Source organism: Ischnura elegans, chromosome 1 (assembly GCF_921293095.1).
Source record: "Ischnura elegans chromosome 1, ioIscEleg1.1, whole genome shotgun sequence".
Lineage (NCBI taxonomy): Eukaryota > Metazoa > Arthropoda > Insecta > Odonata > Coenagrionidae > Ischnura > Ischnura elegans.
Genome location: NC_060246.1, coordinates 169,579,139 through 169,723,317, shown reverse-complemented (window position 1 = coordinate 169,723,317; position 144,179 = coordinate 169,579,139). Strand labels below are relative to the sequence as shown.

Sequence of the window (144,179 nt, the reverse complement as noted above, 5' to 3'; positions counted from 1 at the left end):
GTTCAGAAAACCATTCAGAAAAATGTACAGATTCTTGTACATTCTAATGTACCGTGTAACCAGGCCTTTAGGCTGTTCGTAGATCCGTATTGTTGATATTTTGACCTTCGAAGGTCATAATGGGGGTCAAGGGTCATAGAGTTAAATCGGCCCACCATGACAGCAAAAGAGTGTAACAATGTGTTTTAAAGGTGCCCAAGTCAGTTTTGCTGTTTTTAAATCCATATTGTCGACTTTTTATTACCAGCGAGGGTCACAATGGGGTCAGAGGTCATAGAGGTATGTTTTGAAATAATAGGAAACAAACAACAAAACAACCTTTGGTTGGGGACACATATTGGTAAATGAAATTCACACTTTTGTCTATCTCGATTTTTTTAACATTGAAACCCCATAAGGCAAATTCAAATTTTTGGTTTGGACCCACTTTGTGAGGTCAAAAGGTCAAAATTGTAAAATTTTGCTTACACTCAACAAAACTTAGGACCTTTCCCCATAAGTGTGACAATTTTCATGAATATTGCTCCATGCAAAGTTACTAAAATTACAGGTCAAAAATGACACACGACCCTTGGGACAGTCTGTATGATATAAATTCTTGCTATGGTCCTAATACCGGATCTGACCCGTCCCCAAGTGTGCATAGGTGGTTTGGTAATGATGTCAACGAGTGCTCTTCTTTATGAGCTGCGCAGGAATCATTCTTAATTCTCTAAAACATAGGTGCCGGAAGTTTAAAGACATGGTTGATATCGAGTGAAAAGTTCTCGGGATCGCCACCGGGTCAGGAACTCCATATCTGCCAACGTTTCGATGTCCGACTCGGTCATCGTCCTCAGGGCTGTGAAACTCTTTCTCAGCCCTGAGGACGATGACCATGATGATGATAAAAACAAGCAGGTGAGGATTTATATAGCTATGACGGGATCCATTAAAAGTTACTAATAAAGGAGATAGGAACAATTTTAAATATTAATTGATAATTCTGTAGAGGAATATTCCTTTGTTGGAGGATCCTTCGTCGTGCAAGAGTTTTCAAATTAACTAGGGAAAGAATACATGAAGTGTTGTAATCAGACAAAGAGATTAATAAATCGCAATTATTTAATTTGAAAAATTTATTTTGGACACGTTCAATTCGGATTGAGTCGATATTATAATAAAGTGACCAGTTAGCAAAATATTCCAATTTGGAACGTAGCAAGGAGGCATATCTACTGTCTTTATTAATTTCCAGGATTTCAATTTTCTCACGCAGTGTCGTCCTCAGTTGTTATCTGACACAATTCCACAACGAGGGCAGCACTGAGTTACGATGGTAACTTAGACGTGCAGTAGTAAACGTGCAGTAGTCGCGATCTTAGAGTATATAGTTCATTTAATAACTTTATTATTTATTAGTCCTTTAATAACTCTATGGTCGCGATCAACGTGGGTACCGTGGGTACGATCGTTCGCTAGCCGTGTCAAGAAAGACTGATGGGATAGAACAAAAGATTAGCGACACGCGCCACTAGGTTCACGGCGGTTCATAGGAATTCCCATGGCCCTATGGGAATTCCCTATGTATTTTGCTGGTAGCTAGCTGAAGCGCGGGGTCCCGAGGGCGCGCTTCGCGAAGCTACCGTGGTAGCTAGTTTGAAGCTACGGAAGTAGCTTCACAGCTCATAAAGAATAAGGGTTGGTGCCTAATAAGCTACCGGTAGCTTCTGCTAGCTCCTTCGCCGGAGCTTCAGCGTTAGAGAATACAAGTGGGAGCAAGTAGCTTAATTAAGCATCTCACCACCAGAAAGCTACCGCGCTTCGAGTTAGAGAATAGACCCCCTGAAGCCCAGTGAATGAAATTAAAGAATGAGGGAAACTTCACCATTACCAGACACTCTATTTTTCACAAACTTAACCCGGGAGTGGTCGCCGCGGGTCGCTCCGACCCGCACGCAACTATTTATATCTGTCCTGTATGTGCAAAGTAACGAACGGTCTTCACTTTCCGTGTAGCTGCTTCTCTAAAACCCTCCTACCATACCCTGTTGAGTTTCTTCAGTTTCCGCTCGTTTGTTGACCTAGTCGTGCATGTGCGGGTCACCCTGACCCGCAGCGACCATTAGCGTTGTCAAAAATTGTGGTTTGGACCTTAGGGTTGGGGTGAGTGGAGGTCGCGATGATGGATGTATGAGTTGAGGACTGGGTTAGGGGCCTTCGGTGGGGTCGGGGGTGGAGGTCCTGGTGTGACATGACTTAGTGCAAGGGCTGCACCTTCAGAGACAGAGACAAGGGGGCAGTGTTTGGCGTGACATCAACCGAGAAGCATCTATTCTGTAATGTGAACCATTTCTATTGTTAATACAGTCCACTAAGTATCTTTACGCGTCTTTCATTTCATTAAAGTTACCACCAAATATGGCCGAGATCGTGACTGTAAAAACACTACAGTTGAAGAAACTAAAGCCCTGTTGGGTTTATTGTATTACGCAGGTGTGTTGAAGGCTTCACATCTGAACGCAGAAGAGTTGTGGGAAGAAGTGCGTCTATTCAAGTGTGTAATGTCTTTGAATCGATTTAAATTTTTGCTTCGAATGCTAAGATTCGATGATAAAAGAACCCGAGTGCAGAGGATGGAAGTGGACAAGTTAGCACCTTTCAGGGATGTTTTTGAATTTGTTGTAAAGGAATGTAAATCAAACTTTTCTGTTGGTGAGTACACAACAATTGACGAAATGTTGTGGGCCTTCCGTGGAAGGTGCGGTTTCAGGCAGTATATGCGGAATAAGCCTGCGAAATATGGTTTGAAGGTGTTTTCATTGGTTGACTCACTAACATTTTATGCACTCAACATGGAAGTATATCTTGGAAAACAACGCCCGGGACCTCATGAACACATAAGTCTAACACCATCTCCAGTAGTAGTCAGGCTTGTCGAACCGATAAGTGGAAGCAACAGAAACGTCACTTATGATAACTGGTTTTCTAGTACTGCCCTTTCTAATGATCTCTTGCAAAATCAAAAACTCACCACAGTTGGGACAATCAGGAAAAACAAAAAAGAGATACCTCCAGAGTTTTTGAGAACTAAGAATCGAGAAGTACACTCGTCAATTTTTGGTTTTGCCAAAAACTTGACAACACTCGTATCTTATGTCCCGAATAAGAACAAGGTTGTTCTATTGACCTCCACCATGCATCACAGTAAAAGTATTGACAATGCCACAGGAGAACAAAAGAAACCAGAGATAATAACATTTTACAACGCCACAAAAGGAGGAGTTGATGTGGTTGATGAAATGTGTGGCAATTACTCTGTCGCCAGAAAGACAAATTGTTGGCCCCTCACAGCATTTTACCACATTTTACACATCATAGGACTAAACTCTCTCATCATTTGCTCCTGAAATCACAAAGAAAGAAAACTTCCCAGTCAGCACACGAGGTATTATATACATATTTTTAAAGTCAATCTTGGTAAACTATGTAAAGTATATTGAAATATGTAAAATTTACATATCATATACTCGGAAATATTTACATAGAAAATGTTGTTAACTTTTATTTTAGGTCAACATAAAATGCTGTCTTATTTAATATGTGATTGATTTAAACCTATTTTCTGGCCCATTTATCGATAAATTTAATGTAAACTGAATGTAAATTATTTACATTCCATATACTTTTAGAATTGACGTAAAATATACATATATTTACGTCCAATATACATAAACCATTTTCATGGATTCATGCCAGATAGTTAGTTCATTTACTGGACTACCCACACAGCAGAGGATATTCCAGGAATATCCCATTTTGATCCCCAATATTCCTATTTCGTCCCAGGGTTATTGCGAACCATTACGGGATATTCCTGGAATATCCTATTTTGATCCCCTATATTCCTATTTCGCCCCACGGACATTGGAAGCCATTGTGGGATATTCGCGGACTATTTTTTGACAATAGGCTTTTGTGTATGTAATAACTGAGTCATAGGTGTTACTAAATGATATTGTAACAAAATAAGAATAACTACTTGACCCTTTCGAGACGGGGGAGTTTTCGTCTTACAATTAGTATGACTGCTGTACTGAGCCCCAAGAGAGACTTCTTTCTAGTGGTACGGAGCAGGGGGTTCCTCTTTTTTTGCACGTTCGCAAACGCTATTCCAGAAATGCACTATAGGAACACAGTAGAACACCTACCCCTATGAAAAAATTGTATAAACCTGTTTCAAAATTTTATACATTTTATACAATTGCCATGGCAATGTATAAGATTGTATAAAATTTTGAAACAGGTTTATACAATTTTTTCATAGGGGTACCTATGGTGTTTGCGCCTTTCTGTTCTGGAACACTCATGAGCGCTATCCAACTGGGCTGTGTTGGAACGCAGGTGAACGCCCGAGAAAATGCCTACCACGTTTGTTTTATCATTTCTGTTCGGAACATCCAAGAACGCTGTCCGCCTGGGTTGCTATGAAATGCAATTTATTCAAAAATCAATCAATTCCCTTAAGATGTAAAAAAATCCTGCCATGAAAAGTTCTCCTCGTTTCATAAAGAAGAATGCTTTTCAAAATGTGATTTCACTCGTGCTTGTTAATCTACTGAGGCGATGACACAAAAAAGATATATTTCTCAGTGGGATTTATTCCTCAAGTCATAAGGCGAAACTTAATTTTTTGAATGCCAAGATTGACTCCCGCCCGCGAATTCGACCTATCGATTTTGGATACCATCGATGGTCGATTCCACCAATAGTCGATTTCCATCGATACACACATGGCGCACATGCGTCCCATCACTACTTTCACGTCCACCTGCTGCAACGATTGATGTTACGTTAACTGTGTTGTGTTCGTCGTAAGCGAAATTGATCCTGCCGAAGTTGATCAGCCTCTAAAGCTCTTCTTTTACCTGTTTCACCAGCACCTACGTAATCATCTACCGTTACAACGAAATTTGTAATGTTGTTTTTTTTGAACTTCTACAACAAAAGTTTATCAACCGCTGAAGTTCTCCTTTTTCTTCCTTCATCAGAATCTGGGTAAGTAGAAGTGTTGCTCATTGCAACAATTTTTATTTTAAGTGAAGCGTATTCTTAATATTTTCAACCTTCTTACAGTTCCTGAGACAGCTCAGTCAATCATCTTTTCAATCCATCTTCTGTGGATTGAAAAACGTTGCATATGCTTAAACTTAATTTTATTTTTATGCTTGACGCATTTTATCACTGTATGGTGGGAGGATTATGAAGAAAAACTTCCCGGTTTAACTATTTATTTAGTGATTTAAAGTTATTTCCATTTTTTAAATTCGCTGTCGAGTCATAAAGTTTAGCTTCCTTCAAAATGGAATCATATTTGTTGAAGATCAGAGGGTATTTTAGTCTTTAGGTTTGTACACATTGGTTTTAAGTTATTGGGAATTAAATTCTCAAATCAAATTAGTACTTCGAATTTTCAATGTCTTGTCAATTTTTACACTTAGAACTGATTTTTTCGAAATTTCCTTTGTTGACTGTTGGGGGATTTCATCTCAAATCAGGCAAAGGGGTGTCAGGTGACCATAACCGATTTCTCTGAAACTTATATATGTGAAAGGAGTATCCTTATGATGAATAATGATGCCTTTATCTCAGCTCAGAACCGAACCGTCATAAAGTTACCTTCCTTTGAACATTGCAGTGTCAGGCCTCAGAGTAAAAAATGAAAAATCACATAAATGCTGATTACTAAGGAACCATGGCCTTTAATGCAGTGATTATTGTTTCATTTTGAAGAGAATTCATTTATGCACATTATGGCATAACTTGAAAGTCATTTAAAGCAATAATAAACAAATAGGACTTGTTTAAACAATAAAAATTAGTCATTATGTAACAATTTATTACTAAAAAAAGGCCACCTTTTATTTTCTTTAAAATTTCTCAGGGGGTAGTTTAAATGTTCCGCTTTCAATTAAAAAAATAAAAAAAGGTAGTATTTTTATACTTTTTGTTTTAAGGCATGTGAAAGTTAGGCATGTTTTCGACTCTTTTACACCAAGATTTCATACCTTCATGGGGATAAAAAATGAAGTTCCATTCTACTTAGCATTCATAACAGTGAAAAGTTCATATCTGAATGATTGGTTACATCTATTGAGTGAAAGCAAGTTCAATCTTGTTTACTTCCACGGCATCCAATGTGTGCAAACACCCACTGCTACTGGCTAGAAACTGTGAATGAGTCGCAATTTGCACAGAGTATTTTTCAATGGCACTTCACATAAGTCTTCTACTTTGGGCCATGTGAAACAATTCGATGGACCTTGTGGATGTATAAGCAAGACACTAATGTCATTCTCTTCTAAACACACTGCAGTGATTTTAGAAATTCACCAGGTTTTTCGGAAGCACATGATAAAGTCATTCATGGTGGTATTTTGAGTACTGTATGTCTTTATATCTGATTTTGTTAGTGTCACAGCCTGTTTGATTGTGTGGATTACAGAGAGAGCTATAGTTGTCCCATGTCTGTTAACTACCAAGACATGAAACTGTTGATGCCATGTACAGGTGCTCCTTTCACCCAATCATTTTTTTGTCTACATAGGGTGGTTTCCTATTATTGTTTATTGCCTAAATCGAACGATTATTACTCCTGGAGTGCATATTTCATGCTTTTAGATTTTTAAATGATGATATCTGTTTTTGCAATTAAATGAAAAGTGAAAATTTTCAAGCTTACGAAAACGCGACGCCTGAGTATGAATGCTGCAAAAAGCCCGTGTTACCTCTGGCTGCTTGCTGCCGAGCATGGCGGTAGCGTAGAGTTCCCTTCTAGCAGGTAGTGCTTGGTTTAAATAAGGATTATTAATACCCTATCAAACAAAGGAAACTCTCTGACTAAAGACATTTTTAATAGGTGATTGTTAAGGGATGTTTCCCGGAGCTCTGTGCCTCATGTATACATTGGTAATCTCAGATGATATAAAACTCCTATATACTCATATAGCATCTAGGTCCCTGTGACGTCACATGGAGTGGCATCGCATCGCCGCCAATCTGACCTTTTTCAAATGAGGTTAAAATTGACCATTGACATTTGTCTGAACAGGGGTTTCGAAAAATCAAATAAATTGTAAACCTATTATGAATGCACTAAAGGTGGGTAACGAATCGCAATCAATGTCTTTCGTTTTCTTTGATGCAGTAAATTACCCTATTTGGCTAGGTTAACATGCGTTAAATGCAAAAGTTTGGTATTAGTCAAGGAAATACTCACATGTTCTACAAGGGACTTTTTTGAATTTACTTGCCACAGTTGAAATATCTCAGGTTTTAGTTTGTGGCATAATTTTTGATCAATTCTTACAACTCCATCAGATGGCCCCTACTCATGACCAGTTGCACTGAACAACCATCTATGACTTGCTTCCCGTTTAAGACCTTTCCCCAAGTCAAATATCTGAAATGTTTTTTTTTAATTAGCAGCTGACTTTTATAAAATATATATGATTTATTTCTCCATATGATATCTTTTTACACTATTGTTCTTCTATATGATTCATCTTAAGAAAAGCATGTGCAGTGTCATGTGAGAAATCATCTGAAGTGCCTGCATACCTTAGTTATTATATTCCATACAGGTAAATATTGATATCTGTACTTTTTGCCAGCGATAGGGTTGTACTTAATCTGGAAGAATCACACTCTAATTCTCGTACAAGTCAAAATGAAGCATCAATGCCACACCAATTAGTGTTACCAACTTATCTTTTTGAATAGCTTCCCTTTCTATTTTACGGATATAGTGGTGATACACACCTTTCTTGGTTCAATCCTAAACTTCAGCCATGAATTTGTCTGAATGATTCTCAATAGCAGTGAACACATCTTGCTGATAAGGAGTTACACAAGAACAATCTTTATCATCATCCAAGTAAAATGAGAGCACAATGTTGATTGAGCACTATGAGGAAGAGGATGCCAACAGTATACATCAGCATTGGCCCTTAGTCCTAGTTTCTTTTTTAGCTCTGCATTATATGTCAATTGTATGTTTGGTTGAAACTGGAAAATCAGCCATATTATGTTGTTTAGATTAACTTGTGTAAAGAATGATAAAATTTGAATTTGAGGCCTGACACTGCAATGTTCAAAGGACGGTAACTTTATGACAGTTCGGTTCTGAGCTGAGATAAAGGCATCATTATTCATCATAAGAATACTGCTTTCACATATATAAATTTCAGAGAAATCTGTGATGGTCACCTGACATGATTTTGCGCAATCTGCCTGATTTGAGATGAAATGGCCCTGTTGGCATTTATATAGCTTTAGGGAAAATCCCATTAATAGAGATTACTTTTTAACAAAATGACTAACTTTAATTAGACAAATTAGATGTATCACTAATAGATTTTAATAAGGTGTTTATCTAATATTGTTCACAGGTGTAGTAAGGAAGAATTTTCCAAATGCCAATTGTGAAGATATGCGAGGAAAAGTGAGCTGGTTCTTCATGGATTCTTTTGACCTTAAGGAAGGATGATCAGGCAAAAACATTGATATTGATCCAATTGGCCTTTATTTTTCGTATATATTGAACAAGGGCATTTCTTACGGTATCTGTTATTTATCAACACTTATCAAAATATTCAGAAAATATTTGGCTGGTTTTATTTGTAATCAAAATTCTGACTACTTCTTGAACTGACTTTTAACTTACTATGCTTATTGAATTTACTCATGCAATACGATCGTTTTTTTTACATTTGATGGATAGACTGATTAAATAATTCCGTGAGAGGATCCGCTAAAACCTCTTGACAATAATTAAGCACCAGAGGTGGAATACCATCTGGGCCTGGCCCCTTTGTTGTGTCTAATGAATTCAATTTCTTATATATTTCTGAGATTGTGTGGTATATTTGTAAAAATATGTGTAATATTTAGTTAAATAAAATTTTTTGTCAAAGCAGCACTCTATGTGTTTTCTATTTTCTCCGTAGACCATGTTAAACCAGAATCTCACTGATTTTATTCTTTATTCAATTATTTGTCAGGTAGAAGTCTAAAACAAACTGGTAAGTGTTCCCACAGTGTTCCAGAACAATGCAAAACACATTAGCATGTTACATTATGTTGATGAAGGCTCTCTACTTCTTAGACAGGATGTTCTCAAATGCATGTAAACGCCTCAAAATGCTGAAGCTGTCCCTCACACTAAATGACACAATGGATGCACTAGTACTTCCATGATTGCACTAAATACATACTGCCACCAGAACAGAGTTTTTAGTTTTAGTTTTGCTAATTTCGATACTTTTTGGATATTCATGCAATATTATTGGATGAAAATTGGATATTAGGTAATATACAAAAGGATATTACATAGATGGCATTTGGCGGCAACTTCGGATATTATGTGGAGATCTAGGCAATGCTGTTGGATGAAAATTTACATTCCAGATACATATATCAATGACGTATTATTTATGTATATCATTTACGTAAATTGACGTATTAGTAATACGTATTATTTACAAAATAAAGTGGGACATATAGACGTATTATTGATGTATTCAATATCAAAGCAATACGTATCATTTACTTAAGATTTACTTTGGCTCAAAGTAAATAATACATATTATATACTTCTGTGTGCTGACTGGGTTGTACGAAGGAAATGGCTCAAAGAGTTGGCTACGGAACTATAGTTACACCTCACCTTAGAACTCGTCTTCAAGGATCTCTGTCAAAGTCAACCCGTATCAATATTTTGGACATACTAAAAGAAGACATTATTTGCCCTCCAGTAGAAGTCCTGAACAAGAGAAAGCGGTGTGGACTTTGCGACCGTCAAGGCAACAAGTCGGCTCACAACTGTGCGTCATGCAACATCCCTGTCTGTGGCTAACACTCCAAGCCCACTTGTCTCAACTGTATTGACATGGAATAAATGGTGAGTTTTTTTATATTATACACATAGGAACTACACAATATTTTTACACCTGAAAGTTTTGATGTGCTTTTATAAAAAATACATTTGTGTATCTAATCAAGTTGTGGGTTTTGTAGGTTCACGCGTGGCCAAGATACCTCAACTATACTGACTTTGGGATGCAACTAAACCAATAACTGGACATTTGTAGTGACATAAAGTTGTGGAAGTATATATTAGTTCTTATTGGAAAAATATTATGAAGTAATAGTTGAAGTTTTCTTTTTATCTATGTGATAAACCATGGCTCATTGATATTTCGTTATTTTTTTAAGAAAATATGTACAACATTTTCATGCTTCAATAACTTGAAAACTTTTCCTTATAACAATAAGCCATATATAAATCTTTTATTTCTTTATAACCTATGTTCAATATTAAAGAGTAAAAATTATTGTAAGTAAGCTAGTTAGCCGTAAAATTACTAAAAAACTTGTACTATGACAAAAATCTCATTTTTTGTGATACTTTATCTTTAATTCCGAAAAAAATATAAAAGCAATAAAATGTCTTTTTTAAACACATGGTTTGAGTTTATATACCTTGGAACTGAAATGTATAAAGCTATAAAAAAACAAAAATGTAAATTAAGCTTTAAAACAATTTCTTTTAGTGCGGGTCAGAGTGACCCGCAGCGACCACGTAAGGCTACATGTTAGGCGCGACTACTCCCGGGTTAACCACAAAAATCCCTGAAATGTGGTGAGACGTGACGTGAACGATGCGATCTCCAACGGCTTGAGCCAGCTTGTGAAGGCATGTGATCTTTCTACGAGGATATGGCACGATGGCACCACCCGCGAAAGAAAATAGTCCCAGACCGAATACAGTTTTATCGATGAGATACAATTTTATCGATGCATATGAATTTGCCAGTCCTCTTGCATATTTTTCGTCATTAAAGGAAATAAAGAAACAAAACCTTTTTAGTAACTTCCTAAGCACGATTTTTGTATCTTGATGGTCCACCCTCGTATTCAGGTACGAAAACTTCCTGTGCCGTCTGGGATCATAATGGCGTAATTACAAGGTCTGAATTTGGGAGGGAAACACATACATACTTAGCCATAGCCAGAGTGTGGTAGAGATACAAAATGCTCGAGTTTGTAGATGGGGTATAGAGTTTAATATTTTAAGTGAAGGGCCCCGCACCTAGCCGGCCCTGGTTCCTTAGACTCCCAATCTCTAACAACCTTGATTGGGGCACCTCACATACAGGTTGTACTCAATAAAATTTCCGTGGGTATATACATGATCAGAGGGTTGCTTCTGATAGTATCATTGGATACTTTAAAAATGGTATAATACGCTTAAATCCATTCTCATTTATGTTTATGGCATTCTGTTTTGGGGAAACTCATCTGTGACTAAAAGAGCTTTTTCAGCCCAAAAAACAAGTTATTAAAGCTATGTACCATGTCCCTATTCGCACTCCAGGTAAAATTATCTTCGCTAAATCCAAAATCCTCACCCTCCCTTCTTTGTATATTCATTACATGTGCCTGCTTTGTAAAAGCAAAAACCTTCCCAATTTCTTACAAATTCTACCTACCATGATCGCCTCACCTGTTCAAGAAATAGCATCTACTCCAACCAAGTATTCCAGCTCTCTCTGTCTCAAAGGTCCCAGCCACTCTGCCTTGATCCTTTATAATAAAATTCCCGAAGAAATAAAAATAGCAACTCACTTTCTGTATTTAAAAAGAAACTAAAACTTCTCCTAGCTGAAAAATGCTACTACAGTGTTAATGAATACCTGGAGGATGCATTGTAAGGTGATTTCCTAAAGGGTTACCACAATGCCTATTTTTCCATGCTTCTGTTAGTACCGTATTTCTCCGAATATAGTCCCCCCCCCCTAATTTTGAAGCTTCAGTTTCGGGAAAAGTATAAAAAATGCATTTGAATATAGTCCCCCCTTTAATTTTACCACAGATATTTTTGAAAAAAAGGGGGACTATATACAGACATATATGGTATTTATTAACCCTCTGGACTCAGTTTATAATGATGTACATATCATATTTAAATGATTATCTTGGGAATTCACTAGAACCTGGTAATTTCAATCTTCATGTATGAATATAAGATTATGTCAATTTTATATTGACTTTAGCCTTGCAGATGTCTGTACTGCCAATGGTGAAATAAATTTATTATTATTATTCTATAGGCCGCTACCACTTTCCCTTATGCGAGGTTATTTTGCACGTCCTCGCAGATGTTCCTCATCCACACTTCTGTCTTTCCTCGCTTTGCGGCAAATCTCGTTCTTTATTCTCTTGTGGCAAGCCTGTCCTTTCTCAGTGTTCGTATTCTTTCTCCATTCTTCAATGAGGTCTAGGACTTCATCCGTGATCCATGGCTTTTTCTTAACACATTTTCTTCTCCCTAGAACTTCTCTAGAGGCCTCCTTTAGCCCACTTTTGATTTTTTTCCAGCTATTCTCCACCAATTTTTCAGTCTTATCTAATCCTATCTTGCCCTCCACCACTTCTTGAAAGGCCTGTTGATTTTTTGGCTCCTTTAGTTTCTCTAATTGCCAAGCGTTCTTTGCGGATTTATTCAATTTCAGATGGCATATCCTCATCACTAGATTATGATCACTGTCGCTTTCTGCCCCGGGACCTTTTACAGTCCTTTATCTGGTTCCTAAACCTCTGCTTCACTAAAATATTGTCTAGTTGAAATCTTCTTTTGTCTCCTGACATTTTCCGTTTACATCTTCTTAGTATGTGATTCTTAAAGAGCATATTGGCAACCACTAGTTTGTGTTATGTGCAGAATTCCAGCAGCCTTTCTCCTCTTTCATTTCGATTGCATAATCCATATTTTCCGGTTATTCTTCCATCCTGACCTTCGCTGATGACAGCCTTCCAATCACATAAAACAATAAGGATTTTTCTTCATCCCTTACCTGTTTGATTACTTCCCTGATATCATCATAGACGTCTTCATCCTCGAAGTCTGTCGTAGGCATGTAAACCTGTAGGTACCACTATGGTATCTACCGGGTTAGTTCCTAACTTTACCATAACTATCCTTTCATTTTACAGTAGGAAGCTTTTCACACGCATTCCGGCACTCTTTCTGTGCATTATCCCAAACCCATCATTACTGTTTAGAGATCCTGTGTGTATAATCCTATAGCTTCCACTCCAAAAGCCTCCCTCCTCAGGCCACTTCATTCCTCTGATTCCTAGCTCGTCCAGATTCAATCTTTCCATTTCCACCTTCCGCGGCCATTTTTGGAAAAAAAGGGGGGACTATATTCGGAGATAAACGGTAATTATGGCATTAAAAATTGAACTTAAAGCAGATGCAGTTATTAAATTTCAAAGAGACAATAGTTTTAAATGACTTTTTTCTTTTTCTAAGGTTTTGAGGGGGGATCAATCCCCTCATCCCCCCCATAGTTATGCCACTCATGTGACCCCGTCTTAACCTTTGGGTAGATCCACAATCTCACACTGACTCTCACCTGAGACGCCAAAGAAACCAGACCATGAACTTATGCTGATGGGCTATGGGCCAACCGTTATCCTCAAGGGTGACTTGACTGGGTTACGCCATACTCTTTATCTAATTTATTTCCAACTTCCCCGTAAACATCACATAGAGGGCTTTACAACAGAGGAATTAACAAATCACAACACAAACATCCATGCTCTGGAGAGGGACTACTTACCAAGGCAGGATTCGAACCTACGACCTGTGGTTTGGCAGACGAGGACTTTACCCCACCGCCTCCGCGGCCAGCAACTGTTTGCTTACAAACAAGGTATAGAAGGATTTTTTAAGTAACACCTTGAGGGAGATTTTTCTCTTTCATTCTCAGATTCATACACTTAGTTTCATTTCTCTGAAGAATCAAAATTTCTCAGAAGTAGGAAAAGTGTTTCCCAGCGAGTCCACGGGTTGATTTCTTTCCACATTTTGTCCAGAGGATTACCCTGAAGACAATGGCTATCTACCACCTCAAAACAGCTGAAGAAATCAACTCTCAGACCCAATGGGAAACCTGATTCCTTAGTATCTATATGCTAGAAAAGCCTGACGTCCTTCATCAAATTTCTCAATGTTCATAGCTTTCAAAAATCGATTTCATGCTATCCAAGATAAAAAATAAATAGGTAATAGGGAAGTGCACTAGTGTTTCAAATGCACCAAACACATTTCTTAAATTAGAGTTCAGAATAACATAATGTCGTAAAACCACAGTTTAAATCCTAATAGTGAATACTTTATTCGAGATGACCGTCTGAAATATGGAAAAATTCAAAGGCCGCGAAAACGGGTGTCCATGTTGAATATTGGCCGTGACGTCACAAGGCAGTAGCAGAAGGCAGCTTCTACACCGTTTAGTTCTACCACTATTATTGCATAGAAAAATTACAGAATTTGAGGGTATCCGTTTTTTGCTGTCATAAAATATCTTCAGAATATATATGTGCCCAAGTAACATTTTTGGTTGGCCCTCTGTTGGCAGATGGTGGGACACAGTGGTTGGCCCATGGTATGATTTGGCCACCTCGCCAACCGTATCCCAACCAACGATTCCCCAACGATGGGCCAACAGAGCATTACAGTCGGGCCTTCGTATTCCCAACTATAGGCCAACCCCTCTCCAACGATACACCGTTGGCCCTTTTCAATTCTGCCATCCGTTTCCCAACGAAAGCTATATTTTACTGGCATTCCTCATTTTTATAGAATGAGAGCTAAATTAATTTACCTTCTCACTTGATATGATACCGGTACATACATAGAATCTTTACCTTTAACTCCCGATAAATCAAAATGAAATTAAATACATTAACAATCAATGCTATAGGACAAAGTAAGGTTACGGTGGTTAAAAGTGGAAAACAAAAAATCAATATCAGTTCAGAAGGTCCCCAACTTTTATTTTCACAAATTAGGACACTTTTTATTAGGACAAAATTAGGAAAATTTCAACAGCACCTTTCCATATTACAATATGGCACACACAAAAACTGTCCATCTTCTTTGTAGGGCAACAAAACACACTTAGATAAAATCTGGGTGGACTGTGCAATTTGCATCCAGGTACTAATTTTTTTACTACAAATATACCAATGGTACCACTTCTAAGAGGTAATTCAAAGAAATCCTCCTTAATTTCAAACATGTCACACTGCAAGATGTACACCCCTGAGTTATTTGATTCAATTGCCTTCACAATTCCTATTCTCTGGTCTTCGGTAACGAAATTGTTAAGTTTAGTCCATTTTACTTAATTGGATTAATAAGTGCAAGATTTAGGGATATTAATAGGAATCACAGAAACACTGATTGAGTATAATATAGTTGATGTATTTTCCATAAAATAATAATTGTGCAGTTGTTATTTAGGTTTACTCCTACAAATTCAATCTCATTCTCTTCAGAGAGGACTAAATCACTCACTTTGTCCATTGAAACACTGTTTTCATTAAAACTTCCACTTGTACTAGATATGCCACAATCTGAAAAAATATACATATCGATCTATCTAAATTAATGATGAAAAGTTTAAATTTCCACGAAACTATCTGTTTAAGGTAACATGATTTTAGGAATGCCAGTTTTGTAAGACTTACCAAATGAGGTCAATGCCTTATTTTTGTTAGAAGCACTCGACTTATTTTATTTAACTGCTATCACAAAGACATAGTGAATGATTAACATTAGTGATGGGTCGATCATGAACGATTCGATCAAAAAGATTGAATCACTAGGTGAATCAAATGACTCATGATTCATTTCGTTAAACAAGTCGATCATCAATCATCAATCACTCCGACTTCCGGTTTCATATCAATCATCTCGGTTTCCGGTTTGATTCAAAATTTGGAACGACCGATGCATGAACATACGTAAGTTCATGGACTGATGCTTAATCTCTTTTCGTCAGGGCAGAAATAGTTGTGATAAAATTAAATACTATGTTATGAAGAACTGAATACTTGTGTAATCTTTTTCTTAAATGTTTTCCAGCAGTTATCAGTATTAATAACACCAATACACGTAAAAGGAAAATATTAAGATGACTCCTGTAGGAGAACGTTAAGAAGTAGAAGTTAAAGCTGGTTATATTTTATTGTGCCGTTCATAAAATTATCCTGCAGATCAGATTCATGCATTGTGTGGTGTATTTTGTGTTATATTTTGATCAACTATAGTTAAAAATTATATTATTAGTGTTAAGAAACTGTGGCAGTTTCGCCTTCCCAAATATTTTCATGACACTGCTTCCTTCATTTTTTCAATCTAATTTACTCATCTAGGAATTCACAATTAAAATAGTATATGAAATGATAATATGGATAGCAATCAGCGTTACCAATGCTCTTCGCAGATGAGGCAGTATTTATTCGATTATTCAAAGTGATTTATTACATCCATTGATTGAGTCTTTTCGATCATGATTCCTTTTGAGTCTTTTCAATCATGACTCCTTTGAGTCTTTTCGATCTTGATTCCTTTGAGTCTTTTCGATCTTCCCTAGTAGCACAAGAAATGTTGAGCATATGCTCAGATTATGTCAGGGAAATATGTTTTGCACACAACATTAGCATATGCTGAAAATATGTTCAGCAGATGTTCAAAACCACATGTTTTCAACATATGCTCGAAATATTTCCAGCATATGTTCAGACGATGTGTTGAGCATATGTTCATAGAAATATGCTCCACATGTGTTCAACGAAATATGTTGAGCATATATACGTAGACATATGCTCCACATGTGTTCAACGAAATATGTTGAGCATATTTTCAAGAAAATATCTATGCGTTCTGAGAAATATTTCGTCGACAAATCAGCGATCAGTATTCGAATACTGCATGCTAGTTTTATAATTAAAGTAAAGGAATATATCTAGTTCTAGTTTATTCTAATTCAAGTATATCAATTCATAATTTTAACCAAGGCCCTGATTTTAACACTTTTAAAATAATTGAAGAGCGAGACGCATGCGTCGACGTTGTTGTGGTTGTTGTGTGTGTTCATGTTGCTATGATCAGCTATGATTTCATTGCTCAAATCGCACGTTGTTTACGTTACTTTATACAAGAGGAGAGAGCCCAGTTACCTCGGAATCATCTAGAAGCATGAAATGTAAGTACATTGGTAGATAAATATATGAAATTACTATTTTACAATTAGTACTAACTGTTCTTGTGTGATATCGTAAAAGTTCTCAATCGCTGTTTATGAACGGATGAATGTATGATATTACTATTTTAGTTCTAACTGTTCTTGTGTGGTATGGTAAAAGTTCTCAATGGCTATTTACCCCAGTGAAAATTTTGTATACAATTGTATACAATTTTATACAGGATTTCCTGTATAAACCTGTACACAATTGTATACAAAATGTGTACATTGTATACAAATTTGGCTTCATACAATTGTATACAGTGTATACAATTTACACATTTTCATACACTGTATACAATTGTATGAAATGTATACAATTGTATGAAATGTATACAATTGTATGAAATGTATACAATTGCATGAAATGTATACAATTGTATGAAATGTATACAATTGTATGAAATGTATACAATTGCATGAAATGTATACAACTGTATACATTTCATACAATTGTATACAGTGTATGAAAATGTGTAAATTGTATACACTGTATACAATTGTATGAAGCCAAATTTGTATACAATGTACACATTTTGTATACAATTGTGTACAGGTGTATACAGGAAATCCTGTATAAAATTGTATACAATTGTATACAAAATTTTCGTCACGCGAAGATTTTTTGAAATGTACACAATTGTAAGAAATGTATACAATTGTATAACATGTATACAATTGTATAAAATGGATATAATAAGGTGATTTCCTAATATTTTTATCACCTGAATCAAAACATTATTACTTCTGGAGTACGTAGTTCACGCTTTTTGTTGATAACCATTTTTCGCGATTAAATGAAAAGGGAAAATTTTCAAGCGCTCGAAAGTGCGAGGGGTAAGTGTGAATGCCAGGAAAAACTTCGCGTGACGTCGTTCTGCTTCCCGCTGCCGCAAGTTGTGAATTAGAATTATAATACAAGTTATTGTTGTGAACTTTACCTTCCTGTGTGTGAACAATGTTAACTGATGGACTATTCAGTGAGCTGGCAATTAGATGACTCTTTTGAGTTCTTAATTTGTGTTCCCATTGATAATTGGTGCTAACTTTACCTTCTTGTTGGTGGACAATATTAGTTCATCAACTCTTCAGTGATCTGGCAATTGAAATATTGTTCTGAGTTCTTTATGTATGTTAACATTGATCCCAGATAGCATGCTAAACTTGCTGCAAGCTTGTCACGACAAAGTTGCAAGTTTGCACCAAGCTTGTCATGACAAGCCTGCAAGCTTGAATCAAACCTCCTAGTTACGCTTTTTCAAACGTGCAGCAAACTTGTCACATCACACCTGCTGAAAATGTGTTGTGTCACACCTGCTACATACTAGGAAAACTAGTTCCACACCTACCATTTCTGTAGTGACACTTGCTGAGGAAAAACTGGCTTAAAATTTCTGCTAAATAAAATGCTCTCCTAAATAATGATCAATTTACAACAACAAAATTTAAAATTTTCCACTCTATCAATTGTTAGTCATTTCACATGCACAGAATTTGGGAGCTAAATTTATTCAATAAAATGGGCAACAAATAAATGCTGAAGAATTTATTTTTCTCATTAATTATGTACATGCTGAGGCAGCGGTGGAGTCATCGATAGTTAATCATTATTAATGAAGTGAGTGAAATACTTACAAACTGAATAGGAAACATCAAAGACAGAAACACTTTTAAAAATTTATGACCCCCTAGGCCACACACGGTAATAACTAAAATACAGAAATCTTCAAAAGGTAAAAACATATTGCTCGAATTTTATCAAAACATTCACAAGTATGCTGATTGGCTTTGAGGATGTAAAATTAAAACTTCATTCTTTTGAATTCTTGTTTAGTTATGGGAGTACAAGGTGGTGCATGGAACTTACATGGTTACATACTTATAGATCGTTACTGATGAACTTATTAAGCAAAATTATTGTCCTCATCAGCCTGATCCTCGGTCTGTTTATTCTGCCAATCCCTGAAGAGAAAATAGTAATTACTCCTTGTGAAATGATATATCATGTATCATGGAACATTATAGTGTATACCTATTGTAAGAGGGAATGGAAAATATGAAGAAAATGTCTGGGATGATCGAATTAGTGTGGCAGAGAAATGAGAAGTGACTACTTACTTTCTTATTTTCCCGACCTCAGCCTGGTTGAGCCAATTACTCAGACACCCTTCCAGCTCCACATCTGATGCATCACGGTAGACCCTTCTGCATACACCTGTGAAATTATACAAAACATAGTTAATGTCACTTAATGTAATATGTTAGAAGTTCATTTCAATGATCAATTATTATAATAATCTTAGAATATCTTATTGGATGCACTCACGAAAAGTAACAGGACACACTGGAGTGCTATAAAATGATTTCTTAACCGAATTCTTCTTAAGTTTGCCTGTAAGGGCTTACAGCTCTGGTACATTGTCATCCTAAGACGACACAACATATTTTGTAGAAATTCATTCTCATTCATTTCTTCTACCAACTGCTACCAAACATTGCATCTAGAGATAAAAAATACCAGATCAATGAAGAGTTAACAGCTAATACAAGAATAACAAAAATCATGTAGACAGCCAGAAGAAAAATTCACCAAAGAAATTAACACAATTGTCATGTTTAGTATGCACATGTAGTATGAGTGCACAAGTGCATATGAAATAACAAAAATCCAATCATACCATAATTTCTTAATATTTCATTGGACATTAATCCATACGCACTTCAAAATTATGTTGTACTTGAGTATTTTTATAGCACTTTGAATTCCAAGCACCTACGAATGTCTGGCGTGCTCAAGAAATACTTCTGAAACTTTTTTACAAATGAAACTCTTATGAAACTTTCTTACAAAAACTTAATTGTTCTTTCATTTAAAAAATCATACATTGTTTGAATCAGGATGGCAGCACACAAATTATCATTATTCACTTACCACCTTTGGCTCAAATGAGGGATCTTCACTTATCCTACGGCAGAGTTTGATGAAATCCTCATCTGCTGTCAATGGCAATTGGCTGAAATTCATCTCCTCCACATCAGCATCCTTTCGCTTTGGGTCACAAGCCAATAAAGCATCTACTTTCCTCTCCAAGTGAGAAAACCCAGGTGCCATTCCTCCCATCCACATGAGGAGCTCGCTATTCTGTAGTTTTAATTTACTGCAGCCTGTAAATATAAAAATGTTATAAATACACTAATACCAATTGATTTGCTTACATTATACTTCCTTAGCAGACTTGATACTTAATCATCATAAATCCTGCCTACATGCTTATCAAACAGGTGAAAACCATAGATTTTAATATACCACTAATTTTTCTATCAACAAACACGAGTAATTGATTACATAACAAAAATTTTAAGGATTGCAATCTTATTGCACAGAAACAACTTAGAAACGTGTTACTTATGCCCTTGAGTGCAATATGTCTGATAAAATGTACTAAAGCACAAATCAATGCCTAAATTATAATGATCGGAGAGAGTTCAACTGATGGCTATGTTTAGAACAGCTTATTAATTGCTATTATTCTTCGACATATTCCCAATAGTTACTCATTTTCAAGAAAAATCATTCATAAACGAGTTAATTGAGGTTGAGACTAATGTTTTAATGCCATAAAGAACTGTTAACAAAGTGGATTCTACTGCGAGAACCCTGATATTTCAACTTTAACCGCCTCAATGGATTCTTTTCACTATGCCAGCGAAAGTAAAGACCATGCTAAATTGTCATTACCCTGAGAATAAAATAATGAGTAATCTTAAATAATTATTGGATAGTAATTGGCGGTTCATTAATCATACATAAGTATCGAATGGAAAAAAATGTTTCATTTACTTACATTCACACGGTCAGCACAGCAGAGATGGATTGATGCTGACAATGGCAACTTCTTAAATCTCTTCGTGACGCTAAAAGCCACTGTTTCCGGGAATTCAAAAACTTATTCGGGCGTTGATTCAATTGTGCATGAAACAGTATTCTTTCAATCCCTTTTTGTCAGTATTCACTACGAAGACGGATTATTTTCTTCTTCCATAGCATACTTCAACGTAAATTTGCTAGTAAAACGAGATTTTTCATCACAGCTAACACAGCTAAATTCGCCATCACAAAATAACGGTAACTAGAGATGGGCAAAAAAATCGATTATACGTAATAATCGATTATTTGCTTTCGATTATTGCGATTATTGAATCGATTATGAACATCCGATTATTTTGCATAATCGATTGTTTGAATATAATCGGCGGGAATAAGAAGCGTGCTCACTTGCGAGATTTTTTGCGAGAAATTTTCACCCCTTCTATAGTTTCAGAACAACAAATGAATGCTATTTTGAAGTTTACTATTGTTTATAACAATTAACTAAGTTTAAACAAAGTTAGCAACAATACTAAAAACATTTACCAGCATTAACGATTTCTACATACCTTACGGGTTAAACAACAACAAATTAATGACTTATTGTTACATCTGTCTACACTGTTCATAAGAAAATGTAAAGTTTAAATAAAGTTAGCAACTTTTAAAAATTTAACAATTTCCGCATGTTGTACGGTTGAGAAGAGTTGGCTGAGCCTTATACCTTTACTCTTTGTTGATTATAACAATTACTAAAATGTAAACAAATTTAGCAACTTTTACAAAAATTAAGAATTCCCACATTTTATACGGTTGAAAAACGTGGAATGAATGATACTCTTATTCTATTATGTTTATAACGATTACTAATGTTTAAACCAAGTTAGCAACAATTTTAGAAACATTTTCAAAATCTTAACCAACAGTAAAGGAATGGTTTATTGGAACTCTATAGTGTTTATAATAATTTCTTAATTTTAAAAATAATTAGCAACAATTTTAACACCATTTTCTAAAGTAAAATTGCGTTACGGTGTAAAGAATAGAAAAAGAGCATAGTTGTGGTGCTTTAACTCCCAAAGCCTGATATATACTCATTGATGTAAGCATACCTTTACATTGTATAAAATGTACAAATTTTATACAGCCTACACAACTGTATAAATTTTCATAAATTGTATAAAATTTATACAATGTAAACATTTTATACAGCTTTATACAAATTCATACAAAATTTGCACATTGTACACATTCTGTATAAAATTGTATACATAGTATACAATTTACACGTTTTATGCATTCTATACAGCTGTATACAATTGTATACAAAATGTGCACACTGTACACATTCTGTATAAAATTGTATACATTGTGTACAATTTACACATTATATACATTCTATACAGCTGTATACAATTGCATACAAAATGTGTACATTGTATACATCCTGTACAGAAATTGTATACAAAATTTTCACTGGGGTATGAACTGAATTGTGGTCGTAAATGCCGCATTAAGTTATTCCTGCCCAATGTAAATACTTGGATCGAATATGATGCATGTAACCGAGTGAGTGCGAAAATGTTCGATCAAAATCAATCATAGCCACAATAAAATGTGAAGGAAGTAATAAATTCTTGGTCAAGGCTTAGAGCCTGTTCTAATTTCGTTTGTGAATCTATTCATAAACTTTTTTTGTTCATGCTAATATTGTAACAAGGCCATAAAATTATGATAACGGCACCATTTCATGAATGCTAAACTAATCGCTGGATGATGAATTAGCCCTCTCTTTCATGGTATCATTTTGAGGCATAATTAACTAATTTGTAACCAAGTATCATTAACGAACTTATTTTGTGAATAACTGTCGCAGCGAAGTGCTAACAGTAAATATGAGTAGTCTCGACTAGGAATCATGTTAACACAGTTGCACTCTGATATGAGGGAACGAAGCAAAGAATTGGCATAGGTAACCCATGGGGATGGCTCAAAAGGTGTGCATGATACGTACTATCGTTAGTTTTTTTCCATCAGATTTCTAAAAATTTACTTTAGCACTTAGGCGATTCACTCAGAAGTAAGGGGACAAAAATAATCGAGTTGATTTGCAGTATCTACAGTATTCCTGTGGTTCGTGCCTCAAATACTAACCAAATCTGGCATATATATTGCTTGGGTTTCACGGATTTCAAGACATACACCATATGCCCATTGGTATTTATAATTTCATGGACAATTAGAGACCAAAGTCACATAATGTGTATCTTAAGCGATTTTTTATGGAATATAAGGCTCCACATTATAGTGGAATTAAATTTAATGTTGTCAATTGAACCGTTTGTTCTGTTAAACATGATATTCTCAGGTTCATCATAATTTTCTTGCTTTCCATATTTCATTACATATTTTAAGCAATGCAAAATCTGTTAATGAGAAATGTCTGTTTAGTCATGCAAAAAAATGACATTTTTATTTTTTGAAGAACCTCACCCTCTTGCATGGAAATGAATCGGTGTCTTAAAATGTTCATGACCTCACTAATCTATTAGTATTATCTTCATCTAGCACTCAATAATTGTATTATGATGATGAACTTACATGGAAATGTATTGTAGGATTATTGATATTTAAGACCAATGTATATACACTAGCTGACATGAATAACTTTTACATTACATATTGTGTGAACTTATGATGCAATACTTCCCTTACTGCTGCTTCCTCTCCTTAGTCTGTCTCATGCAAATTTTAAATTTTGCAACTTAATGTTAATTTACCATTCATGAAAGATGTCAATATTCACCATTTTCAGGTTAAAGAAGTAATATTTTTTGCTGTTTAGTGCTTGTTTAGTGGATAAATATTGATTTCTGTTTATTTTAATCTACAGATGCTCTCCACTCTTGTCTTATGTTTAGCAGTGCTGATAAATGTGCCTTTCTTGAGTTAACTGGGGAGTGGCTACGATGGTCGTGCTGCCTGAAGAAGACTGAGAGAAATCAAGGAAAAGAATAGGCTTGAAATATTTGTTGATAATGTTAAATGCTTATGTTTTTTATTAGAATAAATCTACTTCATTATCAAATTGCAGAACTATGTCATACTTGATTCTCCTATTATATCCTATGTAATCCATTATCTACCAATTGATTACATATTCCGTAGGAGCTCCATCAAAGGATAAAGTGGCAGTAGACTTTAATATTTACAAATAATTTGGGCTAAAGCATTAGTGGCTCATGATACCACCTATGTATCAATATTCTTATTAATGTTACTAAAACATGCCTTAGCCCTTTTCCTTGTTCGTTCAATCTTTCGTACGTGGTAACATAGAGTAAGTATATACTTACTCTATGGTTGTAATCTAGCAGTGTGGAGTGTAATGCTTTCAGAAGCACATGTGCAGTGGAGCTGGTGAGAGTGTACGATGACAGGGCTAAAGAGGATGTTGAAGGGTTAGACAACATGAATGTTTTGCAGGCAGTCGCTATTACCCAAATGTACCTTTCACCCTTGCCTACTCATACAATTTCGTCACAGGAAAAAGGTAATAATGACTTCATCCCTCTTGTTTACCCTTCTCTCTCCATCCTCTTTTCTGGATTGTCTTCGTAAACCCTTTGTACCCCTTCCGTGGGAGTTTCCCATCCTGACCAGGGGGCCTATTACGTAACTTTTACTCGGAGCTAGAGCTATCTGTAACTCCGCCCGGATTTGTTTTGATTTGTAGCTCCAACCCTATTACGTACCGGCAGGAGTTACGAGAAGTCTCCGAAAGAATGCGGAGCTACAGTGGCTATGAAAAATTCGGAAAGCAAATCTCCAGAAATGAGTCAACCAATAGGAGCTTAGGTATCCGATAGTAAATGTTTCTGAGCAGACGGGTTTAACGTGAATTTCGGAATGGAGTCCCAAACTTGTATTTCGTAAGTTAACGTGAAATAATTAATATAAACTACATTGTTGAAATGTTTATACTTTAAAGCTTATTCATATACAGTTATATGTCATCCATTGTGTACAGTCATTCATTTATCGTCGAATCCAAACCTATTCTCTGCCCATGTTGCAATTATGGCAATGAATACAATTTTAGATACCGGCAAAGGTCGGAGAAAATGAGCAGGAAGCAGTGTGTGGTGCTCACTAATTTTATGAGTGACCACAGAAGCTTTGCCCTTGGCGTATTCCAAGGAATAAACGGGGAGGCAACAATAAATAAAATGTGGGGTGACAAACCTTAATATTTCATCGACAATTAACAAAAATATGCTACTGAGATTGACAGATATTTGCACACACACCGACATATTTTTTTATACCAATAATGAAAATAAAAATGCCTTATGAAAACTCCAGCCCGATTTCCTTCGCTTCTCAGCTGTCATTTGTTGATGTCTGCTGTCGGAATCTGAAGGATAAGGCCGATAAGGCAATGGATCGACCAATAAACATATATTGGGGAAGGATGATGAGGGTGTTTGCGGAGTATGTAAGAAGGATGCATCTGACATTAGAAATGAGACGAATAAGGGTTTCCCACAATCCGATCGAATTAGATGAAGACCATTTTCGAATGTTTTTCAGAGTGTCGAAACACATTTTTCAATATCTCTGCCGGTCTCTGGGACCCACACTAAGGAAACGCAGAATAAGAAGATTCAACATTACACACGCCCATAGTGATATAATGAAAACTCTTCAATAATATTTATCTGTTTTTCCACGCTTAGTGATATTCTGCGTTTCCTTAGTGTGGGTCCCAGAGACCGGCAGAGATATTGAAAAGTGTTTTTCGACACTCTGAAAAACATTCGAAAATGGTCTTCATCTAATTCGATCGGATTGTGGGAACCCCTTATTCGTCTCATTTCTAATGTCAGATGCCTCATTCTTCTTACATATATATGTATACTCCGCAAACACCCTCGTCATCCTTCGCCAAATATATGTTTATTGGTCCATGCATTGCCAAATCCTTCAGATTCCGACCTTCCGACGGCAGAAATAAACAAATGACAGTTGAGAACCGAAGGAAATCGGGCTGGAGTTATCATAAGGACGGGTCAGAAGCCTGCGTTATTCCAGCCCCGAGATAGCTCCAGTTCGCAACTCCTATCGGAGTTATTTTGACTACTGTAATCGCAAATTGAGCTATGGCAGCCATCATAACTCTTATAGCTCCATAGCTCCGGAGTTATGACTTACGTAATAAGCCCCCAGGCAGCATTGCTGCCTACCACTGACTTGCCTCTTCTGCCTATCATCAGACAACTCTCGTTGGCTCAACTTTAGGAATGATCCGTGATAAAATTACGTACATTATATGGCTAATTAATTACATTAATTGGAATGCATAAAATTTTCATTGTTTTCAAACAATAGAAGTGGGGAAATCTCAGTTGAACAATTTGTGGGAGACTTTTTTTTTCAGAGATTCACTTATTCCTTGATGTTCCTTATGGTTGATTAACCATTTTATTTTGCAATATTTTCAGCTTTTCTGAAAGGCATCACATGTAACTAAAACTTTATTGCTTCTCATAGTAGAAGGTTAATCTATTTTTTATGTAATAACCCACACAGCACAAGAACTCGCGTACATAATGTATTTACCAAGACAATTGATGTACACTATACATAATGTATTTTGTAACATATTATTGCTGTATTACAGCGTTATTATATGTAGGGATTTACATTATGTATATTGGTGTATCCATACCGGTATAATGCATAAACCTTTGAGTTCATATTAGCGACCAAAAATATTAATGTAACATATAGGAGAGTACACTGCCAAGGAAAATTATATTTGTGGTTTAATATTCACTCTGAAAACTAATAATTGCCTAGTTGCACATTATCGGTTTTAATGAGTCCACTCATAAGATCATCTTTGAGCGAAGTAGTGATATCCTTGAAACTCCTACGTTGTTTACAAGTGAATTTACGTTACGTTTCACCACTTTTTAGGGATTTTTGTGGTGTAAGTTGTTGAAAATTGAAGTTTCTGAGGATAGTGAATTTTCCTTTATTCTTGAATTTCATTCGCTGGGCTTAAGAAACGTGTGTTTGTGAGACATTTTTGTTAAAAACGCCTTTCATGTGTTCAGTACCGGGGTGCGAAGAAAACTGCAGGAGTGGACCCAAAGTTTAAGTTTTCAGCTTTCCAAAATATCTTGAGTTGGAGATCAAGTGGATTCGGGCGATCAGAAGAGATAATTTCACCTCCACGAAAAACAGTAAGGTATGTACCCTTTCACGCTGTAATTATTTGGATGTAATTTATACCTAGATGTGGCTTGGGGATGTTGATGAATGTCTCCAATACTAAAAGTGGTGATTTTAAATATCGTAGCGGCAATACGACTGAAAATTCTTTTATTTTAGTTGTTTTTTGTATTATTTCGTTCAGTAAACGTGTGGTTGAAGGAGTTAGTGGGAATTATAATTTAGCAGCCAAGTTTATGGTATCGAATATTACTTCTTAGCTTGCCCTTTGGTGTGTTATGCGTCTGAAACTCAGTACTCAGTTAAAATACTTATTTAACTTAGATTTGAAAAGCTGTTTGAATTATTTACGCCCTAAGTTATATACTAGGGTATTTTCGATGAAGCTTCCTGAGTCATTGTATTTTTGGCGTAGTACCGTATATTACGGGGGAAAGCACATACCTTTTAAGGTATTCATGCTTTCGAATTAATTTGAGCTTATGTATCATTTCGCAAGACCAGCGATACTCACTTAATAAATTGCATGGAAAGCAATGCTGAGAAATTCATTGAGTCTCGTCAGAAACTTATATACTATTAGTGTGTATGAACCGCCGTGAATGGAAATATGAGTTTTTCTCTTACAATCGTGAGTGGTGCAATGAACCGGAATTTAACTGTGTCCGGCTTTTATCATCTCAAATTATCTTATGCTTATATCTAGTTTTTTATAAAAAAATCATTGAGGTATATAGTTATCTCCTGTATTAACCAGCCAAGTCATTAGATATATTTCTCATTCAGAAATGCCTTAAATTGAAAATGAAATGACTAAGTAATTTACTTGGTATTTTCTTATTTATTAATTTTAGGTGTGTGAGCTGCACTTCACATCGATTGATATCAGAAAAGAATCTGTGGCCTTGCACGAGAAGATAGGGAGATTATTCGTGTTGAATTAAAGGTGCCGAGACTGGAGGAAGGTGCCATTTCTTCAGTTACCAAACTATCATTCAGGAGACAGAAAGACAGTGGTATAAGTGACGTATAGAACTATGGTGGATGTGGATTTTTTTTCAAGTGGATGATGTGACAATAGACATTCGTTGGAGAAACTATTGAAGAAAGTATGGCTTCTGTCAATGCACTTAAAAATAATTTTTGTTCAAAAGAGAATGACAGTATTTGTTTCAGCAAAGTATTTCATGGTAACAAGAGAGGATTGCAGCTATTATTGTGATTGAATAATGAAAATATAAAATATCTGTATTTTAATTGTTTTTTTCTTTCCTGCCACTAAAATTCATTATGGTGATGTCCTCATGCATGGTAAGAGCTGAGATGTGATTTAAGAGATCATATTCTTTATACATATTTTTATGCTGGTGGTTTGGCAGGACTTTCAAATTTTTATTAGATTGATACATCTACTGAAGTGACATTGAAACTTTTGCTCATCCCAAACAATATTTCAAATACGATAAGATTTTCATAGCCCATCTGTTATGCAATGTCTAATTCAGTGAACAATTAAAGAAGAATTTACTCTTAATTAATAGAACCATTTGGGACCTTGTGTGAACACCTTTTACCCTGCTAGAAAGAAATTATCTATCCAAGGAAAGTACATGGAATGCAACCAGGTTTAATGTAATGCTTGGCCTCTCCACACACGCTTGGGCCTTATCTCTAGGTGGCTGTGTTACAGCCCGTTACTAGCAATCCCTGGCATTAGGATGGTTACGGATTTTCCTCTTGACTGCACGCATTTGCTCTGTTTAGGGGTCATGAGGAAGATGTTGTTAGTTTTAATGAGAGGCAACAAAAATGTTAAGCTTCCAAGCTATGCTTAAATTATTTGTATTGATCGGTTAGTAAGTATTGCACCTCATATCCCTTGTGAATTTGTTAGGAAATGACGTTCACTTACATGAACTACTGAGGTTGAAGGCAGCTTGTATATGTAATTGTAACAATATAACTGTCATGGAAAAATACACCACTGTACATCATGTAATTTACGTGGAAAAATACACCACTGTACATCATGTAATTTACATGGAAAAATACACTACTGTACATGATGTAATTTTCATGGAAAAATACACTAGTGTACATCATGTATTACACTGTATTATACGTGTACTAGAGGACATTTGAAGCATATTTACAGTTAAAATACACAGAAATTACTGCTGTATTACAGTTGAATACAGCATCCAGTCTTTGTGTATTTTGACTGTATTACAGATGCAATACATGTGTATTCCACCTTGTGTGCTGTATGGGAAGTTTCAGGGTGTAGTACTCCCTCATGACTATCTCATGTGTAGGATTTGCTCTTAAATCACTATGGGATGTAGACTGTTTAGATGCAGCAGCAATTAAGTTGGTAATTAATTAATCTTTGGTCATTATAAGGATGTTGGATCAGAAGCAGGATCATGGTTATTTCCTTCTGATAATCAGTACCATCGATGCTTTATTCTGTCGAATGCTTATCATTTATAAATTTTAAATTAACATTGGCGATTTCAAATCCTTGACCAAATTTAGTTGTATTAATGATTAAACATTTTCAATTTAAAGTGCTAATCTGATAACTTGAGTGAATGCAATGTGTAGGTCTGACATCATGCCCTAAGTCCACAGTGAAAGGCAGGAGCGGTAAAAAGGAGAGAATTTGTGCATCTATAGGTATTGCAAGGTTGTAAGGGAATACTTTTCATAAGGGGGATAAATGGATGCAATCTCACCCTAGTGAAAATCTCCATAGGATTTCTTTGTCCTTTAGTAATTTGACAATGGGAAATGATTGTTCCTATAGGAAAATTTTAGGTTCCTATGGGAAAATAGAATTTTCCTGTAGGAACATAAAAATTTCCTATAGAAACAAATGTTTCCCATTGTCAAATTACTATTGGAAAAAAAATCCTGTAGATATTTTCACTAGGGTATGCTGAGCATATTTTGGGAGAATGATGGGCATATGTTAAAAACATATGTTGGGCATAATTGGATACCATGCTGAGCATATGTTAAAAACATATGTTGGGCATAAGTGGGTAATATGCTGAGCATATGTTAAAAACATATGTTGAGCATGTGTGGAAAATATGCTGAGCATATGTTGAAAACTTGTGTTGAACATATGTTGAGCATATGCCTTGCCGGACATTTACATATGCTCAGCATGTGCTCAAATTATGTTGAACACATCTTACATATGTGTTGAAAATGCCCTCAGCATACTCTGAACACAAATTGTGCTACTAGGGTTGATTCATTTGAGTCTTTTCGATCATAATGATTGAATCAATTGATTGAATCATTTATGTGACTCGAGTCAAAATGATTGAATCACTAAAATGATCGACTTTGCCCATCACTAATTAACATATAAAAGCAATCCCTAACAACCAAACAAGTTTTGGTTGTTAGGTTGCTAGGGAACCATGTGAACCGTATCCTGCAACTTATGCAATCGTACTATAATGTTATGATGTCCCAACAGTGGCCCAATGATAATCCATTTCGTAGGGCCATCGTTGGGGATTTCCGTTGGGCCAACAGCATAAACCGTTTCGTTGGGCCGACGAACAATATCTGCGTTGGGCCAACAGTGGAATTTGGTAGGCATATCCACCCACAATGAGCCAACCGTGACTACGGTTCCCCAACCGAGGCCCAACGGTCAATGTTACTTGGGTGGCTGCTTCTCTTTTGAGTAAACGACTTCATCATTGCGTAATATATTAATATTCATTTACGTGTCAACTTCAAGTTTGGAAAGAGTAGTACGAATAGCACATTGAATCTTTAATAAATGCATGATGGCATTTATTTTTCGCTGGGTATATTTTGACACAATGCCGTTTATCATGCCAAAACTTTTTTTGTAAGAACCGAGTCAAACTAATAAACCTATTTCAGACGTTTGCTGCAAGACTTATTCGTTGCGTATGTATTCACGCCGGTCGGAACGTTCGCCCTTCGCAACTAGAATCATGGGATGTTAGCCTTATGTCCGAGCTGGCTGGTTGTTGCAATGGTTCGCTGTCCAGGATGGGTTCAAGAAAATATAATCTTGGTTGGGAGAAGGAAAATTCCAACGATTTATAAATGGTATACCAAACTTTGATGTATTTATGGTTACTGAATAAGGAGGACAGGTTCAACGCTCCATAGAAATGCGAGACGTTAAGGCTAACAAGTGGAGACCGCGTACCTTGCTCCATCTTTTTTAATTAGGGCGTTAGTTAGGCTGTAATTAATTAATTTTCATGCGTTACTTTTTACAAGTTATGTATATAAATTCAAAATGTCCACTCTGACATAATGGGTCGGTTGGGGTAGTGGTAGCGTGCACGATTCATAGGATAGACCTCTCCCGAAGAACCATGGTTCAAGACTGCGTCATGGCATTATTTTTTGTTGTCTTCATTGTGATCATACGGCATCAAGTTTATCATTAATTATAATTGCAGCAATCATTGACATAAGGCAATTTTTTTATCATCATTATGGCGTTTAGGTATTTTAGCAGTGTCATTACAAACGCAGAGATACGACGACTACAAGGGTTGGTGTGCGCTAAAATGTTATTTTTTTCTTTGCTTATACTGACCAACTTCCACATTAAAAATGAAAACCACTCTTGCAAGAGCACATACCATTAAAGGCTCGCGGCAAGCAACAATATGCGTACAGGCATAATTAATAAGAACATAAAGCGAATATAAAATGCCATATATCTCGAACACTTGTAATTCACATTACTCCAAAGGGAGTTTACTTACTCAGTACATACCTCAGTACCTTGTACTCAGTACCTACCAGTTTACCTCAGTAGCAGTGCTAAAAGAACCATTCTGAAACATAATTTCAACTAACAAATAGGATGAAATAAAAGTTGATAACCCTGGACCGGGCGCGCTGGCGTATAAAATACGTCAATCTTTGAAAACCAAGGATTTCGACATTGTACGTACATTCTGGGCTATAATGGTCTCGTGTATTCTTACAATGTACTTTGACTGCCTATATTGCGAGTTTTCAAAGTTCGAGGTATTGTAGCTAATTTTTTGGATCAGCAAGATGAACCCGTCACCAGTGGAGTACAAATTACGCCGCGCGACCTGCCGTGTACCTTAATATCTGTATCACCTATAAATGTACTAATTTCAACAAATAAAGATTAACTTTAACAAAAATCGTTTGTTATCATATATGCACATATCATGGGCAAAGTACGCATTTTGCCCGGTCGTGTAAAATAACAGTCGCGCCAAAATTCTTTAACCAAACTACTTTGTTTATAAATTACGTAGGTCTACGCGGAAGATGCTATATTTTGACTCAACACACTTTCTGATGTGACTGAGGTACCTATTAAGTAAATTATTATAATATAAATATCAATTTGATCTTACAATACCTTCAAATGATCTTCAAAACAGAATATCATCGATAGGTAAGAGTCAGGAGCAGCCTTGAACCATTTATTCCGTATAGCTTGTGCTTAAGGCACGGGAATGAATATCTTCTCCAAGCTTTTGTTTCGACGTCGAGATGAAATTTGGAACAAAAAATCATTTATAATTCTATTTTGAATTCATGTTTTCCGTACTAGACAACATTTTTAGGAAGCAAACTCCACCGATTCCCGGAAACTCTCGCCGCGCTAAAGAAGGCGACGGAATTCAGCGATACTCCACTGGTGACTACTGCCTTGTGACGTCACATCTCAATCAAGATGGAGGCACTGTGTTTCAGCGCAACATGAAATTTTCCGACTTTCAAAACGTTTTAAAGTGCATACCCCAGATGCAGAAAATAAAAGTGACTATACTAATGTTTCTTTTTTAGGCTAAACTTTCAAATTCAGCAATAAAAAAAAATTAGTGCACTTCCCTATTGTAATTTTGTTTACAAATCTCTTAATGGGGCAGATATTTGTGCAAATACGGCTTTTATATCACATAAAACACTCCAATTCAACGATTAAGAACTCTTATTTTACACTGGTCAAGGATTCATCATGAGCTTGTGCTGAAACTGCAGGCTATGACTGCGGTTAGTCCCCATTTCCAAGCCAGATACTGCAGGCATAGCACATAATTATGTGCTAACTTCAACATGTGCTAATATTTAAGGGTCCAAAAGTTTTAATGAACCATATAGCCAATTAAAATTCTTACATTTAAAAGAGATGATGCCAGAGGACCATGGTCATCCCACTCTTTTGGAATAGGGTAATAAGGATAATAGTACGTACATACATATGTACATAGATTCTTGGTAGGCATTATTTCACTGGGTCAAAATCATATAGGTTAGTTACAAGGCGATTCAATTTTAAAGTAAAAAATCTCATATTTTTCTTGATAAATAGGCTTAAAATCAAGGCCAAATACACCAAATTCAATTAACAAAATTCACAATAACAAATATTCCAACCACACGAAATATCTTTAACACCAACTGTATCATTTTCAAAATGTCCAGTTTCACCAAAAAAACATAATTAGATCAAGTTATGTACATGCAATCCCTATAAAATTCCAGGAATTAAAAATGGAATTGAGGCTTGAGTACCAACAAGAAAAAATGCATCAATACAAAATATCACAGGAACAAATAAAATATGTTGCAATTAATCACTCATTCCTATTTTTCCATACACAGCCATTCTACATGTACAATCATACCTCTAAGACAGAAAAAAACAGATAAATGACTAGAAATATTATATTTTAAGTTTTTTTGATAAGTTAAAATTCTTTTTTGATTTATTTCTTTGTGGTTTTGTATCCACTTTCAAAAGAGTTGGCATCTTCCTTGGCACAGCCATAACCTATAAAAGTGCAAGAAAATTATAGAGTAACACTGAAATAACATACTGCATTACTTTACAATTTAACTCACATATACAACCCAAAGATAGCGAAAGCCTCCTTGAGGTAAAAATGATTGTATCACAGTAGCTCGAAGTGTAAGCCTTCAATAAGTAGATAAGGTCATAGTTGATTGAAATACATAAATAACTATCCATTTTTGCAGGTTTGGCTAAAGCAAGAGGGGAAGGGTGCCTTTAATGAGAGCCTGGACACTGTCGGTGGGCTTCAGTGATGGGGAAGGGAAGGGGGGAGTACCAAGAGAGGGAGAAAAGTTGTTTATCAGGGAGTAGTCCCCAAGTCCTGGGTGGCCACACACACTTTAGGCCTTTCGCCGATACAATATTGCTCTACTCACTTGGAGAGGATTGAGGAAGACCCAGCCAATGGTCAGCTACCAGATGTTGAAGTTGTTTCGGGTTTCCCACCGGGTGAGATCCTCCATCTCTGCCGACGTTTTGATGGCCGTGTCGTCCATCGTCATCAGGGCTAGCTTCGAGTTGAGTGATCCGACTTACATATATAGTTTATACTGCTGGTCAGGTGACTGGTCTGCCTTTTTTCCCCTTGCCCCTCTCATGTATTTAAGCACCATTTCCAGGAGTTGCTTAGGGCGTAACCAGCATCACGTCGTTGTTGTTGTCGCCATTCGAATTTCAATTGCTTCCTTGGACAGCCTTTCCCAGAATCTGTCCACACAGAAAGGACAAATTTAAAATATGACGGAGAATTCTACGAGCAAGCTGACGGAGTGGCCATAGGATCACCACTCTCCCCGCTAATTGCGAACTTCTTCATGGAAGATTTCCAGGAAAAGGCTCTCGCCACTGCCCCCCTCTGGCCGAAATGTTTTTTCTGGAACGTAGAGGATACCTTCATCGTTTGGCCACACGGACCAGATATGCTCAACCACTTTTTAGCACATATGAATAGCCAGCATCCCAACATAGAGTTTCTTCATGGAGACAGAGAAAGACAACAGGATACTCTTCCTTGACATACTTACTCATCTATTGGAATGGAAATGGAAGATTGGGGCACAGCGTCTATTGGAAGTCGACCCACACCAACCTCTATCTTAACAGTCGAAGTCACCATCATCCTTCCCAAAGGGCAGCGGTCTTGTCCACCCTAATCCATCGGGCCCAAAACAATTTGTGATTCGGAGAGTCTCCCCAAGGAGTTACTTCATCTGAAGAAGACCTTCCGGCAGAATGGCCACAAGGAAAGAGACATTTCCCCAGGAAATTTTCACGAAAAATTGTGTTGAAAATTTTTTACGTGAAGCCCTGATGACGATGGATGACACGGCCATCGAAACGTCGGCAGAGATGAAGGACCTCACCTGGTGGGAAACCCGAAACAACTTCAACATCATCATGCGTTGGGAAAACTTCAGATCTTTCGTAAGCTACCAGGTTAGGCAACATTGTTAGCCTATGGAAGATGTAACCTCAACAGAGGGCTGGGAGCGATAGAATTTCAACAGGACTTAATCATTTCCCTTCTGTAATTAATCGTAGAGGGCGTAACTTGGTGGAAATCCATAATATCACGAATACAAGGATCAAGAACTTTGCTATTTCCACATAATATACATATTATGTGGAAATAGCAAAGTTCTTGATCCTTGTATTCATGATTTCCCTTCTGATTAGCAAAGGGAAAGTCACCAGCCAAGAAAGAATCCCTACACTAATTCCCACTTGCTTTGGCCACACCAGCTCAGGCACAAAGATTAATTGAACCAGTAACTATGCAAATTAAAGAATATGATATCTTTCAAGGGAAAATATTACATAGAATGTAAAATAGGGGAAACAGTCAATGCCAAAAGGTTGCATGTAAGAATCGTTGGAGACGTTCAAAAGGAGATGAGGAGGTGGTTGGGTGGAAGGGGCTTAGGCTAGAGGAATTAGATTACAGCATTTTGAACCTTATTACTTTATGTATGTGTAGGAACTCCAGTAAATCATCTTCCAACGCCACCTTTGGCAAAAATACAAAATACCCTTGAGGGGGGCTAATTGCGGCAGTGGGGTATAAGGGGGACAGCCCTCAGCCAAGGACAGCAGAGCCCACAGATCAGAGCAAGAAAGGTTTACCACGTGTGGCCTCTGCATGTCCTTGGTTTCTTCAAATGACTCTTTCCTCCACTGCCCCTTCAATCACAGCCTAACCGCAGTCCCTCTCGCATACACAACCACTATTTTCATAATATAATTCACGTACCTTTGGCAGAGGTTCATCTGCCTCATCAAATAAATCAGGTGAGTGTTGATCAGACTTATTTGGCATTCCATCACTTGATCTCTCACCACTTGCAAATTTAAATAAATTCCTAATTAGTACAGAGATCGGGTCCAAGGTTATTACTGACAAATATAATTTTCACACCCCATACTCTTTGCTTACCCTCCATGCACTGCAACCTCCTTATTGGAGGCCTCAAAGAGATCACCGAGTGATGCCGCAAAATATTTTACAGGACTGCGTACTACTTCACCTACGGTTTTTGAATCACATAACCCTCTCATGTGCTCCTTTTCATCAAAAACTTTTGTTTTGAGTATTTCTGGAAGAAATGACAGTAACCATAGAATAAAACATGAGTAATTAATAAATTCATTACTAATTAAGAAAGTCTATCCAGGCTACCTCCGATGAAATTGCGCAGGAAAAGCACTGACTTGGTTAATTCGAATATATTCAATAAAATTCTTCCAGCCTAGTTCTTTCAGTTTATATCTCAGTCATATAATTTTAAAATTTCAAGAAGTTAAGATAGCTTCAATCTCAGTTTACAGATACAATAGAACGATCTTTTATTTTTTCAAAAAGGGGAAATTCCAAGCAGATGATACAATGTGACAGATATAACACATTAACCACACAAATTAAGATATGATTTCAATGACATGCATTCTTGGCATCCAGTTGCTATGTATTGCAATACGGGGTTTAAGGACACTGTTTGCATGGTTAATGAAGCTGCTGTCATGGATCATTCATGTTGGTAACATTAAAAGACATCAGCAATACAAATATGTGTACAGTAAAATTGATGATGAAGCAAGAAGTATTACGAAACATACCGCAACTGTTCCGAAAAAATTTTGAACTCATACGCTTTCATTAATAACCCACATAAAAACTATATCCAAGATACCTTGAGCACGTACTGTGAGACAGTTGAGCACCACTCAATCTGTAGTCTTCAATCTCCTTGTCCTTCAGCCTTATGATGTCAATTAATTTCCTTTCCCTTTCCTTCAGCGTGTGAAACATAACAACCAACGGCAAGGTTAATTCACGAAAAATCTGAGAGAAAAAACTTAATGAATCACGGTTAGCCAAGACGCTGAAAATAATACACAAGCAAAATGAAAAATTCATACATTTTCATGGTGTACCAAGTTTAGCTTCAGGTCAAATTTAAACGGAAATCCCCCGATTGTTGATATTAAATTCAACGTGATGCCACATGATTCTTCGGTGAAGTCTATTTCGTCGTGCGAATTTATTTCAAAAAGGGAATCGATCGCTTTTTTCACCAGTACCTTGGGAGTTGCTTCAATTTGCGGGTTCAGTTCCTGTAATCGTGATTGAGAATTTACAAAAATGACAAGAATTCATGCCATAGTTATTTTAAGTCGTACCTACATGAACAATGTCCACAATTTCATGTTCTTGTAGCTTATTCTTCCAGATACATTTAAGATTTGACAAGATAAACTCGTACGCTTCTCCAAGGTCCTTCACATAACAAAAACAGTCCTCAGACTTAACTCTTAAGGTATTCCACATAGTTGAATGTGTGAGAGGCAATTAATATATAATACTAGATTTCAGGGTACAAGCTAATGGGTTTCACACATGACTCAATTAAAATATTCCGGACTGCTTCAGTAATGATGGTATTATGGATGATATTAGCAAACTCTGAAAGTACCCTCCATAGAGTTTATATTACAGTGAAGAGTATTTATGGGATTTATGGTACCCTCCTTCCCCTTCTCCCAATTGACCTGCACTTCAGAGCGCTTCAGTTCAGCCGTCGTTTACGTGCTTCATTTGTTTCTGATTTTTTTTGTATGGGCGCATATGGGCGTTAGTCTTCGGGAAGTGCGTGTCGGAAACTGTATAGTTTCCTGTACTTTTCTTTTTAACTGTTCACATAAAATTAGTAAGGAACTTTCCTATTGTTTTCTATTTTCGTATGATTTTGTCGTACTATCAAATTTGTTGCGAGATTCTAGATAATGTTGAATATTTTGTTTCATGTTTCGCTAGTGATACATCCGGTGATTCCGAAACAATTACCAAATGTTAATTGTATCTCGTTGCTTATTTGATCATTCTTTCAAATTCCTTGCGAAAGGTGGCTGTCATATGATTCGTTGTAATGATGATCATGGTTATACCTCTGGAATGTGTTAAATTTGTTTTTGCCAGGCACAGTGGATCCCAATCGTGAATCTGGTGTAGGAAGTGACACCGACAATATGGCAGAGTTAGCCGCCTTATTAACGACAGAAATTCCGGAGGGGCGAAGTAATTTGGCTGACAGCCACTCCAATTTAGAGCGTGTGGCCGAGTACTGTGAGGGTAATTATTTTCAGGTGAGAATGCTATTACAGGGGTGGAAGTGAACCCGAAATATAAACAGGATATTTGGTGATTGTTGTGTACCATATAGCATTTGCATTTTATAATCCTTGTGTGCTCTGTGTACACAGTAAATTTTTTGCTTATTATGCATGCATTCATCATACCTACTGCAACTCTGCTATTTCTATCAACAGTCGGAGAACAAGAGAGCGGCATTAGAAGAAACCAAAAACTACACGACTCAGTCTTTGGCGAGTGTGGCCTACCAAATAAATACGTTAGCGTACAATTTTTTACAACTTTTAGATTTACAGTCAACCCAGTTGTCCGAAATGGAAAGCCAAATGAATCACATCGCTCAGGTTCGTCAGAATGTAATTTTTGTAGGTTAATAAGGTTCAATAGGTTTAATTTAATTTGGCAATTAGTTCATAGTGTCCAATGCAACCTTATTTTTATGTTTTCAGACTGTCATGATACACAAAGAGAAAGTTGCTCGTCGCGAAATTGGTGTACTCACTGCCAATAAGACCACCTCTCGTCAATACAAGATTATTGCTCCTGCTAATCCTGAGAAGCCCATAAAATATGTCAGGAGACCCATTGATTACACAGGTTTGGATCAATAGAAGTTGTCTCTATTCTGAATATGTCTGGAGGCTTGGTTACACGGTATATTAACATTCACAAGTTAATGCATGGGTGCGTGAATTAATAGGGAAATTCACCGTGTAACTACACCAAAATGTATGAATGCATGAACACGTGAACAGAACATAAAACGTGTTCTAATTTGGTTCCTGCAAACGTGCATTCACTTGTACATGTTAATATGCTGTGTAACCAGGCCTTGAATGAGATACATTTACATGTAAGAGTTAACATCTGTCAGGGTTCCCACTCAACCGTGATAACCTTAAAACCGTGAGTAAGCCGTGAATTTCATGTACCGTGGAAAAAACCTGGAGAAAGCCAGGAATTTCGTCGTAAAACCTTAAAAATCTCTCAAACTTGATTTTAGAATTACGATTGAAAGAGCAAAAGTTAAATGTCAGTCATGTTTCAAGGTCAGTCACACACTGACAGACACTGTCCACGCATTTATCTGCACACGTACATTCTAAGGGCAATTATTAATTGGTCCGTGTGTGCCATGACGACACATTGACCTTTAGCTTGTTCCAAAACCAGAAGACTGGTAACCAAAGCGTTCATTAACCCTGGCAAAAACTCAGCCAATTCTTAATTTCCCTGGCACCCTGATCCCTCCATGTTCCCGTTCACAACCTTTAGCGGGAGCTGAATTTCGCTAATTATAGGTGACGTCAGGAGAGAGAGAGAACTTTCATTGCTGCGTTTGCATTCATGGCATCTGTTGCGTTTTTTAAATTATTAGTTAACGTGCGGCCAATGATCGTTACGCGATCAATATTTCTGCCTAAAGTGGTTTGTTTAAAAACCATGAATTTGATGACATCTAGACCGTGAAAACCTGGAAAAAGCCGTGAATTTTATATTTTACTTTGAGTGGGAACTATATTTGTGAGTGTGGACGTTTGTTGTGGACCGGCATGGAGCCATACGAAAGCATGAACCAAATTAGTAAAGGTTCCATTTTCCCTTCTTGCATTCACATAAGTTGGGTGGTTTTATGTGTACATACATTTAGACATAAACTCATACGAGTTAATGTACTGTGTAAACAGGCCTCAAAATGTTTTACCCAGGGCACGTAATTGCACAGGTTAGAACTGCATTTCTTTCTCTATATGGCAAGGAATTGCGCAACTGCATGAGCAAAATTAGAACGGGCCATTTTGCCATCTAGATTCCATGAATTCGCCCATGATTTCCAGCAATTCCCCACTTTACACAGCAAAATTTTTGACTTCACCTTCATGCACACGCCACAATGTGCAAGTAAGTGTCCCATGTGAAACGGTCTTTAGTGATGTGAGCAAGGATATTTTTGAGCTTGTCCATGAATGGTATCTGTTCACTGTTAGACCAAGTATTAACAGCAAAATTTCTCAAGTGTTTATTATGCAGTGTCTGGTGATTAGGCTGTTTTGCACTAGGCCCGAAGTTGTATGTACATATTATTTTATCCCAAGAAGGTTTGTGTCACCACTTTCAGTGTATGACAAAATATATTTTCTCTGTGATGGTGTTCTATTCTCAGGCCCAATTCCAATTAGAGAAGTTCAAACGCATCACACTCATTACATTATGAAGTGGGAGTATGACAACACTAACAGTGGCAGCTCGTGAGTCAAATGCTTGGGGGGCACACTTCACCAGGGGGGTCAAAATTTTAATATTTTGTGTAATTTAGTGAGTTTTTAAGGCTATAAAGGTACTAAATTTATTTAATTTAAAATAATATAATTTAAATATTCATAATAATAAAATTTAAACCAAAACAAGGTACCGTATTCCTCCGAATATAGTCCCCCCCCCCCCCTAATTTTGAGGCTTGAGTTTCAGGAAAAAATTTAAAAATGAGTTTAAATATAGTCCCCCCTTTACTTTTACCATGGGCATTTTTGGAAAAAAAGGGGGGACTATATTCAGACAAATACGGTATTCTGCAACACTACATCACCAAATAGACGCCCATTATAATGCCGCCAGATGTAGCGGCGATGTCAACTCCCTTAGATATGTCGCTCTGCGCATGCTCGGGCAGCGTCTCAAGACTTCCATGAGGCACAAGCTTAGACACGTCATAGCACCAGCATTTCATTCCTTTCAATAAGGATGCTTCCTTTTCTTCTGTGGTCGTACCCGAAGCCTATGACCTCAAGAAGACTGTATAATGCCATCATTTTGAAATCTGAAGGATCACTGTCCACATCTACCAAGCGTAAGATCAATTTTAAAGTCAGAGGAGTATTTTTCAGGAAAGATTCATTTATCTTCCTTTTAACTACCAGTCTCACCAAATCATCTTTTCTCCTCCTCTTCGTATAAGACGTAGTGATAGGGCTCGTTACAGCAGAGATTGGCACAAAAAACACTCCACAGATCTCAAACTTATAGTATACCACACAACACTCATTCATTCCAAAAAAATGCAACAGGGTCATTCCATGTCAACACAACCAGGGTCCCACGCCCACCATCTCAGATTTTGATAATTTTTTCCCTGTTGTTAGTTTCAACCTTAGTTAAGAAAAATACAAAATATTAAAGACCCATTGCAAGTATTTTCAGAGATATGAGTGTTTGAAGTCAATGAGGCACACACAAAAATTCTGCGCACCGGTCAAATTATTCAAAACTACCATATTTGTGCCCCTGTAAAACCTAAACCAAACGAGTGAAGCTAGTAAAAATTTTAGAGGCTATAAACATGCTGCTATAGTTTTCAAAAATGTTATCAAAATGATTTTCACTTGACAACTTTTTTTTCTATAAATGTTCAAATATTGCACTTTTGACAAATTTTGACAAAAAAGTGACATTTTCAAATACTTGTAAAAATCACATATATCAAATGAAAACCATAAAAATCTCTGTAAGCATGGTAAAGACCACCAAATTTAATATAGTGTGTGGTTTTGGGCAATTTTGGATTTATTTGTAAATAAATCTTATGAAAACCATCATTCCGCTAATGTTTTTTGTTGAAAAATGCCACTTTTTCAACTTCTAATAACAAAAAAGGGACACCAATTAGGGGGCTGAGTTTTGTAATATAACTTTCTCTATACTCCCTCTTTCAGGAAAATTAAACCTGAAGTTGCTCCCATGATGGATAGTGCTTCTATGATTTATTTTAATGATGGTTGTAAAATGGCGGGATACAGCACTTATGTTTCAGGGCTTCCCCCAAAAGGGGAGTTGTATTTGAGTATCAAAGTTCCTGTAAACCCCTATCATTCTTTAAATTTAGCAGGCAATCTAATTTTAATTTCCAAATGTATAAAATGGAAACATTTAAGCAAATATATGGATTTACTAGATATTTGCAATTAGGCCAAAACTGGTTGAATATGTACCTATTTGAAGGATAAGTACATACCTCTGACCTCTAAGCCTGATGGTAAGCATCCCAGGCCTTCTCAATTGCAGTGACTGTGGAATCTGGCAAAGTTTTACAGGGGCACAAATATGGTAGTTATGAATAATTTGACTGGTGCGCAGAATTTTTGTGTGTGCCTCATTGACTTCAAACACTCATACATTGGAAAATACTTGCAATGGGTCTTTAATATTTTGGATTTTTCTTAACTAAGGTTGAAACTAACAACAGGGAAAAAATTATCAAAATCTGAGATGGTGAGCGTGGGACCCCCCAAAAATTGTTGAGTTGACATGGAATGACCCAACAACGAAGTGAACCTCTGCTAATTCTTCCCCTTGGCTGGGGTCGCTCCTTGTACGCATGTTTTATGGTACCTTATGAATGGAACTTGAGAAAAAACTCAGAGCACCCTTTTGTAAAAGGCTTGCACTGGAAGGGGTTGTCCATCGCACGGACTATGAGATATTTCCTGTCTTGGTGTCTGTGGATAGGCAAAATTTGCATCTTATTTCCAAGCCGTCAAAATTGGCTTGCTTCCATGTATCAATGTATTGAAGTAAAAACATTTGCTGTTACAACGTATGAGTATTCTCTGTTCAGGACATGTAACGTAGGAGTACAGTATGGATACAAAAATCTCCTTTTCCCCCAAGAACTTTTCCACCGCACACAAGGAGTTGGCAAGGCAAGGCGAGAAGCTCGGCTCAGCGGCACCATAATATTTTTTGTTAAGATCAAAACCTTGTAATGGCCTTCAAAATTAAGATAAGTAAATGATTTTTTGACTAAAATTAACTTTTTATTTTTCTTCAAATTTTATACACAGCATGTAGGGACCCAAGAATCAATAAATGTAAGTTAGTAGGCGACTACTTTTTACCTTACAAAAATCCAAATTTTCTTGTCCTTAAGGGCGTTACGTCAGAATAACTTCATTTTTTCTCAATTACTGTAAAATTGGTGAAAATCTTCGAAACTTTATTTGAACTACCATTATATGCAAGATTTAACATTAATTTGATTGGGTATCCTAATATTAATGTTCAGTGTGAGTTTCAGCCTTGTATCTCATGAAATGAAAAAAATATGAGCATAAAGTCGAATCCACAGAAAGTTGATCTGATGTTACTCGCATAAAAATTGATTATTTGGAGTGCCAATCATTCACAAATATGACCTACGTGATAAGGATTATACCATTATAATGAGATTCATCTCCCATAAAAAGAATTGCATTGAGAAGTATTTGAGGTTTTTCCCCTTTACTTTGCATTGCTATTAGATGTCGATATAATATGAAAACTATGGTTGGCAAGGACACTTCATTTCCACTAAATAATCATATTGTGACGCTGAAAATTTCAGACAGGATATATATGAATATTGCACTGCTTTCTTAACATTATGTTAAAAGTCTTGTCACAATTACTATAAAAATTCGTCTGGAAAAGGAATCTATCGAATGCACACTTTTATCAATTATAACTTTGACTGTAATTACTGCATTAGTTTTCCTTAAATTTTATATTATTTTGTATTGCATGTAATTTTATCTTTCAGCAAGAATTTCAGTCCCCTGCCTTAATAAATAAAAAATTCAAAAGGCAAAACACAAAATGTCATTATCGCTAAAGATAGCTAAGAATCTTCGCTAGTGTTCAAATAATCATAGTTAAGGCCGTAGCTTGATAAAAAAACACCATTATCAGGAAGAAATGGAAAGAGTGGAAAGCGTTTCTGTCTTCCGGCAACTGTCGAATAGGTTGGTGAACTCCCCAATTTCGTGCCTTTGAGTTTAAGGTGGAAGCATGCAAAAATGTGCTGATGGTGGCGCTGTAGCTTGCCTGCCTCCCATTCTAGTTTGAGTCCCAGCCAATAAGCGGTGAGTGTCAGCAGAGCATTTCAACAGCGCTAGACACTAAATTTACAAATTTTGCCATGGAAAAGGCAACTTTGCTGTTTAAATGTCATTAAAGTCCAGACATCATGCCTATGAGGCATTTATTCATGTGCATGGCATCAATATCGCATATGTGATTTTCACAAATTTCTACTAAGCCTACTTTCATCCCTTCTGCAATTCGACATGCAACACTCATATGGGCGATTCAAGGTGTTACTATCACTGCATGAGAATTGATAGTAAGGCCTAGGTTTGGGGGAAAAATGATTTATTTTGTCGTTGTTGCAGCATTGGATGATATTGGGCATGGTGTGAAAGCCACTTCGGGTGGAACTCCACGGGCGAAGCGTGGGTCCAGCCAGGGGAGCATTCAGTCGTTGGGACCGCCACCTGCTGCGGTGGCTGCCATGGGTGCCTCTGTGGGACCAGCTCCCACCACCAAGCCTCCAACACCACCTCAGGCCATTCGAGCTGGAGCCGTTGGGAGCCTTACCAAAGGATCAAGAGAATATCGGACACCCCCTGCCGTTGCTCCCCCTCAGGTTATTATCAACATCATTTCTATCAAAATTTGTCAAATTGATTTTGAAATGTTCATCTTTGTTATTTAGCAGTTTTTGTCGTAAAAATTTGAATTATATACTGTAGTTTTTTGATGGTGGACAACTGTTTTATATATGATGTGGCGTACTCCTTGTACCTGTGGCGTTGAACATGAGTGTAATTATTAAGGATAAGTCGGTTCTTAAATTTTTTCAGTTCTCGGTACCGGTCCGGTTCTCCCCATCAGTTCTCAGTTCCAAGGATGCACCCTTATAATCTGAAGTAATGGCAAATTTAAATGAGCAACCACAAGAAGTGAATGAAAATAATTTCACTAAAGATGCCAAGCAAAATTTAAATAGCACGTTGTTAAAGAATGCATGATTGACCAATATGTCGCATTACATCAGGCAGCCACAGGTTCTTTCTCCAGGTTTAGATTTTTTTAAATTCAACATTTTTACCCTATCTGGGTTTAATCTATTCTTTTCTGGCAGAAATATTGCCTGCAGCACTGAACAGTGGTTCACTGAAAACAGTAGTGGTCGATGTTGATTTTGAAGGGCCACAAAAGAGTAGTGGTCGATGTTGATTTTGAAGGGCCACGCGGAATGTGCTTGGAGTGTACACAGTTTACATACTGCATAGCATCAGGATCGATAGTGAAACCTTTATTAGTTTTATTCTTATTCGTCTTCGGACCATGACCCTTCCGAAGACACAAGGGATAACTTTAAAAGATGGACTGAAAATAATTGATGATTAAGAAAAGAATCCGGGCTAGAAATATGTGAATATTGCAGAGCGCCTCGGTCTGGTAGTACATGACGGCAGGGGTGGGGGTAGAGCGAGATCCCTGGTGAAAACGAGAAGTGGGATGAAGCCGAGGATCAAGTGGGGGTGCAGCTGACGATTAATGCCACATTGCCTCAATCATATTAAATATTTAATTGCTAGAAAGGAACATTTCAAATAATAAACTACAGTGGAACCTCGTTAAAGCGAGTACGGGCTATAGCGACACCCCCGCTATTACGAGAGATAGCCGATGCACCGTCAATTGACCCTATAATGAGCGTGTTAAAAAATTCGTTTTTACGAGGTCCTTTTGGTGTTGGCTCTCGCCATAGCGAGGGTTTCACCGCCGGAAGACTTTCATCAAGACTCCTTAACCTCTGTAATTGCTAGCGATCTGTTAGAAATGAAGTTAATGGAGTGCTCAGTCTCAAATTTATGTGGTAAACTGTCGTTCGATAAATATAATGATTGACGAAACAATGCTTTGCATGATTTTTATTCAGTGCGGCGCTCATAAATTGTTTGAATAGCTAGTCGTTATTTGAGTAAGGAAATTTAGTGATGCAAAAAAACATCGCCTTTCGCCTGGATTTATGCTTACGTTTATCGGATAGATGTTTATCTGTCGCCGCACCACTCCTGTTCCTGTATATCTGTTCACAACAGGTATATTGGCTATTATTTGCTCTACCTCCGGTAAAGCGACAATTCGCTATAGCGAGTGTTTATTAGTGCACCGTGGGGTGTCGTTATATCGAGGTTGCACTGTATTTTTGGCCTTCTTGATCCATCTCATAACCAATCTCTGCGACGGCGAAATCAGTTGTTTGAGGCATAACACGCACATTTCTCTCGTAAATACGTGTACTTGAAATGGCATTTGATGGATAAGAATTTTTACATCAGACAGAAATGCATAACAGCAGTGAAAATTCCGAGTGGAGTGCAAACATTTTTCAGCAAGACGGCTTGTTCCTTTAGGATATTTGAAAGAGAGATAAGTCGAATCAACAATATGACCTAAATGTTTCGATAAAGTAATAATATTCCCGTAATCAGCTAAAATCTTGTTTGAATCCATTAATGAATATCATAATTCGCAAAAATCCAGCGTTTCCTGGGACATAGGCAACCCGGACAAACATTCCCGCATCGATCGTTTTCCCGCATTCATCGTTTTTTTCATCCATCCCCCTGAAAAACGACAGATCGATTTTCCACTGTATTCTTAATTTCCAAACTCTTATCATGATCTTGGCTAAATGGCAATAGGAGAAGGAAAAGCAAAGTGTACACAGTTTACATACTGCATAGCATCAGGATCGATAGTGAAACTCCACAACTTCCGACGACATCATCCGTTAATATGTTATAAGTTGCGAGTCTGCTCAAAATATATTCTTTACACAGCAATGTAGCTTAAATTGATGCTGTGTTTGACAACTTATTCGCATGCTTCACTGTCACAGTTCTCACATTACCTCAACAATAAACTGCTCAACACGCCGGCACAGTGACACCATGGTTAAACTGAGCGGCCGTGAGTTAACGCAAAATTGTAATGCAGTGTTGCATTCTGCAGGATAACCACACTTTTCGATGCCTTGGGTTTATCTACTTACGAACAAGCTCTTGGAATGCATCTTGCTCGTACGTAGAACAATCACTGTATATGTACATGATTCAATCTTAAGACCACTTTCAGACAGAACGATTTTCACGGCATTCATGGCACACAGCATTACAGAGAGTTATCTTTTCTGAAAGCCACCGAATTTCTCGTGAATGGCTGTCGACGAAAAGTCGTTTTATCTGTAAGCAGGTTCAACATAGAATTGGCTGTATTTCACACCATAGACGGTGTGATTCGACTCATTTAAAGGCATCCATAGAGACTGATAGCAAGTTGAAAGAATGGCCCCGTGCCGTGGACGGAGGCAGGCAAAAAGTCAGCTCGTTTTTAGGCTCGTTTCTAGAAAGAGAAAAAAATGTTGACACCATGCAGGTGGAAAGTTACATATGCATTTTTTAATCTTTTTTTTTCACTTTTTGGCGTTGAATATGCTACAGACCATTTCAGCTTTGGACATCTTATTCAAATCCTTGCCATCGTTCCTAGCCAGTTCCAAAGTACCGACTCTATGCAATTGGTAGTGGTTCGACAGGCCAAGAACCGGCAGTACCGAGAACTGGGTACCAGAACCGACCCATCTCCAGTTATTATGTATGCAGATGAATCATGCATTTAATAGGAATACACTCAAGGGTCTTAAATGGTGGATGTGAGCCATGTGACTACCATAGCTTTGCTATTGATAGCGCGCGGGGGGCGCGCGCCCCCCCTGGGCGGTGACTGACGGAATTTTTTTGCTGCTTGTAATCTCCTTTTACCTATGCCAGGAAAGGCGAGAATGAAATGATGGATCGTCACCCATTGTGCTACCAAGTATCAATTTGTGAAGCAAAGCGCGTGTGGCCGAAGTCACCCCATTCTACGGAGCATACATTCCTACAGCCAGAAAGAGTTTTTCTCGAAGTTGAGATGTTCCGAATAATTTGTTTCACTGTCGGCAGGCGAGTTTATTTTCTTTGTAGAAAATTTCTGCAACTATATATTCCTTAGATGAGCCTGCCAGATCTATGATTCGAATTTGAAAGTCTCCGACAACAGATTCATCGGTCGTTTCCACTCGTGCGCACGGTCAAGCAGCACAAAGGTGGAGCGCAGGTATCTGTTTTGCTGGCCTGCTGTTTGAAGTTGGAAGTCTGTACAATTACGAGCAAAAATTGTCGAAGATTTCTTCTGACGACACATTCTAAAGTTGAAGACTTTCTCTCTGAAACGGTTGGAGTAATTCATCAATCACACGTGAGCTTGGACAGTTGCATTCGTTTTGAGGTTGTATTCTTTTTTTATGTTATCAAATTGATTTCTCTTTCTTTGTGTACGTGTAGATCTAAATTGATTTGCATAGATATGCAAAATGGCTAGGTGGCTAATAAGGAAGAAGCCTCGGCTAGAAAATGATTCAAAGGAACAAGATTCGACATCTCTTCCCGCGACTTTTTAAAGCATCAAGTAAATGTAATAAAGCCATTGTTGATATCTTAGTTCATCAAATGACAGGTAACTGTGAGACTAGATGGGTAGAAAGGCATAAAGCTATTGTAACTTTTAGAGACGATTCACATATGATATTGCCAAAGCTCTCGAAAAAGTGTCAAAGTGGGATGATTATAAAACGGCAACTAAAGGAAGATGTTTATCGTTATCAATTTGTAATTGTGAATTAATTTGAACTGTATATATATAGTCTGAGTGATGTTTTGAGTGCAATTTATATTTTAAGCAGATATTTGCAAAAGGAGACTGTAGATATTTTTCAAGCTAAAAAAAGTTGACCAAACTTTTGAAGTACTAAAGGATAAGCGGATGAACTCTTATAAAATTTTCTCTGGAATTTTTGCAAAGGCTAAGAAAATTATGGAGGAAATGGACATTCAAATCCGCATTCCACGTGCAGCCAATCGACAAAAGAATCGAGCAAATTACCCGGCTACCAATGATGAAGACGATATAATCGCGTATTGGGAAAAAATAATCTTTATTCCCATTTTAGATTACGTAAATTAGGATATCAAGGACAGATTTGCTGGAGAGTCAATAGAGTGCTTCAAGTTGAATACACTAATCCCAGCTGTTTTCATGGAAATAAAAAATACGGACTCGTTAGAAAGCATGCTTGAAAAAATATGTGATAAATATGCACCGTTATTGAAAAAAATAAAAGTACAATGCGGCAAAGTGAAATGCGGCAAATGATTTTACTGTTGACTTAAGTTGTATTTTCTTGATCAATCATACAGTAGTTCCTGAAATCCAAAAGTTAAATACTTATGGGTAAAATTGGAATTTAATACATTGAAGAGAAAACTTCATTTCGCCCGCTAAGCACTTTTGTCAAGGGGTATAAAATGCGAACTCGCATCACGTACCGTAGACTACCCTCTATTTATAAATGTTACACTTACGTCTGCTTTTTCTCTCTCAAGCTTTGATCTACAGGGATGGGGTTCGCTGCATTCGGTGTGGATTCTCTGTTTTCATGATTTGATCATAATTGAAAGTGCATAAATAATACATGAGTCGTAAATTATACTCACAATTTTCCCATAAGATTGCACAGCGTTTTTTTTTATTTTCTCGCCCTATTTCCCTCCACTCTCCTTCGATATCAACGATTCGAACGTCTATTCAAAGCTTGTGTCTCCCGCTTGGAACGAAAAATGTACAGATAGTTTGAAATTCCACATGTAAATCGGAAATTACTTTTACAACTTTTTCCATAAAATAACACGGGCTTTTGCAATTTTCTCGGTGTATTCGGTGCAATTCGCTCATTAAAACCAAACAATTTGTACCAATTCCTTCATTCTTTCTCAACTATAATGCTGAAACTCTTATCTTATTTTGACGCTTGTATGCCACATCATGAGAGAGAGAGAGTGGGGGGAGGGGTAAGCAGCCCGTCGCGCCCCCCCCTCAAGGAAATCCTGGAGCCGCCCCTGATGTGAGCAATATATGTTTATTGCGTACCATGTAAGGGGGTGCCCTAGCGTTTGAATTTCCCAATTTAACGGCTAAGGAAGGCCTCTAGCCGCAGCGCCGGAACATGGAGACTGAAGCCGAATAACCGCATGGGAGAGAAAGGGGGGGGGGAAAGGCAACTCCCTTCTCAACTTCACCCGCGACGACTCCGAGGAGAAATTTGATACTCATGAAAAATTTGATACGGATTCCTGGAACAGGGGTCGCAGTCGGAGTTGATACGTGACACCTAAGTGGCGGCGGTCCTTTTGAGTGAACACCTTTTCCGAAATTGTTCGCGATGATATCGTCATTATGTAAACAGGCATTTCGTCAACAAACTGCTGCTGACCTCGGTGGCGGCTGGGTAATGTCCTCGCCTGCCATACAAGAAATCGCGGGTTCGAGTCCTGCCTGGGAAGGTTTCCCCTATCTAGGGCTTGGTTGTTCGTGTAAATAATTGTTAAACTTTTTGAATACTCAATATAAAATGGCTCAATTTGAGCTGTATTCAGTGGTTTGGGAGTAAAACGAAATTTAAAAAAATAAAATTTCAGCATTGAATTGTGGTTCATGATGTTATAACGGAATTCCGTAATTTAACGGAATGTAGTCTTTTTACGTAATGAAGATATCATCGCTCGCAGTTTTCAAAACGGAAGGGAAAAACGGGTGGCAAACAAAAAATGGAGAGGTTTCTCATTTGATATATACTTACGTGTAATATACTCAACTAACATAATTAATTATTTATAAAATGTAACAATGTGTGTCAGCTAGCTTGCTTGAAAATCACACTCGGATGCGAAAAGCAATGGTTACTTAAGTTACAGCTAAAAATATTTTTTTATTTACATCGATGAAAAGAAGCAATAAAACAGAACATGATGAAAAATATTCCGTGGGACAGCCGAAACCTGCATTTCAAGACAAAAGTAGTACTTAATTAGGTAAAAGTTGAACTTCGTGTCATCATTTTTTCTGATATAACACTCATCAGAAATCACCTCGCAAGCATTTTATATTTTGAAAATGCAATGGAAAACATGAAGTTATATATGAACCATTATAAATTAACAAAAGTATTTAAATCATAAGAAAACATCAAGAATAAGTTCACCTGCTCCACAACTAGTTTTCATTTGCATTTAAGGGAAAAGTTGACCCCGTGATCATCACTGAATCTTGGCATTGATGCTATGATGCGCGAGGCTGTGTGGTTCAGAAGCCCTTGAAGGTCCACTTTAAATTTTTTTCTTCCACTGATGTCCCCTCTGGGTATGAAGATTTTTTTTCATCTACAGTAAACTCTTGATTTTACGAAGTCAGTGGGACCGGAAAATCGGCACTTCGTAAAATCGAGTTTCGTAAATTCAAACCTTTTACATAAGTCACGAAAAAAATGTTCGCTTTTGTTTCTTCCGCCGTTTTTTGTCTTTAGTGGTCTCATTTAAATGTTTTCGGTGGTTATTCTAGGTATAATTCATAGAAAAGGCTTTTTGTTATCGATGTATGATGTGAAAATTCGTTAAATAATTATACCACCATAAAATTCCCATTTCTTGTTCATACTTCAACATCAACGATCGCTTAAGAAATTCCCGACCAGTTTTGAAAACGTAATCAAATAATGAATTGCTAACTTTATTATAAGAATTTAATGCTATAAATTTGTGGTTAGGAGCGAATAACAACTATTAAGTTTGCGTAAGATAGATATTTGTTTCCAGTACCCACGGAATGTTAGCGGCAGCCGGCCTAACCGCCATTTATGTCGCCCTCTATCGCTCAGTGACGAGAAAAAAAAGAAAAACGAGGGCCTCCACCCGTTTCGTAAATAACCTTCGTAAGTTAATATTTCGAGTTACTCTGTATATTCAATTGAATGTGCAATCTTTTCCATTGGTTATTTTTGTTGAGATTCAGTTACGATTCTGAATTTCGTACGATATGATTATCTTCTGGCGAATATTGGAAGTAAATTCTGTGTGAGCTCTCCGTCCGGATACTGTGCTCCATCATCTTCGCAGACGTTGCTACGAAAGACTTTATTCTTCATCAGGACCATATTCTTCATACCGGGTGTGAAGTGCTATGTTCATATAGTATTTCTCTCTCTTCTTTTATGCCGACAGGAGCAAGGTTCCAACCGGAAAACGACAGGAGAAACATCTTCCATTATCGGAGAAATAAAGAGGGAAACGTTATTATCCGCATTGATTGTTTTTCTACAAGAGATGTTTCATCATTTCTCAACGTGTGTGAAGTATTGGTTCACTTGCGTGAATTCCCAAAAATGACACGCAAAAACCTGTACATTCACCTCATTTACTTTTCGTGTCCCTTTCTCTTCCGTATTGAAAGTTATGCAAAGAATCATTGACGTAGAGAAAAGATTTTCTTAGCTTTAGCACTAAAAAAAGTCGCGCAATAATCGTAAATAAATATAGTGAGGGAAGAGCAAAGAAAATAATTTCAATTGTAACGTCAGCAGAGAAGAAGAGAGGGAATTATAAGCGCGGCACCATTTCCCTGATAGTGGAAGATACTTCTTCAGCCTCTCTCCAGTTAATAACTTACCCCCGTTGCAGGTAAAGATGATCCATGCCCTTCTCCACAATCGGGGAACGTTCCCAGTGGGCGGGGTGAATAAGAGTGGGATGGGGATTGCCTGAGGAAAGAAGTGTGGTCAGCACAAAGGAGTGGTGAACAGTGGTGAAGGGGGCAGGAGAAAGAAGGGTGGGGAAATGGCCTTCAGCTCTGCCTCAGTCTACGTTTGGGGGCCGTATTTTTTGCGACGCACTCGACCTCTGTCACCTTAGGGGGGAGGGAGTGAATGGGAAATGCTGGGGAAGGAGGGGTTTGGGATGCGTAAGATGGGTGTCAGCAAGATCAGCAGAAGGTCGCGGGAGGAAGTAAACAAAGACTTAGGAAAGAAAGATCTCTCGGCATGGGAAAACGGGTGACGCGCGAGAAGAAAGTTCACGGTTAGAAGTGCGTCTTCATTACGAGTAGACTGAAAAATAAGTTGGTGGTTAATAGAGCCCAATACTTAAGATATTTAAGTTGTTTATTCAGGAAGGCTATTATATACACGAAAAGATACTACTAAAATATCAATTATTTTTTTTCCTTTTTGCCCTTCTCCATCGCCGCTTCCTCCATGGTTTCTCACTTGCATAAATGGGAATGAAATTGGGGACCTAACTCGTTAGCCAGATCAATATATCTTAATGTTTTGAGGGCAGCGGGTACTTCTTTTTTATTTGGTGAAATTACTTCACTTTCATCTTCGTCGTCACTGCTATTATGACTAGTCCCGGCCGCTGCTTCTTCCGACGCATGTACCGGCGTCCCATTGTCGCAAGCCCGGAGATCATCGTCAAGGGCAATATAATCGTTTGATGTTGCGCGCTGTGCTCTTCCTGCTTTTTCCAAGAATTTTTCAAAATCATCTTTTAAGCCTCTAATCTCCTCCGCGATTTTATCCGCTGCTGCTTCCTGAATGTATAACGTAACGAATCAACCATGGCCGTGATACTATAGCAGTAGAATTACTAGTAGGCTTGTTGTATCCATTACCAACCTCGAGAACATCCTCATGATGCGCTATCAAAGGGAATCCGGCCGATTTCCAGCAATTTGCGATTGTAGTGGAGGAAATAAAGTACGTCTTTGAATCGTGTTTCTGCGATGAAAAATGACAATTTTATTAACTTGGCCATTTTAGCAAAGTTAACAAAGTCGTTATTCCTCATCGCAGAAACACGGTTCAGAGACGTACTTGAATGCCTGATAGGCAGGAGTGCGATGCAAACAATTATTTTTGATGATGGCATTGATTGATAGATTTTCAAAATGCAGTCAGAGCGGTCACTTTTGGGGAGAAAAGGCCCCACGCCCGGAGGGTCGAAGAGAGGGGCCAGCGAGGGTGAGCTCCTCGAGGAAAGGGTCCCGGATTAGGGACCCTTCGTAGTGCTTCGGCGAAAAGTAGTCAAGTAGTCTTCGAAGTACGTTCACAGCAGCCTGCCTTGCGAACGTACCAGGTACGTTCACAGCAGTGCAAAGGGTTAATTAGGAGTGTACGAAATACCCCGCTCGACCTTCCTGACATGTTAAACTACGAAGTATTGTCGATGCGATGTTTACTAATAGGCACGTAAATAGGGGCATTATATCAGTCGCGATATTTTAATTAAGTCCTACTTCCCCTAAATTCCCACCGTGAGGTTTTAGGCGAACCCTTTCTCTCCAAAGTTGCACTATCATTTACGATTTCACACTTTTGATGAACCACAGTTGGAAGCGCTGATTTTTTTTAGCTACTTACGCCGGAGTAACTAGTTTTTTTGACAAATATTTCGCCATAGTTCGTATAAACGAATGCCTTTTGCTCCTGGGGACCGATCCGAGGTTCGTAAATTCGAAACATTTCGTATAATGGAAACTTCGCATAATGGAATAGCACCATGTATTTACCATAGGCTTTTCGCCGGGACCGCACTATCACTTCGTATAATCGAAAACTTCGTAAAATCCTGCTTCGTATAATCGAGAGTTTACTGTAGTCCTTTCATAACTAGGATAATGCTGATAGCCACAGATCTTGACAATCTTATGAATAATTTTGGATAGAAGTTTTGTTAAATTGCCATCAACAATCAGCTAAATAGCTTCTTCCGGCATCAGTTCATTTTGAGTTAGTAATTAGTAATTTTCCTTCATTTCTGTAATATCTGTTTCCCTCTGGGTGGTCGTGGTCATTTCCGTGATTATCTTCGCTGCCGCATCTTTCCCTTGCGAGCACAGTGTCACAGATGTGGCTAGCGATAGCTCAGCTGCTGTTGCTTTCTCAAACCAGTCACTTTTTTGCTCTTATTGTTAGACCTATCACTAGGCCTCTTAAAGTTTTTCTTAAGCCTTTCTTTGCTGCTTTACCCTGAAAAACCAGGAATTAGATAGCAATAGTGATATAAAATCGCCTAGGAGGAAAGTAAAGCCAACACCAATACTTTAAAAAAATAATAGGTTGCAAACTGTGCAAGGAGATTATTACCGTATAAGCGTGTGTAAGAGGCGCACACGTGTAAGAGGCTCACCCCTATTTTGAGCATCAAAGCTATGAAGAGAAAAATTTTGCGGCATTTTTTTATACTATCGCGCGGTTTTGCAGACGTATGCCTGGAATTTTGACAGTTATCGAAATTTCCCCTTTTAATACTAATTGAAAGAGGAAATTTTTATAACTGCGGCGGTAATAGCGGCATAAGAGGGAGTAGAAAGAGTTCTGATCCTCTCTTTGCATATGCCGTTGCTCTACGATGCTTGTCCTATTCACGAACAATTTTGTGTAAGTGCTCTAGCAGGAGTATTGCAATAGAATTGCAGCTGTGGAAAATTTTAAGGCAAAACACGACAGGCACATAGCATGAACCTTCCCAAGAGCTTGGACAACAATCGAGGCAATCTCAGCGCCGTAGGATAATAACCATGTCGTAGTTTTAACAGAGCCACACTCGGCCCTCCATCAGCCAATTCCTCTGCGGTTTTTTTTTTCCTTTCCGAGACCCCACAGAAAAATATCAAGTTACAGGGGAACAATGGAAACGTGTTTCATCCCTACCCCGTCTCACCAACTGACCTTGATTGATCTCCCAGTTTCTGGAGGCCAAATGCTAGGTAAGTCACCTACTGAGCTCAAGGATATCTCGATATCTTTCAGCATTGTAGGACACGCACGAGGTTCTAAAAAGAATGAGACCTAACGCGACACATATCTGACAGAATTTAAGTTTTTTAAGCTGTAATTGTTTGACACAAAGATTTATAGTTACAACAAGGCTACTATTATTCAAAATAGTCCAAACAGTACAATTTCAGAAGAAATAAGCGTAGCATAAGCTCATTCAAACAAGACGAGACGGACTGGAAACTTCAGGCAACGCAAACTGCATATATCACATTGCTGCGCCTTCGCCCCTTCGCTTTGAAGGCAAAGACGACACATGCACCTTTAATTTTTCTAGCCTACTGCAGGTATGAAGTGATCTAGCGTTCCATGTTCCTATCCTTAAAATTGTATCACATTTGACTGATATAACATCTTGAGTAGTCCCCGCCCAGAGATCTGAATGGGGGACTTGTTTATAGAATACCAGAACCAGAATATTTCACTCTAGAGAATTCAATCATGTCATTTTATAAATTGAGTGGAGTAGCTGCGACTCCGCAGGATGATAATATGGTGGTTTCCCCATGCCTTCCATGTCGCAGTATTACAGCCGTTAAAGTGAGTGTTACCTGAGAGATGCCTGTGATGAAATGTGTGTCGCTATACCTACCAATACTGTCTCCACCTTCACACCTATGAAGAAGAGCTCTCATGACCCCGGGTGATAAGAGGCATTATTGTTGGCGGCCTCCAGTTGCCAAGCCGCAGCATCTTCATAGGTTTTTGCATCATTTAAATGGCTTACCTCACCCAAGGATAGACCAATACCCCCTCAGAACACATTGGCTTCTTTTCCACAACTGCTTATTTGATGAGTTCACTTGCTTACCTTGCAGCTAACCTCTATATCTAGAGGTCGAACCACCATCCACAACTTGGTAGATGCACTCAGTGGCTCAAAGCTCAGCCGCAAATAAAACATGATGCTTGTCAACGATGACTTTTGTAATACTTTTGGTGGACACCATCAGCCCAAAAAGTCATTCCAACTATAACCTTTCTTGAAGAGAAAACTGATGTCAATTATACTTAATATTTTGTCATGTTCTTCAAAGTATTATGAATGTGTATGGTCAAGTTTTGTCGACTGGATGAAAACATAGAAATCACTGCATTTATTTTTATAAAAGCATGCTAAATAGATAGATGTGCATTGGTGCTTCCCATTTACATCGAAGATCACGAGCTGTAGCAGGGATTGCAAATAAACTTTGGAAAGGCAGCCTCAGACGTTTGCAGAGGATGTTGTTGTGCATATCTTGTACTATAACAGTTAATTGTCTGCTTGCAATAGGTTCCCAGTCACTATGCTCCGAATTATCCGCTGGGCCACCCGAGGCGTGGGGAGCGAGCGGCCGGCTACAGCACCCTGCCCATGCCCCCATCTGGGCACATGCACACGCACACGCTGCCTCATCATGCATCTCCCCAAATGGGTGGCGTGGGTGCTGTTCCTCCCCTCTCCCCGCCACCCCCGCAAGTTGGACTGGTCCATCCCATGCCATCGCATGCCACGCAGCAGATGCAGCAGCAGCAGCAAAACCACCCTCAGACGCCACCCCCTCCACCGCCTCCAGCCACAAACATTGGCTACAATGTTGCTGATCATCATACCTCCATGCCTCGTAAGTATTCAGCGTTGTCCATTGCCTATGCCAGATGTAGTCCTTTTTGGGTTAGCACATACGTATTGGTATAAGTAGACGCATATTTATAGTAATTATACACAGGTAATGACAAAATAAATGCTGCATTTAATAGCTGATTCCTTGGAATTTTGAAGTCTTGGGTAACTTTCAAATGAAATTGCAGTAAACTTCAAGAAAAACATCGAATCAATAACCACATGAGTTCAGGATCTTGGAGTTAAAGTGATCTCATAGCTTATTGGGTGGGAAAGCCAAGAACCTGTGATTAGATCCCGAGAATGTATGATTTTTCACATGGCATGCTAGTAAATCTCATCATTGTGACAGAACTGGTATTATCTTGCAAATAATCACATTTAGGTGGGAAGCCCTGAAATATGTATGAGTTTGTCTGCCGTTGTACATAAAACATAAAATTATACACTGCGATAATAATCACTACACAAGCCCATGTACTGCAATTCACTTGCTGGTGTGAAACAACTGAACTGTTTTACACAATTTAAACTACTTGTAAAAACAGAATCCTAGTCTATAACACATACAGGCATCCCTCGAGTTACATAAGAGATGCGTTCCGGCAGACTCTGCGTAAGTCAAAATTTACGTAAGTTGAACATTCTGCGTTAGTGCTTCAGAGATTTCGATCGGTGGGGTGGATTCTCAGCGGAGAAATGCATGGTAAATTCTCGGTGTAGTTTCATTCAATTCACTGCGATATTCATGAACTCTTCCACGTATTCTTACGTTATTAATCAATCAAAATCAATAAACATTAATATAGTCTGAGAGTTGCACCTCAAGCATTGCCAATCATAATGTGTAATATTATTCCCCAAATTGACCGATTGCGTGGATTCGGGAAAGTACGGTATCTCAACGCTACATTACTAAACTGAATACTAAACTGATTCATTATGTTATACTGCGATCTAAGGGCCCATAGTTTGCATTGTATACTTACCTTTAATCATTATATCTTCTGCCTTTTATATATTACATTGATTGATGAATCTGATGGTTTCACTGTCACAATTAATACACGTAGGAGGGGTGTTGAGGATTACGAGCAAATAACACACAAAAAGTACCAGTAAATCACTATATCCTTAGATACATTCACACGCACATACACTCACAAGGGAGACCACGTACTTTGCTCCGCCTTTTTCTATGCCGTATTTTTTATGGCCATCGGAATGTTGAACACATCTCTGAACTAGTGGTGGATCCGTTGAATGGGCCTTAGTTAGGCTGTAATTACTTAATTTTCATGCGGTACTTTTCACTAGCTGTGTATAATTCGAAAATATCACTCCCAGAAACTGACTGGTCGGATGGAGTAGTGGTAGCATATACGACTCCCACCCAGGGGGCCAGGGTTCAGGGCTTCGTCATGGCAATATATTTTGCTGTTTTCATTGTGATCATATGGCATAAAGTTTTTCATTGATTTTAATTGCAGCAAGCATAGGCATGAGACAATTTTTTTATCATCGTAATGGCGTTTAGGTATTTAAGCAGTGTCATTTCAAATGCGGAAAAGTGAAGGCTCCACTTGCCACTCTCCTCAAAATTATACCAAAAGATTAACAGTGGCTTTTTTCGAAGAAACGACATTTGTCGTTGGGCCTCTTGTTATTGTATTGGAAGCGCTAGGGAAGATTTTGGTAAGCGGCAAGCACAAGACACATTTGGCATAATTATTGCTTTTAACCCTCTACCAGGCGCGACTTATTTTTACACAACTGGGCAAATTGCGCACTTTGCCCATGATATGTGCATGTACAGTAAACTCTTGATTTTACTAAGTCAGTGGGACCGGAAAATTGGCACTTCATAAAATCGAGTTTCGTAATTTCAAAACTTTTTCATAAGTCACGAAAAAATGTTCGCTTTTGTTTCTTCCCCCCTTTTTTGTCTTTAGTGGTCTTATTTAAATGTTTTTGGTGGTTATTCTCGGTATTATTCATAGAAAAGGCTTTTTGTTATTGATTTATGCTGTGAAAGATCGTTAAGTAATTATACCTCCAAAAAAATTCCTATTTCTCGTTCATACTTCAACATCAACGATCGCTTAAGAAATTCCCGACCAGTTTAGAAAACGTAATGAATTAATGAATTGCAAAGATGACTATAAGAATTTAATGTTATAAATTTGTGGTTAGGAGCGAATAACAACTATTAAGTTTGCAAGAGATAGATATTTGTTTCCAGCACCCACGGAATTTTAGCGGCAGCCGGCCTAACCGCCATTTATGTCGCCCTCTATCGCTCAGTGACGAGAAAAAAAGAAAAACGAGGGCCTCCACCCGTTTCCAAAATACTGTATTTGCACGAATCTAAGACGAACACGATTCTAAGACAACCCCCCCCTTTTTTGGAACTCCACTATGGGGAAAAAAAATTTCTAGGGGAAAACGTTCAATGCGGAGATGTTTGGCTAGGTTGCCTATGTCCCAGGAAACTCAGGATTTTTGGCGCGTAATGACAGGAATAGTGGTACTTTATCGAGACACTTAGGTCTTATTTTTGATTCGACTAATTGTTTCTTCAGAGGGGCCATGGTCCGAAGACCAATTAAATTAAACTAGTGAAAATGAAACCTGACTTTATTAAACACACACGGAAAACACTCGGTGGCATGAAGGCAAGCCACCCTGGAAAGTACGGAACCACTCGTACGAGATATGCTATCGCGTTCGGCGTACGCAGAGCATACTGCAGAGGGTGAAGCATGGCCATATGACTGCGACATGAAATTTTTTGTCCGAAAGATACCCATTCTTTTCTAATTAGCGTAGCGCCAGATGGGCGGATGAATTCGGATTGCTAGTAGGGAGGAACAAAATATCCTGAGAAGATATCCCTTCGTCAGTAACTCTGAAAAGTGAGACTTATGGTATCAAAAATCTCCATCGTATTTTTCCAACTAGTTCCTTGCTTAAAAATACTTAAATAACGTTAGAAATACGTCGTATTTGGTCTCATTCTTCTTTGAATTACGAGCACATTGCAAATATTTCAGCCTAATAAAAGAATAATACCAATTGCCGAAATTCATTGTTAGACACCTTTTGAGCTAATAGGTGATTCATGCAGCGGTTGGCCTCCAGAAACTGGGCACTTTGAAGCAGGTAGGCTGAAAAAGGTCAGTGGGTGAGAAAAGGGGGGGGCGTGAAACGTGTTTCTATTGTTCTCGTGTAACTTGATATTTTTTTCGGAGCTAAGGTCTTTGTAATACGATCCCTGCGCTAGCTGGGGCTTTTGTTTGATTTTGGAGAAGAGGAAAGCGTCAGAGGGGGGAGGCGAGTGCTGAATGAAGGGGGATAGCGGATCTTGGGAAATGCGCTTATGTTACTATCCCACGGCTTTGAGCTTCTCCCAATGGTAGTTTCATTTCGTGGGGAAGATTTAATCTATGTTCCTGTCGTTATTAGCCATAAATGACACATTGTATTTATTTCGTCGCATGCTCTTCAAAAGATGGATGCGGGAAAATTATATGTCGGAACCACGATCTTCAAATAATCATTGCGGGAAAGCGATACTTCGGAGATGCGAGAAAAAATTACATTGCCTATATGGAACTTTATTTGGAACCAGAAACGGCGAAGGATGAATGTGGGAAAATGATCAATATGGGTATGATAGATCGGGGTTCCACTGAATAACTTTTCTTTTGAAAGTGGCAGTGTAATAACTTCTTTTCTCTGCCATCGTAATACTCTGAAAGGCAACTGAATCGATCTCTCTAATCAGAGGCAACTCATGTTGCCTTCTTACCGTTGCTCTGAGAAAAATGCAACGACTTTGTAGCAGTTTATTCCGCGACGACATTGAGGCTTTAAAGTTACAATTTAGGTAAATTGTAACCAATCACACGAACATTTTGTGAGTTGATCGAGCTTTAACTTGAATGGAGCCGAACCCAGGGTAAAGCAGGCAATCTCGCGGACACGGCAGAAGTGCACCTGGCGGCTGATCGGCACGCACCGAATTTTTGCCTGCTGCCCAAAAATGGAAAATGTTTTTTTTTTTACTTGAACGCAAAATTAAATATGCTAAATTACTGTTAAGCTATTTTTGACATTGATTTTTCGTTGTATAGCTATCAGGTGGCAAACTCAGGTGTCCATAATTTTTCCGACGTAAATTATGCAACCCAATTGACGTCGAGAATTTTGCATCCGATTCTAAGATGAACCCTCTATTCTGCAGGAGTTAGGAGGAAAAAAAAACCTCGTCTTAGATTCGTGCTAATACGGTAACCTTCGTATGTTAATATTTCCAGTTACTCTGTATTTTCAGTTGAATGTGCTATCTTTTCCATTACTTATTTTCATTGAGATTCAGTTACGATTATAAATTACATAGGATATGATTATCTTCTGGCGAATATTTGAAGTAAATTCTGTTTGAGTTCTCCGTCCGGATACTGTGCTCCATCATCTTAGCAGACGTTGCTACGAAAGACTTAATTCTTCATCAGGATATCACCATATTCTTCATATCGGGTGTGAAGTGCTATGTTCATATAGTATTTCTCTCTTCTTTTATGCCGACAGGAGCAAGGTTCCAACCGGAAAACGACAGGAGAAACATCTTCCATTATTGGAGAAATAAAGAGAGAAACGTTATTATCCGCATTGATTGTTTTCCTACAAGAGATTTTTCATCATTTCTCAACGTGTGTGAAGTATTGGTTCACTTGCGTGAATTACCAAAAATGACACGCAAAAACCTGTACATTCACCTCATTTAGTTTTCGTGTCCCTTTCTCCGCCGTATTGAAAGTTATGCAAAGAATCATTGATGTAGAGAAAAGATTTTCTTAGCTTTAGCACGAAAAAATAGTCGCGCCATAATCGTAAATAAATATAGTGAGGAAAGAGCAAAGAAAATAATTTCAATTGAAACGTCAGCAGAGAAGAAGAGAGACTATTATAAGCGTGGCACCATTTCCCCGATAGTGGAAGATACTTCTTCAGCCTCTCTCCAGTTATTAACTTACCCCCGTTGCAGGTAAAGATGAACCATGCCCTTCTCCACAATTGGGGAACGTTCCCAGTGGGTGGGGTGAATAAGAGTGGGATGGGGATTGCCTGAGGAAAGAAGTGGTCAGCATATGGTGGGGTGAAGGGGGCAGGAGAAAGAAGGGTGGGGAAAGGGCCTTCAGCTCTGCCTCAGTTTACATTTGGGGGGCGTATTTTTCTACGACGCACTCAAGCTCCGTAACCTTAGTGGGGGAGTGAATGGGAAATGCTGGGGAAGGAGGGGTTTGGGCTGCGTAAGGTGGGTGTCAGCAAGATCAGCAGAAGGCCGCAGGAGGGAGTAAACAAAGACTTAGGAAAGAAAGATCTCTCGGCATGGGAGAACGGGGAGGTGCGCGAGAAGAAAGTTCATGGTTAGTGTTAGAAGTGCATCTTCATTACGAGTAGCCTGAAAAATAAGTTGGTGGTTAATAGAGCCCAATACTTAAGATATTTAAGTTGTTTATTCAGGAAGGCTATTACCGTATAAGCTTGTGTAAGAGGCGCACACGTGTAAGAGGCGCACCACTATTTTGAGGAAGGAAGCTATAAAGAAAAAAAATTTTACGATATTTTTTTATCCTATCGTGCGCGGTTGCAGACGTATGCCTGGAATTTCGACAGTTATCGAAATTTCCTCTTTCAGTACTATTTGAAAGAGGAAATTTTGATAACTGCGGCGGTAATAGCGGCATAAGAGGGAGTAGAAAGAGTTCCGATCCTCTCTTCGTATACGTCATCGCTCTACGTTGCTTGTTCTACTCATGAACAATTTTGTTTAATAGCTCTCACAGGAGTATTGCAATAGAATTGCAGCCGTGGAAAATTTTAAGGCAAAACACGACAGGCACATAGCATGAACCTTCCCAAGAGATAGGACAACAATCGGGGCAATCTCAGCGCCTTAGGATAGTAACCACGTCGTAGATTTTAGGCCCCTTGCACACACACCGATTTTGGACGGCCGGTAAAATATCGGCCGTCCACATTCCAATAGTGTACAATGGGAGAGCATTGGAGCTTGCACACGTACCGAACACGCGCCGGCACCGGCTAAATGCCGGTTAGCTGCCGGCCATTGTCACTGCGGATCGCCGTCGCCGGCTCAAAAACATAGCAACTTATCGTTTGACCGGTAAAAATCCGGCGTGTGTGCAAGCATCGCTTCGCCGGTAAAATATCGGCTGATATTTTACCGGCCGTTCAAATTCGGTGTGTGTGCGCGGGGCCGTTTTTTTCCTTTCCGGGACTCCATAGGAAACTAGGAAATTATCAAGTTACAGGGGATCAATGGAAACGCGTTTCATCCCTACCCCATCTCACCAACTGACCTTTTTCGGTCTACCAGGTTCAATTCTCCGAGTTTCTGGAGGTCAAATGCTAGGTGAGTCACCTTCTGAGCTCGAAGATATCTCGATATCTTTCAGCAATTGTATGACACGCACGAAGTTCTAAAAAGAATTAGACCTAACGCGACGTATATCTGACAGCATTTAAGTTTTTTGAGCTCTAATTGATTGACACAAAGATATATAGCTAAAAAAGGCTACTAATATTCAACATAGTCCAAACAGCACAATTTCGGAAGAAACAAGCGTAGCATAAGCGCATTCAAACAAGACGAGACGGACTGGAAACTTCAGGCAACGCAAACTGCGTATATCACATTGCTGTGCCTTCGCCTCTTCACTTTAAAGGCAACGACGTCACATGCAAGATCGGACGTGTTCTTCCCTTGCTCCTTCGCTCATAGCCTCGTAGCTTGAAATATGGAGCGTGCTCCTTCCCCTCTACCTCTCCTTCAGCGCTAGTCCAACAATGAACACACTCGTTCGAATTTTTTAAACCGCAGGTTTTGACACCAATATAGTTTTCAGTTGCAAAAATCCTCATATTAGCGTCTGAAGATAATTTTTGAAAAATCAGGTGCTCAGCGTAATGGAAATTGCTCGGCAAGACAGATGTTGACGAATCAGGTATGTCCTTCAAAACTACGCGTTTCTATACGTTTGATACGCGATTACTATATGCAGTATAAATGCCGCGGGATACCCACTCGTGGCAGTAAATTTAGCGCGCGCTCCGGAGCGAATCACCCCGCGCGATCTTTTCAATGTTCACCTCTGGGGTACCGACGTGACGGCGCGATGCTTGCAAGAAATTCAAACAGGATCATTTTAAAAATACGTCACTAAGGGAGAAACTCCCCTGCCTGCCGCTTGATTTTGACCCAGGGTTTCAGATGACTGACTCATGCTGTAAACCAAGGCCCCTCAATTCCCCTTGGACTTGCGACCGGGTAGGGGAGGGGGGGAAGATAAGAAGTTTGTGTAAGAGGCGCACCCCCATTTTCGGCTGCAATGTTTGGGAAAAAAGGTGCGCCTCTTACACGAGCTTATACGGTATATACACGAAAAGATACCACTAAAAAAATATGGTATTTTTTTCTTTTTGCCCTTCTCCATCGCCGCTTCCACCATGGTTTCTCACTTGCATAAATGGGAATGAAATTGGGGACCTAACTCGGTTCATATATCTTAATGTTTTGATCTGGCAGTGTGTACTTCTTTTTTATTTGGTGAAATTACTTCCTCACTTTCATCTTCGTCTTCATTGCTATTCTGACTAGTCCTGGCCGCTGCTTCTTCCAACGTATGTACCAGTGTCCCATTGTCGCAAGCCCGGAGGTCATCGTCAAGGGCAATATAATCGTTTGATGTTGCGCGCTGTGCTCTTCTTGCTTTTTCCAAGAATTTTTCAAAATCATCTTTTAAGCCTCTAACCTCCTCCGCCATTTTTTCCGCTGCAGCTTCCTGAAGGTATAACGTAACGAATCAACCATAGCCGTGAAATTATAGCAGTAGAATTACTAGTAGGCTAGTTGTATCAATTACCAACCTCTAGAACATCCTCATGATGCGCTATCAAAGGGAATTCGGCCGATTTCCAGCAATTTGCGATTGTAGTGGAGGAAATAAATTATGTCTTTGAACTGTGTTTCTGCGATGAAAAATGACAATTTTATTAACTTGGCCATTTTAGCAAAGTTAACAAAATCGTTATTTCTCATCGCAGAAACACGGTTCAGAGACGTACTTGAATGCCTGATTGGCAGGAGTGCGATGTGAACAATTATTTTTTGATGATGGCATTGATTGATAGATTTTCAAAATGCAGTCAGAGCAGTCACCTTTGGGGAGAAAGGGTCCCGGATTAGTGACCCTTCAAAGTGCTTTGGCAAAAAGTAGTCAAGTAGTCTTCGAAGTACGTTCACAGCAGCCTGCCTTGCGAACCTACCAGGTACGTTCACAGCAGTGCAAAGGGATAATTAGGAGTGTACGAAATACCCCACGCGACCTTCCTGACTTGTTAAACTACAAAGTATTGTCGATGCGATGTTTACGAATAGGCACGTAAATAGAGGCATTATGTCAGTCGCGATATTTTACTGAACTCCTACTTCCCCTGAATTCCTACCGTGAGGTTTTAGGCGAAACCTTTCTCTCCAAAGTTGCACTATCATTTACAATTTCACACTTTTGATGAACTACAGTTGGAAGCGCTGATTTTTTTAGCTAACTACGCCGGCGTAACTAGTTTTGTTGACAAATATTTTGCCATAGTTCGTGTAAACGAATGCCTTTCGCTCCTGGGGACCGATCCGAGGTTTGTAAATTCAAAACATTTCATATAATCGAAACTTTGTATAATCGAAGAGCATGATGTATTTACCATAGGCTTTTCGCTGGGACTGCACTATCACTTCGTATAATCGAAAACTTCGTAAAATCCTGCTTCGTATAATCGAGAGTTTACTGTATGACAGCAAATGATTTTTGTTAAAGTTGATCTTTATTTGTAGAAATTATTTCAATCTTGTACATTCATAGGTGATACAGATATAAAGGTACACGGCCGGGTCGTACGGTGTAATTTATATGCCACATGTGACGGGTTCCTCTTGCTGATCTAAAAAAAATAAGCTACAATACCTCGAACTTTGAAAACTCGCAATATAGGCAGTCAAAGTGCATTGTAGGAATACAGGAGACCATTCTAGCGCATAATGGACGAACAATGTTGAAATCCTTGGTTTTCGAAGATTGACATATTTTATGCCAGCGTGCCCGATCCAGGGTTTATCTTTTATTTCATCCTATTTGTTAATTGAAATTATATTTTGGAATGATTGCTTTAGCACATACAGTAAAACCTCTCTTAAACGAAACTCAAGGGACCGAAATTTTGCCGTTTCGTTGATCAGGAGTTCGTTCCCCGGAGGTGATACGCACGTTGCATCATTCCCGGGGCACGGAAATAGAAGCAAGTCTGCATGCGTTATCTTCATTCTACCTTCGCATACTTTGAAATAGTGCTGTTTTCTTCAACTGAAATGCAAATCGCGGGCAATAGACCACATTTAGGAAGCCTCAGTTCGTATTATTCAATCACTTCGCGTGCTTTATAATCGGTTTTCAAAAATGTATGCAGCATAGTGGTGAGCGCGAGGCCATCCCTTTATTCTCAATATTTGAAATAGAGTACATGTATTCGCGAAGTTTACACAGAAAAATTAAGAGTTCGATAGATTTGACCATTACTAATATAAAGTTAAGGTAACAGCGCCAATTATACTGGCGGTCCTCGACTTTCGTACACTCGACTTTCATACAATTCGCACTTTCGTACGTTCAAAATTGACACCTTTTACTCGACTTTCGTACACTAAATTCGGACTTTCAGACGTTGGTCTGTAATTTTTTAAAAATTCCCGCGATGTTTATTGCGCATCCCAACATTCAATTGTTTCAAATGGCAGTATCGGGGGCGAACAATACGAACGTATATAATGAAGGGAATTGTTGGTAATTGACTCTAATCTAGGTGATTTATTTGGGAGAGAGACTGCCTGCTATAGGCTCCTTTATCAAGAGAAGAAGAAAGCCTTCATTGAAGATATTTTTCAAAAGAAGTTGACTAGACATCATCAAACAGCTTTCAATAGAACTAGTAAGACCTTCTTTCTAATTGTGTTTTTTCGTTTGAGTGCTGTTTAATTCATGTAAACCTTCAGCAACGATAATGCACGAAATATCACCTGAATTCCGTTTGTCTTTTTTGAATAACATGCGGAATATACGCGATCACGAATGTCACGTGCCAAATATCGAATTTTGGTGTAAAAATTAAAAGGTATCCAGAGTGCGGGTTCAACAAATACATTTTGTTATGCTTCTTGATATGTCCTTTTATTTATAGTGGACGTAATAAGTGGAATGTCAACTTAAACGCCAAGAGGAAGTTTCACTCGATAGCCAACGGAGTTCTTGTTTTTTAAACTTTTATTTGCATTTTCTGCGTATTTTCGAAAGAAATTAGATGATTTTAGGAGTTTTATTAACATATTATTAAAATTAAGTCAATTGAAATGAATTCCGTGAAAAAAAAAGGTTTTAGTACGTATATTCCGCTCTTTTGGAACGTAACCCCTAATTATTTTGGAAGTCAATGGTTCGACTTTCGTACATTCGACTTTCGTACAAGTTTTCGGGAACGCATTGTGTACGAAAGTGGGGGGCCGCCTGTACCTTCATCATGAAATTTAGATCGCTCAACTATTACGACGCGAGTTGCGACTTTCGTCGACCCATTAAAGCGCAGTGGGTAGCATTTCTTTATAGTAGTTGAATCCAGAATACTCTATTGCGATGTTTGCGGTCGCGAACTTTGTAAATAATTCATTGTACTAGCATCATTTCCATCGCATTCCGAATAGACAATTGCCGATAAGAAAACACCCCGTAAGGCCTTATGCAGGAGTTCTCGAAGTAAAATACGTCACGACTTTGAAAAATAAGTTTTCTAGAAATTATATTCTGCAACCCTCAGTTCACTGGCTTCGCGGATAACTAAATTTTAATTTACTCTAGTGAACTCATCAAACGACCCTTCAATATTCATGTCTTTCGAGAGACCCTGCCAGGATTCACGGATTTCGCCATCACTCTCCATCGCGTGGACGCAGTTGACTGCAAACCGGATAGACAACTGCCGATAAGAAAACAGCATGAAAGGCCTGATGCACGAGAAAAATGCATGAGTTCTCAAAGTAAGATAAGTCACGATGATGATGCTGTTGACTGCAAACCCGGTTTTTGCAAAATAACTAAATATGGTGGCAGGTTCGACACGCCTCCAAGCTTTTCAAAGCCGCTGCATTACCTGCAAAATGGTCCTCTTCAATGTCGCTGATCCCTTACATCCATTCGACAAACCGAAGACTCCACTAAAATCCGACGGCAATGCCGCTTTGCCGCAGAAATGACCCCTCGGTCGAGAGGTTGCAAATTAGCTGGTGCAGTTGGGGGGAAGAAAATAACGCGCACATTTCTTACTGTTAGTCCTATGTTTGGGCCCGTGCAGCTTTCGAGGAAGAAATCTACTTTTCCCATGAGTGCATCAACTCCCGCCAACCACCGCTGAATTAATCCTGCCATCATTCATGAATTTTTGCTGCTACCACAGGGGTGAGGCATCACTCACCAGTGGCCCAGTCTAAACATGTCGTGCCAGTGGCGCAGCCAGGGGAGAGGCCCGGAGGGTACAAAATATTCATTTGAAAAATGAAGTTTTTTCGATTATGAAAAATGTTAAAATTGGTTTAATACTCTCTACTTGGTAGTACTAAGTTAGTACACTGTTTTTCAAAAATTCCCCGCCCCCATATATTGGACCACCTGAACGAAATTCCTGGATAAACCACTGACTCTATCATTCTTAAAACAGCGGGGTTTCACGTACTTCCCCACTAAAACGGAGGTTATTTCTCCGAGCCATCACTATTAGTGCATAGGAGTACTATAAAACGTTATTTGCTCATTTTTCCCCCGCGGCCTGCCTATTCTTTTAGAGTACGAACTTGGTTGCCGTAATCGGCAAAAATAATCGACAACCTACTCCTCCAACCTCTCACTCCCCTCCCCCCACCACCTGACACATATCTATATATATATCAATTTTAAATCCCACCTCTTCAGATTCCCTTGAGAAAGTGACCAGCATTGGTCGGGAAACGTTGGGGCCACCCAAAATCTGACGCGGCGACATAGCCCAAAAGTTTTAATTCAACATGACGAGCACCCGCAAAAGTTTTAACGAAGAATCCAGAAAGATAGTTGAAGGCATTTGTCCATTGACATTGGTAATGGAGCGTTTTCGGTTAGGCCCCTGGGACGCAGCGTTAACAATTCCCGTCCGTTATGCAAAAATTTTGTACAGTATTATGACCGAATGTCATACTTAATTGCGACTGTCGTCTTCTTCATGCAACAAGCGACGGCCGTCGCAAACCTTTTCCTCTGGAGAAAATCAACACCGCTTCACATGACGTTAGGACATCGCTACAATCGTATAACAGAGACCGACCTTTAGAATAAAACACTCAATTCAAGTAACGTCTAGATCAATGGGAAAATGTTGGCTTTCGTCTTATTTTTTATCCAAGATTGCGGCAAATGCAAAAGTTTCTCCTTGTTTTTAGATGACATTGAAATAAACAATGTGAAGGAAACAAGAGTTACTTCTGAGTCATATTCAAGATAATTAAGAGAGGCAAATTTTGGCTTTCATCTTCTAGCGTGCACATTGTATCTTCCGTAATTTAAAGATGTTATCCAAGATGGCGGCGAGTGAAAAAAATGCTTCTCGGAATTTACGCGTTGTAATTCTATAAAGTATCTTAAACAACCGTCAAAATAATGCAATCGAAGTACATAGCTCTAAATTTCATTTCTTTGAGCGTGTAAATATTCGGACATTAAGTTATTTATGAAAGTCGGCATTATCATTTTTTGCAAATCGCCGCGAGCCGCGAGTTAGGGTCGGCGGAAACACACCACGGAAGGCTATGGTTACGGTTAATAACGACGATTCTGCTTGGCTCATTCAGTGGAAGTCTCTATTTGGCCCTACAACGCTACGAATATTAAATTATTCCTATGAAAATAAAAATTTAACCGGAAAAATTTGTTATTGAGAGGTGAATTTCACTCGATCGCGCTAAAATTTCGTTTCGTTGATCGGGAGTTTTCGTAAAAGAGGAGTTCGTTCATCGGGGTTTTTCACTACTGTGTTTACATAGGCAATTGGCCGGACCAATAGCATTTGTTCGTTGAACGGAGTTCTTCGTTTAGCGGGAGTTCGTTAAGGTGAGGTTTTACTGTATATACTGTGTAAGTGAACTCTTTGGGGTAAAGTGAATTACAAGTGTTGGAGAAACATGGCATTTTATATTCGTTTTGTGCTCTTATTAATTATGTCGGTACGTATGTTGTTGATCGCCCCGAGCCTTTAATGGCATGTGCTCTCGCAAGAGTGGTTTCCATTTTTAATGTTGAAGTTGATCTGTATAAGCAATGAAAAAATTAACAATTTGGCACACACCAACCCTTGCTAGTGTAGTCGTCGCATCCCTGCATTTGAAATGACACTGCTTTAATACCTAAACGCCATTACGATGCTTAAAAAATTGTCTCATGTCTATGCTTGCTGCAATTAAAATTAATGACACACGTATGAGAGAACAAGGAAATGCAGCTTAATAAAATCTTTGCAAAATACAACACGGTAACCCAGTTGCCAGAAACATGTAAACAAGTATGCAATTAATATCGTGTGTCAACTTTTTCTTCACTTCTTCGCAGCGTTCATTGCCAGCACTCAAAATTTCAATGCTTTTACGAGGGTACTAACCAATTCTTTTCCGCAATAAAGATTTCTGCTCGAACTTCATTTTCTTTTAATCCCACTGATGGAAATGACCAAACTTAAGTATACAACTTTTAAATTGTTGAAAGTTGCAGTTCGGGTGTGAATGCTGAGTAATAAGCTGTATCGTACAGGAGTGAGTCCTACCACTTCCATTGCTAGAAATGCAACTTTTCACGTTGATTGGTGACTTGGGATTTATAAGCGATTTTTCTACAGAAATTAATGAAAATTCCTTCGAGGAATGGTAGAAATGGGTAACATTGTTTTGTTTAACACTTAAAAAATCTCGATGACTATTCAATATTTTTTCTTCCATTGGGTATACGAGCGAATATCTACTTCATCACGCTCGCATTTGAAAATTAACGTAATCACTTGAAATACGGTTATTACTTACGTAAGTACGGATTTACGTAAGTGGAGGCATATGTAACTCGGAGGATGCCTGTAGAAGTTGACTCTGTGATCGCTAGAGGCATACCGAGGGAAAATGATGACAACTTCAATATACATACATTAATGATTTGAGAGGCTGATACTTTCTGGAACTCCATGATGAAGGAGAAAGAATTAGTACTTTGTAACTTCAATGTGAATATAAGATCTCAATTTTATATTTTGTGGAATTAGAAAGTATTACTTTTTCCTTTTTTTGGCTGTAAAAGCAAAAGAAGGAATGCCCTCCAAGGCTGAGTGGACGAGGCATTTCGAGCTCCACCGGAGTAGATTGAATCTTCCAAGCCTCTGCTACATATGTATTTTAATTATTGTAGCTAAGTTATGTAGCAAAATATTTTTATTATGTGACTACATAGGTTTCTGTAATGTTGAGGTTCCAATGGCACCATTCTTCCAGTGCTACCGCATCTGTAGTCATTAATCAACAGCTGACGCATTAGCACTGGACGAATCGAGACATTGAAATATTTTTAATATTACAGGCATCCCCGGAGTTACGTAAGAGATGCATTCCGGCAGACTCTGCGTAAGTCGAAATTTACGTAAGTCGAACCTTTGCGTTAGTGCTTAAGAGATTGCGATCGGCGCGGTGAAATTCTCAGCGGAGAAATGCGCGGTAAATTCTCGGTGAAGTTTCATTCAATGCACTGCGATATTCATGAACTCTACCCAGTATTCTTACGTTATTAGATACAAAATCGATAAACATTAATATAGTCTGAGAGTTGCATCTCGAGCATTGCCAATCAAAATGCGTAATATTATTCCCAGAGTTGACCGATCGCGTGGATTTGGGAAAGTACGGTATCTCAACGCTACATTACTAAACTGAATACTTAAATTGATTCATAATGTTATACTGCGATCTAAGGGCCCAAAGAATGCATCGTCTACCTACCTATAATCATTATATCTTCTGCCTTTTATATATTACGTTGATCGATGAATCTGGTGGTTTCACTGTCACAGTTAATACACGTAGAAGGGGTGTCGAGGATTACGAGCAAATAACACACAAAAAATACCTGTAACTAACTATATTCTTAGATACATTCACACGCACATACTCTCAATCTTTCACGCACGGAAACATACTTTCATTTTCTCATATCTCAATAAAATAACGTGAAAATATCATCATTTGAATATTTACTTCGCTGGAAACATCGAAGAGTATTTCCAAAGCACGAAGCTAATTAAAAGTGAGCTTTTATTCAGCCAACTCCGTCATTAACGTGCAACAAAGTTAGTGGGGAAAAGCTTTCAATGACGCAATATTCATTTACAGTTGCACACAATACGAGCATACGAGAGAACGAGAAAATGCAGCTTAATAAAGTTTTCCGCTAGAAACATGTAAACATTTACGCAATTAATATCGTGTGTCAACTTTTTCTAAACTTAAGGCAGTGGGCACACCAAAGGCAACAGAAGGTGAGGAGCTCGGGGTGGGGAAAATTGGGGCTTCTCATTGGCTGCAGTTTTGCATAGTCAGACATACCTGATAAATTCATCACGTCATAAGAATTGAGAAATGCATCTGGATAAATCAGGGTAGAAGAAAGATTTGTGGAATGAATGCAAGAATATTAATGGCTAGTAATAATTAATTAAATCATGAATTCGGAGCTTTACGACCCTTAAGAAGATACTGGAGAACGAATTGCGGGTTGCGTCACGGCTAGCAATTGAGCGTACTAACCAGGAAAGAGCAATTTTTTCAAACGTACAAACCAAATACTTTTACCTGTATTTTGTTCCCATGGTACCGGGACCGAGAGAAATCGTCGTACTAAGGAGGAAAACGTACTAAGGAGGAAAATGTACTAAGGAGGAACGTACTAACCAAGTTCCACTGTACTTAATTCCAGGCAACAAGAAAACCACTTTAAAAAATATTACTCTGTGAAAGAGTCAGTTGACAAAAGCATCTTTCATATCAGCACCATGTAATTAAAATATAATAGCTAATTTCAAAACACCTGAAAAAGTGGTGTTACATGATAGAATACACTTTACAATATTACACTTTAGAATAATTACACAGTACTACACAATATTACACTTGAGAACAATATTACAATGTTACACTTTAGAATATTAGCACTCATGTTTAAATTTAAAATAAAAGTATCTCCTTTAATACATATCTTTTATAGATAATATCTTATCATTATCAATATTGTCTCACAAATTTAGTCTCATTTTACAGACTTTAAATTTTTGTTCAGAAAGCAAAGCATCTTCACTCTGTCAGGATAAAGCCTGTTGCATTTTACATCACATATTTTTCTTGGAGAACTAAATGTCTTTCACTGAAAACAGTGGATGGTGGTATGGGAAGAAACCTCTTCAGATACAAGTCTTCCTGTATTTCCCAGGGAAGGAATTTGGTGGTGCATTCATCTCTGATAAATAAGCTTCCTTTTCAGCTTCAACAGTATTTGCTATGGTGACTTTGGGTACTTTTCCAAATGCGTAACTGTATCTTGACCATATACCTGTCACAGGCTCCCTAGTCGATCTCGAGTCGAGTTGAAAATTACTCGCAAGTATCGAGGCGAGTATGATAATTTCTGAACCAGGCAATACAGCAATGCATACTATTCTACTCCAATACATGCAATATATTCTACTCCAATTGTCTATGGTGAATGACTAGCTCAATGTAAGAAGGAAAATATAATGAGGATCGTTGATGGCTATTGTCAGAAGTAGGAGATGAATGAAAATTAATGTCTTCAATAGTTCTATGGGCACAATTGAAATTGATGAACCTCAAGTAATATGTCTACCATTTAAGTCGTATATGTATCCAAACTACAAGGGAGAGCCCTGAGTGTAGTCATTTTCACAGAGTATGAATTGTGTAATATGTATTTGGTCCTTTAAAATTCTCAAGCAGAAAAACCAGTTATTCTACATGCTCAGCCAGCAGGTTTTGACGTCTCCATGTTACAGTGTTACTGCCTGCAGAAAATTGCCTTTTGCTACACACTTGTGTGACTGGGCAAGTACTTTCCTGTCAAAATTGCAAGATTTCGGAGACTTTGGAATTCTTATTAAATATTGTATCAACGATTTTTTTGGATCTTGAATCTTCATGGAATTCAAGAGGACAAATCGAATGAACTATGGAACTAAACTTTAGTTTTGTAGAGCCAAAAAAATTCTATACTTCTCAAGTCATTTAATCAACCTTAAAATCTCTTGCTTTTTTTGAGTTCAAGAAAGAAACTAAACGCTACAAATGAATATCACATCGAACGGACGCAGTAATAAAAAAAGCTAAAAGAGCCTTGTGGTGTGAAAACTCCCCCTTCCGCGTGACTCACCTCGGCGAAGGTGGAAAGAGAAAAAGGGTATCGGTTGTTGCATTTCGCGGAAACAGTTCATTTTTCTTTCTGTTAAGCATGCTGACTTAATCTCTTCACTTTACTTCAATACCCGAGCCATATTTCTTATACGTGGGATGGGTCTGAAAAATATCCACCCCTAAGTATTTTCACTCGAGTAATGCACTAAATATTCAAGTCGATCTATACATAATCCTTTTTAACATCCTCAGTTTAATGTTTTAAGTCAATGAAGACAATGATCCATTCTTTAAATGACGATTTTCAAGACTAATGTCTTAAAAAACTTGAAAAATCGGCCTCAGTTACCGAGCCTTAGAGTTCCATGGCGTGTAGCTCAGCCTTGATGCGTGATTGAAAAATCGCACTTATTTCCTTCGTCGCAAACTTTTTTTCCACGATTTCATAGTAGTACTCTTTAGAAATCTCTACTTTATATTGTGGTTCAAATTTTCTGAGTCATATTTTTCGTAAACGAAAGATAAATGTCTACTTTATGTCAAATTTCACGTGAAAAGTGGGTCGGCCATTTCGAGTTGTAAACCCAGACAGATGAGGGTCAAAATCTTCAAAAGTCATTGGAAGTAAAGGCAAAGCGCCAGGTCAAAGGAATAGTGCATTTTTTATTCCATAAAACTCATACCAACGCAAAACCACCTGGATAAATTCAAAGATTTTTTGATGAAAAACGTTATCTCGCGTGGCATTGAAAAATTGGTCATCTTTGGGCCACTGTATCTCACTAAAGGGTCGTATTTATGTAAAATGGCAAATAAATATCTGATAATCTGGTAATATCTGGTAATGATTTATGAGTATTTATGCCAATATTCAAGTCTCTATCCCCAAAAAGATCATTTTGGACTTTATTCCAGCTTTATGCGATTTCGGACCAGTGTGCACCGGGTAAGAAGACAATCGGCCGCCGGGGCTGGCGTAAAGGTATTCAGTGCCCACGTCGACAACTATAGTGTATTCGGCGAGCTGAAACTACCAGGCCAAGGCATTAGAATGACATATTGGCTTTAAAAACTGCATTATTACATGAGTTTCATGATAGCGCTTCCTAGCCTCAAAAGCTCTGTAACCTTAACGACTCGACTCGACATTCGTAATGCTATCTACTCGAAACACTCGAGTCAAGTACCAACTACCTGAGTCGATTTGAATTTTCGAGTACTCACACATTCCTAGAAGATATGTGTTTTGTTATTACGATTACGTGGCGCGAAAATTCAAATGACTGTTGGAAACGCGGTCTTATATAAATTTGTGGTTTCAAGTCCTACTGGAAATGGAATCGATTTTTCACCTTGGCAAGTACTCGTTATCGATTCCGGTTCTTGGTCGAGAATCGAAGAATCGAGGAATTGAACTGACCCATCACTATTTTTCACCTCTCAAAACCCTCAGAAGTAACGTAATTGCTAAAATAATCCTTTTTTTCCTTCTTATCAATTTATATTATTCTAAATAAAAAAAACTCTTTCATAACATTTATTTATGTAAAAATATTGTACATATATTCTTATTATATTTTATATTGTTCTCATGTTTTCATTCACAGCCCTGATGATAGTTTTAAATAAACTGAAATGTTGCCTTACAACATTTTTGCATCATACACATTTGACCTATACTCCAAGAATTATTTTACCATAAAATAATCCTTCTAGCCCCTCCAAATGATTGAAAAGTGATAAAAATCAGAGGGGGGGTGGGGTGATGAAAAACTGAAGTAATGTTCAGATTCAGGGGGTCATTATAAGTGAGAATCAGGAGAAATGGTGTCAGGGCCGATTTTCATGCTGTCCAGTGTAATCGGGAGTTTACTGTACTTGATTACATGCATGCATCTTGAAAAGCACATCTTGGTATCTGCCCCAAAATATTTAGGATATTTCTTAACTAAGGTTGTTTCCAGACACTGGGGAAAAAATATTAAAATGTGAGATGGTGGGCTTGGAGCACCTGTGGAGTTGATGTTGAATGACCCATTAGTGTTTTGGTAACTACGTGGATTGCATTACTGAAATTAAGAGTGGAACTGACGAGTTCTGCTTGCAAGGGAGTGTGAGAGTGATGGAAAAGAGGTTTTGTCTTCCGAAATGATCATTCATGTTGCTTCAGCAGTGCATTTGGCAGTTTCTGTCTCAGCAATGAAGTGTTGTAATTAGAAATGGGTCCAATAGGAGATTTCTCAAACTCAAATATCGAATTCGAGTATTAAATCATTGATCGAATATTCGAATACATCGAATACTAGAATTGCGCAAAGCATATTAAACGTACGTTTTTTCTTCTATTTCCCTTGATGAATGTATAAATAAAAAGGTATACAGTGGAACCTCGATCTATCATTTTTCAGGGGGGACGAAAAAAACGATGAATGCTGGAATGTTTGACTAGATTGCCTATTCAGCAGTAAACCCAATATTTTGGCGAATAATTGTGATTTCCTTTAAAGGATTCAAACCGGAATTTAGCTGATTAATGGAATATGGAAACAATTTGGGGATATAATTGGTCCAACTAACATCTCTTTCAAATATCCTAAGGGGACATACCACCTCGGGAATAAATGATTGCATGCCGTCTCGGCATTTTCACTGCTGCAATGGATTTCTGTCTGATGTATACATTCTTATTTACCAAATGCCATTTCAGCAGCACGCCGATTTGATACTCGGCTTCATCCAACTTCTTATTTTCAACATGTAACTCGCTTTACCCTCACTCCTACTGTCAAGTGCTAGCGGACAATCTGAGGCATTTTCCAAAATACATGCGGCTCTCCACCAGATTTTTTTCAATTACATATTTTCAATCCATCTTTGGAAGTTCTCCCGAGATAAGCAGATGAATTCGAAATGCTAGCAGCGAGAAACCAAATATCTTGAGAAAATATCCCTTTGACTGTGACAATTGAGATTTATAGCATAACCCATAAATTTTGTTACTTGATATATGTTTTCGAAAAAAATTCGGCATCAACTTCTTAGAAGCACAGTTGCGAGGGTATCGAGTTTTGCCAGAATGCAAGTCTCCATCATATTTTGACATTTATTTCTTTGAGTAAAATGCTTAAATAAAGTCGGAAATGCATCATGTTTGGTCTTATTCTTTTTTAAATCAAGCGCAAATTACTTCAATCCAATAAAGGTGTAATATCAATTGACGAAAGTCATTGTTAGACATCTTTTGTGCTAATAGATGCAGCAGTTGAACTCCAAAAAATGGAGAACTTCGAAGCAGGTAGGCAGAAAAAGGTCAGTGGGGGAGAAACACAATTCTACTATTCTCCTGTGCCTTGATATTTTCTTTTGAAGCTTTTGATTTATGGTCTTTGTAATAGGAACCCTGCGGGAGCTGGGGCCTTTTATTTGATTTCGGAGAGGAGGAAAGCATCGGAGGAGGTGCCGAGGGCTGATGGATTGATGGGGTAGCGGATTTTGGGAATTGTGCTACGTAGTTACTATCCCACGGCACTCAGGTTCTTCTGGTGGGGGGAATTGTGGATTTTTGGATTATTTCACACGATCATTTTTTGTTCGCCACGTCAAACTCTTTTCACCACTCCGAGTCGACTACCAACGACGTGCGTGCGACAGTGTATGATGCAAAATTCAAAGTATTCGAGGTATTCAAGACGGTACCTTTAACATAACTATTCGAGACCTCGAATATCGAATATTTATCTTTCTTTCTTGTATTCGAGTATTCGCGGATACTATTTGTACATCTCTAGTTGTAATCATTACTGAGTGTCCTCTGGTCAACAAAGAGAATGAGGGCTCAAGGGGATAAGGGCCTTTGAGGATACAACACATTAGGGCCAGGAACCAAGTCAGAGACTTATGCGCCCGATCACCCGGGAAGGGGGAGGACAGGAAAGGAAAAGGAGAGAGGCACCGCCACGATAGGAGCCCGACGACGCCTCTGGGGTTGGAAGGGAAAAACATCTTAATGCTATAGAAGCGAAAAGGGCCCACCATATAGCGAAACCAGGCAAAGGCATTACTGTGCCAGCGATTTTAGAGGATTATCCTATGAGGAAGAATAATCCAACGATCAAATGGCTAGATTTATGGTGACAGCATGGATTTTTTTTAATTGGGTGAATATGAATACAATTATTCAGCAAAATGTTATGTTTCCATGATGCACACCTTGGACATGTTGCCAGAGTGATCCAATGAGAGAATTGCGGATCCTGAATCTGTATCTCTTCTGTTGTGTCTGGGAGAAATTTAATTTTAACAGTTATTAAAATCAAGTAGCTGATAGAATGGCTTGTGGCATTCTTCACGTGGATGTGCCTGCAGGCTGATAGATTTCCACGTGGAGTCGAGGGTTAACATAGATTGGTTGTGTGCTCTTCAGCTCCTCCGTCCCCGCTGACGGTGTCGATGGCTAGTGGAGGTGACATGATGGATCACGCCATGCACCATCACACACTGCACCACCACCACCATCACCACCACCACCCAGTGACTGGCGCTCAGCTCCACCAGCACCACATGCACCAGACGCTGCCCCACCAGCCCCACGCGCAGCTTGCCCACCTCAGCATGCACGGGCAGGTGGTGGGGGGCAACGCCACGCTCGGCCACGCTCCCACGCCCGCCATGCACCTCCAGCAGCAGCAGGTGGTGCTGAACCAGCACGCTCGTGCTGGTGGCGCCCATATGCACCACCACGTGCAGCAGCCACCACAGCCAGGCAACGTCTCACCTCCGCTCCCCCCTCCGCCCCCTCCGGGAGAGGGGCGCGACGAGGAAGATGATGAGGATGATGATGACGGTGGCTTTGGACGGGTGCCGAACGTGATGCGAGGTGGGATGTCGCATGGCATAGTGCCTGCCGAAGCCGATCTTCCTGGATGGGTGCCCAAGAACTACATCGAAAAAGGTGAGGGCACTGTTTTCTCAACAAGTAGGGGAACAATAGTTGTCTCCAATGGTTGCCTTTGTGGGTTTTGGTTATCATTTGCTTTTCCTTCACCTATTTCCATTTAGCCAAGATCATGATAAGAGTTTGGAAATTAAGAATACATACCTGTATTTTTAAGTTTTTTTATCCATTACCTACATTTCAAGCTATTTGAGATGAAAAATTGAAGGAATTGCAGTAAACTCTCGATTATACGAAGTCAGTGGGACCAGACAATTGGCACTTCGTAAAATCGAGTTTCGTAATTTCAAACCTTTTCATAAGTCACAAAAAAATATGACCTTATTTAAAGATGCGTTACAAGAGCTTGTTCATAAGTAAAGTTGATAAACCCAAGGCATCGAAAAGTGTGGTTATCCTGCAGAATGCAACACTGCATTACAATTTTGCGTTAACTCACGGCCGCTCAGTTTAACCATGGTGTCACTGTGCTGGCGTGTTGAGCAGTTTATTGTTGAGGTAATGTGAGAACTGTGACAGTGAAGCATGCGAATAAGTTGTCAAACACAGCATCAATTTAAGCTACATTGCTGTGTAAAGAATATATTTTGAGCAGACTCGCAACTTATAACATATTAACGGATGATGTCGTCGGAAGTTGTGGAGTTTCACTATCGATCCTGATGCTATGCAGTATGTAAACTGTGTACACTTTGCTTTTCCTTCTCCTATTGCCATTTAGCCAAGATCATGATAAGAGTTTGGAAATTAAGAATACAGTGGAAAATCGATCTGTCGTTTTTCAGGGGGATGGATGAAAAAAACGATGAATGCGGGAAAACGATCGATGCGGGAATGTTTGTCCGGGTTGCCTATGTCCCAGGAAACGCTGGATTTTTGCGAATTATGATATTCATTAATGGATTCAAACAAGATTTTAGCTGATTACGGGAATATTATTACTTTATCGAAACATTTAGGTCATATTGTTGATTCGACTTATCTCTCTTTCAAATATCCTAAAGGAACAAGCCGTCTTGCTGAAAAATGTTTGCACTCCACTCGGAATTTTCACTGCTATTATGCATTTCTGTCTGATGTAAAAATTCTTATCCACCAAATGCCATTTCAAGTACACGTATTTACGAGAGAAATGTGCGTGTTATGCCTCAAACAACTGATTTCGCCGTCGCAGAGATTGGTTATGAGATGGATCAAGAAGGCCAAAAATAGTTTATTATTTGAAATGTTCCTTTCTAGCAATTAAATATTTAATATGATTGAGGCAATGTGGCGTTAATCGTCAGCTGCACGCCCACTTGATCCTTGGCTTCATCCCACTTCTCGTTTTCACCAGGGATCTCGCTCTATCCCCACCCCTGCCGTCATGTACTACCGGACGGAGGTGTTCTGCAATATTCACGTATTTCTAGCCCGGATTCTTTTCTTAATCATCAATTATTTTCAGTCCATCTTTTAAAGTTCTCCCTTGTGTCTTCGGAAGGGCCATGGTCCGAAGACGAATAAGAATAAAACTAATAAAAATGAAACCGGACTCCATTGAACCCACACGGAAAACACTCGCAAGTCAACCCACCCCGGAAAGTACGGAACCACTCGTACGAGGTGAAGTTCGGCACTAATGATATCGCGTACGGCGTAAGCAGAGCTTACTGCAGAGGGTGAAGCGTGACCATATGACTGTGCAATGAAATTTTTTATCCTGTAGAGAAGACAACTTACCCACATATTTCTGACAATAAGTAGGGTAGCTCTAGATGAGCAGATGAATTCAGATTGCTAGTAGAGAGAAACCGAGCTTATCACTGAGCTTATCCTGAGAAGGCATCCCTTCGTTAGCAACTCAGACAAGTGAGACTTGTAGCATAACTCATAAATTGTAGCCAGACGCCCTGTTTTTGAAAAAAAATCGCATCAACTGCCGTGAAGCTCTCTATCAGCTGCGAGGATATCGATATTCGCCAGAAATCACCATCGTATTATTCCAACTATTTCCTTGCTTAAAATGCTTAAATAATGTTAGAAATACGTCGTGTTTGGTATCATTCTTTTTTTAATTACGTGCACATCACTAATATCTCAATATAATAGAAGTAAAATACCAATTACCGAAATTCATTTTTAGACACCTTTTGGGCTAATTGGTGATTCATGCTGTAGTTGACCTCCAGAAGTGGGGATCTTTGAAGCGAGTTGGCTAAAAAAAAAGTTAGCGGTAGAGAAAGGGGAAGGCGTGAAAAAGGTTTCTTCTGTTCTCGAGTAACTTGATATTTTTTTTTTTGAAGCTAAGGTTTTCGTAATACGATCCCTGCGCGAGCTGAGACCTTTTTCTTATTTCGGAGAAGAGGAAAGCTTCAACCGGGGGGAGGCGAGTGCTGAATGGAGGGAGATACCAGATCTTGGGAAATGCGCTAATGTAACTATCCCAGGGCACTCTGCTTCTCCCTATCGCATTTCAATCTCCTGGGGAATATTCAAACTATGTGTCTGTCGTTATTAGCCATAAATAACACGTTGTAAACACTTCGTCTCATTTTTATCAAATGATGAATGCGGGAAAATTATTCGACGGGACCGCGATCTTCAAACGATCAATGCGGAAAAACAATACTTCGGGGAACGATAGATGCGGGAAAAAATTACATTGTCTTTATGGAACTTAATTTGGGACCAGGAGCGGCGAACGATGAATGAGGGAAAACGATGAATGCGGGAACGATAAATCGGGGTTCCACTGTACGTACCTGTATTTTTAAGCTTTTTTATCGATTGCTATATGAAGCTATTTGAGATGAAAAATCGAAGGAATTGCAGTAAACTCTCGATTATACGAAGTCAGTGGGACCAGACAATTGTGACCTCATTTAAAGATGGCCCGCGAACTGCCGTCTCCCTCTGGTCAGCATTTTTCTGTTGTTTTCTCAGGTGCGTAGCAGGCTCACGTTCTTAATAAAAATCTCTTACCTTTACGTGGCCATGCGAGCGCTTCCTGTCTGCGTTGAGTGGTAGGGGAATCGTGGGAGCGAAAGGAAAGGAGTCATAGAATTTTTCAATTTTATAATGTAGTTAGAGTGGGAACCCTGAATTGAGTCATGCCTATCACAGTGCAGTTTGTTGGTGTGTACTTTCCTCCTTTTTCTTTCTTAAAAATCATTTATGAATGCTGTTTCATTGACATGAAGCCAAGAGGGAAGGTAAAAAATTGGTCGTGGATGCAAAGTGCAAATTCGGGGATGCTGAAAATAGCATGCAGCTCTATCATGCTCCCTTGTGCTGTTCATCCAAATTCTTATCCCTCTCTGAAATTGAAATGTGTATTGAAAGTTCTATGAATTACCTTTCCTATCAATCATTCTTCTTCAATACCCAACACCCCAAGAGTAAGAGATGGTCTAGCAATTGAATAAGCTTGTGAGATATGTTTTTCATGCATAACTAATTCATTTTTGAATGGTGGTATAATTTGAAATTCTGTGCTTGTTTCAGTGGTGGCCATATATGATTACTATGCGGACAAGGAAGATGAGCTGAGCTTTCAGGAGAGTGCTGTCATTTATGTTCTAAAGAAGAATGACGATGGCTGGTGGGAAGGTGTAATGGAGGGCATAACAGGATTATTTCCAGGAAACTATGTGGAGCCTTGTATGTGAATGTTTAATATCAAATCAAGCCACTGCATACTCAAGCATCATTGGCTATTATTATACTTTAAAAGCCTAAAGTGAGTTATCTAGACCCTGTTTGATGGGTGTGAATGAAGTTTTACACTTACTGCATCTGTGTACTATCACAACACCTTATAGAGGTGAGGCATGGCCATTAATTATCTCCTATGTACTACTCTATATTTCTTAGTTGTTAACAATGCATTTATGAACTATTTACATAATTGTAATGGTTATCCATGTATCAGTAGAGGCACTGAATTTCTGCAAATGGACATGTCAGCATAAATTCAGTGCCTTTACGTGTCAGATGAAACTTTGATTTTTATAATCTCTCTTCAATATTGGGTTATAAAATTTTCTTGTTTGCTGCATTTTTCGAGCTAGTTCCATACATTATATTAATGAATTATGCTCAGTTGAGGGAGGATGACCGCTGGCTACTTTTGCCTTTGGCATTTTTTGTGTTGTGGATTTTTGTGGCCAGTGGGTTATCCCTTTTGCGTCAAAAGGGTTATTTAAAAACTCTGTAATTAGAGGATGATAATGTGAAGAGGCAGTTTACGTAGATTGAAGCAATATTTGGTTCATTGGTGTGTAAATTAAAATAAGTGGAAGTCAATCAATATTTTTCAATGCAGTCTTAATCAACCCCTATGCATAATTGGTCAGCCTGTGAGTAATGAGGTGTTGAGTAGTTGCGTGTAATAATGGTTAATAATTAATGATCACTTTTTATCGATATCTATGACTTCGCTATCACTAAAATCCTGTTCCAACTTGCCCAATCTAGGGATTGGAAAACAACTGATGGTCATTGGCCATCTTTCTGTCCAATATTCCAATTCATTTGTGCATATTGTGATATTATTGTGAAAGTTGTCATGTCAACTTACTGATGAGTAGGTACAACAGAAGTGTGTACATTTGATATGTTTGATCATTCTAACGTTGGTTCATTGGCCTAGTGAGAGTAGCTTTCTTCCTACAAAGATGGAAGTAGATGTATTCTGTTTTATCTTAAGCCCTGAGAATATTCTCTTTTTGAACATTTTCTTTGTACTTTCAGGAATGGGAGGGGATAGGAATTGCTCCTATTTAAGAATTTGTTTATATATGTATTCCATTTATATATTTCCTATTTTGTTAAAGGTTGGAATGACATGTGTAACTCTTAGACAATATTTATTCCCATTAGGTGTTATTGCAAATTCATTTGAATGAAATTGTGCATATCTTTTTTATCAGTAACATGGAAAATAGTTATGTTATTTAACTTCCAGTTAGTTATTACTGGGGAAAGTTACATTGATTTTATTGCATCTGCTGTAGAAAATTTCTTTTATTGGTGATATTTATGAAAGCTTTAGTACAAAAAGTCATCTCCTTAATAAAGCATTTTAATCTATGATTTATTCTTGTTGTTCTTTTTTGTGGCATCATTTTGTCTCTGTATAGTTTAGCTTTTAGGTTTTTATGGTAAGCGTAGAAGTTAGTGTGTACTCATTGCAAGCAGTAATCATCTTCTCATTGTATTGCTCGCCATAGGATTCACCTGATACCCAGACACCCTTGACTTTCACGGAGTTGGAGAGGTAAAGACCCTCTTCGAGTTTGAGGAGTTAATGGTCACTCAGATTTGGAAAGGTCAGTTACATTCTTAGGGTTGGGGAGGTGAATTCTTGGAGTTTTGAGAGGTCAGTGACCTTCATGAAGTTTGAGAGGTTAATATCCATCTTGGATTTTCAGATGTCAATGACTTGCTATAAACGCGATATCATTGCGAAGGGTGAAAAAATTAAAAATGTGATTTGGAATATAAATTACTAGTTATAAACGCGATTTAACTGCGAAGAGGGAAATATTAATAATGTCATTTTGAAATGAAAATCCTTCTTATGACGCGATTTCACTTTAAAGAGTGAAAAAATTAAAAATGCGATTTGGAAATGGAAATCCTAGTTTTAAACACGTTTTAACTGCAGAGAGGGAAAATATTAAAAATGTGAATAGGAACTGAGAATGCATGCTATTAACGCAGTTTCACTTCGAAGAGTGAAAAAATAAATAATGTGATTTTGAAATGAAAATCCTTGTTATAAATGCGATTTCACTCCAAAGAGGGAAAAAATATAATGCAATTTCGAAATGAAAATCTTTCTTATTTATGTAATTTCACTTCAAGGAGTGAGAAAATTGAAAATGTCATTTGCAAATGAAAATCCTTGTTATTAACGCCATTACATTGCGAAGAGTGAAAGCATTGAAAATATGATTTGCAAATGGTAATCCTTTCTCTAAACACAATATCACTTCGAAGAGGGAAAAAACTAAAAATTTTGACTTGGAAATGAATATTCTTGTTATAAACGCGATATCACTGCCGAGAGAGAAAAAATTAAAAATATGATTTTGAAAATCAAATCTTTGTTCGAAACTGAATTTCACATCACAGGGATTAAGAAATTGAAATGGAGAAAAAAATGAAAATTCATGTTGATATCCGCGATTTCAATTATCAATGTCATTTCGAAATGAAAATCCTTGCTATAAACCTAATTTCAGTTCAAAGAGTGAGAAAATTAAAGTTATCAGTTTTATTTTATATTGTTTTTAACATTTTTTCCCGATGAATTCAAGATCCAAATTTCACAATACAAGTATAAGATTTAAAACATGAGGTTGAAATGATTATTAAAGTGTTACACTTGTAATCATGCTTATTATATAGTGCTAAAACTAGATTTAATCACACAAGAAATTATATTAAAACTTTCTACACATTTTTTCATAATCAAATATGAGACGCAAATTACATTATTTTTCATTTTCCTCTCTTGAAAATTTTTTGACGAAGCCCTAATAACCATTTCTCATGAACACATTAAAGTTGAAACGATAAATGAAGTTCAAGGTTTAGGAGAGCTCAATGACCTTCATGGAGTTGGATAGGTCAATGCCCTTTTGGAGTTTGAGAGCAGAATGACCTTCTTGGAGTTGGATAGGTCAATGCCCTTTTGGAGTTTGAGATCATAATGACCTTCTTGGAGTTGGAGAGGTCAATTACCGTCTCGGAGTTGAAAGGTGATTCCTTCCTTCCTGGACAATGAGAGGTCATTGACCTCCCCGGAGTTGGGGAGGTCAATGACCTCTCATTGCTATAAACTTGGTTGGAAAGGTCAATGACCTTCTAGGATTTGGAGAGGTAAATAACCTTCGTGGAGTTGGAAAGGTCAATGATCTTGGAGTTGGGGACGTTTTTGACCTTGGAGTTGGAGAGGTCAATGAACTTCTCGGAGTGCCAGAGGTCAATGACCATTTTGGGGTTGGTAAGGTCAATGACATTCTCGGCATTGGAGAGGTTAACGACATTCTTGGAGTTGTAGAGGTCAATGAACATTAGGGAATTAAAAAGGTGAACGACCTTTATGGATTTGGAGAGGTCAAAGATCCTCTTGGAGTTGGAGGGGCAGTAACCTGCATTGAGTAGGAGATAGCAATGACCTTCTTGGATTTGTGGATGACTATGACCATCAGGGAGTTGAAAGGTCATTGACCTTGGTTATGGAGTGTTCACCCTTCTTAGAGTTGGAGAGGTCAATGTCCTTCTTGGAGTTTTGAGAAGTCAATGACCTACTTGGAGTTTGAGAGGACAATGACCTTTAAGAATTTTACAGCCCAATTACCTTCTTAAAGTTTGAGAGGTGAAAATTCTTAGTTATACAAGAGAGATTTCACTGCCACTAGAGAAAAAATTAAAAATGTGATATGGAAATTACAACACTAGTTATAAACGCTATTTAACTGTGAAGAGGGAAATATTAATAATTTCATTTTGAAATGAAAATCCTTATTATAAACATGATTTCACTGCGAAGAGTGAAAAAATTAATAATGTGATTTAGAAATGAAAATCATTGTTATGTACGTAATTTCACCTCGAAGGGTGAGAAAATTAAACATGTTATTTGGAATTGAATATCCTTTCCCTAAACGCGATTTCACTTTGAAGAATCCACGACTCCACGAAGATCATTGACCTTTCAAGCTCCACGAAGTTCATTGACGTTTCAAAGTCAAAGTAGGTCATATACATCTCCACTTCACGAAGGTCATTGACGTTTCAAAGTCAAAGTAGGTCATATACATCTCCACTTCACGAAGGTCATTGACTTTTCAAGTTCAAAGAAGGTCATATACACCTCGACTCCACGAAGGTCATTGACATCTCAAGGTCGCAGAAGGTCATTGACATCTCAACTCCACGAAGGCCATTTACCTTTCAAGGCCAAAGGAGGTCATATACATCTCAACTCCACGAAGGTCATTGACCTTTCAAGGTCAAAGGAGGTCATATACAAAGTCATTGACAAAGTATTTCATTGACAATTCGAAATCACGAACGTAATTACCCTTCAAGTACCCTAAGGTCATTAACCTTTCATTCTCCGAGAAAGTCATTGCCATTTCAAACTCCACGAAGGTCATTGACCCTTCAAGGTCAAAAAAGGAAATTAAATCTCGACTCCGGGAAGGTCTATGTTTCAAGTTTACTGAAGGTCATTGTAATATCAACTCCACGAAGGTCAAAAAATGTCATTGACATATGAAAATGCGGACGTAATTGACCCCTCAAGGTCAAAGAAGATCATTTACATCTCGACTCCACGAAGGTCATTGACATCTCAAGGTCGCAGAAGGTCATTGACATCTCAACTCCACGAAGGCCATTGACCTTTCAAGGCCAAAGGAGGTCATATACATCTCAACTCCACGAAGGTCATTGACCTTTCAAGGTCAAAGGAGGTAATATACATCTCAACTTCACGAAGGTCATTCACATTTCAAGGGCAATGACCTTCGTGGAATGTCATTGACATATCAAAATGAGGAGGTAATTGACCTTTCAAGGTCAAATAAGGTAATTGATCTCTCGACTCCACGAAGGTCATTCACCTTTCAACGTCAAAGAAGGTCATTGACATCTCGACTCCACGAAGGCCATTGACCTTTCAAGGTCAAAGAAGGTCTCGACTTCACGAAGATCATTGACCTCTCAGGGTCAAAGAAGGTCATTGATGTGTTCATAGCAATAAATGTGTCTCAAAATTATGTCTTTTCGCATTTTTTTTTAACTCGCAAAAAATCTTGTTTACGTTGTGAAATTCAATATTTGTGTTTTTATGTACTGTTTATATCAATAATATTCAATTATGGAGTGTCATTTTGCATTTTTCTTACTTAAATAATATCAATTACAATAAATTCAGGAGTGTTATTTTGATTTTTTCATATTTTCTTTCTATGTTTATAGCAAAGAAATAGAATTTTAGAGTGTCATTACGCATTGTTTTGCAGCGCTCTGAAATCCGGTTTTTAATATTTCAATTTCACTTCTGAAGTATCATTTCGCATTTTTCCTATATTGTATTCAAATTGTGTTTATTGCAATAAAATTCAGTTCTGTTGTGTCATTTCAAATTTTTCTTACCTCGCACTTAAATCGTGTTTATAGCATTAAATTTTATTCTACAGTCAATTTCGTATTATTAGCAACAGAATTCACTTCTGGAATGTAATTTCGCACTTTTCTTACTTTCTGCTTAAAACGCGTTTAAAGAAAATAATTCACTCTTGAAGGATCTTTTCACATTTTTGCTACTCTGTTCTGAAATCGAGTTTATAGCAAAATTATTCACTTCTGGACTGCTATTGAAAAATTCTTATTTTGAACTCAAATCGTTACTATAGCAAAAAATATTCACAAAAGAGTGTCATTTTAAATTTTTCTTACTTTGCACTGAAATCGTGTTCATAGGATCAAAATTCATTTTTGGATTAATATTCCGCATTTTCTTTCTATTCATTGAAATACTGTTTGTAACAAAAATATTCACTTCTGGAGTGTCATTTCGTAATTTTCATTCTTTCTTCTGAAATCATATTTGAACCTACAAAAGTAGCAGCAGCATATAAGTAGTGTCATTTTTCATTTTTCTCATTTGGTACTGACATCGTGTTTATAGCAAAAAAATCACTTCTGGAGTGTCATTCCAAATTTTTCTTACTTTACACTAAAATCGTCTTTCTAGCGAAAAATTCACTTCTGGAGTTTAATTTCGCATTTTCTTAATTTGTACCTAATCGCGCATATAGCAACAAAATTAAATCAGAAGTGTCATTTCCCTTACGTTTCAAACTTCAAGAAGAACATTGTCCTCTTAAGTCACGAAGGTCAAATGTCTTTCAAGGTCAAAGAAGGTCATTGACATTTCGTTTCCACGAAGATCATTGACCTTTCAAGGTCATAAGGTCATTGCAATCTCGACTCCACGATGGCCATTTATCTTTCAAGCTTCGAGAAAGTCATTGACATTACACACTCCACGAAGGTCATTTACCTTAAGAGGTCTAAAAAGGTAATATACATCTCGACTACGACAAGGTAATTGACATTTCAAGGTCACAGAAGGTCATTGGCAACTCGACTCCACGAAGGTCATTGACCTTTCAAGGTCAAAGAAGAAGAACATTCATTGACCATTCAAGGTTAAGAATGTCTAATACATCTCAATTCCACGAAAGACATTGACCTTGACAGGTCAATGTCCTCCAAGGAATATCATTAGCATATCGAAATCACGAATTAAATTGACCCTTTAAGCTCCACAAAGGTCATTGACCGTTAAAGGTCAAAGAAGGTCAATGTCCTCTCGACTCCACGAAGGTCATTGAACTTTCAAGGACAAAGAAATTCATTTACATCTCGACTCTACGAAGTTCATTGACCTTTCAAGGTCAAAGAATTTCATTGAAAATCGAAATCACGAATGTCATTTGAATGACCTTTTAAGTCCACTAAGGTCATTGACCTTTTAAGCTCCGAGAAAGTCATTGACATTTCAAATTTCACAAAGGTCATTGACCCTTTAAGTTCAAAAAAGGTAATATTCATCTCGACTCCGAGAAGGTCATTGACCTTACAAGTTAACAGAAGGTCATTAAAATATCAACTCCACGAAGATTTCCTTCCCAACTAAGGCCACCTTTAAAGGTCAAAGAAGGTCATTGACCTCTCGACTCCACGAAGGTCATTGACATTTCAAAGTCAAATTGACCTATCAAGGTCAAAGAAGGTAATGTACATATTGACTCCGAGAAGGTCATTGAACTTCCAAGGTCACAGAATGTCACTGATATCTAAAATCCAAGAAGGTCATTGTGTTTTGAAGGACAAAGGTCATTTACATCTCGACACCACGAAGTTCATTGACCTTTCAAGGTGACAGAAATTCATTGACAAATCGAAATCACGAATTTAATTCACCTTTCAAGTTCCACTAAGGTGATTGACCTTTCAAGCTCCGAGAAAGTAATTGACATTTCAAACTCCCTTCAAGATCAAAAAAGGTAATATACATCCCTAGTCCGAGAAGGTCATAGACCTTTCAAGTTTACAGAAAGTCATTGTAATATCAACTCCACGAAGGTCATTATCCTTCCAAGGTCACAAAATTCATATACATACATCTCGTATACATCTCTAATCCACAAAGTTTATTGACCTTTGAAAGTCTAAGAATGTCATTGACACTTCGAAATCACGAATGTAATTGACCTTTCAACCTCCACTATGGTCATTGACATTTCAAGGTGTGAGACGGTCATCGATCTCTCTACTCCACGAAGGTCATTGTCATTTCAAGGTCAATGAAGGTCAATGACCTTTCAAGGTCAAGAAAGTTATATAGATCTATACTCCACGAAGGTCATTGACCTTAAATGTCAAAGAATGTCATTGACATATCGAAATCACGAATGTTATTGACCTTTCAAGCTCCACTAAGGTCATTGTACTTTCAAGGTCAATTCCCATTTCAACTCCACGAAGGTCATTGATATTTCAATGTCAAAGAAGGTTGTATACATCTCGACTCCACGAAGGTCATAGTACTTTCAAGGTCAATGAAAATGATTGACATCGACATGACGATAGTATCACCTTTAATGTCAAAGAAGGTAATTGAGATTTCAAGGTTACAGAAGGTCATTGAAATCTCAACTCCACGAAGGCCATTGACCTCTCAAGGTCAAAGGAGGTCATATGCATCTCGACTCTACGAAGGTCATTGAACTTCCAAGGTCACAGAATGTCACTGATATCTAAAATCCAAGAAGTTCATTGTCCTTTGAAGGACAAAGAAGGTCATTTACATCTCGACACCACGAAGTTCATTGACCTTTCAAGGTGACAGAAATTCATTGACAAATCGAAATCACGAATTTAATTCACCTTTCAAGTTCCACTAAGGTGATTGACCTTTCAAGCTCCGAGAAAGTAATTGACATTTCAAACTCCCTTCAAGATCAAAAAAGGTAATATACATCCCTAATCCGAGAAGGTCATAGACCTTTCAAGTTTACAGAAAGTCATTGTAATATCAACTCCACGAAGGTCATTATCCTTCCAAGGTCACAAAAGTCATATACATACATCTCGTATACATCTCTAATCCACAAAGTTTATTGACCTTTGAAAGTCTAAGAATGTCATTGACACTTCGAAATCACGAATGTAATTGACCTTTCAACCTCCACTATGGTCATTGACATTTCAAGGTGTGAGACGGTCATCGATCTCTCGACTCCACGAAGGTCATTGTCAATTCCAGGTCAATGAAGGTCAATGACCTTTCAAGGTCAAGAAAGTTATATAGATCTATACTCCACGAAGGTCATTGACCTTAAATGTCAAAGAATGTCATTGACATATCGAAATCACGAATGTTATTGACCTTTCATGCTCCACTAAGGTCATTGTACTTTCAAGGTCAATTCCCATTTCAACTCCACGAAGGTCATTGACATTTCAATGTCAAAGAAGGTTGTATACATCTCGACTCCACGAAGGTCATAGTACTTTCAAGGTCAATGAATATGATTGACATCGACATGACGATAGTATCACCTTTAATGTCAAAGAAGGTAATTGAGATTTCAAGGTTACAGAAGGTCATTCACATCTCAACTCCACGAAGGCCATTGACCTCTCAAGGTCAAAGGAGGTCATATGCATCTCGACTCTACGAAGGTCATTGAACTTCCAAGGTCACAGAATGTCACTGATATCTAAAATCCAAGAAGTTCATTGTCCTTTGAAGGACAAAGAAGGTCATTTACATCTCGACACCACGAAGTTCATTGACCTTTCAAGGTGAAAGAAATTCATTGACAAATCGAAATCACGAATTTAATTCACCTTTCAAGTTCCACTAAGGTGATTGACCTTTCAAGCTCCGAGAAAGTAATTGACATTTCAAACTCCCTTCAAGATCAAAAAAGGTAATATACATCCCTACTCCGAGAAGGTCGTAGACCTTTCATGTTTACAGAAAGTCATTGTAATATCAACTCCACGAAGGTCATTATCCTTCCAAGGTCACAAAAGTCATATACATACATCTCTTATACATCTCTAATCCACAAAGTTTATTGACCTTTGAAAGTCTAAGAATGTCATTGACACTTCGAAATCACGAATGTAATTGACCTTTCAACCTCCACTATGGTCATTGACCTTTCAAGGTGTGAGACGGTCATTGATCTCTCGACTCCACGAAGGTCATTGTCATTTCAAGGTCAAGAAAGTTATATAGATCTATACTCCACGAAGGTCATTGACCTTAAATGTCAAAGAATGTCATTGACATATCGAAATCACGAATGTTATTGACCTTTCAAGCTCCACTAAGGTCATTTTACTTTCAAGGTCAATTCTCATTTCAACTCCACGAAGGTCATTGACATTTCAATGTCAAAGAAGGTTGTATACATCTCGACTCCACGAAGGTCATAGTACTTTCAAGGTCAATGAATATCATTGACATATCGACATGACGATAGTATCACCTTTAAGGTCAAAGAAGGTAATTGAGATTTCAAGGTTACAGAAGGTCATTGACATATCAACTCCACGAAGGCCATTGACCTCTCAAGGTCAAAGGAGGTCATATGCATCTCGACTCCACGAAGGTCATTGACCTTTCAAGGTCAAAGAATGTCATAGACACATAGAAATCACGAAGGTTATTGATCTTTCAAGCTCGACTAAGGTCATTGACCTTTCAAGGTCAAAGAAGGTCTAATACACCTCGACTCCGAGAAGGTCATAGACATCTCAAATCCACGAAGGCCCTTGACCTTTCAAGGCCAAAGAAGATCGTTTACATCTCGACTCGAATTAGATCACCTTTTAAGGTCAAATTAGATCATTGACATCTTGACTCCACGAAAGTGATTGACCTTTCAAGGTCAAAGTAGGCCATATACATCTCGACTTCACGAAGATGAAGGACAAAGAAGGTCATTGATTTGATCATAGAAATGAATGTCTCAAATAGTGTCCCTTCGCATTTTTCTTAACTCGCAGAAAATTTTGTTTATGATATAATATTCAATTCTTATGTTTCATTTTCCATTTTTATGTACTGTTATCGTGAATCGCCATTTTAGTACTGACATCATATTTATAGCAAAAAAATTCACTTCTGGAGTGTCATTTCACATCTTTCTTATCTCGCACTGAATTCGTGTTTGTAGCATTAAATTTCATTCTGGAGTCAATTTCGTATTCATAGCAACAAAATTCACTTCTGGAATGTAATTTCGCATTTTTCTTACTTTCTACTTAAATCGTGTTTATAGAAAAATATACTCTTGAAGAATCTTTTCACATTTTTGTTACTTTGTTCAGAAATCGTGTTTATAGCAAAATTATTCACTTCTGGACTATTATTGAAATTTTCTTATTTTGTACTCAAATCGTTACTCTAGCAAAAAAATCGCAAAAGAGTGTCATTTTAAATTTTTCTTACTTTGTACTGAAAACGTGTTCATAGGATCAAAATTCATTTCTGGATTAAAATTCCGCATTTTCTTTCTATTCACTGAAATACTGTTTGTAACAAAAATATTCACTTCTGAAGTGTCATTTCGTAATTTTCATTCTTTCTTCTGAAATCGTATTTGAACCCACAAAAGTAGCAGCAGCATATAAGTATTTTTCATTACAGTAGTAATTACGTAGTAAGACTTTTTCATTTTTCTAATTTGGTACTGAATTCGTGTTTTTAGCAAAAAAATTCACTTCTGGAGTGTCATTTCAAATTTTTCTTACTTTGAACTGAAATCGTTTTTCAAGCTAAAAAGTCACTTCTGGAGTTTATTTTCGCATTTTTCTTAATTTGTACCTAATCGCGCATATAGCAACAAAATTATTTCAGAAGTGTCATTTCCCTTACTTTTCAAACTTCAAGAAGAACATTGTCCTCTTAAGTCACGAAGGTCAAATGTCTTTCAAGGTCAAAGAAGGTCATTGACATCTCGACTCCACGAAGGTCATAGGCCTATCAAGGTGAAAGAAGCTCATATACATCTCTACTCCATTGATCATTCAAGGTCAAAGAATGTCATTGACATATCGAAATCACGACTGTTATTGACCTTTCAAGCTCCACTAAGGTCATTGGCCTTTCAAGGTCAAAGAAGGTAATTCTCAACTCCACGAAGGTCATTGACATTTCAAGGTCGAGGAAGGTAATAAACACCTCGACTCCGAGGAGGTCAATGAACTTTCAAGATCACAGAAGGTCTCTGACATCTAAAATCTAAGAAGGCCACTGTTCTTTCAAGGACAAAGAAGGTCTTTTATCTCTCGACTACACGAAAATAATCGACCTTTCAAGATAGCAGAAGGTCATATATATCTCGACATCACGATGTTCATTGACCTTTCAAAGACAAAGTATTTCATTGAAAATTCGAAATCACGAATGTAATTGACCTTTCAAGTACCCTAAGGTCATTAACCTTTCATTCTCCGAGAAAGTCATTGCCATTTCAAACTCCACGAAGGTCATTGACCCTTCAAGGTCAAAAAAGGAAATTAAATCTCGACTCCGGGAAGGTCTTTGTTCCAAGTTTACAGAAGGTCATTGTAATATCAACTCCACGAAGGTCAAAAAATGTCATTGACATATGAAAATACGGACGTAATTGACCCCTCAAGGTCAAAGAAGATCATTTACATCTCGACTCCACGAAGGTCATTGAACTTCCAAGGTCAAAGAAAGTCATTCATCCCTCGACTCCGCGAATGTCATTGACCTTTCATGGTCAAAGAATGTCATTGACATCGAAATTACGAAGTAATTGACCTTTTAAGGTCCACTAATGTCATTGACCTTACAAGGTCAAAGAAGGTCATTGACCTCTCGACTACACAAAGGTCAATGAACATTGAAGTTCGATGAAGGTCATTATCATCTCGACTCCACGAAATCCATTGACATTTCAAGGTCAAAGAATGTCATTGACACATCGAAATCACGAATATACCTATACGACACCTTTTAAGCTCCACTAAGGTCATATACGTTCCAAGATCAATGAAGGTCATTAACCTGTCGACTCCGCGAAGGTCATTGAACTTTCAAGGTAAAAGAAGGTCATTGTCATCTCGACTCCACGAAGGTGATTGACATCTCAAATTTAGGGATGGTTATTGACCATTCAAGGTCAAAGAAGGTAATATAAACGTCTACTCCGAGAAGGTCAGAACTTTCAAGGTCACTGACATCTCAAATCCAAGGAGGTATATTCTTTTCAAGGACAAAGAAGGTCATTTGATCATGAATACACAAAGGTCATCGACCTTTCAAGATCAAAGAAGGTCATATATATACCTCTACTTACGAAGTTCATTGACCCTTAACGGTCAAACAATTTCATTGACAACTCAAAATTACGAATGTAATTGACCTTTAAAGAACCACTAAGGTCACTGACCTTTCATTCTCCGAGAAAGTCATTGACATTTCAAACTCCACGAAGGTCATTGACCCTTCAACGTCATTGACCCTTCAAGGTCATTGACCCTTCAAGGTCATTGACCCTTCAAGGTCATTGACCCTTCAAGGTCAAAAAAGGTAATATACATCTCGACTCCGAGAAGGTTTTAATTTTCTCATTTCGAGTAGTGAATTCGCGTTTGCAACAAGAATATTCATTTCCAAGTACCATTTTTGAATTTTTCACCTTGAGTAGTGAATTTACGTTTGCAACAAGAATATTCATTTCCAAGTAACATTTTTAATTTTTTCACTTTGAGTTTTGAATTCGCGTTTGCAACAAGAATATTCATTTCAAAGTAACATTATTAATTTTCTAATTTTTATTACTGAATTCGCGTATGAACTAGAATATTCATTTCTAAGTAACATTTTAAAATTTTTCACTTTGAGTGATGAATTCGCGTTTGCAACAAGAATATTAATTTCTAAGTAACATTTTTAAATTTTTCACTTTGAGTGATGAATTCGCGTTTGCAACAAGAAGATTATTTCCAAGTAACATTATTAGTTTTTTAATTTTGAAAATTGAATCCGCGTTAACAACAAGAATATTCATATCCAAGTAACAATTTTAATTTTTCAACATTGGGTAGTGCATTCGCGTTTGCAACAAGAATATTCATTTCCAAGTAACATTATTAATTTTCTATTTTTTATTAGTTAATTCTCGTTTGCAACAAGAATATTCATTTCCAAGTAACAATTTTAATTTTTCAACATTGGGTTGTGAATCCGCGTTGACAACAAGAATATTCATTTCCAAGTAACAATTTTAATTTTTCAACATTGGGTAGTGCATTCGCGTTTGCAACAAGAATATTCATTTCCAAGTAACATTATTAATTTTCTATTTTTTATTAGTTAATTCTCGTTTGCAACAAGAATATTCATTTCTAAGTAACATTTTAAAAATTTTCACTTTGAGCAGTGAATTCACGTTTGCAACACGAATATTCATTTTAAAGTAACATTTATCATTTTTTCACTTTGTGTACTGATTTCGCGTGTGCAGCAAGAAGATTCATTTTTTAGTAACATTTTAAAAATTTTCACTTTGAGCAGTGAATTCACGTTTAAAACACGAATATTCATTTCAAGTAACATTTATCATTTTTTCACTTTGTGTAGTGATTTCGCGTTTGCAACAGGAATATTCATTGTTTAGTCACGTTTTCAATTTTTTTTAACCGTTGAATTCGTGTTTGCAACACGAATAATCCTTCCCAAGTAACATTTTTCATTTTTATACTATGAGTCGTGTTTAAAGCATGCTAATTTACTTCTGGAGTGTATTTTTTTGTTTTTCTCACTTTGTCATGAAATCATGTTTACAGCAAAGAACGTAACTCCAGAAGTATAAATTCTTATTTTTCTTACCTTGTGCTGAAATCGTGTTTATAGCAAAAAAATTCACTTTTGGAGTTTAATTTCGTCTTTTTCTTAATTTGTGCATAATCGCTTTGTAGCAAAAAATTATCAAGTAGTGCCGTTTCCCTTACCTTTCAAACTTCAAGAAGGTCATTGACCTCAAAACTCCATGAAGGTCATTGACATTTCAAACTCCGCGAGAATCATTGACCTCTAAACTACATGAAGGTCATTGACCTTTCAAATTCCACGAGAATCATTCACATGTAAACTCCACGAGGGTCATTTACCTTTCAATATCACGAGGGTCATTGACCTCTAAACTCCATGAAGTTCATTGGCCTTTCAAAATCCATGAGGGTCATTGACCTCTAAACTATTATTTATCTATTAGTGATTATAGCAACAACATTCATTCATCGAGTTTCATTTCTTTTTTTCCTTACTTTCTCTTGAAATGAAGTTTACATAAACAAAATTTATTTCTGGAGTTTCATTTAGTATTTTTCCTACATTTCCTAAAATCTTAATTATAGCAAAAAAATTTACTTTTGGAATGTATTTGTGCATTTTTCTTATTCTTTGCTGAAATCGTGTTTATAGAAAAAAAAATCATATTTGGAGTGTCTTTTCGCATCATTCTTACTTGGCACTAAAATCACGATTCTAACAAAAATATTGACTTCTTCAGTGTAGCTTGAAATTTTCTATACTTTGCACTGAAATAGTGTTTATATCAAAAATATTAACCTGTGAAGCGTCATTTAGTTATTTTCTTTCCTTGTTCTTACATCCAATATAAATCCTCATAATAATTAGTAGCTCCTTCGTAGAAAAATATTTATTTTTTCTCACTTTGTTCTTAAATCGTGTTTACAGCATACTTCTGGAGTGTAATTTCTTATATTTCTAACTTTGTTATGAAATCCTGTTTGTAGCAAAAAAATTAACTTCTGAAGCGTAGCATCTTGTTTTTTTAACATTGTGCGGAAAGCGTGTTTACAGAAAAAATTCACTTTTGGAGATAAATTTCGTCTTTTTCTTAATTTGTACATAATCGCTTTGTAGAAAAAAAATTTATTTAAGTAGTGCACTTTCCCTTACCTTTCAAACTTCAAGAACGTCTATGACCTCTAAACTCCATATCGATCATTCTGTGACCTTTCAAACTCAACGAGGATCATTGTGTCAAAACTCCATCATCAAAAAATCATTGATATTTTACACTTCACGAGGGTAATTTACCTCTAAACTCCATGAAGGTCATATCCCAAGACCGCACTCTTTGATATCCGAGAGAGTCATTGACCTGTAAATTCAATGAAATAAGGTCAATGACCTTCAATGACCTTATTAAGTCAAATACCTTCAATGACCTTATTAAATCAATGACATTTAATGACCTTGAAAGGTGAATGACCTTCACTGAATTTTGCAGGTCAATGACTCTCTCGGATTTCAAAGAGTGCGGTCTTCGGATATGAACTTCATGGAGTTTAGAGGTTAATTACCCTCGTGAAGTGTAAAATATCAATGAGTTTTTGATGATTGAGTTTTGAGAGAATGATCCTCGTGGAGTTTGAAAGGTCACTGAATGATCGTCATGGAGTTTAGAGGTCATAGACGTTCTTGAAGTTTGAAAGGTAAGGGAAAGTGCACTACTTAAATAAATTTTTTTCTACAAAGCGATTGTGTACAAATTAAGAAAAAGACGAAATTAATCTCCAAAAGTGAATTTTTTCTGTAAGCACGCTTTCCGCACAATGTTAGAAAAACAAGATGCTACGCTTCAGAAGTTAATTTTTTTGCTACAAACACGATTTCATAAGAAAGTTAGAAATATAAGAAATTACACTCCAGAAGTATGCTATAAACGCGATTTAAGAACAAAGTGAGAAAAAATAAATATTTTTCTACGATGGAGCTACTAATTTTTGTGAGGATTTATATTGGATTTAAGAACAAGGAAGGAAATACCGAAATGACGCTTCTCAGGTTAATATTTTTTATATAAACACTATTTCAGTACAAAGAATAGAAAATTTAAGGCTACACTCAAGAAGTCAATATTTTTGTTAGAATCGTGATTTAAGTGCCAAGTAAGAATGATGCGAAAAGACACTTCAAATATGAATTTTTTCTATAAACACGATTTTAGCAAAGAATAAGAAAAATGCACAAATACATTCCACAAGTAAATTTTTTGCTTTAATTAAGATTTAAGGAAAAGTAGGAAAAATACTAAATGAAACTCCAGAAATAAACTTTGTTTATGTAAACTTCATTTCAAGAGAAAATAAGGAAAAAAAGAAATGAAACTCGATGAATGAACGTTGTTGCTATAATCACTACTAGATAAATAATATTTTAGAGGTCAATGACCTTCATGGAGTTTGACAGGCCAATGACCTTCACGGAGTTTAGAGGTCAAATACAGTCATGGAGTCGAGAAGTAAAAGACCTACATTGACCTTGATACGTCTATGACCTTCAAGGATTCTAGATGGTTACTACACTCGTCGACCTTGAAATAAATGACCTTCAAGTACCTTGAAAGGTCAATAACTCTCAAGGACCTTGAAAGGTCGATGACCTTAATGACCTTGATAGGTCAATATTCTTCAACGACCTTGGAAGTTTCATTACCTTCAAGGACCTTGAAAGGTCGATGACCTTGAATAACCTTGATAGGTCAATGACATTCAACGACCTAGAAAGTTCAATGGCCATCAACGACCTTGAAAGGTCAATGACCTTCAATGACCTTGAAAGGATAATAGCATTCAATGACCTTGAAAGGTCAGCGACCTACAATGACCTTGATAGGTCAATGACCTTTAATGACCTTTTTAAATCAATGACCTTTAATGACCTTGAAAGCTGAATGACCTTCATCGAGTTTAGAGGTCAATGACTCTCATAGAGTTTGAAAGAACAATAACGTTCATGGAGTTTAGAGGTAAATAACCCACGTGAAGTGTCAATGATTTTTATAAGGTTTAGAGGTCAATGACCGTCGTGCAGTTTAAAAGGTCAATGTCCTTCATGGAGTTTAGAGGTCAATGTCCTTCTTTGAGTTTGATAGGTCAATGACCTTCATGGAGTTTAGTGGCCATAGACCTTCTTGAAGTTTGAAAAGTAAGGGAAAGGGCACTACCTAAATAACCTTTTTGCTACAAAGCGATTATGCACTAATTAAGAAAAATACGATATGAAACTCCAAAAGAGAGAATTTTTTCAGAGAGAGAAATCAGAGAATTTTTTGCTATGAACACGATTTTATTACAGAGTTAGAAATATAAAATATTACCCTCAGAAGTATGCTTTAAACACGATTTCAGAGCAAAGTGAGAAATATAAGAAATTACACTCCAGAAAGTATGCTATAAAAACGATTCAGAACAAAGTGAGAAAAAAGAAATATTATACTACGAAGGAACTACTCATTATTATGAGGGTTTATATTGGATTTAAGAACAAGGTAAGAAAATAACGAAATGACACTTCAAAGGATAACATATATACCTATAAACACGATTTCAGTACAAAAGAAATGAAGTGACACTCCAGAAGTAAATATTTTTGTTATAATCATGATTCAAGTTCCAAGTAAGATAAATGCGAAAAGACACTCCAAAAGTGATTTTTTTTCTAATAACACGATTTAAGCAAAAAAAGAATAATGCAAAAATATATTTTAGAGTGAATTCTGTTGCTAAAAAACGATTTCAGTAAAAAGTAAGCAAAATTCGATTTTAAACTCAAGAAATGAATTTTTATTTTATATAAACTTCATTTCAAGAGAAAGTAAGAAAAAAAAGAAATAAAACTCGAGGAATGAATTTTGATGCTATACTCACTATATAATTTATATGCTATATAAAATAATAATAGTTGAGAGGTCAATGGCCCTTGTGGAGTTTGAAAGGTCAATGAATGCTATGGAATTTAGAGTTCAATGATCCTCATGGAGTTACAAAGGTCTATGACATATATGGAGGTTAGAGGTCAATGATCATCGTAGAATTTGAAAGGTCAATGGCCTTCGTGGAGTTTAGAGGTCAATGACATTCTAGAAGTTTCAAAGGTAAAGGAAAGGTTACTATTTAAATAAATTTTTTGCTACATAAGGATTATGCGTAAAAGAAAGATCAATGACCTTGGCGTAGTTGGGATATATATTACATAAATTGATCTTGAAATGACCTCCTTGATGTCGTGAAGGCGAAGACCTAGATCTTGATACGTCTATGATCTTCGTGGATTCGAGATGGTTATGACACTCTTTGACCTAGAAACATCAAAATTGACCTTCATCGACCTTGAAACTTCAATGACTTTCAATGACCTTGAAAGGTCAATGTCTTTCATTGACCTTGAAATGACAATGGCCTTCGTTGATCTTGAAAGGTCAATGTCCTTCAATGACCTTGATAGATCAATGACCTTCAATGACCTTAAAAGGTCATTGACCTTCAATGACCTTATCAAGTCCATGACCTTTAACCACAAAGAAAGGTCAATGACCTTCAACGACGTTGAAAGGTCAATGACCTTCCATGACCTTGAAAGGTCAATATCCTTCGATGATCTTGAAAGATCAGTAACCTTCAATGACCATGATAGGTCAATGACCTTCAATGAATATATTAAGTCAATTACCTTTAACCACCTTGATAGGTCAATGACCTTGATAGGTTAATGACCTTGATAGGTCAATGACCTTGATAGGTCAATGACCTTGATAGGTCAATGACATTGATAGGTCAATGACCTTGATAGGTCAATGCCCTTGATAGGCCAATGACCTTGATAGGTCAAGGACCTTCAATGATCTTGATAGGTCAATGAACTTCAATGACCTTGATAGGTCAATGACCTTCAATGACCTTATTAAGTCAATGATCTCAATGACCTTATTAAATAAATGACCTTTAATGACCTTGAAAGGTGAATGACCTTCATTGAATTTACAGGTCAATGACTCTCTCGGATTTCAAAGACTGCGGTCTTGGGATATGACCTCAATGGAGTTTATAGGTAAATTGCCCTCGTAAAGTGTAAAATATCAATGATTTTTTGATGATGGAGTTTTGAGACAATGATCCTCGTGGAGTTTGAAAGGTCACAGAATGATCGTCATGGAGTTTAGAGGTCATAGACGTTCTTTCCGTTTGAAAGGTAAGGGAAAGCGCACTACTTCAATAAATTTTTTTCTACAAAGCGATTATGTACAAATTAAGAAAAAGACGAAATTAATCTCCAAAAGTGAATTTTTTCTGTAAACACGCTTTCCGCATAATGTTAGAAAAACAAGATGCTACGCTTCAGAAGTTAATTTTTTTGCTACAAACACGATTTCATAACAAAGTTAGAAATATAAGAAATTACACTCCAGAAGTATGCTGTAAACGCGATTTAAGAACAAAGTGAGAAAAAATAAATATTTTTCTACGATGGAGCTACTAATAATTGTGAGGATTTATATTGGATTTAAGAACAAGGAAAGAAAATAACAAAATGACGCTTCACAGGTTAATATTTTTTATATAAACACTATTTCAGTACAAAGAATAGAAAATTTAAGGCTACACTCAAGAAGTCAATATTTTTGTTAGAATCGTGATTTAAGTGCCAAGTAAGAATGATGCGAAAAGACACTTCAAATATGAATTTTTTCTATAAACACGATTTTAGCAAAGAATAAGAAAAATGCACAAATACATTGCACAAGTAAATTTTTTTGTTTTAATTAAGATTTTAGGAAAAGTAGGAAAAATACTAAATGAAACTCCAGAAATAAACTTTGTTTATGTAAACTTCATTTCAAGAGAAAATAAGGAAAAAAATAAATGAAACTCGATGAATGAACGTTGTTGCTATAATCACTACTAGATAAATAATATTTTAGAGGTCAATGACCTTCATGGAGTTTGACAGGCCAATGACCTTCACGGAGTTTAGAGGTCAAATACAGTCATGGAGTCGAGAAGTAAAAGACCTACATTGACCTTGATACGTCTATGACCTTCAAGGATTCTAGATGGTTACTACACTCGTCGACCTTGAAATAAATGACCTTCAAGTACCTTGAAAGGTAAATAACTCTCAAGGACCTTGAATGGTCGATGACCTTAATGACCTTGATAGGTCAATATTCTTCAACGACCTTGGAAGTTCCATTACCTTCAAGGACCTTGAAAGGTCGATGACCTTTAATAACCTTGATAGGTCAATGACATTCAACGACCTAGAAAGTTCAATGGCCATTAACGACCTTGAAAGGTCAATGACCTTCAATGACCTTGAAAGGATAATAGCATTCAATGACCTTGAAAGGTCAGTGACCTACAATGACCTTGATAGGTCAATGACCTTTAATGACCTTTTTAAATCAATGACCTTTAATGACCTTGAAAGCTGAATGACCTTATTGAGTTTGGAGGTCAATGACTCTCATAGAGTTCGAAAGAACAATAACGTTCATGGAGTTTAGAGGTAAATAACCCACGTGAAGTGTCAATGATTTTTATAGGGTTTGGAGGTCAATGACCGTCGTGGAGTTTAAAAGGTCAATGTCCTTCATGGAGTTTAGAGGTCAATGACCTTCTTTGAGCTTGATAGGTCAATGACCTTCATGGAGTTTAGTGGCCGTAGACCTTCTTGAAGTTAGAAAAGTAAGGGAAAGGGCACTACCTAAATAACCTTTTTACTACAAAGCGATTATGCACTAATTAAGAAAAATACGATATTAAACTCAAAAAGAGAATTTTTTCCTATAAACACGATTTTATAACAGATTAAGAAATATAAAATATTACCCTCAGAAGTATGATTTAAACACGACTTCAGAGCAAAGTGAGAAATATAAGAAATTACACTCCAGAAAGTATGCTATAAAAACGATTCAGACCAAGTGAGAAAAAAGAAAATTATACTACGAAGGAACTACTTATTATTATGAGGGTTTACATTAGATTTAAGAACAAGGTAAAAAAATAACGAAATGACACTTCAAAGGAAAATATATTAGCGATAAACACGATTTCAGTACAAAAACAATGAAGTGACACTCCAGAAGTAAATATTTTTTTTATAATCATGATTCAAGTTTCAAGTAAGATAAATGCGAAAAGACACTCCAAAAGTGAATTTATTTCTAAAAACACGATTTCAGAAAAAAAAGGAATAATGCAATAATACATTTTAGAATGAATTCTGTTGCTAAAAAACGATTTCAGTAAAAAGTAAGCAAAATTCGAATTTGAACTCCAGAAATGAATTTTGTTTATATAAACTTCATTTCAAGAGAAAGTAAGAAAAAAAAAGAAATGAAACTCGAGGAATGAATTTTGATGCTATACTCACTATATAATTTATATGCTATATAAAATAATAATAGTTGAGAGGTCAATGACCCTTGTTGAGTTTGAAAGGTCAATGAATGCTATGGAATTTAGAGGTCAATGATCCTCATGGAGTTACAAAGGTCTATGACATATATGGAGGTTAGAGGTCAATGATCATCGTAGAATTTGAAAGGTCAATGGCCTTCGTGGAGTTTAGAGATGACATTCTAGAAGTTTCAAAGGTAAAGGAAAGGTTACTATTTAAATAAATTTTTTGCTACATAAGGATTATGCGTAAAAGAAAGATCAAAGACCTTTGCGTAGTTGGGATATATATTACATAAATTAATCTTGAAATGACCTCCTTGATGTCGTGAAGGAAAAGACCTAGATCTTGATACGTCTATGATCTTCGTGGATTCGAGATGGTTATGACACTCTTTGACCTAGAAACATCAAAAATGACCTTCATCGACCTTAAAACTTGAATGACATTCAATGACCTTGAAAGGTCAATGGCTTTCATGGACCTTGAAAAGACAATGGCCTTCGTTGATCTTGAAAGGTCAATGACCTTCAATGACCTTGATAGATCAATGACCTTCAATGACCTTGAAAGGTCATTGACCTTCAATAACCTTGAAAGGTCAATGACCTTCAATGACCTTATTAAGTACATGACCTTTAACCACAAAGAACGGTCAATGACCTTCAACGACGTTGAAAAGTCAATGACCTTCTATGACCTTGAAAGGTCAATGGCCTTCGATGATCTTGAAAGATCAATAACCTTCAATGACCTTGATAGGTCAATGACCTTCAATGACCATATTAAGTCAATTACCTTTAACCACCTTGAAAGGTCAATGACCTTCAACGACCTTGAAAGTTCAATGACCTTCAATGACCTTGATAGGTCAATGACCTTGATAGGTCAAAGACCTTGATAGGTCAATGACCTTGATAGGTCAATGACCTTCAATGATCTTGATAGGTCAATGAACTTCAATGACCTTGATAGGTCAATGACCTTCAATGACCTTATTAAGTCAATGACCTTCAATGACCTTATTAAATCAATGACCTTTAATGACCTTGAAAGGTCATTGACGTCATTCAGTGACCTTTCAAACTCCACGAGGATCATTCTCTCAAAACTCAATCATCAAAAACTCATTGATATTTTACACTTCACGAGGGTAATTAACCTCTAAACTCCATGAAGTTCATATCCGAAGACCGCACTCTTTGAAATCCGAGAGAGTCATTGACCTGCAAAATTCAGTGAAGGTCATTCACCTTTCAAGGTCATTAAATGTCATTGATTTAATAAGGTCATTGAAGGTATTTGACTTAATAAGGTCATTGAAGGTCATTGACCTATCAAGGTCATTCACCTATCAAGGTCATTGAAGTGAATTCACCTTTCAAGGTCGTTGAAGGTCATTGACCTTTCAAGGTGGTTAAAGGTCATTGACCTAATATGGTCATTGAAGGTCATTGAAGGTTATTGATCTTTCAAGATCATCGACGGCCATTGACCTTTCAAGGTCATGGAAGGTCATTGACCTTTCAACGTCGTTGAAGGTCATTGACCTTTCTTTGTGGTTAAAGGTCATGGACTTAATATGGTCATTGAAGGTCATTTGTCTTTCAAGATCAACGAAGGCCATTGTCTTTTCAAGGTCCTTAAAGTCAGTGACCTTTCAAGGTCTTGGAAGTCATTGAGGTTTCAAGGTCGATGAAGGTCAGTTTTTGACGTTTCTACGTCAAAGAGTGTCATAACCATCTCGAATCCACGAAGATCATAGACGTATCAAGATCTAGGTCTTTTCATTCTCGACCTCAAGGAGGCCATTTCAAGATCAATTTATGTTATATGTATCCCAACTACGCCAAGGTCATTTATCCATAACCGTTTTACGCATAATCCTTATGTAGCAAAAAATTTATTTAACTAGTTACCTTTCCTTTACCTTTCAAACTTCTAGAATGTCATTGACCTCTAAACTCCACGAAGGACATTGACCTTCACACTCCACGATGATCATTGACCTCTAACCTCCATATATGTCATTGACCTTTGAAACTCCATGAGGATCATTGACCTCTAAACTCCATAGCATTCATTGACCTTTCGAACTACACGTGGGTCATTGACCTCTAAACTCCAATAGAGTCATTGACCTTTCAAACTTCACAAGGGTCATTGACCTCTCAACTATTATTATTTTATAAAGCATATAAATTATATAGTGAGTATATCATCAAAATTCATTCCTCGAGTTTCATGTCTTTTTTTTCTTACTTTCTCTTGAAATGAAGTTTATATAAACAAAATTCATTTCTGGAGTTCAAATTCGAATTTTACTTACTTTTTACTGAAATCGTTTCTTGGCAACAGAATTCACTCTAAAATGTATTTTTGCATTTTTCCTTTTTGCCTAAATCGTGTTATTAGAAAAAAATTCACTTTTGGAGTGTCTTTTCGCATTTATCTTACTTAGGAACTTGAATCATGATTATAACAAAAATATTTACTTCTGGAGTGTCTCTTCATTTTCATTTGTACTGAAATCGTGTTTATAGCTAATATATTATCCTTTGAAGTGTCATTTCGTTATTTTCTTACCTTGTTCTTAAATCCAATATAAACCCTCATAATAATAAGTAGTTCCTTCGTAGTATAATATTTCTTTTTTCTCACTTTGTTCTGAATCGTTTTTATGGCATACTTTCTGGAGTGTAATTTCTTATATTTCTCACTTTGCTCTGAAATCGTGTTTAAAGCATACTTCTGAGGGTAATATTTTATATTTCTTACTCTGTAATAAAATCGTGTTTATAGCAAAAAATTCTCTTCTGGTGTTTAATATCGTATTTTTCTTAATTAGTGCGCCTCGGTGGCGGAGGGGTAAAGTCCTCGCCTGCCAAACCGAAGGTCGTGGGTTCGAGTCCCGCCTGGGTAAGTTACCCTTTCCCAGGGCATGGATATTTGTGATTGTTAATGTTAACAACCCCGATGTTAAGGCCGAGTAATGCTGTTTTCTATGGTGTATAAAGTAAATAGTAAATAAATAAATAAATAATCGCTTTGTAGTAAAAAGTTTATTTAGGTAGTGCCCTTTACCTTACTTTTCAAATTTCAAGAAGGTCTATGACCACTAAATTTGATGAAGGTCATTGACCTATCAAACTCAAAGAAGGTCATTGACTTCTAAACTCCATGAAGGACATTAAACCTTTTAAACTCCACGACGGTCATTGACCTCTAAACCTTATAAAAATCAATGACACTTCACGAGGGTTATTTACCTCTAAACTCCATGAACGTTATTGTTCTATCAAACTCTATGAGAGTCATTGACCTCTAAACTCCATGAAGGTCATTCAGCTTTCAAGGTCATTAAAGGTCATTGATTTTAAAAGGTCATTAAAGGTCATTGACCTATCAAGGTCATTGTGGGTCATTGACCTTTCAAGGTCATTGAATGCTATTATCCTTTCAAGATCATTGAAGGTCATTGACCTTTCAAGGTTGTTGATGGCCATTGAACTTTCAAGGTCGTTGAATGTCATTGACCTATCAAGGTTATTCAAGGTCATCGACCTTTCAAGGTCCTTGAAGGTAATGGGACTTCCAAGGTCGTTGAAGTATATATTGACCTATCAAGGTCATTAAGGTCATCGACCTTTCAAGGTCCTTGAGAGTAATTGACGTTTAAAGGTACTTGAAGGCCATTTATTTCAAGGTCGAAGAGTGTAGTATCCATCTAGAATCCTTGAAGGTCATAGACGTATCAAGGTCAATGAAGGTCTTCTACTTCTCGACTCCATAAAGGTCATTGATCTCTAAACTCCGTGAAAGTCATTGGCCTGTCAAACTCCATGAAGGTCATTGACCTCTAAACTATTATTTATCTATTTGTGATTATTGCAACAACATTCATTCATCGAGTTTCATTTCTTTTTTCCCTTACTTTCTCTTGAAATGAAGGTTACATAAACGAAATTTATTTCTGGTTTAATTTAGTATTTTTCCTACTTTTCCTAAAATCTTAATTAAAGCAAAAAAATTTACTTGTGGAATGTATTTGTGCATTTTTCTTATTCTTTGCTGAAATCGTGTTTATAGAAAAAAATTTCATTTTTGGAGTGTCTTTTCGCATTATTCTTACTTGGTACTTAAATCACGATTCTAACAAAAATATTGACTTCTTGAGTGTAGCTTGAAATTTTCTATACTTTGTACTGAAATAGTGTTTATATCAAAAATATAAACCTGTGAAGCGTCATTTCGTTATTTTCTTTCCTTGTTCTTAAATCCAATATAAATCCTCACAATTATTAGTAGCTCCATCGTAGAAAAATATTTATTTTTTCTCACTTTGTTCTTAAATCGCGTTCAAAGCATACTTCTGGAGTGTAATTTCTTATATTTCTAACTTTGTTATGAAATCGTGTTTGTAGCAAAAAAATTAACTTCTGAAGCGTAGCATCTTGTTTTTCTAACATTGTGCGGAAAGCGTGTTTACAGAAAAAATTCACTTTTGGAGATAAATTTCGTCTTTTTCTAAATTTGTACACAATCGCTTTGTAGAAAAAAATTTATTTAAGTGTTGCACTTTCCCTTACCTTTCAAACTTCAAGAAAGTCTATGACCTCTAAACTCCATGACGATCATTCTGTGACCTTTCAAACTCCACGAGGATCATTGGCTCAAAACTCCATCATCAAAAAATCATTGATATTTTACACTTCACGAGGGTAATTTACTACTAAACTCCATGAAGGTCATATCCCAAGACCGCACTCTTTGATATCCAAGAGAGTCATTGACCTGTAAATTCAATGAAGGTCATTCACCTTTCAAGGTCATTAAAGGTCATTGATTTAATAAGGTTATTGAAGGTCATTTAATTAATAAGGTAATTGAAGGTCATTGACCTATCAAGGTCATTGAAGGTCATTGACCTATCAAGGTCATTGACGAATCAAGGTCATTGAAGGTCATCGACCTTTCACGGTCGTTGAAGGTCATTGACCTTTCAAGGTCGTTAAAGGTCTTTGACTTAATATGGTCATTGAAGGTCATTGACCAATCAAGGTCATTGAAGGTTATTGATCTTTCAAGATCATCGAAGGCCATTGACCTTTCAAGGTCATGGAAGGTCATTGACCTTTCAACGTCGTTGAAGGTCATTGACCTTTCTTTGTGGTTTAAGGTCATGGACTTAATAAGGCCATTGAAGGTCAATGACCTATCAAGGTCATTGAAGTTCATTTATCTATCAAGGTCATTGAAAGTCATTGACCTTTGAAGATCAACGAAGGCCATTGACTTTTCAAGGTCCTTGAAAGTCAGTGACCTTTCAAGGTCATTGAAAGTCATTGAAGTTTCAAGGTCGATGAAGGTCATTTTTTGACGTTTCTAGGTCAAAGAGTGTCATAACCATCTCGAATCCACGAAGATCATAGACGCATCAAGATCTAGGTCTTTTCCCTCTCGACCTCAAGGAGGTCATTTCAAGATCAATTTATGTTATATGTATCCCAACTACGCCAAGGTCATTTATCTTTCTGTTACGCATAATCCTTATGTAGCAAAAAATGTATTTAACTAGTTACCTTTCCTTTACCTTTAAAACTTCTAGAATGTCATTGACCTCTAAACTCCACGAAGGACATTGACCTTCACACTCCACGATGATCATTGACCTCTAACCTCCATATATGTCATTGACCTTTGAAACTCCATGAGGATCATTGACCTCTAAACTCCATAGCATTCATTGACCTTTCGAATTTCACGAGGGTCATTGACCTCTAAACTCCAATAAAGTCATTTACCTTTCAAACTCCACAAGGGTCATTGACCTCTCAACTATTATTATTTTATATAGCATATAAATTATATAGTGAGTATAGCATCAAAATTCATTCCTCGAGTTTCATTTCTTTTTTTTCTTACTTTCTCTTAAAATGAAGTTTTTATATAAACAAAATTCATTTCTGAAGAATAAATTCGAATTTTGCTTACTTTTTACTGAAATCGTTTTTTAGCAACAGAATTCATTCTAAAATGTATTATTGCATTATTCATTTTTTTTGCTGAAATCGTGTTTTTAGAAATTAATTTACTTTTGGAGTGTCTTTTCGCATTTATCGTACTTGAAACTTGAATCATGATTATAACAAAAATATTTACTTCTGGAGTGTCACTTCATTTTTTTTGTACTGAAATCGTGTTTATAGCTAATATATTATCCTTTGAAATGTCATTTCGTTATTTTCTTACCTTGTTCTTAAATCCAATATAAACCCTCATAATAATAAGTAGTTCCTTCGTAGTATAATATTTCTTTTTTCTCACTTTGTTCTGAATCGTTTTTATGGCATACTTTCTGGAGTGTAATTTCTTATATTTCTCACTTTGCTCTGAAATCGTGTTTAAAGCATACTTCTGAGGGTAATATTTTATATTTCTAACTCTGTAATAAAATCGTGTTTATAGCAAAAAATTCTCTTTTGGAGTTTAATATCGTATTTTTCTTAATTAGTGCATAATCGCTTTGTAGTAAAAAGGTTATTTAGGTAGTGCCCTTTCCCTTACTTTTCTAACTTCAAGAAGGTCTATGACCACTAAACTTCATGAAGGTCATTGACCTATCAAACTCAAAGAAGGTCATTGACCTCTAAAGTCCATGAAGGACATTGACCTTTTAAACTCCACGACGGTCATTGACCTCTAAACCTTATAAAAATCATTGACACTTCACGAGAGTTATTTACCTCTAAACTCCATGAAGGTCATTGATCTTTCAAACTCTATGAGAGTCATTGATCTCTAAACTCCATGAAGGTCATTCAGCTATCAAGGTCATTAAAGGTCATTGATTTAAAAAGGTCATTAAAGGTCATTGACCTATCAAGGTCATTGTAGGTCACTGACCTTTCAAGGTCATTGAATGCTATTATCCTTTCAAGGTCATTGTAGATCATTGACTTTTCAAGGTCGTTGATGGCCATTGAACTTTCAAGGTCGTTGAATGTCATTGACCTATCAAGGTTATTCAAGGTCATCGACCTTTCAAGGTCCTTGAAGGTAATGGAACTTCCAAGGTCGTTGAAGAGTATTGACCTATCAAGGTCATTAAGGTCATCGACCTTTCAAGGTCCTTGAGAGTAATTGACCTTTCAAGGTACTTGAGGGTCATTTATTTCAAGGTCGACGATTGTAGTAACCATCTAGAATCCTTGAAGGTCATAGACGTATCAAGGTCAATGTAGGTCTTTTACTTCTCGACTCCATGAAGGTGATTTACCTCTAAACTCCGTGAAGGTCATTGGCCTGTCAAACTCCATGAAGGTCATTGACCTCTAAACTATTATTTATCTATTAGTGATTATAGCAACAACGTTCATTCATCGAGTTTCATTTCTTTTTTCCCTTACTTACTCTTGAAATGAAGTTTAATAAACAAAGTTTATTTCTGGAGTTTCATTTAGTATTTTTCCTACTTTTCCTAAAATCTTAATTAAAGCAAAAAAATTTACTTGTGGAATGTACTTGTGCATTTTTCTTATTCTTTGCTGAAATCGTGTTTATAGAAAAAAATTCATATTTGGAGTGTCTTCTCGCATTATTCTTACTTGGCACTTAAATCACGATTCTAACAAAAATATTGACTTCATGAGTGTAGCTTGAAATTTTCTATACTTTGTACTGAAATAGTGTTTATATCAAAAATATAAACCTGTGAAGCGTCATTTCGTTAATTTCTTTCCTTGTTCTTAAAACCAATATAAATCCTCATAATAATTAGTAGCTCCTTCGTAGAAAAATATATATTTTTTCTCACTTTGTTCTTATATCGCGTTTATAGCATACTTCTGGAGTGTAATTTCTTATATTTCTAACTTTGTTATGAAATCGTGTTTGCAGCAAAAAAATTAACTTCTGAAGCGTAGCATCTTGTTTTTCTAACATTATACGGAAAGCGTGTTTACGGAAAAAATTCACTTTTGGAGATTAATTTCGTCTTTTTCTTAATTTGTACATAATCGCTTTGTAGAAAAAAAATTATTTAAGTTGTGCACTTTCCCTTACCTTTCAAACTTCAAGAAAGTCTATGACCTCTAAACTCCATGACGATCATTCTGTGACCTTTCATACTCCACGAGGATCATTGTCTCAAAACTCCATCATCAAAAAATCATTGATATTTTACACTTCACGACGGTAATTTACCACTAAACTCCATGAAGGTCATATCCCAAGACCGCACTCTTTGATATCCAAGAGAGTCATTGACCTGTAAATTCAATGAAGGTCATTCACATTTCAAGGTCATTAAAGGTCATTGATTTAATATGGTCATTGAAGATCATTTATTTAATAAGGTAATTGAAGGTCATAGACCTATCAAGGTCATTGAAGGTCATTCACATAAAGGTCATTGACGAATCAAGGTCATTGAAGGTCATCGACCTTTCAAGGTCGTTGAAGGTCATTGACCTTTCAAGGTGGTTAAAGGTCATTGACTCAATATGGTCATTGAAGGTCATTGACCTATCAAGGTCATTGAAGGTTATTGATCTTTCAAGATCATCGAAGGCCATGGACCTTTCATGGTCATGGAAGGTCATTGACCTTTCAACGTCGTTGAAGGTCATTGACCTATCTTTGTGTTTAAAGGTCATGGACTTAATAAGGTCATTGAAGGTCGTTGACCTATCAAGGTCATTGAAGGTCATTGATCTATCAAGGTCAACCTTTGAAGATCAATGAAGGCCATTGACTTTTCAAGGTCCTTGAAAGTCAGTGACCTTTCAAGGTCATTGAAAGTCATTGAAGTTTCAAGGTCGATGAAGGTCATTTTTTTGACGTTTCTAGGTCAAAGAGTGTCATAACCATCTCGAATCCACGAAGATCATAGACGTATTTAGATCTAGTTCTTTTCCTTCTCGACCTCAAGGAGGTCATTTCAAGATCAATTTATGTAATATGTATCCCAACTACGCCAAGGTCATTTATCCATAATCCTTTTACGCATAATCCTTATGTAGCAAAAAATTTATTTAACTAGTTACCTTTCTTTTACCTTTCAAACTTCTAGAATGTCATTGACCTCTAAACTCCACGAAGGACATTGACCTTCACACTCCACGATGATCATTGACCTCTAACCTCCATATATGACATTGACCTTTGAAACTCCATGAGGATCATTGACCTCTAAACTCCATAGCATTCATTGACCTTTCGAACTACACGAGGGTCATTGACCTCTAAACTCCAATAAAGTCATTTACCTTTCAAACTCCACAAGGGTCATTGACCTCTCAGCTATTATTATTTTATATAGCATATAAATTATATAGTGAGTATAGCATCAAAATTCAATCCTCGAGTTTCATTTCTTTTTTTTTCTTACTTTCTCTTGAAATGAAGTTTATATAAACAAAATTCATTTCTGGAGGTTAAATTCGAATTTTGGTTACTTTTTACTGAAATCGTTTTTTAGCAACAGAATTCACTCTAAAATGTATTTTTGCATTATTCTTTTTTTGCTTAAATCGTGTTATTAGAAAAAAATCACTTTTGGAGTGTCTTTTCGCATTTATCTTACTTGGAACTTGAATCATGATTATAACAAAAATATTTACTTCTGGAGTGTCACTTCATTTTTTTTGTACTGAAATCGTGTTTATAGCTTATATATTATCCTTTGAAGTGTCATTTCGTTATTTTCTTACCTTGTTCTTAAATCCAATATGAACTCTCATAATAATAAGTAGTTCCTTCGTAGTATAATATTTCTTTTTTCTCACTTTGTTCTGAATCGTTTTTATAGCATACTTTCTGGAGTGTAATTTCTTATATTTCTCACTTTGCTCTGAAATCGTGTTTAAAGCATACTTCTGAGGGTAATATTTTATATTTCTAACTGTAATAAAATCGTGTTTATAGCAAAAAATTCTCTTTTGGAGTTTAATATCGTATTTTTCTTAATTAGTGCATAATCGCTTTGTATTATTAAGGTTATTTAAGTAGTACCCTTTCCCTTACTTTTCAAACTTCAAGAAGGTCTATGAACACTTAACTTCATGAAGGTCATTGACCTATCAAACTCAAAGAAGGTCATTAACCTCTAAAGTCCATGAAGGACATTAACCTTTTAACTCCACGACGGTCATTGACCTCTAAACCTTATAAAAATCATTGACACTTCACGAGAGTTATTTACCTCTAAACTCCATGAAGGTCATTGATCTTTCAAACTCTATGAGAGTCATTGATATCTAAACTCCATGAAGATCATTCAGCTTTCAGGGTCATTAAAGGTCATTGATTTAAAAAGGTCATTAAAGGTCATTGACCTATCAAGGTCATTGTAGGTCATTGACCTTTTAAGGTCATTGAATGCTATTATCCTTTCAAGGTCATTGAAGATCATTGACCTTTCAAGGTCGTTGATGGCCATTGAACTTTCAAGGTCGTTGAATGTCATTGACCTATCAAGGTTATTCAAGGTCATCGACCTTTCAAGGTCCTTGAAGGTAATGGAACTTCCAAGGTCGTTGAAGAATATTGACCTATCAAGGTCATTGAGGTCATCGACCTTTCAAGGTCCTTGAGAGTAATTGACCTTTCAAGGTACTTGAAGGTCATTTATTTCAAGGTCGACGATTGTAGTAACCATCTAGAATCCTTGAAGGTCATAGACGTTTCAAGGTCAATGTAGGTCTTTTACTTCTCGACTCCATGAAGGTCATTGACCTCTAAACTCCGTGATGGTCATTGGCCTGTCAAACTCCATGAAGGTCAGTGACCTCTAAACTATTATTTATCTATTAGTGACTATAGCAACAACGTTCATTCATCGAGTTCATTTCTTTTTTTTCCTTACTTTCTCTTGAAATGAAGTTTACATAAACAAAGTTTATTTCTGGAGTTTCATTTAGTATTTTTCCTACTTTTCCTAAAATCTTAATTTAAGCAAAAAAATTTACTTGTGGAATGTATTTGTGCATTTTTCATATTCTTTGCTAAAATCGTGTTTATAGAAAAAAATTCATATTTGGAGTGTATTTCGCATCATTATTACTTGGCACTTAAATCACGATTCTAACAAGAATATTGACTTCTTGAGTGTAGCTTGAAATTTTCTATACTTTGTACTGAAATAGTGTTTATATCAAAAATATTAACCTGTGAAGCGTCATTTCGTTATTTTCTTTCCTTGTTCTTAAATCCAATATAAATCCTCACAAAAATTAGTAGCTCCATCGTAGAAAAATATTTATTTTTTCTCACTTTGTTCTTAAATCGCGTTTATAGCATACTTCTGGAGTGTAATTTCTTATATTTCTAACTTTGTTATGAAATCGTGTTTGCAGCAAAAAAATTAACTTCTGAAGCGTAGCATCTTGTTTTTCTAACATTATGCGGAAAGCGTGTTTACAGAAAAAATTCACTTTTGGAGATTTATTTCGTCTTTTTCTTAATTTGTACACAATCGCTTTGTAGAAAAAAATTTATTGAAGTAGTGCACTTTCCCTTACCTTTCAAACTTCAAGAACGTCTATGACCTCTAAACTCCATGACGATCATTCTGTGACCTTTCAAACTCCACGAGGATCATTGTCTCAAAACTCCATCGTCAAAATATCATTGATATTTTACACTTCACGAGGGTAATTTACCTCTAAACTCCATCAAGTTCCCAAGACCGCAGTCTTTGATATCCGAGAGAGTCATTGACCTGTAAATTCAATGAAGGTCATTCACCTTTCAAGGCCATTAAATGTCATTGATTTAATAAGGTCATTGAAGGTCATTGACTTAATAAGGTCATTGAAGGTCATTGACCTATCAAGGTCATTAAAGGTCATTGGCCTATCAAGGTCATTCACCTATCAAGGTCATTAAATGTCATTGATTTAATAAGGTCATTGAAGGTCATGGACTTAATAAGGTCATTTAAGGTCAATGACCTATCAAGGTCATTGAAGGTCATTGATCTATCGAGGTCATTGAAGGTCATTGACCTTTCAAGATCAACGAAGGCCATTGACTTTTCAAGGTCCTTGAAAGTCATTGACCTTTCAAGGTCATTGAAAGTCATTGAACTTTCAAGGTCGATGAAGGTCATTTTTTGACGTTTCTAGGTCAAAGAGTGTCATAACCATCTGGAATCCACGAAGATCATAGACGAGATTTCCTTCTCGACCTCACGGAGGTCATTTTAAGATCAATTTATGTAATATGTATCCCAACTACGCCAAGGTCATTTATCTTTCTTTTACGCATAATCCTTATGTAGCAAAAAATTTATTTAACTAGTTACCTTTCCTTTACCTTTCAAACTTCTAGAATGTCATTGACCTCTAAACTCCACGAAGGACATTGACCTTCACACTCCACGATGATCATTGACCTCTAACCTCCAGATATGTCATTGACCTTTGAAACTCCATGAGGATCATTGACCTCTAAACTCCATAGCATTCTTTGACCTTTCGAACTACACGAGGGTCATTGACCTCTAAACTCCAATAAAGTCATTGACCTTTCAAGCTCCACAAGGGTCATTGACCTCTAAACTATTATTATTTTATATAGCATATAAATTACATAGTGAGTATAGCATCAAAATTCATTCCTTGAGTTTCATTTCTTTTTTTCTTACTTTCTCTTGAAATGAAGTTTATATAAACAAAATTCATTTCTGGAGTTTAAAATCGAATTTTACTTACTTTTTACTGAAATCGTTTTTTAACAACAGAATTCACTCTAAAATGTATTTTTGCATTATTCTTTTTTTGCTGAAATCGTGTTATTAGAAAAAAATTCACTTTTGGAGTGTCTTTTCGCATTTATCTTACTTGGAACTTGAATCATGATTATAACAAAAATATTTACTTCTGGAGTGTCACTTCATTTTTTTTACTAAAATCGTGTTTATAGCTAATATATATTATCCTTTGAAGTGTCATTTCGTTATTTTCTTACCTTGTTCTTAAATCCAATATAAACCCTCATAATAATAAATAGTTCCTTCGTAGTATAATATTTCTTTTTTCTCACTTTGTTCTGGATCGTTTTTATAGCATACTTTCTGGAGTGTAATTTCTTATATTTCTCACTTTGCTCTGAAATCGTGTTTAAAGCATACTTCTGAGGGTAATATTTTATATTTCTAATTCTGTTATAAAATCGTATTTATAGCAAAACATTCTCTTTTCGAGTTTAAAATCGTATTTTTCTTAATTAATGCGTAATAGCTTTGTAGTAAAAAGATTATTTAGGTAGTGCCCTTTCCCTTACTTTTTAAAATTCAAGAAGGTCTATGGCCACTAAACTCCATGAAGGTCATTGACCTTTCAAACTCAAAGAAGGTCATTGACCTCTAAACTCCCTGAAGGACATTGACCTTATTAAACTCCACGACGGTCATTGACCTCTAAACCTTATGAAAATCATTGACATTTCACGAGGATTATTTACCTCTAAACTGCATGAAGGTCATTGATCTTTCAAACTATGGGAGTCATTGACCTCTAACTCCATGAAGGTCATTCACCTTTCAAGGTCATAAAGGGTCATTGACTTAATCAGGTCATTGAAGGTCAATGACCTATCGGGGTCATTGTATGTCACTGACCTTTCAAGGTCATTGAATGCTATTATCCTTTCAAGGTCATTGAAGGCAATGGAACTTCTATGGTCGTTAAGAACATTGACCTATCAAGGTCATTGAAGGTCATCAACCTTTCAAGGTCCTTGAGAGTATTTGACCTTTCAAGGTACTTGAAGGTAATTTATTTTAAGGTCGATGAGTGTAATAACCACCTAGAATCCTTAATCCTTAATCAAGGTTATATAGGTCTTTTGCTTCTCGACTCCAAGAATGTCATTTCAAGATCAATTTATGTCATATGTATTCCGACTTATCACAGGTAATTGACCTTTCATTCGTGCATAATCCTTTTGTAACAAAAAATTATTTAAGTAGTGCTGTTTCCCTTGCCTTTCAAACTTCAAGAAGGTCATTTACCTCTAAAATCCATGAAGGTCAAAGATCTTTCAAACACAAATAGGGTCATTGATCTTTACACTCCATGAAAGTAATTGACATTTCAATCTCCACGAGGGTCATTGACCTCTGAACTCCACGAGGGTCATTGGATTTCAAAATCCACTGGGGTCATTGACTTTAAACTCCATCAAGGTCATTGACCTCTATACCCCGTGAAGGTCATTGAACTCTAAACCCCATGAAGGTCATTGACCTCTAAACTCCATGAAGGTCATTGACCTCTAAGCTCCATGAAGGTCATTGGCCTTTCAAACTCCATGTGGGTCAATGACCTCAAAACTATTATTTATTTATCTGTTAGTGGTTATTGCATCAAAATTCATATCTCGAGTTTCATTTCTTTTTTTTTTCTTTTTTTCTACTGAAATGAAGTTTATGAAAACAAAATTCATTTCTGGAGTTTCATTTAGTATTTTTCTTACATTTCCTAAAATCCTAATTATAGCAAAGAAATTCACTTGAGGAAGGTAGTTTTGAATTTTTCTTATTTCTTGCTGAAATCGTGATTATAGAAAAAAATCACTATCTGAGTGTCTATTCGCATTTTTCTTACTTGGTACTTGAATCATGATAGTAACATTAATACTCACTTCTGGAGTGTCACTTCAAAGTTTTCTTACTCTGTACTTAAATCGTGATTATATGAAAAATATTAACCTGTGAAGTGTCATTTCGTTATTTTCTTACCTTGTTCTTAAATCCAATATAAACCCTCACACGTAGCTCCTTCGTAGTGTAATTTTTCTTTTTTCTCACTTTATTCTGAAATCGTGTTTAAAGCATACTTCTGGAGTGTAATTTCTTATATTTATAACTTTGCAATGAAATTGTGTATATTACAAAAAAATTCACTTTTAAAGTTTAATTTCGTATTTTTCTTAATTTTTGCATAATCGCTTTGTAGCAAATAAGTCATTTAAGTAGTGTCCTTTTCTTACCTTTCAAACTTCAAGAAGGTCGTTGATCTCTAAACTCCATGAATGTCATTGACCTTTCAAACTCCACGAGGGACATTGACCTCTGAACTCCATGAAGGTTATTGCCTTTTCAAACTCCACGAGAATCATTCAACTCTGAAATCCACGTGGGTCATTGGCGTTTAAAATTTCACGAGGATCAATGAACCTTATATACCATGAAGGTCATTGACCTCTAAACTCCATGAAGGCCATTCACCTTTCAAGGTCATTAAAAGTTATTGGTCAAAAAGAAATGACATTCCAAGGTCGTTAAAAGTCGTTGACCTATTAAGGTCATTGGCTTTTCAATGCCCTTGAAAAGTAAATGACCTTCAAGGACCTTGAGAGGTCAATGACCTTCAAAGATATTCATTACGTTGGTAGGTCAATGACCTTCAATGACCTTGATAGATCAATGACCTTAAATGACCTTGAAAGGTGAATGATCTTCGTGGAGTATAGAGGTCAATGTCCTTCATGGAGGTTAGAGGTAAATGACCTTCATGTAGTTTAGAGTCAAGATCCTCGTTGAGTTTGAAAGGTCAATGACCTTCATAGAGTTTACAGTTTAATGGCCCTCGTGGAAGGTAAAATGTACAAGACCTTCATGGAAATTAGAGGTCAATGACCTTCTTCAAGTTTGAGAGGTAAGGGATGGGGCACTACTTAAATAAATGTTCAAGAAGGTCATTGACCTTTGATAATCCACGAGGGTCATTTTCCTCTCATCTCCATGTAGGTAATTGACCTTTCAAAACCCACGAGGGTCATTGACCTCAAAACTCCATGATGGTGATTCACCTTTCATGATTATAACAAAAATATTCACTTCTAGAAATTTTTCTTACTTTGTACTGGAATCGTGTATAAAGCCAAAATTTTTACCTCTAATGTATCATTTCGTTGTTTTCCTACTACGTTCTTAACTCCCATATAAACCCTCATAATAATTTGCAGCTCCTAATAATTTTTCTTTTTTCTCACTTTTTTCGGAATTCGTGTTTATAGCATGCTAATTTACTTCTGGAGTGTAATTTCTTATTTTTCTCTCTTAGTAATGAGTGTTTACAGCAAACAAAGTAACTTCTGAAGTGTAATTTTTTTATTTTTCTTACATTGTGCTGAAATAGTGTTTACGGCAAAAAAATTCACTTTTGGAGCTTAATTTCGTCTTTTTCTTAATTTGTGCATAATCGTTTTGCAGCAAAAAATTTATTTAAGTAGTGCCCTTTCCCAAACCTTTCAAACTTAAAGAAGGTCTTTGACCTCTTAACTCCATGAAGAGGTTTGACCTTTCAAACTCCACGAGGGTCGTTGACCTCTAAACTCCATGAAGTTCATTTACGTTTTAGAATCTACGAGGGTCATTAAGCTTCCAAGTCCATGAAGGTTTCAAACCTTTCAAACTCCACGAGGATCATTGAATAATGGAAATATTTCAAACTCCATGAAGGTCATTAAAGGTCATTGGCCTATCAAGGACATTGAAGGTCATTGTCCTATCAAGATCATTGAAGGTCATTGACCTTTAAAGGTCATTGAAGGTCATTGATTTTCAAGGTCCTTGAAGGTCATTGACATTTCAAGGTCTTTGAAGGTCTATGACCTTTCATGGACATTAAAGCTAATTGAAATTTCAAGGTCAATGAAGGTCATTGAAGGTGGAAGAGTGTCAATACCATCTAGCCTCCATGAAGGTCATAGACGTTTCAAGGTAAATGTAGGTCTTTTTCTTCTCGACTCCAAAAATGTCATTTCAACATAAATTTATGTCATAAGTATCACGAATACACCAAGATAAATGGAAAAATGAATGAATGGATATATTTCAGATGTATTTTTGAAAGTTGTGAGAATATTTTACTGATACCAACAGGCATAATGTGAATTTTGTTTAAATATTTTCAAAGTAATCTGGTTAAAATCCGACCATAATTATAGTATTTACGAGCAGCGGCTGGGTTATTGAAAGATATAAAAACGACGAATAAATGGATACATTTCAGCTATATTTGTGAAAATATTTTATTGATACTTACAGGAATAATATTTGTGCTAAGAATATTTTAAAAATTATCTGCTTAAATTCCGACCATAATTAGAGTATTTTCGAGCAGTGGCTGGGTTATTGAAAAATAAAACAATACGAATGATTCAGGAAATATTTCAGCTGTATTTTTGAAAGTGGTGAAAATATTCTCCTGATACCTACAGGCATAATGTGAATTTGTGTTTAAAATATTATAAAGTTATCTGGTTCAACTAAGACCATAATAAGGGAATTTAGGAGAAATTTAGGTTAGAATAGGTTAGAATTTAGGTTATTGAAAAATAAAACAATACGAATGAATGGAAATATTTCAGCTGTATTTATGCAAGTTAGGAAAATATTTTACTGATACTTACAGGCATAATGTGAATTTGTGTTAAAAATATTTGAAAAATTATTTGGTTAAAATCCGACAGTAATTATAGTATTTACGAGCAGTGGCTGGGTTATTGAATAATGAAACAATTCGAATGAATGGAAATATTTCTGCTGTATTTTGTTTTAATTGTGAAAATATTTTACTGATACTTACAGGCATAATGTAAATTTGTGTTTAAAATAATTTTAAAGTTATCTGGTTAAAATCTCACTATAATTATAGTATTTGCGATCAGTGGGTTTTACTGGGGTTATGAAAAATAAAACAATAGGAATGAATGGAAATATTTCAGCTGTTTCCTTGAAAGTTGTGAAAATATTTCACTAATACTTACAGGCATAATGCCAATTTGTGTAAAAAATAGTTTAAAAGTTATCTGGTTAAAATCCGACCATAATTATAGTATTTACGAGCAATGGTTGGGTTATTGAAAAGCAAAACAATACGAATGAATAATAATATATTTATAATAATAATATATTATTATGATATATTTTATTAATATTAATATATTTAAGCAGTATTATTAAAAGTTGTGAGAATATTTTACTGATACTTACACGCATAATGTGAATAAATGTTTGAACTATTTTAATGGTTATCTGGTTCAACTACGACAATAATTATAGCATAAAGGAGCAGTGGCAGATTATTGAAAAAAAAGGAATGAATGGAAATATTTCAGTTATAATTTTACAATTTGGTAAAATATTTCACTACTACTTACAGGTACAATATGAATTTGTGTTAAATATATTTTAAAAGTTATCTGGTTAAAATTCGACCAAAATGATAATATTTACGAGCAGTGGTTGGGTGATTGAAAAATAAAACAATACGAATGAATGGAAATATTTCAGCTGTATTTTTTAAAGCTGTGAAAATATAATCCCGATACTTACATGTATAATGTAAATTTGTGTTTTATATATTTGAAAAGTTATCTGGTTAAATGAAGACAACAATTATAATATTTAAGAGCAGTGGCTGGGTTATTGAAAAATAAAACATTACGAATGAATGGAAATATTTCAGCTGTATTTTGGAAAGTTGTGAAAATATTTCATTTCTACTTACAGGTATAAGATGAATTTGTGATTAAAATATTTTAAAAGTTATAAGGTTAAAATCCGACCATAATTATAGTATTAACGATTAGTGGCTGGCGTCTTAAAATATAAAACAATACGAATGCATGGAAATATTTCAGCTGTATTTTTTAAAGTTGTGAAAATATTTTACTGATATATACAGGCATAATGTAAATTTGTGTTTAAAATAATTTTAAAGTTATCTGGTTAAAATCTCACTATAATTATAGTATTTGCGATCAGTGGGTTTTACTGGGGTTATGAAAAATAAAACAATAGGAATGAATGAAAATATTTCAGCTGTTTCCTTGAAAGTTGTGAAAATATTTCACTAATACTTACAGGCATAATGCCAATTTGTGTAAAAAATAGTTTAAAAGTTATCTGGTTAAAATCCGACCATAATTATAGTATTTACGAGCAATGGTTGGGTTATTGAAAAGCAAAACAATACGAATGAATAATAATATATTTATAATAATAATATATTATTATGATATATTTTATTAATATTAATATATTTAAGCAGTATTATTAAAAGTTGTGAGAATATTTTACTGATACTTACACGCATAATGTGAATAAATGTTTGAACTATTTTAATGGTTATCTGGTTCAACTACGACAATAATTATAGCATAAAGGAGCAGTGGCAGATTATTAAAAAAAAAGGAATGAATGGAAATATTTCAGTTATAATTTTACAATTTGGTAAAATATTTCACTACTACTTACAGGTACAATATGAATTTGTGTTAAATATATTTTAAAAGTTATCTGGTTAAAATTCGACCAAAATGATAATATTTACGAGCAGTGGTTGGGTGATTGAAAAATAAAACAATACGAATGAATGGAAATATTTCAGCTGTATTTTTTAAAGCTGTGAAAATATAATCCCGATACTTACATGTATAATGTAAATTTGTGTTTTATATATTTGAAAAGTTATCTGGTTAAATGAAGACAACAATTATAGTATTTAAGAGCAGTGGCTGGGTTATTGAAAAATAAAACATTACGAATGAATGGAAATATTTCAGCTGTATTTTGGAAAGTTGTGAAAATATTTCATTTCTACTTACAGGTATAAGATGAATTTGTGATTAAAATATTTTAAAAGTTATAAGGTTAAAATCCGACCATAATTATAATATTAACGATTAGTGGCTGGCGTCTTAAAATATAAAACAATACGAATGCATGGAAATATTTCAGCTGTATTTTTTTAAGTTGTGAAAATATTTTACTGATATATACAGGCATAATGTAAATTTGTGTTTAAAATAATTTTAAAGTTATGTGGTTAAAATCCGACCATAATTATAGTATTTACGATTAGTGGCTGGGTTATTGAAAAATAATACAATACGAAGTAATGGAAATATTTAAGCTGCATTCTTAGAATTTGTGAAAATATTTCACTGATACCTACAGGCATAATGTGAAATTGTGTTCAAAATATTTTAAATGTGTTCTGGTTAAAATCCAAGAATAAATATAGTATTTACGAGCAGTGGCTGGCTTATTGAAAAATTAAACAATTCGAATGTATGGAAATATTTCAGCTGTATTTTTCTTTAATTGTGAAAATTTTTACTGACACTTACAGGCATAAAGTGAATTTGTGTTTAAAATATTTTAAAAGCTATCTGGTTAAAATCTGAACATAATCATAGTATATACGAGCAGTGGGTTTTACTGGGTTATTGAAAAATAAAACAATAGGAATCAATGGGTATATTTCAGCTGTATTCTTGCAAGTTGTGATAATATTTCACTAATACTTACAGGCATAATGTGAATATGTGTTTAAAATAGTTTAAAAGTTATATGGTTGAAATGTAACCATAAATATAGTAATAACGAGCAGTGGTTGGGTTATTGAAAAACTAAACAATACGAATGAATGGAAATATTTAAACTGTATTTTCAAAAGTTGTGAATCCTTTAACTGATACCTACAGTTATAATGTGAAATAGTGTTTGAAATATTTTAAAAGTTATCTGGTTCAACTACGACAATATATAAAGTATTAAGGAGCAGTGGCATGTTATTGAAAATAAAACAATATGAATGAATACAAATATTTCAGCTATATTTTTGAAAGTTGTGAAAATATTTTACTGATACTTACAGGCACAATTTGAATTTGTGTTTAAAATATTTTAAAAGTTATCTGGTTAAAATCAGACATCAATTATAGTTTTTACGAGCAGTGGCTGGGTTATTGAAAAATGAAGCAATACGTATGAATTAAAATATTTCAGCTGCATTTTTTAAAGATAGGAAATTTTTTACTGATACATACAGGCACAATGTTAATTCGTGTTTTAAATATTTTAAAAGTTATCTGGTCAAACTTCGACGACAAATATAGTATTTACCAGCAGTGGCTGGGTTATAGAAAAATAAAACATTACGAATGAATGGAAATATTTCAGATTATTTTTTGAAAGTTTTGAAAATATTTAACTTCTACTTACAAGTATAATGTTAATTTGTGACTTAAATATTTTAAAAGTTTTTAGGTTAAAACCCGACCATAATTGTAGTTTTTACGATTAGCGGCTGGGTTTTTGAAAAATAATACAATACGAATTAGTGGAAATATTTCAGCTGTATTTTTATAAGTTGTGAAATTATTTTACTAATACATACAGGAATAATGTAAATTTGTTTTAAGAATATTTTTAAAATTATCTGGTTCAACTACGACCATAATAATAGAATTTAGGAGCAGTGGCTGGGTTATTGAAAAATAAAACAATACGAATGGATGGAAATATTTCAGCTGTATTTTTGAAAGTGGTGAAAATATTCTACTGATACCTACAGGCATAATGTGAATTTGTGTTTATAATATTTTAAATGTTACTGGTGAAAAGCCGACCATAGTTATAGTATTTAAGAGCAGTGGCTGATTTATTGAATATTTAAAGCAATACGAATGAATGGAAATATTTCAGCTGTATTTATGAAAGTTGGGAAAACATTTTACTGATACTTACAGACATAATGTGGATTTGTGTTTAAAATATTTTAAAAGTTATCTGAATCAACTACTACCATAATAATGGAATTTCGGAGCAGTGGCTTGTTTATTGAAAAATGAAACAATACGAATGAATGGAAATATGTCTGCTGTATTTATGAAAGTTTGAAGAATGTTTTACTGATAATTACAGGCATTATGTAAATTTGTGTTTAAAATATTTTAAAAGTAATCTGGTTAACATCCGACCATAATTATATTATTTACGAGCAGTGGCCATAATTAAATTTTTGAAAAATGAAACAACACGAATGAATGAAAATTACGAGTTGGGTTATATTTTTTATTATTATAAATATATTATTAATAATAATATATTTAAGCTGTATTATTAAAAGTTGTGAAAATATTTTACTGATACTTACACGCATAAATTGAATCAGTGTTTGAAATATTTTAATAGTTATCTGGTTCAACTACGACAATAATGAAAGTATAAAGAAGCAGTGGCAGATTATTGAAAAATAAAACAGTACGAATGAATAGAAATATTTCAGCTATATTTTTAAGAAGAGAAAAAATTTCATTGATACTCACAGGCATAATATGAATTTGTGTTAAAATATTTTAAAGTTATCTGGATCAACTACGACCATAATAATAGAATTTGGTAGCAGTGGCTGGGCTATTCAAAAAATAAAACAATACGAATGAATGGAATTTTTTCAGCTGTATTTTTTAAAGATGTGAAAATACTTTCCCGATACTTATATGTATAATGTGAATTTGTGTTTTAAATATTTTAAAAGGTATCTAGTTAAAATCAGACGACAATTTTAGTATTTACGAGCAGTGGGTGGGTTATTGAAAAATGAAACATTACGAATGAATGGAAATATTTCAGCTGTATTTTTGAAAGTTGTGAAAATATTTCACTGATACCTACAGGCATAATGTGGATTTGTGTTTAAAATATTTTAAAAGTTTTCTGGTTAAAATCCGAGAATATTTATAGTATTTACGAGCTGTGGCTGGCGTATTAAAAAATAAAAATTTACGAATGAATGGAAATATTTCAGCTGTATTTTTGAAAGTTGCGAAAATATTTTATTGTTACTAACTGGCTTTATGTTAATTTGTGTTTAAAATATTTTAAAAGTTATCTGGTTAAAATCTGACCATAAGTTTAGTGTTTACGAGCAGTGTCTGAATTATTGAAAAAAACGAATGAATGGAAATATTTCAGCTGTATTTTTGAAAGTTGTGAAAATATTTACAGGCATAATGTGCATTTTTTTTAAAGATTTTAAAAGTTATCTGGTTAAAATCGGACCATAAATACAGTATTTACGAGCAGTGGGTGGGTTATTGAAAAATGAAGCAATACGTATGAATGAAAATATTTCAGCTGTATTTTTTAAAGATAGGAAATTTTTTACTGACACATACAGGCACAATGTTAATTTGTGTTTTAAATATTTTAAAAGTTATCTGGTCAAACTTCGACGACAAATATAGTATTTACGAGCAGTGGCTGGGTTATAGAAAAATAAAACATTACGAATGAATGGTAATATTTCAGATGATTATATTGAAAGTTTTGAAAATATTTAACTTCTACTTACAAGTATAATGTTAATTTGTGATTAAAATATTTTAAAAGTTTTTAGGTTAAAACCCGACCATAATTATAGTATTTACGATTAGCGGCTGGGTTTTTGAAAAATAATACAATACGAAATAATGGAAATATTTCAGCTGTATTTTTATAAGTTGTGAAATTATTTTACTAATACATACAGGAATAATGTAAATTTGTTTTAAGAATATTTTTAAAATTATCTGGTTCAACTACGACCATAATAATAGAATTTAGGAGCAGTGGCTGGGTTATTGAAAAATAAAACAATACGAATGGATGGAAATATTTCAGCTGTATTTTTGAAAGTGGTGAAAATATTCTACTGATACCTACAGGCATAATGTGAATTTGTGTTTATAATATTTTAAATGTTACTGGTGAAAAGCCGACCATAGTTATAGTATTTAAGAGCAGTGGCTGATTTATTGAATATTTAAAGCAATACGAATGAATGGAAATATTTCAGCTGTATTTATGAAAGTTGGGAAAACATTTTACTGATACTTACAGACATAATGTGGATTTGTGTTTAAAATATTTTAAAAGTTATCTGAATCAACTACTACCATAATAATGGAATTTCGGAGCAGTGGCTTGTTTATTGAAAAATGAAACAATACGAATGAATGGAAATATGTCTGCTGTATTTATGAAAGTTTGAAGAATGTTTTACTGATAATTACAGGCATTATGTAAATTTGTGTTTAAAATATTTTAAAAGTAATCTGGTTAACATCCGACCATAATTATATTATTTACGAGCAGTGGCCATAATTAAATTTTTGAAAAATGAAACAACACGAATGAATGAAAATTACGAGTTGGGTTATATTTTTTATTATTATAAATATATTATTAATAATAATATATTTAAGCTGTATTATTAAAAGTTGTGAAAATATTTTACTGATACTTACACGCATAAATTGAATCAGTGTTTGAAATATTTTAATAGTTATCTGGTTCAACTACGACAATAATGAAAGTATAAAGAAGCAGTGGCAGATTATTGAAAAATAAAACAGTACGAATGAATGGAATTTTTTCAGCTGTATTTTTTAAAGATGTGAAAATACTTTCCCTATACTTATATGTATAATGTGAATTTGTGTTTTAAATATTTTAAAAGGTATCTAGTTAAAATCAGACGACAATTTTAGTATTTACGAGCAGTGGGTGGGTTATTGAAAAATGAAACATTACGAATGAATGGAAATATTTCAGCTGTATTTTTGAAAGTTGTGAAAATATTTCACTGATACCTACAGGCATAATGTGGATTTGTGTTTAAAATATTTTAAAAGTTTTCTGGTTAAAATCCGAGAATATTTATAGTATTTACGAGCTGTGGCTGGCGTATTAAAAAATAAAAATTTACGAATGAATGGAAATATTTCAGCTGTATTTTTGAAAGTTGCGAAAATATTTTATTGTTACTAACTGGCTTTATGTTAATTTGTGTTTAAAATATTTTAAAAGTTATCTGGTTAAAATCTGACCATAAGTTTAGTGTTTACGAGCAGTGTCTGAATTATTGAAAAAAACGAATGAATGGAAATATTTCAGCTGTATTTTTGAAAGTTGTGAAAATATTTACAGGCATAATGTGCATTTTTTTTAAAGATTTTAAAAGTTATCTGGTTAAAATCGGACCATAATTACAGTATTTACGAGCAATGGGTGGGTTATTGAAAAATAAAACAATACAAATGAATGGAAATATTTCAGCTGAATTTTTTAAAGTTGTGGAAATATTTAACTGATACTTACAGGCATTATGTGAATTTGTGTTTAAAATATTTTAAAAGTAATCTGGAACAACTACGTCAATAATTATTGTATTTCAGAGCAGTGGCTGGGATTTTGAAAAATAAAACAACACGAATGAATGGAAATATTTCAGCCTTATTTTTGAAAGTTGTGAATATATTTTACTATTACTTAAAGGCATACTGTGAATTTGTGTTTAAAATATTTTAAAAGTATTCTGGTTAAATTCCGACTATAATTATAGTATGTACGAGCAGTGGTTGGGTTATTGAAAAATAAAAAAACACGAATGAATGTAAATATATTTCAGCTGTATTTTTGAAAGTTGAGAAAATATTTAACTGATACTTACAGGGCATTATGTAAAAATTGTGTTTAAAATTATTTTTAAAGTTTTCTGGTTAAAATCCTAGAATAATTTTAGTATTTCCGAGCAGTGGCTGGCGTATTGAAAAATAAAACAACACGAATGAATGGAAATATTTCAGCCTTATTTTTGAAAGTTGTGAATATATTTTACTATTATTTACAGGCATACTGTGAATTTGTGTTTAAAATATTTCAAAAGTAATCTGGTTAAAATCAGACGATAATTATAGTATTTACGAGCAGTGGTTGGGTTATGGATAAATAAAAAAACACGAATGAATGTAAATATATTTCAGCTGTATTTTTGAAAGTTGAGAAAATATTTAACTGATACTTACAGGAATAGTGTGCATTTGTGTTTAAAATATTTTAAAAGTTATCTGGTTTAAATCAGACAACAATATAGTATTAACGAGCAGTGGATGGGTTATTGAAAAATAAAACATATGGTATGAATGGAAATATTTCAGCTGTATTTTTGAAAGTTTCGAAAATATTATATTTTGTCTAGCAGGAATTATGTAAATTTATGTTTAAATAATTTTAAAAGTTTTCTGGTCTGACCATAAGTTTAGTATTTACGAGCAGTGGCTGGTTTATTGAAAATGAACGAATGAATGGAAATATTTCAGCTGTATTTTTGTAAGTTGTGAAAATGTTTTACTGATACTTACAGGCAAAATGTGAATTTATGTTTAAAATATTTTAAAAGTTATATGATTCAACTACGACCATTTTTATAGAATTTAGGAGCAGTGGCTGGGTTATTGAAAAATGAAAAAAACGAATGAATGGAAATATTTCAGCTGTATTTTTTAAAGTTAGGAAATTTTTTACTGATACATACAGGCACAATGTGATTTTTGTTATAAATATTTTAAAAGTTATCTTGCTAAACTTCAACGATAAATTTATTATTTACGAGCAGTCGCTGGGTTATTGAAAAATAAAACATTACGAATGAATGGAAATATTTCAGCAGTACTTTTGAAAGTTGTGAAAATATTTAACTTCTACTTACAGGTACAATGTTAATTTGTGATTTCAATATTTTAAAAGTTATTAGGTTAAAATCCCACCATAATTATAGTATTTACGATTAGTGGCTGGGTTATTGAAAAATAATAAAATATGAATTAATGGAAATATTTCAGCTGTATTCTTAGAATTTGTGAAAATATTTCACTGATACCTACAGGCATAATGTGGATTTGTGTTTAAAATATTTTAAAAGTTTTCTGGTTAAAATCCGAGAATAATTATAGTATTTCCGAGCAGTGGCTGGCGTATTGAAAAATAAAACAATACAAATGAATGGAAATATTTCAGCTGTAGTTTTTAAAGTTGTAAAAATATTTTCCTGATACTTACAGGGGATAATGTGAATTTGTGTTAAAAAGATTTTAAAAGTTATGTTGTGAAAATCGTTTCATAATTACAGTAAATAAGAGCAGTGGGTGGGTTATTGAAAAGTAAAACAATACGAATGAATGGAATTATTTCAGCTGTGTTTTTTTTTGTGAATAATTTTACTGATACTTACAGGGCATAATGTTATTTTGTGTTTTAAATATTTTAAAAGTTATGTTGTTAAAATCCGACCATAATTATAATATTTACGAGCAATGGTTGATTTATTGAAAAATAAAACAACACGAATGAAAGGAAATATTTCAGTTGTATTTTTGAAAATTGTCAAAATATTTTACTGATACTTACTACATGTATAATGTGAATTTGTGTTTAAAATATATTAAAAGTTATCTGATTCAACTAATAACATAATTATTGTATTTAGGAGCAGTTGCTTTGTTATTGAACAATAAAACATTACGAATGAATGGAAATATTTCAGCTGTGTTTTATAAAGTTGGGAAATAATTTTACTCATACTTACAGGCATAATGTGAATTTGTGTTTAAATATATATATTGTTATCTGGTTAAAATGTGACCATAAATGTTGTATTTACGAGCAGCGGGTTTTACTGGATTATTGAAAATGAAACAACGGCAATGAATATATATTTCAGCTGTATTCTTGAAAGATTGCAAATATTTCACTAATACTTACAGGCATAATGTGAAATTGTGTGCAAAATAGTTTAAAAGTTATCTGTTTAATATCCGATGATAATTATGTAACTTACGAGGAGTGGTTTGGTAATTGAAAAACAAAACAATACGAATAAATAGAAATATTTAAGCTGTATATTTATATAAGTTGTGAAACTATTTTATTGATTTTTACAGGCATAATGTGAATAAGTGTGTGAAATATTTTTAAAGTTATCTGGTTCAACTACGACAGTAATTATAGTATTAAGGAGCAAAGGCAGGTTATTGAAAAACAAAAAAGAACGAATGAATGGAAATATTTCAGCTATATTTTTCAGAATTGAAAAAATTTTATTGATACTCACAGGCATAATATGAATTTGTGTTTTAAATATTATATAAGTAATCTGGTTAAAATCCGACCATAACTATAGTATTTACGAGCAGTGGTTGGGTTATTGAAAAATAAAACAACACAAATGAATGGAAATATTTCAGATGTATTCTTGAAAGTTGTGAAAATATGTTACTGATACTTACAGGCATAATGTGAATTTGCGTTTAAAATGTTTTAAATGTTATTGGGTTCAACTACGACAATATTGGTAGTATTAATGATCAGTGGCAGGGTTATTCAACATTAAAACAATACGAATGAATGGAAATATTTCAGATGTTTTTATTAATGTTTTGAAAACCTTTTACTGATATTTTCAGGCATAATGTGAATTTGTGTTTTAGATATTCTAAAAATTATCTGGTTAATATCCGACCATAATTATATTATTTACGAGCAGTGGCTGGGTTATAAAAAAAAAACAATTCGAATAAATGGAAATATTTCAGCTGTATTTTTGAAAGTTGAGAAAATATTACTAATACTTACAGGCATAATGTGCATTTGTGTTTTAAATATTATTATAGTTAAAATCTGACCATAATTATTGTATTTAAGATTAGTTGCTGGGTTATTGAAAAATAAAACAATAGGAATGAATGGAAATATTTCCCCTGTATTTTTAGTTTGTGAATATATTTGATTAATACTTACAGGCATAATGTGAGTTTGTATTTCAAATATTTTAAAAGTTATCTGTTTAAAATCTGACCATAATAATAGTATTTACGAGCAGTGGCTGGGTTATTGAAAAAAAAACAATACGAATGAATGGAAATATTTCAGATGTATTCATTAATATTTTGAAAATCTTTTACTGATATTTTCAGGCATAATGTGAATTTGTCTTTTAAATATTTTAAAAATTAATCTGGTTAAAATCCGACCATAATTATACTATTTACGAGCAGTGGCTTAGTTATTGAAAAAGAAAACAATTCGAATGAATGGAAATATTTCAGCTGTATTTTTGAAAGTTGAGAAAATATTTTACTATTACTTACAGGCGTACTGTGAATTTATGTTTAAAATATTTTAAAAGTAATCTGGTTAAAATCCAACCATAATTATAGTATTTACTAGCACTGGTTGGGTTATTGAAAAATAAAAAAACACGAATGAATGGAAATATTTCAGCTTTATTTTTGAAAGTTGTGAAAATATTTAACTGATTCTTACAGGCATAATGTGCATTTGTGTTTTAAACATTTTAAAAGTAATCTGGATCAACTACGTAAATAATTATTGTATTTCGGAGCAGTGGATGGATTATTGAAAAATAATACAATACGTATGAATGGAAATATTTCAGATGTGTTTTTAAAAGTTGTGAAATCATTTTACTGATACTTAAAGGCATAATGTGAATTTGTGTTTAAAATATAGATATAGTTATCTGGTGAAAATCTGTCCATAATTATAATAATAACAAGCAGTGGTTGATTTATTGAAAAATTAAACATTACGAATGAATGGAAATATTTCAGCTGTATTTTTGAATGTTGTGAAAATATTATACTGATACTTACAGGCATAATGTGATTTGTTTTTAAAATATTTATATAGTTATATGGTTAAAATCTGACCATAATGATATTATTTACGAGCAGTGGCTACGTTATTGAAAAAAAAAACAATACGAATGAATGGAAATATATCAGATGTTATCATTAATATTTTGAAAATCTTTTACTGATATTTTCAGGCATAATGTGAATTTGTGTTTTAAATATTTTAAAAATTAATCTGGTTAAAATCCGACCATAATTATATTATTTACGAGCAGTGGCTTAGTTATTGAAAAAGAAAACGATTCGAATGAATGGAAATATTTCAGCTGTATTTTTGAAAGTTGAGAAAATATTTTACTATTACTTACAGGCATACTATGAATTTGTGTTTAAAATATTTTAAAGGAAATCTGTTTAACATCCGACCATAATTATAGTATTTACGAGCAATGGTTGGGTTATTGAAAAATAAAACATCACGAATAATGGAAATATTTCAGCTGTATTTTTCAAGTTGTGAAAATGTTTTATTGATACATGTATAATGCTAATTTGTGTTTCAAATATTTTAAAAGTTATCTAGTTCAAATCCGACCATAATAATAGTATTTACGAGCAGTGGCTGGGTTATTGAAAAATAAAACAATACGAATGAATGGAAATATTTCAGCTGTATTTTTGAAAGTTGTGAATATATTTTACTGATATAAAGGCATTGTATAATTTGTTTTTCAAATATTTAAAAAGATATCTGGTTTAAATCGGAGCATAATAACGGTACTTACGAACATTGGCTAAGATAATGAAAATAAATCAACACGAATGAACTAAATATTCCTGCTGCATTTTTAAAAGTTGTGAACATATTTTACTGATACTTATAGACGTGGTGTAAAAATGTATGTCCAATATTTGAAAAGTAATATGGTTAAAATCCGACCATAATTTTGGTATATACGAGCAATAAAACAATAGGAATGAATGGAAATATTTCTGCTGCATTTTTGAAAGTTGTTAATGTATTTTACTGATACCTAGAGGCATTGTATGAATTTGTGTTTCAAATATTTTAAATGTTATTTGGTTAAAATCCGACCATGATTATGGTTTTTACGAGCAGTGGCTTGGTTATTGAAAAAGAAATCAATACGTATCAATGGAAGTATTTCTGCTGTATTTTAAAATGTTGTGAATACATTTCACTGATACTTATATAAGTTATAATTAATGTAATGTCTCGAATTCAATGCTTAGATAGTGAAATGACAAAATATTTCATAAAAGCGAAAATTCTCGGAAAGGTAAGGGACAAAATGTGACCATATATAGGAAGCGGAAATAGTTTTTTTGTAAGCTCAATTTGTTATGATTGGAAGAAAAATTCGAAATGATACTTCTGAAGTGAAAATTGTTGTTTCGCAACTCATATCCATCACTTTCTAAGGAAAATGACAGTTTATTACTGATGCGAAAATTATTGTTTTTACTCGATTTTAGTGCATAGAAAGTAATAATACTACGGAAGCGAAGATGCACTGAAATTTATGCACAGGTTCATGCATGAATTCATTGCTTACATAGGTAATTTAAAAAAAAAAACAACACAAAAGGGAATATTCTAGTTATAACCTCAAATTAAGTTCACAGGAAGGAAAATTCCAAAGGATACTTCATAAGTTAAAATTCTTGTTATTTCCACGAATTCATTGCTAACATAGGAAAAAGGTAAAACACGAAAGCTAAAATTCTGGTTACAACCTCGATTTAAGTCACAGTTAGAAAGAGTTACAAATCATTATTGCGGATTTTTAATGCAAAACCTTTCTTGTTATAAACGCAAATTCATAGATTCTTGAAAGGGCAAAGTGTAACACAAAATCCATTATTCCTTTTGTGGAATCGATTTTTATGAGCATGATAAAAAATGACTTCAAAAGTTGCAGGTACAAACAGGTAGTATCGTTAGGTACAAACGTGTTTTCCTTGTGAAGATAAAAAAATGCCAAAGTACTAGAGCTAGTATTTTTTGTGGGCTCGGATTTTCGTATGCATCCAGAGTAATGCGAAAGAATGAAACAGAGGAGTGAAAATTATTGTTATAAACGAGAATTCGTTGCCAAGAAAGAAAAATGACTAAGTAAAACACGAAAGTAAAAATCTTGTTATAAACTCTATTGTAGTGCATCGGAAGAAATATTTGAAATGATTTTACAGAAGTGAAAATTTTTTAAAATTGTTATAAACGCGAATTCATTGCTACGATTGGAAAATGACAAAGTTTAACAAAAAACTGAAAATTCTTGTAATTTACTCGATTTTAGTGCATCGGAAGAAATATATGAAATGATAATACAGAATGGAAATTTGTAATTTACAGAATTGAGAATATGTGTTACAAATGTGTTTTAATTGTGCAGATAGAAAAATGCCAAAGTGTAAAACGAGACAAAAATTTTTCCACCCTATGTTTTTAGGACAAAAAAAAACGCTTAAAACTGCCTCCCCTCGAATCTCCTCAATTATTGCAGATTCCTCCTGAATTCATCCTCATTCCTCCTGTATATCCAAATCATTTTCAATTACTTTCAACCCCATCATATTTTCTTTGAACAGGTAAAACTTAATTACGGAACATATATTAAAATATTAGGTGAGATGAAAAGGAATTTGTTTTTCATAATTCTCTTGGTGACTTGATCGCCAAGCAGTACCACAAGTCAAGTCTCATTACAGTGAATCATGAGGGGAAGGAACAAGGAATGTAAGGAGGATTGCCTAATGAGGCAAAATAAAGCAGCTCCTAAATTTCATACAGCAAAAACTAAGAGTCAAGTTTAATAAGTAATGTAACACATTTTAAATGTAGAATATTTCAACTTGGCCATGTGATTCATTTGATTTACTATGGGAAAAAATTTCCCTGGATCGGGAATCAAACAACGAACCTTTGGCTTACTTAAAGAACTTAACTACTCTTCTAATTTGAGGAGGTTGATTTTTCTTTGTGAATAGCTAAATAAGTGTGAGAGATTACACTGGAAAGGTATGGCTCTCTTCATTTTTCGAAGTTTTATCATAATCTACTATTTTTTTAAATGGCTAACACGTTGTTAATGCGGTTTTTCCTCTAGTCTTAAGATTACCTTTAAGTCACAAAAATATTTTGGCATATGTTCTATTAACAAATTTGAGGGCTACTCCATAGAGGGCTACACCCACTATCCAGGTTCCTTAAATTCCTTCAGTTCCATGTCTGTCCCAAATCTGACTATTCAAATTTCAAGGGAGTGTTTAGTTGGGAATTGGTCAGACACTTTTGATAGGAGTGGGCAGTCAAGGAAAAGAATCAAAGAAGGGACGCCAACTCCACTTGAGATGAAAAAGTTGAAGGCAGAAAGAGTAGAAGAGTAAAAACCCAAGTACGAGGTGGATTCAATGATTAATGCAACACTTTTTTCACGGCCATTTTTGATTGTGGTACATTTTCAAACATTTCTACTCTGTCTCGTACAGTTGAATTGACTTCCGATAGATGACTACACGGAGCTGTTAAAAAGGCGACTGCCAAGTTCCGGGTTCTCCAGCTGCGTCTGTCGTTGACTACAGTTTCCTACTTTGGTCTTCAGGTCGAAGGTGAGAAGTGTTGATTTTTCGCCGCCTTATATAGCACTGGCTATCCTCACCCTGTGCACTGATTAGTCAGTACTCTCTTCCGCACGTTGCTGATTGAGTAGCCATTGTCCCTGTTACGCCCATGGCTCTGACACCTATCAGTTGAACGGTATCATGCAGGCGTTCAGGCCCAGCCTTCAAGATGTCGTCAACTCATAGCATCGAATGGATATTAGGTTGAAAAATTGTGTTATGTAGCTAAAAGGTTGGAGAATAACATGGTGTATTAGGAAGCTGAATAAAATAAAAACCTGTTTCAGAAAAGAATGCGTTGCATTACTTATTGAATTCCCCCTCGTACCTTTACTCATTATCGCAATCCTCGCAGCTCTCAATGAGGTTCTCTAATATGGAACCTACCTTAATCAAACATGAAGATCCTACCTCGACCAAATACACTGAACCAGCTGAGTCAGCAGCGGATGAGGACCTGGGTGGTTCCTTGGAAGCCAGGGGTCTGGGGTGGTTGGGGGCCCTCGGCTTGGGCTCATGATGGGGCCCCCTTTACCAGGGCATTCAGAGGTCCTCCCCCAGAAAATTCTAAAAAATTCCGTGCCTGGAAATGGATTTTGATGCCAATTGGGCTCTGAAAAATGAGATGATAAAAACACCAAATTTTTCAGAAAAAAATACTGTAAAAAGTGAGAATTTCACAGCTTATAAAACTAAAAAATGGAAATCTAAGAAGAACTCTAAAACAACCCTTTTGATAACACTTTTCAAAAAGGCATCAGGTTCACTTCATTCTTCTGATTCTTGTATTTTATTTCTTTTTATATAACATTTTACTCCAAGTATGCTGTAAGGAAAAACATTAATGAAAGCTTAAAATTTTATTATTGCAAAAAATCTATGGTTCAAGTAATAGGAGTTAAAAAAATACACTTTCCATAGACGCTTCACGACAGACGCGAGCATTGTGGGGGCCTTCGGCGACTAGCCTACCGCCCCTGATAGAAGGTTACAAACACCAGGACCGAGACCCAGTAACTTTAACAGATACGACGCACAGCATCCCAGGGAGGTTTGGTGGGATTGGAAAAAGGGAAGAGGCATCGCCGAAATTAGGAGCTTGCTGACCCCTCCAGGGTTGGGATACCCATGCAGCAATCAATATCCCAGCAACATTCAGAAAACATTGTCGGCATCCATGCAATATCCATGTTAATCCAATTTTTATGTATCTGTCAAGTATCCCAAGGACCCACCAAAGAACATTGCAGCAATATCCAATAGTGGACATCAAGGTCCATATTACAACATCTGTTAGATATCTTCACAACATCTAATGAGTAGATAATGGTAGTGCTTACCATGGTTTTTACCAATCCCCAAACATATGAACAAAAAATTTGTGCTCTTCATTTTTAAACAGAACATATGCTACTTAAGGATACCTTATTGGTTTTACAAGTAGTCGTGGATGTTAAAAATAGGATATCTATGTAATGTTGTCAAAATATCTATCTGTAATGACAATGTGTTCTGGATATATCAACCTTATTTAGATATCCGATGGATATCGTCCGCTGCTTGGGCAGGGTTTGGAGGGAGAGGATAGGGCAATCCCAACGCCGTCTTTAGGGCAGCGTGGACCACTACTAGCAAAGCAATGCTAGCAAAACCATGCTTTGATGTACCTATTGATGAATCATTATTTATTCATTATATCATGCTCAAATTCAAACTCTACTGATTTCTAACCTACACATCAACCACTTAAAAGATAAAACATGAGACAAATTGTTGCCATATCACTTTTGTGATTCATTCACATCTAATGTTGCTGCATCATTCAGAATTCAAGGCTTGAAAAACTGAGATTAATGAACACATACAAAGAGAGCGATTCCATAAAAACAATAGTCCAACCACTAAAAATAAATCATGGTAATTTCTTGTGGAATGTTCATCAGATGGAGTTGGTTTGTGCAATGTTTCCACTATGAGGAATGGAAGTCACTCCAGCATTAGTGCCAGGCCTAGCATTTGGAGGAATAGTGGCGGAAACACTATATATCCTCCTGGTGTAGTGTTGCCAGGGACAGGCTGAGGTGGGGCCGTTGGCTGAGTCGCAGGAGTTGATGGAGAAGGAGCATATGGGCATCCAATGAACTGGTCACAGATGCGACCACCCTCTCGGAGACCACTGAGGTAGGCCCTATGCACGGTGGCCGGGTAATTACGAATCGTGTGCTCGCCTGTAACCCAAAATATCATGTAATCAGCCAAGATGCAACTCCAGTTCATCAATCACCATTCGACAAAAGAACTTTTTCACACATCTAGATACTATCCCCACAAGCCTCCTCAGCAGGTTTTGGAGGGGGGGTATCAGCTGTTAACACAAAGAAAGAAAACTGAAAAAGAGGATGTGTGAATACTGAGTCCCATGGATGGATCTTAAATGACAATCCTAAGATTGATAACAGATATTAGTTTCTCATGTTGAATAATACTGGGTTCTCAAACAGATTGATTCAGTCGTATAGGCTGACGTTTCGGAAGGTGACTTCCATTTTCAAGGCGTGTAACTCAATGAATGTCCAATTTCTCACCGTCGACCTATAAAACTGCATTAACCTGGTTCTTCTCTTATAAATCTTATATAACTTGTCCTATGTAACTCATCCTCCCTTACTATTCATCCTTCCACCTCTCCATCTATGATTCTTCCCATCATGACGGCCAAATGAAAACAATAGTAGAAGAACAGGTGGAGGGGAAGAAGGACAAGGGATATCCCTGAATTTAACATTTACTGCTAAGCCATTTATTATTCTGGAGAAGAATGAATTCCCATGCCTTTCTGTTTGAAAAAATTGCTCACTTAATTTATTGTTTTCGAAGTTTGCAAATATTTGCGTTGTTTACAATAAATCTATCAATTTTCGTGGTATAAACAATTTGTTTTCTGCAAATTGTCAATAACTGATCTAGTTATCTTACGTAAAAATTCCAAGTTATTGGAACGAAAACTACGGGAATACCAAGCGCTCAAAATTCGGCAACTTGATTTTACACACAAAAAAACGGGTCTTTTTTCAGAAAAAATTAAGTACAGGAAATACAGGAAAGAGTGCAGAAGTTTTTTTAAGTAAATGATTCAAGGTAGAAAAAAATTCTCTTTAGTATGTTTTTGTTGCATTGAAATTGATTACGTCATTTAGACGATAGAGCCCCTCAAACTCAGATTGCTTTTTTTACAAACAGTAGCATGTACTCATTGAGAATTATATGTCTAGCATCTTCCTTTTGTATTTGAATAAGTTCATACATTTAGCAATTTTTAACTGGATCCCACCAGATATGCAATAGATGTTCACTGGATATTCAAATGCGAAGTAGCACCTCTGTTCGAGAGTAAGTTTCATAGACACTAGTCACGTGACTTCATTTCATTAGAACAAAACATTTACAACTGAGCATTGCTTTCATAAAGGACCAAATTAAATCCTAACAAATGACAAAAATAAAGGTTCCATTTTTGGACAGTAACCATCAATTAAATTAGTCTTTTCTTCTTTAGCTCTAGCTCAACCACCAACACAACAAGATTGCTTGGTTTTTTTAAGGCTTATTCTCAGCACTTTAGAGGAAAATGAATACCGCAACACTTATAACAGGAACAAGATTAGCTTAATACTTGGCGTGAGTGAAAGATCCAGTTGGGCTGAGAACAGCGGTAATTGACACCGTCACATATGGAAATCAAGGACGGATTAATTCAATGACAGGGTGCCTATAAAAGTATTAAAGATCATATTCAAGCAAAGATAAGTCCTGGTTTTCAAGGCTTTAGTTTTACAACTTTGATGGTTGGTATGGTTGGTAAACATTAAAACGACATTTATGGCATGATTTTTCATTTTCTAACTTGAAATAACGTTTTTATTGTAGTTAATAAAAATAAGTTTTTTCTTGTTTTATAATATCTGAGATTGAATTTTAAATTTTGTGTGTGAAAATGAAAAACTAGTTCTTGACATGATTTATTGAATCTCTCACTACTAATTTATTTACATTTTGTATGTGATCATTAATAACATGTACATGTAGTCCAGGAAATGAAGCTCATAAAAGTGAAAAACCTTGCAATTTTTTCAAACTGAATCGATTTGCACCAAAATTTGGGATTAGACTAATTATACCCACTACTTCAAAATCTATATTATGCCGAAGGGCGCCTTTTATTTTTTAGGGGTAAAAACTACCCCTAAAAGCTGAAACTTAAAATATTATATTTTAAAGCTAAATACGGGTAAAATTTAGTTTAAATTATTTGTATAATTATTTTTTTGTTTGGAATATAATTTTAAGGCGTTTCAACCCATAATAATCAACCCTTATTGGGGGTTTATGTAAAAAAAATTATTTACCCTCAAAATAAAAATTATTTATCACATTGTATCTTCTTATTCACTTTCTAACTCCTTTTATTATGTATTCACTTTTTTCTCTCATGATTTTAATCACAGCACAGAAAAGATATAACAATATGATAAACAGAACAAACTTCGTCATGGTAACATAAACAAATAAATGTACATTTATGTAGAAATTACATGAAACACAATCAAACGGAGACTGTATGGCTTCCAGTCTTCCCACCACATGCATGCTCACAGGTCACTGTAAGCGAGAGCACACATACTCACATATGTGTATGTATATTTACATCTTATGGGTATGTGTGTTTATTTTGTAGCAAATTTGAGTGTATCGTTATCTGCTAACGTAAAGTACACAAAGTATATGCTGATTATGAGGAATATTATGCTCTGAATTGTTCTTGAAACACAGGGAAAGCATTTTTCAAATGGCTCTTAAACCCATCAAAATCAGCTCTTTTATAAATGAAAACTTTACGCTCTATTTTAAAGTTTTCAGCGGTATTTAGATAAAACGTTGCAGTTACTACCCTATGGTCACTTATTCTTTCGACGATGGTCACCTTTTTTACATGATGAGGTTCATTTGTCGCTAATATGTCAATAATACTTAATCCTCTGTTAGGTACGGATGCTATTGGAAACAATGAATTTGATGTAAAAAAGTGTAATAACGCCTGGCAAATCGCTTTATCCCGCCCACCAGGAATGAAGCTATACGTCTCCAAATCTACAGAAGGTACGTTGAAATCTCCACCTACAATCAGGTTTCCTTCAGGATACTTAGATGCTACGCTGTTTATTTGGGTTTCAAAATCCAACGATGATGTTATAACTGAGTTGGGTGGTATGTAATACGAGCATAATAATATATTTTTGAATTTTGGACATTTAATTAAACACCACACAGATTCAACGCAGGTCTCAGTTACGGTTAGTTTCCGCTTGGCTGACGATTGAATTCTTTACATCTATAGATACTCCTC

At 36.0% G+C, this 144,179-nt stretch overlaps 2 protein-coding genes and 1 long non-coding RNA gene across 5 annotated transcripts; 1 reads left to right on the top strand and 2 right to left on the bottom strand.

The window, feature by feature from the left end:
• Window positions 1-19,152: 19,152 nt before the first annotated feature.
• Window positions 19,153-20,103, bottom strand: LOC124154073. Its single transcript, XR_006863820.1, has 3 exons — window positions 20,074-20,103; window positions 19,468-19,642; window positions 19,153-19,356 (listed from the first exon to the last, which is right to left on the bottom strand). It is a non-coding gene; the product is annotated as an uncharacterized LOC124154073 (long non-coding RNA).
• A 13,483-nt stretch (window positions 20,104-33,586) lies between these two features.
• On the bottom strand, window positions 33,587-37,967 carry LOC124173660. 3 transcript variants are annotated; one of them, XR_006868695.1, is made up of 6 exons: window positions 37,791-37,967; window positions 37,526-37,720; window positions 37,297-37,448; window positions 36,543-36,702; window positions 36,360-36,447; window positions 33,587-34,087 (listed from the first exon to the last, which is right to left on the bottom strand). XR_006868695.1 is itself a non-coding variant. In XM_046553071.1 (6 exons), the coding sequence occupies exons 1-6, from the start codon at window positions 37,932-37,934 to the stop codon at window positions 33,980-33,982; spliced, it is 834 nt and encodes a 277-aa protein (XP_046409027.1). In that variant the 5' UTR covers window positions 37,935-37,967; the 3' UTR covers window positions 33,587-33,979. The 3 variants fall into 3 exon arrangements, 2 of the variants coding, with proteins under 2 accessions (XP_046409027.1, XP_046409033.1); XM_046553071.1 differs by having other exon boundaries at window positions 37,310-37,448; XM_046553077.1 differs by having other exon boundaries at window positions 37,310-37,397.
• A 147-nt stretch (window positions 37,968-38,114) lies between these two features.
• LOC124173651 (abl interactor 2) lies at window positions 38,115-85,587 on the top strand. Its single transcript, XM_046553064.1, has 8 exons — window positions 38,115-38,313; window positions 38,583-38,749; window positions 38,933-39,100; window positions 39,206-39,353; window positions 44,960-45,213; window positions 57,626-57,956; window positions 79,981-80,508; window positions 83,998-85,587. The coding sequence occupies exons 1-8, from the start codon at window positions 38,115-38,117 to the stop codon at window positions 84,159-84,161; spliced, it is 1,959 nt and encodes a 652-aa protein (XP_046409020.1). The 3' UTR covers window positions 84,162-85,587.
• The last annotated feature ends 58,592 nt before the right edge of the window (window positions 85,588-144,179 follow it).

Bases quoted from the DNA above. Each gene is read 5' to 3' on its own strand.
- LOC124173660 (XM_046553071.1), bottom strand. From the start codon at position 37,934: ATGTGGAATACCTTAAGAGTTAAGTCTGAGGACTGTTTTTGTTATGTG. The intron at 37,449-37,525 runs GTATGAATTTTT...TTTTTCTCTCAG, and splicing joins ACTTGGTACACCATGAAAAT to ATTTTTCGTGAATTAACCTT. The intron at 34,088-36,359 runs GTACGTGAATTA...GCACTTTTATAG, and splicing joins CAGATGAACCTCTGCCAAAG to GTTATGGCTGTGCCAAGGAA.
- LOC124173651 (XM_046553064.1), top strand. From the start codon at position 38,115: ATGGGATTTATGGTACCCTCCTTCCCCTTCTCCCAATTGACCTGCACT. The intron at 38,314-38,582 runs GTAAGGAACTTT...TGTTTTTGCCAG, and splicing joins TAACTGTTCACATAAAATTA to GCACAGTGGATCCCAATCGT. The intron at 39,101-39,205 runs GTTCGTCAGAAT...TTATGTTTTCAG, and splicing joins AAATGAATCACATCGCTCAG to ACTGTCATGATACACAAAGA.